This window comes from Eucyclogobius newberryi, unplaced genomic scaffold, assembly GCF_026437365.1.
Source record: "Eucyclogobius newberryi isolate DKJ021-1_F unplaced genomic scaffold, fEucNew1.0.hap1 SCAF_17, whole genome shotgun sequence".
NCBI lineage: Eukaryota > Metazoa > Chordata > Actinopteri > Gobiiformes > Gobiidae > Eucyclogobius > Eucyclogobius newberryi.
Window position 1 is genome coordinate 22,673,503 of NW_027315801.1, and position 121,896 is coordinate 22,795,398.

General features: G+C 41.2%; 8 protein-coding genes across 14 annotated transcripts in view; 7 read left to right on the forward strand and 1 right to left on the reverse strand.

Moving 5' to 3' along the window:
• The window catches only part of arhgap4b (Rho GTPase activating protein 4b), a 34,001-nt gene extending 19,354 nt beyond the window's left edge, over positions 1-14,647 (forward strand). Inside the window, exons 5-24 of one of the 2 annotated variants that reach the window (XM_072449499.1) lie at positions 1,256-1,318; positions 1,393-1,566; positions 2,194-2,322; positions 2,748-2,969; positions 3,042-3,143; positions 3,280-3,465; positions 3,545-3,629; positions 4,361-4,388; positions 4,529-4,625; positions 6,339-6,399; positions 6,480-6,557; positions 7,625-7,753; positions 8,637-8,742; positions 9,335-9,562; positions 9,719-9,774; positions 9,934-10,105; positions 11,312-11,401; positions 11,976-12,083; positions 12,166-12,268; positions 12,890-14,647. In XM_072449499.1, the coding sequence (XP_072305600.1) occupies positions 1,256-1,318; positions 1,393-1,566; positions 2,194-2,322; positions 2,748-2,969; positions 3,042-3,143; positions 3,280-3,465; positions 3,545-3,629; positions 4,361-4,388; positions 4,529-4,625; positions 6,339-6,399; positions 6,480-6,557; positions 7,625-7,753; positions 8,637-8,742; positions 9,335-9,562; positions 9,719-9,774; positions 9,934-10,105; positions 11,312-11,401; positions 11,976-12,083; positions 12,166-12,268; positions 12,890-13,096 (2,424 nt within the window). In that variant the 3' untranslated portion in view covers positions 13,097-14,647. Of the gene's footprint in view, positions 1-1,255; positions 1,319-1,392; positions 1,567-2,193; positions 2,323-2,747; positions 2,970-3,041; positions 3,144-3,279; positions 3,466-3,544; positions 3,630-4,360; positions 4,389-4,528; positions 4,626-5,381; positions 5,410-6,338; positions 6,400-6,479; positions 6,558-7,624; positions 7,754-8,636; positions 8,743-9,334; positions 9,563-9,718; positions 9,775-9,933; positions 10,106-11,311; positions 11,402-11,975; positions 12,084-12,165; positions 12,269-12,889 lie in introns of both variants that reach the window. The other variant, XM_072449500.1, reaches the window with a different exon arrangement.
• A 135-nt stretch (positions 14,648-14,782) lies between these two features.
• Positions 14,783-17,408, forward strand: cav4b (caveolin 4b). The gene is made up of 4 exons (XM_072449502.1): positions 14,783-14,978; positions 15,378-15,604; positions 16,269-16,456; positions 17,087-17,408. Exons 2-4 carry the CDS (start codon positions 15,383-15,385, stop codon positions 17,262-17,264), a joined length of 588 nt encoding a protein of 195 aa, XP_072305603.1. The 5' UTR covers positions 14,783-14,978; positions 15,378-15,382; the 3' UTR covers positions 17,265-17,408.
• Positions 17,409-18,051: 643 nt separating this feature from the next.
• Positions 18,052-26,740, forward strand: fam50a (family with sequence similarity 50 member A). 2 transcript variants are annotated; one of them, XM_072449504.1, is made up of 13 exons: positions 18,052-18,308; positions 18,984-19,068; positions 20,092-20,191; positions 21,038-21,171; positions 21,242-21,318; positions 21,664-21,730; positions 21,815-21,876; positions 22,565-22,641; positions 23,420-23,474; positions 23,592-23,640; positions 23,733-23,803; positions 26,059-26,169; positions 26,717-26,740. In XM_072449504.1, exons 1-13 carry the CDS (start codon positions 18,198-18,200, stop codon positions 26,723-26,725), a joined length of 1,008 nt encoding a protein of 335 aa, XP_072305605.1. In that variant the 5' UTR covers positions 18,052-18,197; the 3' UTR covers positions 26,726-26,740. The 2 variants fall into 2 exon arrangements, with proteins under 2 accessions (XP_072305605.1, XP_072305606.1); XM_072449505.1 differs by having other exon boundaries at positions 21,038-21,164; positions 21,244-21,318.
• Positions 26,741-27,015: 275 nt separating this feature from the next.
• LOC140363143 (interleukin-17 receptor D) lies at positions 27,016-33,002 on the forward strand. Its single transcript, XM_072449503.1, has 12 exons — positions 27,016-27,231; positions 28,061-28,145; positions 28,650-28,808; positions 29,698-29,816; positions 30,302-30,425; positions 30,727-30,765; positions 31,040-31,194; positions 31,271-31,345; positions 31,590-31,650; positions 31,726-31,860; positions 31,973-32,151; positions 32,217-33,002. The coding sequence occupies exons 1-12, from the start codon at positions 27,112-27,114 to the stop codon at positions 32,754-32,756; spliced, it is 1,791 nt and encodes a 596-aa protein (XP_072305604.1). The 5' UTR covers positions 27,016-27,111; the 3' UTR covers positions 32,757-33,002.
• Positions 33,003-34,650: 1,648 nt separating this feature from the next.
• Positions 34,651-41,924, forward strand: sars1 (seryl-tRNA synthetase 1). The gene is made up of 11 exons (XM_072449506.1): positions 34,651-34,808; positions 36,220-36,290; positions 36,366-36,446; positions 36,820-36,978; positions 38,001-38,144; positions 38,630-38,785; positions 39,852-40,073; positions 40,170-40,299; positions 40,389-40,546; positions 40,803-40,932; positions 41,389-41,924. The coding sequence occupies exons 1-11, from the start codon at positions 34,673-34,675 to the stop codon at positions 41,544-41,546; spliced, it is 1,545 nt and encodes a 514-aa protein (XP_072305607.1). The 5' UTR covers positions 34,651-34,672; the 3' UTR covers positions 41,547-41,924.
• An 8,747-nt stretch (positions 41,925-50,671) lies between these two features.
• Positions 50,672-53,227, forward strand: LOC140362451 (PTB domain-containing engulfment adapter protein 1-like). The gene is made up of 6 exons (XM_072448554.1): positions 50,672-50,725; positions 50,796-50,867; positions 51,537-51,635; positions 51,712-51,849; positions 52,658-52,762; positions 53,093-53,227. The coding sequence occupies exons 1-6, from the start codon at positions 50,678-50,680 to the stop codon at positions 53,168-53,170; spliced, it is 540 nt and encodes a 179-aa protein (XP_072304655.1). The 5' UTR covers positions 50,672-50,677; the 3' UTR covers positions 53,171-53,227.
• A 1,407-nt stretch (positions 53,228-54,634) lies between these two features.
• Positions 54,635-58,892, forward strand: tmem106c (transmembrane protein 106C). Its single transcript, XM_072449512.1, has 7 exons — positions 54,635-54,893; positions 55,820-55,883; positions 55,961-56,120; positions 56,931-57,071; positions 57,150-57,199; positions 57,570-57,623; positions 57,832-58,892. Exons 1-7 carry the CDS (start codon positions 54,677-54,679, stop codon positions 57,950-57,952), a joined length of 807 nt encoding a protein of 268 aa, XP_072305613.1. The 5' UTR covers positions 54,635-54,676; the 3' UTR covers positions 57,953-58,892.
• tns2a (tensin 2a) lies at positions 58,677-121,015 on the reverse strand. 5 transcript variants are annotated; one of them, XM_072449508.1, is made up of 28 exons: positions 120,456-121,014; positions 103,576-103,681; positions 103,458-103,495; positions 84,521-84,559; positions 84,108-84,149; positions 83,887-83,936; positions 83,293-83,476; positions 82,389-82,439; positions 82,008-82,130; positions 81,108-81,172; positions 80,164-80,247; positions 79,300-79,412; positions 79,052-79,112; positions 78,720-78,795; positions 78,336-78,465; positions 77,096-77,161; positions 76,885-77,001; positions 75,343-76,809; positions 74,870-75,035; positions 73,866-74,794; positions 73,374-73,505; positions 73,187-73,282; positions 72,917-72,994; positions 72,725-72,802; positions 72,437-72,605; positions 61,777-61,845; positions 61,543-61,572; positions 58,677-60,726 (listed from the first exon to the last, which is right to left on the reverse strand). In XM_072449508.1, the coding sequence occupies exons 1-28, from the start codon at positions 120,582-120,584 to the stop codon at positions 60,588-60,590; spliced, it is 4,827 nt and encodes a 1,608-aa protein (XP_072305609.1). In that variant the 5' UTR covers positions 120,585-121,014; the 3' UTR covers positions 58,677-60,587. The 5 variants fall into 5 exon arrangements, with proteins under 5 accessions (XP_072305609.1, XP_072305608.1, XP_072305612.1 ...); XM_072449507.1 differs by having other exon boundaries at positions 73,866-74,800; XM_072449511.1 differs by lacking the exon at positions 120,456-121,014 and adding an exon at positions 114,189-114,332 and having other exon boundaries at positions 73,866-74,800.
• Positions 121,016-121,896: the final 881 nt, after the last annotated feature.

Below are 121,896 nucleotides of genomic sequence, written 5' to 3' on the forward strand. Positions count from 1 at the left end.
CTTTGGACAGCCATGTGTTCAGCTGAAGAAGCCGGCTAAACTTGTTTATCCTCCTGTCGATGTTTGGAAGAGGTCCACTTATGAATGTTTTGATTTCCATTTTATCAAGCACGTCGAATAACTTCAAGAAGTCTTTTTTCAAAACTTCAGTCTGTTCCCGCCGCATGTCCACTGCACCCACGTGCACAATCAGCTGTTTAGCTCCTCCATGCTTAGCCATAATATTTGGAAGGAGTGACGTTATCTCAGAAACAGTGGCGCTTGGAAAAGAATGTGTGTTTATCTTTTCATGCGTCACGTGACTTATCGCGCCGTCCCCAACTAAAACAATCTCCGTGACCTTGGCTTGTGGCACAGTTCCTCCTTGCTGTATTTTGGCCACGTCATCTTTCCTTTTTTCATTTAATTCCATCTCTGAAAGTGGTAAAAATCTGTTGGTGAGCTGTATTTTAGGTGACTTCACGTTATCTTTGTATCGTTTAGGCTTTGCTCCAAGTTTGTTCCAAGAAACAGCCTGGTCTTTCTGGTTTTTAGACAGTTTTGGAAACGACAGAGTCACTGCGGTTTAGGTTGAAAGTAGCAGTTTTTCTTGTAAAAAGTGTGCTCTTCTTACCGTCGGTTGACACAGGAATTGTATCGTGAAGAACTTTTTCAGATTCCAAAACAAATATCCGTGTTTTCAGCTCATTAATTTCTTGTTGATATTTCCGACAGCGTTCACAGTCTTTCTCCCTTCTTCTTACGGACATGTCGCTGTCGTCAGATATGTCGTTAAAACTGGAAAAAAATTCGTAAAATCCTTGGTTTACTTGAAAAAGTCTAAAGCAAAAATGTTTGGAAGACAAAAACTGATTAAAAAGCAAAATAAATAAGGAAAGCAGCGATAGCAAGCGGAGCGAGCAAAAAAGCGTGTGCACTCTTCGGAAGCAGGATGCTAAAAAAAAAGCATGAACAAAGACTTAATTCATAATTCATAGTTTATAAAGATTCAGGCTTAGTAGCTACTTTTAATTAATATTCTAAATAGTTATTAAGCGTTTATCATTCTTAATAAACTGTTCAATATGAATTCATTTGTATTAATGCTAATTAAGGTGTACTTATAACGTGTTTTATTTAAGTTGTTTATGCTTTTTGTTTCTTTGGGAGTAACATAGTATGTGAGTGGTTTGTTGTAATAAAAGTGGTTCTGCTATTGCAACATTTTAGTTATTATATTTACAGTGTGAGCTATCCATCCCTTTTTCCATTCCAGAGTAAAGAAGTGGGAACCCAGATGCAGGACGAGCTGCTAAAGGTCACTACTGAGCTTCAGACTGTGAGTAATTTGAACTCATATTAAAAACAGCGTTAATTATTGCACTGAGACACGCACATTATGCTCCTCTGCAGGCCTTAAAGACATACAACCTGTACCACACGGACTGTATGATCGCAGAGGGGAAGCTCAAAGAGGCCGAGCGATTGGAGGAGAGGCAGACCGGCAAGTCAGCTGAGCTCGGCATCGGCCTATCAGGAGGGCAGAGGCGGAGCTCTGTCAAGAAGATTGAGAGATTAATGGAGAAGGTGACAGAGATAGTGGCCCTGAATGAGACAGAGGAAGTCCCCCTATAGTTTGCACCCAGAGGCAACCACTTCCTGTTACACATCTGAAAGAAACTATTACAAAAGGGGTTGTTCTATAGGCTGTGTGTTGTGAATAGTGTAATAATGCCAGACTCTGCTTCAGTATAAAATGTGTCATATGAAAAGCAATAAATAGGGATTTTACGTAGTCTTGTAAACACTTTATTGATCCAAAAGTAAAATGACTTTGGTATAGTAGTTGAAAAATACAATATCAAGAGCAAATTGAACTGTAGTAAAAAAAACAACAACAGAATTGTAGACCAATGTATATAAATGTATATTAAGTATAAATGTAGCAAGGTACAAATACAGATTATTGTATGTACATGTAAAATACAGCCAAATAGATATTATGCAATACAAGCAATAGTGTAATAAAAGGCAGTGCAACATATTATTAAGTGGCAGATAGGCATCGCCCAGGGTTGTTTGTTAGTAACTGTGTAACTGTGTAAGTTTGCTTAATAACAAAGTTTGGTCTAGAATATTTTGTTTTGTTTTAATGTTTCAACAACAATACTACCTTCGACTCTTACATTATTTTGTTGTATGTGTTCTTGACAGAGACATGGCCGAGTGCAGGAGACCCAGCTGAAGTGCACTAAAGCTCGCAATGACTACCTGCTGAATCTGGCCGCAGCCAATGCAGCCATGAACAAGTACTACCTGCAGGACGTCAGCACGCTCATTGATGTAAGGATCAAAGTTATTGTTCTTGTTTTATATTCTGGAGCTTGTGCTGCTAAACACATACGTATGTTTCATCTGTTTTGTATCCAATACTTGGGCCTGTATCTGACTTTTGCCCCTCTAGGTTTGGAAGACCTTTATTTCATGCAGGTGTTTTGCAAAAGCTATTTGTGAAAAAAAAGTGTGAATGATATTGTCTGTCTATATATGTTATTTGCTGAAGAATCATAGAGAAGCATCTGTCAGTGACTACACTCTGCCATTTAGTCATTTTCTGAGAACCAATGATCCTAGGGAGTAAGAGGTTGAGGCTAACAGTTCAAATTGAGTCATGTTCCTCTATCATGATTTAAAATCTGTTACACATATCTAGCTTCCATCAACATTCAGTATTGATTCTGACAGTATTTTTTTGTTTCCTCAATCAGTGCTGTGACCTGGGTTTCCACCAGTCTGTGGAGAGGGTGATGAAGTGCTACCTAACCAATAGATGGCGCATTCTTAAGACAGAGGAGTCTGGTCTAAAGCAGCTGGAGACGGCTGTGACCTCCCTAGACCAGAGTGGAGACAGAGATGCACTTCTACAGCAGCACGACACTGCCTTCTGCCTGCCCTTTAGATTCAACTATCACCCGCATGAAGGAGACCAAGTAACAACTATCATTTTACCTTATAGGGTTTTGGTCAAAGTCTCATTATTGCATTGTTTGTGTTTGTTTCAGGTGTGTGAGGTCAGTGCGGAGAGCCAGGTCAGGTACGAGCTTGAGACCCGCTTCCAGCAGCTCCAATCCCGTCTCGCTGCTGTTACCCTGGAAACCGAAGAGGTCAGCGTCATGTGATTATGAATCTATCAGTGTTTCAGTCTGGCACTCTTTGTGACTCAGTGTTGATGTTATCTAACGGTCTAGAATTGGGCTTTTTACATTCGACCAAAACAAGGACTGTTTTGTCTTTTTTCAGATCAGTAAAACCCTCAAAGCCACACTCACTGCTTTGCTAGACAATATGGGTGACAGTGACAGTTACCCCGCCCCCGATGTGCCAAGCAGCCAAACCCATGAGCAGCCTGGGGGAAGCACCGCCCCCAAACTCGCTCTCGCCAAGCGTCGAGCCAATCAGCAGGAGACAGAGACCTTCTATTTTACAGTACAAAACATTCACTACATTTTATACAATCCAAATTTATACATATATATTATTGAATCTGTGCATTTTTCATCTTTAGAAAGTGAAGGAGTTCCTCGCCAGCAGCTCTTTGTCCTCCAAACTTCAAGCCAAACATGACCTTCTACAAGATGCCATACAGAAAGGTACTTCGTATAGTATAGTATGTAGTATTTTGAGTCATTTAATGTCTTGGATAACATTTACTAACCCCTTTTGTGTAGTTGTATATCTTGCAATGAATTTAATAAAAAAAACTCTAAGATAGGTGCATACATACTTTGTCATATTACAGAAATAATAGTTTGGTATTTAGAATAGCACAAAAGAAGTACATTTTGGCCCCTCATTTCATCCTTTTTTTTTGTTACAATCAAGTTCTATGATACAATTTAGAAATGTAACGTATTTAGAAATTATATTATTATTAACTATTTTGTGTTTCAATCTAAACTGTGACATCTCATACAGAAAGTACATTATGGAACTAATTAAGCAATATGTGCTTTTTCCCCTGATGACAACTGTAGTTATTGTAAAAATTCTGCTTTAGTGCTTATGTCTATGGATGAATGAGGGGTTACATTCATCCAGATGACTATCTTTTCTACCATGTCCTGTGTAGGGCCTATACAGTATGTGACACAGCCAATGTATTAGGACAAACTATAAGGCATTTGTAGCTACAGTCTCTATTGGCAACATACACAGGCATATGTTGAAATATGTTGTCAGCCAACTAACCCAGATCTTCTTCCAGTGCACACTTTGAATCCTACATTTCTAAATTATATGCTCCTAAATCTCACTCAGCATAATTTTTTTTTTGTTGTTGTTTAATTTAGATTCTAATCTGTATTATTTATTTTTTTCATAGCTGAAGCTGTCAACAGTGACCCTTCCAGGTAATGACTTTTGTATTAGAATTGATCCGTCACATGGAGAGAGGGGAACAGAGGAGGGTCCCATACATGTGCTTGGGATACATGATCACTCACTATCTGAGCCTCAACCACATGTATGTACTATATTGTATATTTCCCAGAAGTCAATGTGCTCGGTCATTACGCATCCGGAAGTCCAGGCCTGTCTCTCAGTTCTGCCACTCACTCTTCAGCACAGACATTCTCTCCTACATACAGGTAACACTAAACTAACAGGGTCTCCTTTAGTACATCTGCTCTGCTTCTGCTAGTGGTGTAGTCAGGACCACTCAAAACATAGCGTCGGAAAAGGACAATACTTTTCCAATACTAATTCCAATCTGGCCCTTGTGATTGAAAAGACTGCTTGAAATATTTATGTTTAGATCTTATTGAAACTTTAACTTTTAACTTTAAGAACACTTCTAGCATGTCAAATTATGTATTATATGGCTTAGTGGGGTTAGACTTGCAACACATGCATAGTAACACACATAGATCATAATTGTGAGTTGGCCACAAATTAAATCTCTTGAGTTAAGTACTGTCATTGCCACTGCTATGATGTCTTGTTCTTAATCTTTTATATGAAGGGATTATGCTACGATGAATTCAAGTAGTGACCTAAACATGATCCAACGACCTCATCACTAGCTGCTGCTCTTCGCCTTTCCGTACACCTCACAGAGAACACTTCTCTCTCAGGAGCCCAGTAGAATAGACCTGGAGCTCTCAGATTGTCCATGCCCTGGCGTATTTGGCACTCCTCTGTTTGCTGGTGCTTACTGCTTACTGCAGCTTCTCCCCTTCCTCAGGCCCTTTCATGTGCCCTCTCTGAAGGGATTACCGCTCTGGCCTTCGCTGTCTCCTCTCTCCTTGTGTCCCCTCTTTTGCTGCTGAATCTTTATATCCTTATTTTTTATGCTCCCCTCTCTTCTTATCTGTCTCCGTCACTCTGTGTTTGGCTTGGTGCAGGAGGAGGAGGAGAATGTCCCGGACACAGGTATCAAACCCAGCAGTCCCCCTTTTTCACTGCATGCTCCAAACTATGCTTTATCCTCATTGATTTTGGGTCTGATCTACGCAGATGTTTGTGTGTGAATATGTAAGATGTGACATGCAGTTTGTTAGTAACATATTTACAGATTCCGTGTTGCAAAAATCCTAGATATCCTGTTCTAACACTGCAGTGGCAAGGAATAGTATTGTCAAGATACTAAAATATCAAACGAGTTCTATAATAAGGAACTCAATACCAATTTCAATACAACAATTATAAAAAATACCCTTATTTTAGACAATAGACTGTAATTTTCAATACAAAATAAGAGTACTTTCTTTATGCTACTATGTGATCTTATACTAATTCGGATAAAGCTCAAGATCGTTGAAACTGTTCAGGAAAGGTCACATTTTGTCTGTTTTTTTATTTTGTTTATTTTCTATTGATACTTGCTTAAATTAGTATCTAGTTTTGATACTTTTGACCACACCAGCAGGGACGGCAGGAAAGTGTGAGAGTGTCCATACAGCTTCAGCACTCTTATTTAAATTTGATTTAGTTCTCAAATTGCCTTTACTACTCAGATAATCAACAGCTTCACGCCTTGGTACAGTGTCAGTGGATTCCTTGCACCCTCTGCATGTTATATCCATACATATGATATGATTTCTTTTTACCTCAATACTTCATTGACAACTCTTTTGTCAATGCGTTTATTGATTCTGTTTAGAATATCACTTGCAGCTCACCCACAGATGTTTTTTGTTAAATGGCATTTGCAATTGAGCACCCACTCTGGGATATCTGAGTAGAAACAGCCCTTGAGCCTTTTTGAGTCAGCATCACTTTTGCAAAGCAATTCATGAACTATTGTGTGTTTGTATTATTCTGAGCTTTCATCCTTATATGTGTGTCCGCTCCATGTGCAGAGTTCTGGGCAGCAGATCCCTGTGGTGGTTGAAAGCTGCATTCGTTTCATAAACCTTCACGGTGAGTCAGTGCTGTTGATGTGAGGTGAGGACAGTTGTAGTCTTTGTGGTGTACTTACAGTGGCTCTGCTCCCCGCGTAGGTCTGCATCACGAGGGGATATTCCGGGTCCCTGGCTCTCAGAGGGAAGTCAACCTTATCAGAGACTCTTTTGAGAGAGGTACAGTCACTCTGGACATCATGATGACAATTTCAGGGTTGTATTTGTAAGTCCATTGTGTGAAAAGACTACGTATATTCATTAACATTATGGCCAAAAAAAAAGGAATAAGTCAAATTAAAGAAAGCTGAGTTTAGCCGTAGTAATATGATTTAACTAAGATCTAATAACATATATAGTAAGTAAAAGAAAAGTTAAAAAGCCGTTACTATATATTTGCTCTTAACTATTAAAATATACGCAACCATTATTTTTGCAATATGGTATTTCGTCCAGTAATTCTGTAACTAGATTGATCTGTGTCTCTGGTTTTGAGAACTTCACATGAATGAATCTGGAAAGACTCGCTGAAAGCCGTTGGGACGTAAAAAAAAAAACTTGCGCTGATTGGTCGAAGCGTCACAACGGCAGAAGTTATTTAAGTCAAATTGTTGCCGTTGTTTGCTGGTTTTTGAAAAACAAGATGGATTCTCAAGAGTTTGTGAACTCACAAAAATCTAGAAAATCTTTGCATTAGACATTACTCTTTTAAACGTTAAAGTTTAATTGTGACAGCTATTTTTCCCTTTTACTCACTTTTTCCAGTCTTTTCTGAAGTTCAGTGTGAAAGAGTCAGGTTTTTATAACTTACTTGAGTGAACTCAATGTACAAAGAACCGGCAGACTTAAGAGATATGAGTTTTTTTTCAATCTAATCCCGGTAAAAGAATATTGACACTTACCTGAGAGTGCCAGCAGCATAAACCACACAGTTGAGACACATCAGAAATGAATTGAAGCCGTCTGCTGTTTTGATTTTGCAAATAAAGGAAGCATATTTTAAACACCTACGATTTAAAAACCCTTTATCAGACATTTTCCATTTTAAAGCTATCAATAGTACTTTAATTGTATGGATTATAATATTCAAAGTATAAATTCACTCAACAATATCCAGATTGTCACTGCATCTGTTGTTGCTATTTTTATTTAATTATTTAGAACAGAGTCACTTTACATTCTTTGTTTGCTAAATGTTTGTTGAAGATGAAACATGTGATTTGTTACTTTGATGCTGTGTATTTCAGGAGAAGACCCTCTGTCAGACAGTGAGTGTGACCTGGACTCAGTGGCCGGTGTATTGAAACTGTACTTCAGGGGCCTGGAGCCTCCTCTTTTCCCTTACGACTTTTACAACCAGCTGCTCGACTGTGTCCGTAAGTCGGCCGAGGTCAAATGTTATGTGTTGCGTTTTTTCCTCCTTATACATTTTCTAAAATACACTGCACTCTGCACTCTAAATCTTCAACATTCAGATAATCTGTGATATGAAAAGACTATTGATTACACCATCATATTGTGATTTGCTTTGCATTCATAGTCAGCGTAATCCCTCATTTGTCCAGGAGTGTTCCATCGTAGACAAGGATTCAGTTGTAGTCATCTGGAAACTGTTTTTTAAAACTTTCATCTGAAAGTTTTCATCTTGATTTTAAAAACGGTGTCCAGATGACATTCATAGTTAAAGATGGAGATAGACAAGTTAAATGCCATACTGTGGAACATTCCAGGCAAAGCGATATCATCTCCATGGAGATGAGTAGGTGGTGGGTTTTCACTGCGTAGAATAGTGTTTAAATACAATATAGTTTGTTTATCATTTGATAGATTTCTTACATTATTCAAAACATAAATATATGTTGTTTGTAGTTTGAGTTACAAAAAATATCTAGAGTTACATCTTCTTTTTACTTTCCATCAATACATGCTTAAGTGTTAATTTCACTGGAGTCGTTTTATACTAAATAAACCATTCTCATAATTTTCCCATCCCGTCACTTGAAATAGCTTGTTTGTGGATGTTGTTTCAAGCATTGTCTGTTGATGCAAGACAGTGAAACTCGCTCACCCTCTGGTTCTTCTCTGTCATGCTCTGATGCTTGTTGTGTTTTCTGTTTTCAAAATCCACTGCATTTGCATAAGAAACACATTGTAACTTGCCAGTTCTTTTTATTTAACAGCGCTGAAATAGTAGTTTCATAATTCTTTTTTATTCTGTTTTTTTTTTCCACCAATGTTTCTCTGTTGTTTTTGTTCCAGAAATTGATTCGGTGACCGAGGGAGCTGCTCAGATAAAAGCCATTGTCTCCTCATTTCCTCGGCCGCTGCTCATCGTGATGCGATACCTTTTTGCTTTCCTGAATCAGTAAATAAACACATTTTATATTAACTAAAACTGGAATAAATAACTCAATGTTAGATTTCAGCCCACATAATGAGTTTGTAACCAAATAGAATAGTTGTGTGTCTCATTTTGATATAAGAAATGAGGTACATGTGTTCATGAGTCACTATTGTAAATGGCAGAGGTGTTAGTACTCTTATAGTATAGTATTACATAACTGGGATAGGGTTCTGGATGTGCTGTTGTCTGACAAACTACAACTGCCTCAATTGAGCTTTTCCTTTATAAAATGATTGTTATTTGTTATATTTTCATAACTGTTATTTGATGGTTATATATAAGATAATGATAGTTCCATATAGTTAACACATTTTAGCATGTTTTCTCATAATTTACAGTCTACATACTGGGTTAGAGTTAAATACCAAATGTATATGTCCTGTTGCCATGAATAATTTAAATGTGCTTACCAAAATTACACTACCATGCTATTTCCACTCTGCTATTAGCATTTCTTACTAATAAACACATTCCGAATATGTTAAGATCAGCTTTTATATTAAAACGGAGTCTTTTGATTTTAGCAGTAATAATGTGTCTTGTGTTCCTGCAGTGTGTCTCAGTACAGTGATGAGAACATGATGCAGCCCTATAATCTGGCCGTGTGCTTCGGGCCCAGTCTGCTCCGAGGGGTGGACTCGGATGATGCGGTCGCTCAGCAGCCACAGGTCAATGAGCTGGTCAAGACCATGATCCTCCAGCACGACGTCATCTTCCCCAGCCAATCGGAGGTGCCCGGACCCGTCTACGAAAAGCACATGACGCTGGAACAGGAGTACTGGTGAGAGAGTGCATCCATAGCAGTGCTAACTACAGTTAGGGAACACTATTGAAATAATCACTATGGTAATGTAAAGCCTCCTTTTTGATTGTTTAAATGTGGAGGGGGGAAAAGAAAGAATAGATGTTGTTCAGTGACAACATGTTTTCCTTTCAGTGAACCAATAACCGAAGAAGGAGATGGGGAGACCGAACATCTGCCCAGTGAAGAAGGTGAGTAAAAATAAGTACTGTAAACATTGATAATAGTCATATTTACAACACATCAAGTTTAACACAAGTTCAACTCTCAAAGTATGTTTTATTAATCACTTGTACATATCTGTGGTGGTTTATGTCTTTTTAACCACATTGTGAATATGCTGTGTTCAGAATTGGAGGCTGTGGCCATGTTTGATTATGTGGCTAGATCTCCGGCAGAACTGTCCTTCAAACAGGGAGAGCTCCTCATACTCCACAGCAAGGCATCCTGTGATTGGTGGAGAGGGGAAGTGGGCGGAGTCAAGGGACTCATTCCGCATAAATACATCAGCCTGTTGGACGGGTAATCATTTTTATTACCTTCAATAAATGTCACCCCTTGACTCTGATTCAGACTGAAGAGACAAGGACACTTTGACATTTTGAACATTTTAATTGGCAATCTGAAGTAGGAAAAGGTTCAGTTGTATTCATCTGGACACGGTTTTACAAAAATAAGATGGTTCAACTCTCATCCAAGAGTCATTCTCAATCTGCAGATCTAGTCTGAGAACTGATGAGAGTCGAAAACGTCTTGTTTTTATAAAACAGTGTCCAGATGGTTTCTCCTCTGCACATTCTCAGTTAAGCAGAACCTGCAAACATCCACGATTCCCTCACAGGTTTATTCAGTGTGGTTTGAGACTGTGTTGTTCTCAGAGTCTATGCGCAAACCTCTAAAACAAGCTGCTGTCCGTGTTGGTTCTAAAAGCTCATGTTAGAGAGCGGAACATGAACAGGCCTCTGGACACGGACACAGAATGAATCAAAATCAGAATCAGAAAGGGTTTATTGCGGCGGGATAAGAAGAACCAAGCTTCCCGCAGTACTGCTCACTGAAAGACACTGTGACTTCCAGCCAAGCTTCAGCAGCAGAAATGTATTCTTTAATAAATACAAAATACACTTGAACTGATATTGATATTGCAATAAACAATACACACCTTCCTATTAACCTATTAACTAATTTCACTTACCTGAAATTCAGAAGAGAAAACAACATGACCTATAATGAATATATTATGACATTTCCCCATGTGTGGACAATAAAGGAATATCTTATCTTATCTTATGAGTTATACATTAATTTCCAAAGGTTTAAAATGCTTGGAGTTTTGCAGCATTTGCAAATAGAATCAGGAGTGATGCAGCAGAAAAAATATCCATCACATTCACAGCACTAACACTCCAGTCAACACTAGCACATTTAGAGAACTTCTTAAAATAATTAATCTGGTTTCGCTGCTGCCAAAACTCCTACAGTCATTAAATCACCTCGAAGGAAAGTAATCACTCTCTGTTTTTAAGGTTAACTCAAGCTTTTCAGATTGAGTATATTTGCTGGTTTATTTATTCCACTAATATAACCATTTGCATCTTTTTATTTTACTTGTGGTGCTTTTATGTGCCCTACGACCTCTTACTAAATGTCTTGTTTTTTATTTATTTAAACATCTTATGGTGAATTTTCCTAAAACATTCTATATTTTTGTTCTTGTTCTTCTTCCAGGATGGAGCGAGGGAAGAGAGATGAGGTGGGTGGAGGTGGAGGCAGCACTGGGAACCTGACCGTAGAAGATCCAACGGAGAACCCGACAAGGTACAGAGATACAACACAAGCATTACTTTAAAGTCTGTGTGCAAGACTTAAATAGTTGTGTTTCAGTTGTGTTCATTACTGTATGGAGATTGAGATGAGGTGTGAGGTCGTTATGTAAGATTTTCAACAGGCCTGGACTGTGCGTAACAAACAATACCAGAATATTTAGAATGATCTGCAACAGTGTGTAAGCGGCTAATAGTCCCTCTCATGGCTGACATAGAAAGATGTTGCAAAATAAAGCGAGTAATGCATAAATAGTGAGCTCTGTAATACATTTTAAAAAGCTAGTTTGATTACCGGTATATGTTTTGTAGTCTCACTTAAGTATTCAGATTTATTTTTACTTTCTGTTTAACTCTTTTCACTTCTGCTTTAACTGCTCACTCATTCACACAATTTTGCAGTATATTTTATGAGGAAGTCTATTCTGAAAATGTATTTATAACACTCAAAATGATAGAAGTAATCTCCATGAAATTTACTTCATTTACATCTGATTTGATCACATACCTGTATTTTATTATGATGCTATGCATTCACACATAAATTGAATCCGTACGTATTGTGTCAGGATGCGCGTGAACAGTGACAGTGCATCGTTGCCAGGGCGACAGAGAGCAAGCGAAGTCAGCCCAAACAGGAAGCAATCTATGTCTCCAGCAACAAGGCATTTTCCAGTGTAAGTTTAAAGTCTGACAAGAGTTATAGTAAACAAGACGTCAGTGTATGACTCAAATATATTTGTATTGTTTTAAATGAAGGTCCCAGGAAAGGAGACACACCCTGGACACACTGCGACAAGCGGGCTTCAGACCAACAGACAGACCAGGCTTCGTTCAGCCCGACAAGACTGCAATTGACAAGGTTACAGAAAATGTAATTTTAACAAATTTTAAATTAATGAACAAAAATATTGATTTACTCTGGGCCATAATAGTGCATGTTGTCTGACCTACCATTTGCTATGACTAAAACTGAACCTGAAGTCTTGTCATTATAAACTTATGTGTTGTTAACATTGTGACCTCTTGTAACTTCTTCTGTCTGAACTGAATGGTGTGGTGCTAACTTACAAACATTAATAGAAAAGGCTATTTTAAGTGCCACGGTATTGTTGTTTTGAATAATTTATCATCTGAGAATAAGAGTAGGTGGTCAATAAAGTATATTATTGATTTACACTGCCCACAAATCTATTACGCAATGATGGTCAATGCAATACAATCAGCAGTGGAACGAGGGTAGAAGAAAACAATATATAATATTATTGTCTCCAGATTTACGGTTTACATCAGGAAAAACATCTGGCATCCACTCCTACACACCTCTGATTTGTTTGAAAGTATTTGTATGAGTTGTTGTCCTCTTAAACGGCCAGACACTCTCAAATTAATTATGTTGATTTAGAAAACTGTGAAATAGTGGGAATAGCTGAAATGTGGAGGCTAAATGTCTCATATTTCTCACGTCTTTACTGTTCTGTAGGAGATGATCAGTCGCCAGATGAATTCGGTGTTCAAAGAGCTTCTGTCCCGCCAGCCCTCAGTGCAGCCCTCAGCTCTGCCTGTCCCGGCTGCTGCAGCACCCCCTGCCTCCTCCAGCTCCTCCACCTCCCCTCCCCTGCCTCAGCCCGTCACTAAGAAGGGAGGCTTTGGGCTCCGAGGCCGCGTCCTCTTCAGACCTGTGGACTGACAGAGGACACACTTGTTTTTTGGCCTTGGTTCTGTTGAAAATGTTGGAGACTCTTTGACACGTGTAGAATATCCGTGCCATCTTGTCAAGTTCTTCTTATTGTGTCCAGGTGGTAATCATTTTGTTCTGTGGACTTTTTTGCATCTTTTGGGACATGTATAGGCATCATCAGACTTGAAAAGTGGACATAACTTCGCGCTGTCCCCTAGTGGCAGGCCTGAGATCAGCTCACAAATAGTTTTAATTAAAAGAAGAACACTGATCTGGGGCCTGTGTCTAGGAGTGCCTTCACATTCTCACCTTTATGTAACGTCTGTGTAAAAACTGTGCTTGATAATTTCATGTGGTTTAAAGACTTGACATGTTCAAAAGCATGCAGCTTCAGCAAACACACAGATCAGATCATCCACAACTGTGTAAACTGTGAAGACTGGGGTGTGGAAATGCTGTGGCAATGCTCTCACAAAAGAGCACAACATCAAATGGTCAAAGACTGTCTTTAGTTTCATGGTAAGTGTAGGGAGTTTCTGAGTAATGGCCTAGCTTTGAGAAGCTTGTCATACTTAATCCAAGCAAATCACATGTCTACTTTTCAAAGGTACCAAACACATAAAAAGCATGCTGAGGATAAACGAATCACATTGTTTACTATTTTTTCCTTAAGATTGAAAGCATTTGTCACAGCATTTCAATTCTCAAGGACTTAGTGTTTACACAGTTCTGTATAGCGCATCTATTCCCCGTCGTATGTGAGCGTCGGCCTGGTGAAAGGCCAGAACTCAGGGCTTTAGAGTTAGAGACTTGCTGACTCAGGTGTGGTTACTGAAGGATGAACGAGTTTCTCTTCACTCAGGGCTTTGGTCCACTCACTGGAAACTGTGCCCGCTCCTAAAGAGCCAAAATGGCCCCCATGTCAGAGAGGACGGCCATGATCCATCCTCTGTGTTTAACTGTGAATTCTGACTGAAGTAATCTCTCATTTTTACATCTTGGCCCTCAGATTATCTTTCTGTCTAATTAATCTGCGAGTCTAGTACTTAACTGTGACTGTGAGCATTTTCACTGGAGGTGTGTTAATACTGTGACTTTAACAGAACAGGAATAGAACCACTGTAAGAATAAGACTGATTATTGATTTTTATTTTTTTTACATTACTTTTTACTTATACTATTTCAAAACTAGGTACAATTTCTGTGAAAGACTTAAATTAAGGAAAGTTTTATGGGTAATTTTGAAACATGACTACTATTCTACTAATAATTCTAAGTTAATTTCCCTTTGATTAGAGAATTAAGTCTAATAACAGTTCAGTTTTTTACAGTGGTCCTCATTCCAAACTATAACTTGGAGAGCATTTTAACTGTTTTACACACAAAGTTCTGTTGTGTTCTCAAAAGCATAGAAACAGAACATTAGTTTCTAGTGATTCTTCTTCTATGACAAAAATAACCTGTTTTCTGCATCACTCTTTGCTGATGTCAACAAATTTACTGTGTCCAACAACTGTATGTGCAAATGAATAAATGAAAGGTGTAAAGAAATGTCACAAATCCTCTGACTTCCTTTGTCCTGATGCCAGTGTGGAGAGACTAGCCCACTGCTGTAATTCGATCCAAGAGCCATCCACTGCTCTGCCTAAAATAACCTCTTTTCCACAGCCACAAGTCCAAGGACTTATCCCCATTAGTGTGGCTCGTGCCTGCAGGTCCAGCCCCGGGTTTGAGTCGTGCAGGTGTTTTGTTTGTACTTGTGTGTGTAGTGCCTCTGGGGATACTCTGATGAAGTGATCTCATTGACATTGGAGATTATCGCACATTTCAGTGCTCCTCTGTGCGTCTGACTCTGCCATTGATACCAGATTAACATAGAACTTTAAATACGGTAAGTACAACGTGACTGAACTATTATTTTATGACTATTTTATGTCATATAGCTGCTGGCTGCCATATAATTGGTAGCCATATTTGTAATACATTCTGTTATGAGTAACTTGTTTGCCCTACTTTATTTAGCAGGATAAGTGTTTCATAGGTCTAACAGTTTTAGCTGGACAGAAGCTCTTCATAATAATATAACCCTAATCACTGTAGCTCAGTTCTTATTAAAATGTTCTACAGTGAAATTTGTATTTTTTGAAGATTTCAGCATTTCCAAATTACCACAATTATGTGTTGCATTTTCAATTCCAGGAACCACTGTCAGTTCTCATCTGTCTCATGTCTGCCGTCCACATGTGTTTTATGAATAATGTGTATGTGTGTGTGATCCTGCTGTGTGCAGTTACAATGATCAGTGATGAGTGTCTGGTGGAGTGTCCCATTGATGATGATGAGGGTGAAGATGAGGATGAAGAGCAGCTCGTCCTATCAGCTCCTCCCCCTCCTGAGTTTGCCTCCAAAGAACCCACCCCTTCACCCAAACCTCCAACAACACCTGCCACACCTGCTCCCAGTCCTCCGGCCCCTCCAGTCAGCAGGGACCCCTACGGCATCAACCAGCATCTCAGGGTACATCGATCGTTTATTGGTCGAATTTAAATACTTTGCTTTCCCTAATTATTTTAATGAACATACATACAACACATTCTGCTAACGAAAAACCAAACACAAAAAGTAATCGGCTATAGAAGGCTTACACAAAACACAGCTAACCATCAGATCAGAGAGACCTGTATGAAGATTATTTTGTGTTTTTATTAAGATTTATTTTTTGTGTTTTTATTACGATTTATTTTTTGTGTTTTTATTACGATTTTTTTTTTGGGACTTTTTTTTTTACATCGAATTTTATCTTTATTTTACATCAAATCTAGTAAAAATATTCATTGTATATAAATATGATCACATTTTTTAAAATTCGATGTAAAAAAAAATATATATATAAAAAATACGATGTAAAAAAATAAAAATCGTAATAAAAACACAAAATAACCTTCATAGAATAAACAAGAACATTATTTAAAGAAAAGAAAAAAAAAGCTGTTCTGACTATTTTATCTGCCTGCATCAGCCACATGATGATGCTATTGTGCAGGGGCCAATGAACAGCTCTGATTGTTAGTGTATTTATTCTGAGCACCTAAATGCATACTGTAACATACACATCTATAATAAATGTGTGTAGTGTTGGCGTGTTAACATCAAGTCTTCATCTGTCTTTTCTCGTGGACAGGTGGAGGTGAGTGACGTGCTGGCTGAACCTGCCTCTCCTCACAGCATAGATCAGGTCTGGTCTTACAGTGTGCGTGGCTTTGAGATGACTCGTGTTTGGAGCTACAGAATCTTGTCTCTGCTGCTGGCCGTCCCCTTTGCTCTTCTCTGTGGGGTCTCCCTCGGACTTTTAGCCTGTTTACATGTCTGGTACGACCTCACCAATATGACAATATGACACTTGCATAAAGCACATAAGAAACATAACATGACATATTAATTCACACAGGAAGTGAGTCACAAACCAGCATACTTTATTTCAATACTTTACCATTTTTTTCTTTAGCTTGCCTATTATATCTTAAAGGTGCACTATGTAACTTTCTTGTCTTTGTTGAGATGTGATTACTTTACCAAGAATATTCCACAGTGTGACAGTAAGCTAGTATATTTTACATTTATTCAATTACATGTTTCTATGGCTCAAAAATACCTCGAACAACATGCATTCTTACTATACTCTCCATAGACCTGACCTGTGACTTGGCCTGGTGGCGTTCTCTGCTTGTCTCCATGGAGAGACAGATAAGTAAGGCAAGGAAATAACCTCTCTATGGAGACAAGCAGGTGCCTTACCGTCCACCAGAAACGGTTCCTAGAGTGCACAACACCATTATACACACAATACATTTTGACAATGAATGTGTTGCTTACAAAATTGTACAGAATAAGTCAAGCGTTATGAGCACTTAACAGATTTAGTAGCTCAGGTATGTTGTCACTTGACAGACGACTAAATGACTTGTTTTTGCTCTAATGCTCTTGATCCTTCTGGTGCAGGTTTGTGGTCCCGTTGGCTCAGCTTAGCCACACCTTCGTCCCATGCGTCCGCTCTGTGTGGATGGGTGCTGTTAATGTCCTCATCGCTCCTCTGTGCACCAGCCTGGCCCTCTGCTGCAGTCAAGTCGCCATCATCTTTTCCAATAAGGACTGGCATCCCATAAACCCTGACAAATAGAAGGGGACAGAACACCAATGATTCATTTTGATTATGTTTTTGTTTGATCCAAGCACAATTTGTTTTATACTTGTTTATTATAATATGTTTGATTTCAATTGTAACTATAAATTATGTATTTAATTGTGTGATGATTCATTTAAAATAAACTAATTGACTAATTGCTTAAGTTGCATTGGGAGGTTTCAAATATTTCTGTACTTTTGACCAACATCATCCATAATCACACTGAAATCTTTTTATTTGTATTATTTTTCGTAAAAAGGGGCGTTTATAGGACATATAAGATGAGACAGAACATTATTATTTGTTAAGGAAGGATATTAACTTGTTAAAGCAGCTCTTGATAAACAGGAAAGTACAGATAGCACAAGACAGTATAAAATATAGCCTACATATCCGGCTATATATTATGATTTTAACAAAAATATAAGATTAGAGGCCTGTACCAAAAATCTTACATACCTACATTTTCGTACTTTAACGTGGGCTACATCTCATCACAGGTGCCAGGTATTGCCATGGATACGATTTTATTCCATGGGTATTGCACAGTCGGTTACATTAATGCTTATTGCACTGCAGAATAATTGTTGTTTACTCCCTGAGCCGTGATTGGAAGAAGATCCCTCTTCCTACTACTGAAGGAGTTAATATTAAACATTCGCTTGGCACAGATAATATATAGCAGAGATGATCATTGGAGAACGTCCTTTTTTGACCAATCGGTTTTCAGGACTACCTGAAGAGGGCGCCAAACAATACACTTAGATTACCCAGCATGCTGCGCTTCACCGCCATCTTTGTTGTGGTCCTGTGGTCTACGCAGAAGAGAGTGGTGTCCACTACGTCCATAAAAACTATTTAACTTAAACATTTCCTTAGTTTGACCTGTGATTTTGAATACGTGTACGTGGACAGAACAACGTTGCCATGGCGCAGTACAAAGGAGCCGCCAGCGAGGCCGGAAGAGCCATGCAGCTGATGAAGAAGAGGGAGAAAGAGCGAGAGCAACTCGAGCAGCTCAAGCAGAAAATAGCTGAAGTACGAAGCATTTCACTCTTCAACTCTTACACAGATGTATTGTGGTGTGTCACTCTGCACATGAGCATTCAGTTGTATTTTTATTTAATTACAGAGTTGTTTTTATTAAACCATATTGTGTGGATCTGACAGTATGTCGAGGTACAGTTCAGAATCAAGTATTGTCCAGAAGTAAAGTTGACCTATTAGAGTTTACAACACATTGTATAATAATTAATCATTGGATTTGTATAAGACATTTCATGACACCCAAAGCCCTTTACTGGGCATTTTGCTGTAATCAAAGCTGCCCTGGGACAGACTGACAAAGCAAATCTGCCAATCTGCGCCATCGGCCCCTCCAGGCACTACCAATCATTCACAGGCACACTCACTCTCTCTCTCACACTCACCCTAAGGACAACAACAGTTTACTCTAGAGCCACAGTCGCTCCACTGTTGAACCTGGTTTCCCCAACAGTCTCCTCTCCAAGTACCAAACAGGCCATACCTGCAGCTAGCAGACCTTATGTATTCAATCACTGCACAAAAACAAACCCAAAGAAAGGCTAAAAATGGCAACAATCAGTGGAATTACCGTTATTCCCCTGACTTCACCAGGATCAGGACACAGTGCTATAATGCTATAATAAAAGTGTAGTGAACACAGAGTTTATTGTGTATGTGTTTTCTCAGGACAACATGGTCAAGTCCAACATTGATAAGAAATTCTCAGCTCATTATGATGCTGTGGAGGCAGAGCTCAAGTCCAGTACAGTTGGTAAGTATGTTACAATTTTATTTAGTTTTTGCATAATGTTAATTGGTCCTGGAACCTTTTCACACTGGACAAAAAAAAATCTAATTTTTTACTTGATCAGGATTGTATCTTCAAAATGTTTAAGAAGTGCCTAAATTATCTGCTTCTTTTTAACGTTTCTGCAACATAATTTGTTATATCCACCTATTGCTCACTCTGAGGCTGACCAATACGTCTGTGTTCAAGCATAAAGCTGCATTAAACACAGAAGCACAAAGCGATATTATCAAAATAGGGATCAGGGACGGGGATCAGATCACAAATCATTGTTTTTGGCGTTTGGCCCAGCCCTAGTCTTTTGGCTACCTGGTGAAATGATAGGACTAACCATTATAATAATGACACATCAGGATTGGCAGTGTGACCATATAATATCCAACTGATCTCCCTGTTATGATTTACAAATCTGTTTAATTCCTCTCCCTGTCCTTTTGTTGGTCACCCTCAGTCATGATCTGACTGATTGAACCAATCACAGTGAAGTAAATTATTTTAGTTACCTCTGTAAGGCAAAGTGTAGCTGCTTGTATGATAATAAAGCCATAATTAATTTGTGTTAATTTGATGAGTTCAATGGATTTGATCATCATGAGCCATCTTGCCTGTCCCTCAACACCGATGCAACATGTTCAAAAACATTTTATATCAGATTTCACAAGGAATAATATATTCCGCATGTGTTCCATGTATGTTATTATTATGCAGATGCTATTCTATACTTGCCAAACTATGAATTAATTTAGATGAGTAAGTATTAAGCTAAAAGAGACGTGCATTTTTACATTTAAATTAAAATTTGATTTTACTTTTTTTTTAGAAGATTAAAACAATAAAGTATGACCCCAGAACCGTAAGTGGAAGTGCTTTAAAAACAAAAAAATGTTGTTCTTTATTCTGTGAACTATTTCTCCACATGGTTTGTGTGTACAACTTGAAAGCGTGAAGCGGAACTGATGAAACAGTTGAATGATGTGTTTGGAACAGGTCTGGTGACACTGAACGATATGAAGGCCAAACAGGAGGCTTTGGTGAAGGAGCGGGAGAAGCAGCTCGCCAAGAAGGAGCAGTCCAAGGAGCTGCAGCTGTGAGTCAGATGTGCTCCCCGTGTCACGGTCTCAGGGCAGAGGTCAACCGAGCATGAATCAGATCAGAAGAGCTCGGACCCTCCAACCCTCATCCATTCGAGTGATGAGGGCGCCCAGAGTTCAACAGCTCATGCTCAAAACAACATATTTAGATTGAACTATGAACAACAAAGTATATCAGGCCATGTTTCAGCAAGAGCATTCAAAACCACACGGGTCAGTCGAATGCATCAAAATCGTTCGCGTCAACACTTAAAACCTATTTCATATATTTTTGGTAAAAGCCGTAAAACCATAAATTAGCGGGTACGTTCACGAGGAAGCCCTGTAGCTGACTATTTAGTACTGACTAATTATTTGTTCTGCCATATGTGGGCGATACGTAACAACTGAGGCATTTTATTCATCCTAAGGCTTTAATGGAGGATGACTTCATAGTATAAAGCTGGCTGCGCAATATATATATAGTATTTATTACAAAACCTTGAGTTTTATTTCACAACATTTAGGTGAAAAGTGTGGTTCTTTGCACCAAAACTTTGCATTGTGGCTTTTGAAACACTAAACTTAAGGTCTGAAACTAAAACATGGTTGTCTTAATTCATTCTGGGTGTTCGTGGGGTAATAATAATTTAAAGCCATTTCCGTCTCCCCAATAACTGAGGCCAAAATGGCAGTTCATCTTTTAGCGCCAGAGGCTGAGCTCTACAGTAGTGCTTCTCTAGGCACGTCTTCAGCTGGCACAGGAAACTCTGGCTCCAGTATACCCGATGAAAGGATTTAGTTTTGTTTTTAAGCTTTCCCGCAGTTTCGTGTTATTAATGGAATCCCCCTTTTTTTTGCAGCAAACTTGAGAAGCAAAAAGAGAAGAAAAGAAAAGAGGAGCAGAAAAGAAAAATTGCCAGTTTATCTTTTAACCCTGAAGATGAGGAGGAGGAGGAGGAAGAAGAAGAGGAAGGAGAGGAGGATGAGCTGGATGGTGAGAATATATTAAACAAAATGAATACAGTTCATGAGAAAGCTAACTTATAATGACTTTGATGGCAAAGACTTTCCAACTAAGAAGAAGAAACTGGGGAAAAATCCAGATGTGGACACAAGTTTTCTGCCAGATCGAGACCGAGAGGTGAGACCGAGAACTATGTTTAAGACCCCTTTTTTATGGCTTTGTGTTCTCGGAGGGGACTGGTTCATATTTGTAATCACACCATCAACAAACTCTATAAACAATTGCTCTGTTGGATATTTTATTGTTGAGCTTGGATGATAAATTGTGTAGAAAAGACCCTGCTGTGTTCTTTGGAGATTGAAATGTTGTTCAAATCTTCCCACAACGTAAAATGCATTTTTGTTCTGCTGCGTGCTACATTTTACACTAACATGCTGGCTCAAGTTTTAATGTTAAGCCCATTATACCATACCTGAAGGGCATTTTAACCCCTATGTATTATGTAATAAATATGTTGTTTAGGAGGAAGAGAACCGCCTCAGAGAGGAGCTGAGGCAGGAGTGGGAGCTCAAGCAAGAGAAAATCAAAAGTGAGATGTCCTCAAAGTGTGTAATTATGTTTATGGCACACATTAACAAGTTTCTAAACCCGTATTATTTGCTTTTGTTCATAGATGAGGAGATCGAGATCACATTTAGTTACTGGGATGGATCCGGACATCGAAAGACTGTCAAAGTACGCATAGTATCTGCTGCACTCAAAGGGCTTTTCTCGGCAATGTGGGTGGTGTCTTGTCTATGGACACAACCACATTTCCTCTAGCGCCCCACTATGGCACCTGGTGTTCTATAAATACTACTGCACATGTTAAAAAGTGCAATTATTTAAAGGCACAGTATTTAAAGGCGGTATGGACGATTTTTCGGCGATTTGAGAACGCAGGCGGAAGTGCGCATGCGCCCTCCCCCGTGTGGACTGATACAACACACACGTGCGTTTGTTTATTAGCGCAACGGAGCGCATCGCATCGCTCGTCTCCCGTAGATTTCTGTCCACTTCTGCGTCAGCTCGAACTGTCTTTCTCCGTCTTCATTTTGCCCCGTACACTGAGGGAACTATATTATGATAGATCCATGCGCTTAGGCACGCGGAAACGTGGGGAAGAGCCAGACGCGGCTGCAGGTGAGCGGTAGGTGCGTTTTATGATTGATACGTGGCAGGACAAATGATTTATCCACGCCACGAGGAAATATGATAAAAAATTTGCTGAAAAAAATCGTCCATACCACCTTTAACTTTCTGGAGGTGGAATGTCACCTGCATAAATAAATTGCAATCCTTGTAAAATCAGTTGTACAGTGACATGATGGTTTAAAGTTTTCTGGGCCACTCTAAATCGTACATTTGTATGTGTACTTAACAGATGAAGAAAGGAAACACCATGCAGAACTTTCTTCAAAAAGCCCTCGAGGTTCTTAGGAAGGACTTCAGTGAACTACGGTACACATGCACTCACTTTATCTAATACATATACAGGTCTGGGGTTGGCACACTAACCATGACACATTCCAAAATGTACATTTGAAGATATTTTAGTCAGATGCAAAATGTTCAGACTAAAATATGTTGACGCACCTTAACTGCCATTACCGAGTGGCTCGACAGTTGTTCTCTTGCAACATTCATTCAAACCTCAAGGTAGTGTATTTCTGTCTGTTCTTTTATCATGAACTGCTGTGCTAAAGGTGCCGTCTGGTTAAGCATGTCTTTGATCAGTCCAAAGACATGGTGAATCGCTGCATCAGGGACTAGATTTCCGTGTCCTTGGCTGCTGAAAGTGAAAAGGCCAGATAGCATCAAAGACAAGTACAAAAGCACAGGTGATACTAAATTTAAACTCAAATAGAACCAAATAGAACTATTTTCTTCTTAATGCAATTTAATGTTGTTTTTGAGCACAGGAAAATCTATCATTAGGAATAAATACTGAAAGAGGAAGAGGCCTCTTTCAGTATTTACTCCTTCATATTCTCAGCAAAATAGCACCAAAAAGCATCAGTACGCAGGGATTTACTTATTTTTTTCTTGGGGGCGAATTCCCCAATGAAAATATTGTATAAACTGTAGGCTATAAAATAAGGCCGTGGCTGGAGAGCCGTAGCGCGGTCAAATGGCCGCGCAGTTTCAGGGACCGCCGCATTTCAGCAACAATGATAATTGTTACAGAAAAAAACAAACATTTAGATTTTGCCTATGCCTTCTTAATGTGTCTTTGCAGCTCTGCTGGTGTAGAGCAGCTGATGTACATAAAAGAGGATCTGATTATCCCACATGTGAGTGCACTTTCTCTTCCTCATAATGTCAACGAGATAAAATGTTTGTCTGGGCTGTGTGCCAAAACAGTGTTATCAGTTTAATTTTATATATTTTTAACACTCTCCTCCTTCTAGCATCACAGTTTTTATGACTTCATTGTAACCAAAGCCAGAGGCAAATCAGGTCAGTCCCTTCCCGGTGTTCCGCAGATGTTCCATGTTGCACATGTAGAGCAGAGTTTAACACAAGGACATGTTTTTGCCCTCCCTCCACAGGTCCACTCTTCAGCTTTGATGTCCACGATGACATACGGTTGGTGAACGATGCTACAGTCGAGAAGGATGAGGTGAGGACAGCTTTATGACTTATAACGGATGGAACAGTGCTAACTTTGAACAAAAATGTCAGTTTTAGACACAAATCAGTCTCATTTTAGAGCAATAAAAAAAATATGTTTTTAACAGTTTGTACATGACAGAAATGATAGATTCTCACTTTGAAGAAATTGAGGCTCTGTCCAAAAACATGATAAACATTTTGTTTCTGTTTGTAATGATTGTGATTTTTTAACTTAATTTCAACCATTGCTTTGACAAAACAAACGGTTTACTTTCATATACTCAGTGAAAATAGAAAGTCCAGAGGTCATGATAACAAGTATGGCAATAGTGTGTTTGGAGGGGTCAATGGCGTAAATTACAAGCCTCATTTCAGTGTGGAAAGTAAATGAATAGGGCATGCAATTATAAAGTGTCTTGGAGCATCAGGAAAACCCAAATATCAGGCCAAATCTCAATTTATTAGGCCCGAGCGCCACAAGCTGGCGAGAGGCCTATTAATCTCGTAAGGCCGTGCGAAGCACGGCTGCGAAAGTGCGCACGTAGTGCGCACGAAATCGAGCGCGAAGCGCTCGCCCACTTCCAAACACTCACTAACGCACTCCTCCACTCATGCACGCCCCGTGCATACTAATTAGTTGTAGGAAAATGGAACATTACCGTTGTAAACGGGCGAAGCCCGTGCAAAAGTTCGCACTAAACGAGCACTTTACATTGGGATGACGACCGCGAAGCGGTCGTCATCCCCATATAAAGCACTCATTTGCGCTAAGTAGCTCACGAATACGTTCCCCATCTCTTGCATGTTCCGTGCATATAAGCATGTAATGCAAAAATTGAACATTATTACTGTATAGAGGGCCAAAAACACAAAGTGGGCGGAGCCCACTCAAAATTATCGAAAGTACCCGTCAGTGACCAGGGACCCACACCATGAGGTAGGAAAGCGCGAGCGCTTTCCGAAAATGTATAGTTTATGATATTTGAAAAATGGGAAACATTGTTTTCGCATCGGAATATTATTCTTTCTTTCTTTCTTTCTTTCTTTCTTCTTCTTCTCGGGACCAACCCCCCTATTTTTCACCCAGTGAACATTGACGAAAAGTCACAAAAATTTGCACACCTCTAAAAATCGTGCCTCTCTACATTCTGGCTATTTCCCTTTTCTAAAATAAAAAAAATTGGCGCGTCAGCGCCACCAAATGTACCAAAAATGCATTGAGAGATGGGAAATGACCCAAAAAAAATCTGATCGTAGAATCATGAAATTTGGCGCAGAGGTAGATGGTGACAAGAGAAGTAAAAAATATTATTACGGCAACGCCGTCCCCCGAACCAAATGTCGGCCATATTGCTTCAAAAATGGCTAAACATGACTTCGGAGTCTTTCCAAACGTCGTACTTTTGCGAACTCCTCCCAGGGCGTTGGCCCTAAAAAGCTGAAATTTGGTGAAAATGCTACTGAGGAGTGGGACATCAAAAGTTATCCAAATTACATTGATACCTCTCACGGTCTCTGTGCGGCGAAGCCGCAAACTGTAACTAAAATTTCAGAAATCTCCCATATTTAAAATTTCTGCCGTTTGCGCAGATAAAGTCCGAATTGCGTCAAATTAGAATCAGTTGTTAAACTCTTTGCCCTAAACCTACTTGAAGTGAAATAAATTCATTTGGCGCCACAGCGCCCCCTACAGATTTTATATGGAGGTTAAATGTTTAGTTTTGCGAAATTATATGAAATTTGACACACAACTCAATTTTAGCATCCCCATCAAAAAAGTCAATGAGACCCATGTCATAATTGTTATGGCGTTGCCGTAACGATGACCGAAACCTCCCATGTTATTCCAATGGGGCCAGAACATGTTTACACTTTAGACTTTCACAAACTCCTCCCAGGGCGTCAGCCCTATTAACCTGAAATTTGGTGAGACTCATCTTCAGGACCATCAAAAGTTATCCACATTTTCATTCAAAGAGTCACGGTGTCTGTGCGGCAAAGCCGCACATTTTGCCAAGAATTCAAAATAAAATTGCTTTTTGATGGTAAAACAAAGGGGAGAACATGTGACAGCGTCACAGATTCAGCAGTAGGCGTGATAAAAGGACAATTGGGGCGCGTTAGCGCCCCCTCCTCTTGCGGCGTGGCGGCGGTGTGGCGGCGGCGTGGCGAGGGCCGATCATTGCCGCTTGCGGCTATATTTATTATTATTATTATTATTATGCTTGTCAACAAATCAATGTTCCTCACTTCCGCACACAGTCTCATGCTGGAAAAGTGGTACTGCGGAGCTGGTATGAGAAGAACAAGCACATCTTCCCTGCGAGTCGCTGGGAGCCCTACGATCCTGAGAAGAAATGGGACAAATACACAGTGAGTAGTTTTAGCATGAACCAAAATATAGTGGCACTGGAAATCAGAAATGTCTTGTTAGTCCGTCTCATTTTCAAACACAGGCTCCACTAAGGTTGAAAAGAAAACCGATACTGTTTGAATATGAACTCTCCATTCTAGTGTTGAAAAGTATAAAAGCACTTGATTTGCCTTTCCAACTGCAGATGGAAAACATGATATACACAATATTGTTAATTTTATCCCAAAATCTTGAACAAAACAAAACATGCAAACTGCAACCATGCAACCAAAACTTTAAACATTGACTAAACCAGACTTGAAATCATTACCAATTGATTGCTAAACAGGCCATTTCCAAGTTCCATTTATTGTCCAAATTGAATAAGGGAATTTGCTGGAAACGATCAAAAGGCTGCCTCATGTTTTTGGTCTAATGTTGGAGCAGGAATGGGATATTTTCTTAGCTCGTGTCAAAGTCAGCAAATGCAGAAACGTTTTCTCGTGTGATGATAGACCTGGGTTGAATTAGTTGGTTTCATTTGGTTCTTATTTTTCCTTCTTCCAGATCCGGTAAACGCAGTCCTGTCATCAACAACTCTTTGATATTGTATCATTGTTACTCTTTATGTAAATATGTGTGCTCAATAAAATTAACCTTTCCCTTGAGATATTGTCTTGACATCACTTCTCAGTTTTTTAAGAATCATGTTTAATTATAGTTGAAGCTTTGTGTTAGAGATCCGGGGCCAAACGCATTCACAGAGGAGAGAACTGGTCTGGCAGCAGTGCTCACTCTGCTGTTCCTCCCATAGCCTGAAGACACCACTCCCCCCTCGCTTACTCATCACGTCCCACTGTCACGTCCACACATCGGCGCGGGCTTTGCTGTGGGATACGCACTCAGTTATGGGAATGATCGTTTTCTAAGGTTTTTGGAGATCATGTGTCTGTTTTAGCAAAATGGGTACTTTTGCGTTGTACCTGCTCGTGACGGTGGTGAAGATACTTTGGACCGTGAAGGACGTCAACGCCGCGGGCGCCTTCACTCCGCAGGATTGTAGTTTGGAGTGTCTCCGTCAGGTATGCACACACTCGTATGTTTAAATGTGTCTGTTTATATTGCTTACTCAAATTGACTCTTTCAATTTGTTAAATTGTATATTATATATTATATGATCGTTATATTTATTATGTTTGTCACCATATCACATCAGTCTTAACCAGCTTACTAGTTTATTTGAAGATAATCTGTTTATCTAATGTACCGGTACTCTGGCAACTAATTAACGATATGATAACAATGAAATGTAAAACGTTTATAAACGTGTTTAATATGTTAATTTATGACTGGACATATAATTTAAAAATGAATTGTCAACTTAAATGTGTGAACAAAGCACTGACAATCATACCACCAACTACAGAAGTTTTAAACTTCGCCTGCAAGACTCGTGGAGATCAGACTCCAAGTGCAGCCAACTGCAGTGCCGTGAAAGGTCCAGTTGTCATCTGGATTGTTTTTAAGAAAAAACTAAACATTTCGACTCATCCAAGAGTTGTTCTCAATCTCCAAATTGAGTCCGGGAACATTTGAAGGTATAATCTAATAAAATGGCCTTTACTTTATTACATGCATTTTGGGTGAACATATAGCATGCAAGTAAGTATTTTACAGTCACCTGTGCTGACAGCTTAACTATTCTTTGAACTACTTTTGGACCACCTCACTTCCTTTAGTGCCTGGGGCCTATCTTACCTCTTTTTCCTGTAAAGTACATATTCTCCAAACCTGTTGGACAGCTCTGTCTGATTGCTTTTAATTACCGTATGTTATTTATTGTATTAATCAAGTAGCCTTATTGTATTATTGAGTGTGTCAGTTAAATGTTTCTGAGATTTCTCTTCTCAGGGAGTCCCTGGGTGTGAATACTGTCGCATAACTCAAGGTGACATACAAAAGGCTTTTGGCTCCAAAGTAGTGAAAACACTCGGAAGTAAGTTGAACCTCCATATAATATACCTAAAATGATTTTAACGACTACACATTTATTTGCTAAAGAGAGCAGAGGGATTTCTTATATGTGTATTCCCAAAATGTATTATTATTATTATTGCAACATTACATTGCACTTTTCTAGGCTTACTAGGCAGTGTGGATGAAGTGTCTTGCCCAAGGACCCAATGACATTTTCTTCTAGTGCCCCACTGTAGCACCTGGTGTTCCAGTACTCTCATCCGAGTACTAACCAAGCTTTGATCTGCTTAGCTTCATAGAGCTGACAAGATCAGGCCCTGGCAAACAATCCCTTTCTAAAACCATAATTGGGCATAAATTGTTCATTATTTACTTAGAATATTGCCTAGCCTTCAAAACCAACAACCCCAACTGTAAAGCACTGAAACAGGCTCCTTTCAAATATTTGTTGACAACACAACCTTAACCTCCTGTTAAGTTGGTGTGAATGAATTATGAGACAGGTGAACATGTCTGTCCTCAGGTTGTATTCCATGGCCTTGTTTTGAGCTAATAGGTAATGAAGACCCGGACATCTGCCAGCACTACATCCACTCGCCCAACAATGTGACAGTCGAGACAATGGAGGATCCAGAACCCACCTCTGACTCTGTGGTTGTCTCCTGGAGGCCCAGTCCTTATGGTATGGGATTGTTAAGTTGACGTCATCACAGTTTGTTTGGGTCTAACTGCTCTGTGTCCATACACACAAACTGTAGCAAAAGGTACTTTGTCTGAACCGCCAGATGAACAAAGACATAACAGGGGACATACAGTGTTGTTTTAGTGCTGTCAAGCATTTTAAAAGGGCATTGTACAAAACCACGGCGTAGATTAAATCTATGAATCCATTATTGTGAGGGAGGCTGGTACTGCATTTATTGCAAAAACAAAAGTATTTCAATTTCATTTTTACTCCTTGTTTTGTCCAAAAAACATTCATACTCAAGAATTAATTGTAGTGTGCAATTGAGCGAACCTCTATCAGGCTAATCAATCTTAAATTCCAGATCAGCTATAAATTAGACAGTTAGACAGACACTAAAGGCTTCTAGTTGCAGGGTTGGTATTATCACCAGACTGGTCATACAAAACACTTGATAAAAGCTAAGGGCTATTAATACTGGGGTCACTCTGACAGATTTAATATATAGGTGTTTGGAAAAAAAGAGTGGAGTGCCTGTGGAAACACATGGGGTGAGGGCATAATGCTACTAAGAAAATGTTATCGAAAAACTGGCATCATGAGTAACAAAGACTTTTAAACTCTGCATAAGGACACATACAGTCAGAAATGAAATAAAAAGAAATGAGCTAAAATTTTACAATAACATCAATGATGTTTTCCAAAGTCTGTGTGATATCATCAGTCATTTTCCCATGACTTAGTTACAGCAGCATGGACTGGAATGAATATAGTTGAAAGAATGTTGACATAAAGGTTAATTGGCTGAGCTTGAAATGGCGTAACAAATTGAGCTTGCGTGCCGAGCATGTCGGTGAGGAATGTGTTATGTGTGTGCTGTGTGCAGGCATTGCCTTCCTGCGAGGCTTTCAGGTGTCCTTGCAGGTTCTGGGAGGCTCCAGTGTCTTCTGTCAGCTTTTTCTCTTCCATCGTAACCGTTCCCTCCCTGCATCACATGCTCAAGAGGTAACGCACGGGCTACAAGAAAAAAATAGGTCTTATAGCTTATATAGTTGCATTAATCTGAAAAAAATCTAATTCTCATTGTATTTTGCATAATAACTGATGTATTTTCACATTTTCCACTATTTCATCCTGTTTGAAAGATCAGTATGTGTAGGAGGTGTAGACTGGAGTGATGTTATAAATGACAATGTCATCATAATAGTTGAAATATTTTATGGCAACTATTTGATTCACTTTTGGGGATCAATCAAATTGCCATTTCAACATAACTCTTTTTTTAAATTAAAATGTCTTCTGTAGTCTTTTTGTGTGTTTTATTTGTATAAAAATCAATTACTTTTAAACCTTTTGATTTATGTACCGGTAAATGTAATATCACGTTTACTGTCATATTAAAAATATTTTCATACATTAGTGTATAAAAACATGAAAGGTGATTTTGTTCATGTTTTGATTGACATAACCTTCTGCCTTGTGTTTTTCAGGTGTATAAGTCGGACCCTTTCAGAGGCCTGTCCCTGGGCTCTCAGTATGCTGTTACAGTCATGGCTCTGCCGGTGCCGGAGCAGTGGGATAGGTTCTACCGCAGTACCACCTTCTCTACCCGCTGTAAGACCACAGGCTCCTGCATAATGATTCTTAAATTCAAGTTTGAACCTATCGTGCCGTATTTAGGGACAGTATGTGCCTTCACAAATTGTATAATGGATGGGTATAATCCGTAGATGGGCAATTTATTGAAGGCTTAGAATTCGGTCACTGTTTACATGTTCAGTACCTTGTGACAAAACACATATACTATAACTCAATTACTTTAGCCATGTTAATGCTAATGCTTAATCGCTTCATTGCAATGTTTTATATTTATCTACACACATGTACAATCAGTCATATTGTCATGTATTTACAGCGTGTGCAGAAAAGAATGGGATGAATAAGTGCAAACAAGGTCAGTATGCATTGTAATTAAGACTATAATGACAACTCTTTGTGTCTAAACTCTGTGTGCTTTACAGTCACTATCCCAATTTCAGAAGCAGATAACCTCAATTTTCATACAGGAACTTCTTTTTTTTAACCGACACAGAAAAGTCAAATTCATGTTTAATATACTTTTCCCTGGTGTTTTGATTTGTCCTTTCAGCTGTATGTCCTCTTACACAAACTATCTTAAGAATGTATGTGTCAGCATGTTTTTTTGAGTAACCTTGTAATTGTTGTAGACTGGTATCCTCAGCATGTCAACGTTGTACAGAACGGGACTACTGCAGCAGTTACCTTTAACCTGGCCCCTCAGAGCCTGGGTATTAGGAGCTACTTCTCAGTTTGTTACATAAATGATATAAAAAAACAAACAAATAAAGTGGATATCACCCCGGTGAGCCTTTTGCTTATTACGTTTTTTTTCTGTGATGAGCAATAAGCTTAAAACTCCTCACTTATGTCACAAACAGAACCTGAGCACCAATAAAACACACCACACATATGAGCTTCAAGACCTCCAAGAGGGAACCAACTACACTTGTGAGGTACAACACACTTTACATTACTTATTTTTTGTATTATTTGACGATGGTAAGGATACCACTGGCAATCCTTGTTGAATAATTTTTTTAAAATATACTCTTCGGAATAAATGTCCCTTTTTGCTTCTATTAATCATAAAGGACCGATCAATTTGAGCAAAAATGCAACTTTTTAATACCAATTTATTTTTAGGATGGATTTAGACTAAAAATGAGTCCACTGTAATCTCTTCTTTTTATACTGCAGATTGCAGCCGATGTAGTTGACGCTGTGAGGAAAATATTTACTATTCATGTTGAGCATAAAGGTACAGTTATTATTTAAGCACTAGAGTTCAGCTAAGTTAGACTTGTGTCCAATTCTGATGTCTGTCTCTCCATAGAACCTTACTCCACCTCCCTTCTGGCACTGCTGCTCCCACTGGCTCTGGCTCTTACTGCAATAATAATAGTTGTAGTGGCGGCTTTTACTTTGACAAAAGCCAAGATGAAATGGTTGAAACTGCATATTGTACCAGGTGAAAATAATAATAATAATAACAATAATAATAATAATAATAATAATAATAATAATAATATTATGAAGTCCATGAACAGCCAATTGAATCCAGAAGTGTTGTTTTTTTCCAGATTCTGACATTCTGAAGGAGCATCAGGAGAGTAAGACCCAGGGAGACATGCTTACGTGGCCCAGGACCAGAGCGTCTCCTCCCAGGCTCCTGATCTGCTACAGCACCTCTGATGGCCCTGCTCACGTCATGGCGGTCATGAAGTTAGGAGCCTTCATCCAACAGCACATGGCCACACAGGTATGGCATGCCTCTATGCTGGGTTAGTTTATTTCTACTTTGTTGTAAAATACATTTATTTGCAGGTTTGTCTGGACCTGTGGGATTCCCTGAGTGTGGCGCAGGAGGGCAATTTGGCCTGGCACAGCCGGCAGATCCAGGAGTGTGACTTTGTGTTAGTGATGTGTTCTCCTGGTCTGAGCCACAGACCTGTGACTACAGAGCTCAACGAAAACCCAGAGGACGAGGAGTCCAGCTGGGAGAGGGATAACTCCAGTGCAGAGGCAGCTATCTGTCTGATCGGAGCTGAAGTGGGCCGTGCTAAATCCAGGGGCCAGGACCTGTCCAAATACATGGCTGCTATTTTTGCGTACTCAGCAGAGACGGACATCCCCACAGAGTTGAGCCTTGTGTCTCACTACACTTTGACCAGTGACTTACCTCTGCTCTTCTCTCACCTGCATGGAGTGTCTCTGCACAGACCTGGGGGCTACCTGAAGATCAGTCACATTTCAGAGGAAGGCTTCACTCAACTACCAGCTGGAGCAGCTCTGCTGGACGCTATCTGTGAGGCTGCAGAGGTAATGAAGGCAAAAAGAAGTACCTGTGCAACACTAAATGTTTGAGTAATTATAATAATTTCTCAGTAGCTATCTGGCAACAGTGCTTTTAGGATGTATGAATTTACACCTGCTAACATTATTTAAAAAACCCAAAACTTATTTTTATTTAAAAATGTTTACAATTCATGTTGCACTTTTATACATTGTATACATGTGTCCTTGGGCAAGACACTTAACCCACCTTGCATCCAGTGTCCAAGTATGCTCGTGTATGAAAGTGTTTGTGAGAGTAAATGTGAAACAACAGATGCAAATTACCCATGGCTTCAATCCACCGCGTTCATTAATATGCACTGCTACATACTAGACTTTGAATTATTCTCTGGTTCAAATGAAGGATTATATAGAATTACAATGAATGTAGTAAGTATGTTATCTTTTGTATGTCAATGTTGTTCAATATAAATTATGTGTGAATAAAGTGTCCTGAAGTATTACTCTTAAAGTTTTAACTATATATGTGTGTATTAATCTAGCTAATTGTTGCATGCATTGAAATCATATATGGGCTGCATGAACAAATATAATTTGTTGTATTAACATTAATTTACAATAATTTTGTTCATTTATTACCTTCTGGGTTACTTATACCACACAATTGTCTTATAATTAGATACATGCAGCTGGATACAACTGAATACATATTGTCCAAAAATTCAAATTCAAATTGTAATTTGTTTTGGTGAAACAATCTACCATGCATTAACTTTCACTTCACTATCAAATAATCAGGAAAATTAATGTTGATTAAAGGATTTATATCCCAGCCTTTTTGATTGTGTATATATTGTATCATGTGCATTTTGTGATATGTTATTCTGCAATATTACATGTCTGTGTCTTTTATTAAATGAAAAAGTTTCACCCCGACATGATCTTGGGTGCTCCTGTGGGTGCTCCTGTGGGTGGGTGCTCCTGCGGGTGGGTGCTCCTGTGGGTGGATGCTCCTGTGGGTGGATGCGCCTGTGGATGGGTGCTCCTGTGGATGGGATGCTCCGCTCCTGTGGGTGGGTGCTCCTGTGGATGGGTGCTCCTGCGGATGGGTGCTCCTGTGGATGGATCCTGGGTGCTCCTGTGGATGGGTGCTCCTGTGGGTGGATGCTCCTGTGGGTGGATGCGCCTGTGGATGGGTGCTCCTGTGGATGGGATGCTCCGCTCCTGTGGGTGGGTGCTCCTGTGGATGGGTGCTCCTGCGGATGGGTGCTCCTGTGGATGGATCCTGGGTGCTCCTGTGGATGGGTGCTCCTGTGGGTGGATGCTCCTGTGGGTGGATGCGCCTGTGGATGGGTGCTCCTGTGGATGGGATGCTCCGCTCTTGTGGGTGGGTGCTCCTGTGGATGGGTGCTCCTGCGGATGGGTGCTCCTGTGGATGGATCCTGGGTGCTCCTGTGGATGGGTGCTCCTGCGGATGGGTGCTCCTGTGGATGGATCCTGGGTGCTCCTGTGGATGGGTGCTCCTGTGGGTGGGTGCTCCTGTGGGTGGGTGCTCCTGTGGATGGGTGCTCCTGCGGATGGGTGCTCCTGTGGATGGGTGCTCCTGCGGATGGGTGCTCCTGTGGATGGGTGCTCCTGCAAATGGGTGCTCCTGTGGATGGGTGCTCCTGTGGATGGGTGCTCCTGTGGGTGGGTGCTCCTGCGGATGGGTGCTCCTGTGGGTGGATGCGCCTGTGGATGGATCCTGGGTGTTCCTGTGGATGGGTGCTCCCGTGGGTGGGTGCTCCTGCGGGTGGGTGCTCCTGTGGGTGGGTCCTGCCACTGGCGACAGTGATGTCACAAAGCAAACGAGTCACACCAGGAGTAAAGTCTGGAGAATAAAGACTAAAGTCTAACTACAGCAGGTGGCGGTAATGTAACACTCCGATACCCGCAGCCATAAAACACCACAGAAGAAGAAGTGGCTCAGACCCGGTGCAGACATCATGGTGCTCGATCTAGACTTGTTCAGGACCGATAAAGGAGGAGACCTTGAAAGCGTTCGGGAAACTCAGAGGAAACGATTCAAAGATGTGACGTTGGTGGATAAACTAGTGGCAGTGGACACAGAATGGAGAAAATGTGAGTGTTTTTTTAATAATAGCACTAGCCGGTTTCTTCCAGCTAGCTAATGCTAACGCAGTGGCTGATGATGCTAGTGTTAGCGGTGTGTGTAGCCTTAACTCGTTCAACCTCTCTGCCAAAAAAAAATAATATCCTTCAATATCCTTAAAGTTTGACTTGCTGCTGTATTATACATCATTTGCTGGTATAAAAATTCCAGTATACACGCATGATTCACTATGCTATTCACTTAGAAGAGCACTTGTTTGACAGCCGGTTGTAATATAGTTTCATTCATTTAGCCTTGATGTTTTCCCATGAAATTGTTCATTACATCTTACTTTGCTTCACGTTTTATGGAGCATAAAGGTCAATCAATGTATTTACTTTATTATCTGTGTTATTCAATGTTATTTGCAGTTAACAGCACAGTTAAGTTATACAGACAGTTTTGAGCTTAATTCTCCTCAGACCATGACTTCCCCCAATGTGTGTTACAACAACTGGACTATAATACTGGCCACAAAAGTGTTGGACATAAAAGCTGTTTGTGATTAGCCGGTTAGCCTAGCATGCAAGTGTCTGATGAGAAATCTGATGCAATCCCGGGCTAAACCAGCATGACGAGTCCACCTCGCCCTGCAGAGGAGTTGCTGCGGTCACAGATCCGCTAAACACCACGTCACCCCGCTGCCCACTCATCCCCCTGACACAAAAACCAATCCAGGATCCATACAAATACAGACACAGTGCCACAAACAAGCTGGCGAGAGACACTATCTGTGTTATGTTGCCATTTTGCTCTCTCAACATGGCGTTTATCTGGAAAATTGTACAATCTGCACTTAAACGTGTTTTAATAGATATGTATCCCTCTTTTAAAATGGCACACACATACACGAATATTCCAATGTTTATGTTCTTAATACATTTTCTTAATATATATTTTTATACTCCTGAGGATTTTGCATACACATTTATTGCAAACTTAGACATTTTTGTAAAAAAATTGCCTGTTTGTTCAGAAGGATTTGATCATTTTAACTCTACTTGAACTAATTTTGATTAAATGCCAATTTTTCAGAGTTTTGTGTATATAATGTCAAAATAAAGAAGCAAGTACTTTTAACATGACTATCCATTTGTCAAATACTTACACAACATTTTAGATGAAAACTTTACTGGTACAAGATGGAAAAACTTTGAATCCACAAAACATTTTCTCATTGATATATCTAATTGTTTATTTTTTCCTGTTCAACTGCAGTTTTGCACCTTTTTTTTAATTGAATTTAAATGTTTTGAGTTTGACCTAATATTACATTTGATTTATATTTGATTATTGTGGGAATAACTCAACTCGTTGGTGTCTTTAACATCTTGAGAAATATATCTATGGACCTAACTTGAGTACAATTCAATTTTATAGGTCGATTTACAGCAGACAACCTCAACAAAGCCAAGAACCTCTGCAGCAAGAGCATCGGGGAGAAAATGAAGGTAAGATTGCTGCATATAATTTGTTTTGGTGTAACGTTATTACAGTATTTGACCGCTCGCTCTTTTTCTCTCCAGAAAAAAGAACCTGTCGGAGAAGATGACTCTTTACCTGACGAGGCACAAAACGTGGAGTCTCTCACAGCTGAAGTGTTATCGGTAGGGCTGTAGTCTACTATATACAATCTCTGTGGGTGTGGTGGTAGGTCTCCGGCCTGAGGATGCATCTGACCCAAACTGCACTCGCAAGACTCAATACTAACTAAGCTTTCAGAAAGGTAGTAGTCTTCATATGTAAAAGAGATTAAATGCACGGCCTATGTGTGTTACTGCTTCCCCAAGTCTTCCAGCTATCCATTTTTTCAGTGGGATGGTGTAAATTATGAACGGTTTTCATTTGTAGCCCCTGCCAGATTGTAACAGACACCCTAAAAGTAATAATAAATGGTGTTGTTTGACTTCTCATAAACTAACACCTTGAATTGTTGCTTTTTATGTGGTGTTTAATTTCCTGTCTTTTCTTTTATGACAGGGCCTAACAGTTACTCAGATTAAGAAGGTGCGTGTGCTGGTGGAAGAAGCCGTTGAGAATACGGACAAAGATCGGGTCCGACTAGAGGCGGACCGCTTTGAGTACCTAAGAGAGATTGGGAATCTTCTGCATCCGTCAGTACCGATCAGCAACGATGAGGTGGGTGTCTCTGAAGAGCAAACGCGCCCTGACCGGTATGTCAGGGGTATCGCTGCACCTTAAGGAGCAGGAAAGGACGTTTTATTTGAAACCTAAGTGACTAATATAAGTATATAGTACTGATAAAATACAAGAGTTAAATTAATCTCAATGGTAGTATTCAATATGACATTCTTATATGTTTATAACAAATGCAGTGTTCTGTAAAGTTGTATGTTTGTTACATTGCAATAAGTGTTAGCATGCAAACGGTAATTTTGTGTTGTTGGTCAATAGATGAACATCCCAGGGCAACACATGCTTCAAATACATTGTAATATATTTACATTGTGCACAAAAGGCAATTACAATGTAACTGCCAAAGTGTTTTATCTTGCACATGATGAATGTGAAAACAAAACGTAGCGCTGGCAAAAGCTCTCAAAACTATTACGTATTCATTTACACACACACACAAGACTACAAACTAATTGAAAAGAACTGTATTATGGGTATGTTAGTCTAGAGCTCTGCCCTGCTCCCACCCCCATTTGGTGGAGTGAGAAAAATATCAATGGATTTTTGTTAAAACTACAAGGCTCTGATTTGACTTTTTTTCCTATTAGACCTTCCCAGTATTGCATTAAACATAGCAGAATATTAAATCAGTAATTAAGGGTACAGTGAACCCTCGTTTATCGCGGGGGTTACGTTCCAAAACGAACCCGCGATAGGCGAAATCCGCGAAGAAGAAACCTTTTATTTTTTTACAGTTATTATACAATGAAATACTCCATAAAACATTGAAGCTCACGCGCGCCGCTCTCACCGGCCTCTCACGCGCGCCGCCGCTCTCACCGGCGTGTCCCGCAGCTCACACGCTCAATCCGCGAAGCAGCGAGACCGTGAAAAGTGAACCGCGTTATAGCGAGGGATCACTGCGTGTAAGTTGTAATGGCAGAATGTTTCTCTCAATGCCCATAATCAAACCGCAATGTAAATTTGTAATGTTTAAAATCTAAACGTGTTTATTTACCTGGCAGGATGCAGACAACAAGGTAGAGCGTACATGGGGTGACTGTACTGTCCAGAAGAAGTACTCTCATGTGGACCTGGTGGTGATGGTGGATGGGTTTGAAGGGGAGAAGGGAGCCGTGGTGGCGGGAAGCAGAGGTTACTTCCTCAAGGTAATACTCTTCACCAGAGGCACACTTGCAAGCAACAACAAGCCCACATTCTTTTGCTGTTTCCGCTGTTTAAAGTTTGATACCTTGACATCCCTTGTCAGAATTATTGTGAAATTTTGCAATTTTTACGCTCAATCACAATTATCAGGAAAAAAAACAAAGGAAACATTTATATAGTACATTTTTATGTTTAAACGTGCAAATATTGAGAGGGAATTTTGTTTTTACAACTATTAACCTGTCTCATTGAATACAAAAGAATATTTAAAAATATAAAATATAATTGCCATAAATGGATTAAATAATAATCTCTTGCACTGAGCCCACGAATAACCACCGTGGCCAGAAATGATCGGGGTAATTGGGGGAAAAAAAACCCTGTTAATCTTGACATCCCCATTTCTGACATTCAGTAATTGGCAGCTGCTCATGTTAGTCCCAACTGTTGGTTTATTTATGTTTTTGTCTGTTTGTCTTGTGTTCAGGGCCCATTGGTTTTCCTGGAGCAGGCATTGATCAACTATGCCATGAGGATCCTGTACCAGAAGGGCTACACAATGCTGTACACTCCTTTCTTTATGAGGAAGGAGGTGATGCAGGAGGTGGCCCAGCTCAGCCAGTTTGATGATGAGCTTTATAAGGTACCTACAATAACAACAGACATAGTTTTCATGGTCAAGATGTATTTGGACCTGGTAAATGAAGTGTACATTAAGCCCCTGTCATGACTCCACGTGATGCGGCGCTTTTGAGGCACTTGGTTGTAGTGCGCCCCGCTCTCTCGCTGCTCGCTGCTCGCCGCTCTCCTGCTACCAGCGGGCACCAACCCTTTGCTTTCTTTCCCCTCTCCACTATGCTACAACTTGCCATATTTCCCTACCATACTCGCACTCACTCTCAAGCTCACTTTCACACTCAATCAATCTGTCTTCTTTCAAAAAAAGCCCTGCAGCAACACCTGTGGTCATGACTACCTCACAACATGGAACAGGGTTGACTGGTGTGTACTGGCCAAATGATTACCGGTAATCAGGTGTGTAATACATACTTTTTTAAGGTGTATTATATCTCTCTGATAGTGACAGTTGGAAATCATGCCGCAATAGTCTGCTGTACCATGATGTGCCCAGAAAACATTTGATTTCCATTGACCTACCAGACTAATACATCCCTGGCAGTTAGGTGGCAATATGGCACTTTAAAGCACATCAAAGAGCAAATACCCCAAGGTCCTGCACAACAAAACTTTATAGAAATAACATTTTCCCAAATATGTGTTGGACCCTCCACCAGGAAACTTGCATATTGATTAACCACCAGAGGAAGCTTGGTTAAAATTAGTTATTTCTGCAAGAGAAGTCTGGAGTTTGTGTTTGCAGTGAATGAACATCAGCACATTCCTTTCTTTCTAGCTCTTTGCCCAACCCAAGTGTACCGCATTAAACAAACAAATCAAGCCATATTTAGCCTTGTTTTTATAAAAATAGATGCAGGTTAGAACTAGTCTAACTTTTAAATCATGCACTTTCTTAAACATCTATTACATTCATTTTTAAATTTGTTTAGATGAATTGTATTGATGTAACTGTATGGACCTATACTGCCCTTAATTGGTTACAACTGAAAATGCAAGCGGTTGTCCTGAACAATGCTCAAGCATGATCCAATTTACGGTATTTGCATTTCCATTTTCCATCTGTCCCTCAGGTGATCGGGAAGGGCAGTGAGCGCTCAGATGATGGCTCCATTGATGAGAAGTACCTGATTGCCACCTCAGAGCAGCCCATTGCAGCCTTCCTCCGAGACGAGTGGCTCAAACCCGAAGACCTGCCTATACGCTATGCCGGCTTTTCTACCTGCTTCCGACAGGAGGTGGGCTCCCATGGCCGGGACACGCGCGGCATCTTCAGGGTGCACCAGTTTGAGAAGGTATGATCCCGACAGTCACGTGCCAGTTAGTAGCTGCCTTCAACGGTTGTGCATCTTTAAAGCCCTGGCTCCATGTCTCTGTTCTTGCTGGTGTAGATTGAGCAGTTTGTGTATGCCTCTCCTCATGATGGTAAATCTTGGGAGATGTTTGATGAGATGATCGGGACAGCAGAGGAGTTCTATCAGTCTTTAGGGATTCCTTACCGCATTGTCAACATCGTCTCCGGTAGGGACTTTTTCCTCTTTTGCTATTATTGCTATTGCTATTGCTATTAAGGCTCCTTGGTAAAATGTAGCTTTTCATTTCCTCTCCAGGTGCTCTGAATCATGCAGCCAGTAAGAAGTTGGACCTTGAAGCCTGGTTCCCCGGATCAGGAGCTTTCAGAGAGTTGGTGTCTTGTTCAAACTGCACAGATTACCAGGCCAGGCGCCTTCGCATCCGCTATGGACAGACCAAGAAGATGATGGACAAGGTGAGGGCAACATGCGCAACAGCAGACTGGCAGCCATATTACTTGTGAGGGAGGGAGGGAGGGAATGAGTTAGTGAGTGGGTGGGTGGAGTAGGTGGTGAGGTGAGGTGAAGTGAAGTGAAGTGAAGTGAGGTGTAAAGCTATTGATCCAAGTCTCTATTTTAATTTGTTAGTGGTTTGAGACTCAAAATTTGCCCTTTGTCTAGATGTCAATGTTTTCATTATTTTGAAATGCATTTTCAATTGTTATTTTTCAGACAGAGTTCGTGCACATGTTGAATGCCACCATGTGTGCCACAACTCGTGTGATTTGTGCAATCCTGGAGCACTATCAAACTGATGAAGGAATTATTGTTCCAGAGAAGCTCAAGGACTTCATGCCTCCGGGTAAGAGACGTGCTACACCATGATCCGTTCTAAGGTTGTTTGGTCTGAAGAGGCCCACCTGAGGTATGACCTCCGTTTTTGCTAAGGAGCAGACGCACCGTTTGGATTCTATGATTGGATTGAATTGAGCCAAGATTCATAGCAAAATGAAGCTAGCGCACGTAAGATGCATTATGCAGTGGAATTATAATATATGTAGGGTTTTGATGCTGTGAATCGATAAACGGGAAATGGTTTTTAACATTATCCAAACCCAGGGCATTACATAAAGAGTTGTTAAAACGCCACCAACTTGGAATTACTAAATGTCTTTTTGAGAATTTCTGACGTTATCATTAAAGTATGATTCAAGTACGACTTGGATTTTGTTAAGTGTGACATCGGAGCCAGTCAAAAAGCCTTTTTGAGAATCCACAAAACCCACAAAAATGACCTTGTATGTTATTTGTCTTTTAGGTCTGACTGAAATCATCAAGTTTGTCAAACCTGCACCTATCGATCAAGAAATGAGTAAGAAGTCTAAAAAGCAGCAGGAGGGAGGAGGCAAGAAGAAGAAGCAAGGAGGAGGAGGGCTTCCCAACGCTATGGAGAGCATGTCTGTCAACGACTCATAGACTTCACATAACACGGCCCTCCAGCCTCAAGCATCCACATGGACTGAACTGGGCCTCAAACGCATGATAATCTGAACATGCATAAAGGGATTTATCTTCATCCACCACCTGTTTGTCATTTTGAGCCTAAAAATCATGTTGACATTATAATATACTGTCAGTTTTCACCATTACCTCTCAATGTTTTGGTGTATTCTGTTATGCTTATCAGGTTTTTATTTACAGGAAGTGTCTTTAACGGTCTGTTTTCGGCTTTAAATACATTGCTCATTGTGTGTTTCTAATGTTCATGGACTATGACATTGGCGGTCTCTGTATGCACATGAAGTACATCAAATTGATCAGGCTATATGAATATTAAATCAGATTAATAAACAAGTTGAGTTGTTGGTGTTCTTTTTTGAAGGCTAGTTTTTGAGATGACCAAATGTTACTTAAAGGCGCAATGACGATTACCGGTATTCGGCGGCTTGAGAACTCATGCGCACTCCCCCGTGCGGACTGATACAACACACACGTGCGTTTGTTTGTTTATTAGCGCTACGGATCGCATCGCATCTCGTCTCCCGTAGATTTCCGTCTCTGAGTCAGCTCGAACTGTCTTTGTCTTCATTTTGTCCCGTACACTGAGGGAACTATATTATGATAGATCAATGCGAACTATATTATGATAGATCGCGGCTGCACTTGAGCGGTAGGTGTGTTTTATGATTGATACGTGGCAGGACTAATCGGCAGTCCACGCCACGAGGAAGAAAATGAGACTCAGATTTGGGTCAAAAAAATCGTCCGTTCAACCTTTAAATCCAGTGCGTTCCCACATTTTTTACAGAACGGCACCAACCAAAATAAACTGAAAAATTAATGCCAGTATTAATTCCACCCTGTTAATTTAAATAGTTTGTGTGATTGGATTGGACCCAATTTCTCTAGATTATACTAATATATGATTGTAAATACAATTTATTTTTTTCAAAAGAATACTGTCATACTTTGTGTATATTTACAATATCTTTAAATCATCTTGTGACCCCGCTTTGAGAACATGTACGGTAGATATATAAACACACAATAATGGAGGGAAATCTAATATTTTAATACCGCGGTGAAGTTAGTTTCACGTTGGACGTTGGACATTCGCCTCCGCAACTAGAGCGGGAGCTTCCTCTGAGTGTGCCCCGCCTGCAGTAGCTCGACACAGGGAGCTGCGCGCTGAAGTGCCGCTTGGTACGCCAGTTAGGGACCGACTCTAAAGAACTGTTTGTTTAAAAATGTGTTATCTTAAAAAATGTCAAACGTATTTATATTTAAAAAAAAAAAAAAATATTGAGCATGAATCCAATTTGCTAATATTAGATGCAATAGTCCCTTTGGGCTGAAAAATTAACCCTTTGTAGATTTTTAAAGTCAAAAAACAAGGATTCTTTTCAATAGCTCCTAAGTTAGCAAACCTAGATCGTAAATGCTAAGTGATTATAATAGTTGTAGTCTCCAGGTATTACGCACACCTTTTACTTTTTCAATTTAACCCTTTATAGATTTTTAAGGAATATTTTTCGTCAAAAATCAAGGATTCTCTTCAATAGCTCCTAAGTCAGCTGACCTAGAAAGTCAAACCCAAGTGATTATAGTAGTTGTGGTCTCCAGGTATCACGCACACCTTTTACTTTTTCAAATTAACCCTTTGTAGATTTTTAAGGAATATTTTTCGTCAAAAAACAAGGATTCTCTTCAATAGCTCCTAAGTCAGCTGACCTAGAAAGTCAAACCCAAGTGATTATAGTAGTTGTGGTCTCAGGTATAACGCACACCTTTTACTTTTTCAATTTAACCCTTTATAGATTTTTAAGGAATATTTTTCATCAAAAAACAAGGATTATTTTCAATAGCTCCTAAGTCAGCTGACCTAGATAGTAAAAGCTAAGTGATTATAGTAGTTGTGGTCTCCAGGTATCACGTACACCTTTTACTTTTTCAAATTAACCCTTTGTAGATTTTTAAGGAATATTTTTAGTCAAAAAACAAGGACTATTTTCAATAGCTCCTAAATGAGCGAACCTAGATAGTAAACGTTAAGTGATTATAGTAGTTTGAGTCTCCAGGTACAACGCACACCTTTTTCAAATTAACCCTTTGTAGATTTTTAAGGAATATTTTTCGTCAAAAAACAAGGATTCTTTTCAATAGCTCCTAAGTCAGCTGACCTAGATAGTAAAAGCTAAGTGATTATAGTAGTTGTGGTCTCCAGGTATCACGCACACCTTTTACTTTTTCAATTTAACCCTTTATAGATTTTTAAGGAATATTTTTCGTCAAAAATCAAGGATTCTCTTCAATAGCTTCTGAGTCAGCTGACCTAGATAGTAAACGCTAAGTGATTATAGTAGTTTGAGTCTCCAGGTACAACGCACGTGTACCTGGGACGTGGGAGGAGTTTTGGGGCACAACTGTTGGCTGCCGCACCGGCGGCTGTAAAATCAAATCATCCTCAAATGACTGTTCATCTTCTACGATTGGTGCTACAGGTGCATCCGGAGGATTCACACCAGGGACAGTGGCAGGGGAGTCACTGCAAAGCAGGGCCTTCAACAGGGATCGGTGGACCCTTTTTACCTTGGTTTGTTGATCCACAGGATCCACCGTGTACACCACACCATCTTCCCTTGGGGCTTGCAGAACAACATAGGTTGAGGACCCCACAGGTCTTGGGTCTTCCGACAACCCCTAGCACTGTAATCGCGAAGTAGCACCAGCTGGCCTTCCTTAAATGACACATCTCTGACCCATTGGTCATGATTTGCCTTTCTGCGTGAGGCTGCCAGACGCAATCTTTCTCTTGCCCCGTTGAAAGCCACCTGAAGACGCGTCTGGTGCTCTTTTCACCCACTGTTACGAACCTAGGGGTTCTGTAGGGGTGTCAGCTCCCTGGGCAGTGGGAGTCAGCACCCTCTCCTGGTTGCCAGGTGATTCTCTCCACTGCAGGTCCCTCCTAACACACCTTAGGATCGTTTGACTTGAGTGGAGCCAGCCTGGATATAAGGGAGGCTGGTGGGAGCAGTCTCTCTCTCTCTCTCTCTCGCCGCGCCCCAAGTCTGGTTGCTGTACTGTGTGGCAGCACAGTTTTATTTATTTTTATTTTTGCACATTTTCATTGCAACGATACATATCACACTACACTTAGTTGTTGCCATCTACACAGATACATTAGTTTATTTTGTCAGGGCCTGATTATTTATAAAAAAATATATACTATTAATTATTGTGAGTGCTGTGTGGACTCCCCTCTTTGTTTGGCTGCGGTTGAGCCAGGTGGTCGTAACACCCACTCATGCACACTCCCCCCCCCACGGGGTCTTGCACCCTACCCAACAAGAAATCAATAGGCAGACATGGTTCTTGCCCAAACATCAGGAAGAATGGAGACTCACCAGTGGACTGGTGAGGAGTGGTGTTATATGCGTAGAGTACCTGGGGTAAGCAACAACTCCAGTCCCTCTTACGGGATGCAGGAAGAGCACGCAACATATTGTGAAGTGTTCGATTGAACCGCTCGCACTGCCCATTTCCTGCTGGGTGGTACGGAGTAAGATAAGACAAGATAAGATATTCCTTTATTTTCCCACATGGGGAAATTTCATTGATGCAACGCAGGAAGATACAGAGGTAGATACAGAAGAAAAGAACAGATCAGTTATAGGAAGTTTGAAAAACACTTTCAGTAGAAGATCTCTTATAAACAAAAACTCCCATAGACAAAAACTCCCATTACCCAACAAGGGATGGAGGGGAAAAATAATAAAGATAAAAATAAATAGATAAATAAATACATAAATACCATTGCAAGTGATCACGACAGTAATTGCACATGAATATGTGTCACGACGGCACATATTGCACATATGACGGAATTGCACATTGTTAAGTCAGTATTGCGAGTGTTCAGGACTAACAGTGTTTGTTATAAAGTCTGATAGCAGCAGGAAGGAAAGACCTGCGAAACCTTTCCTTCACACAGCGAGGGTGGATCAGTCTCTCACTGAAGCTGCTCTCCAGAGCGGACTGCAGGGGGTGACACTCATGGTCCAGCATAGATGTGAATCCAGCCAGGACCCTTCTGTCCCCCACCTCCTGCACCGAGTCCAGAGCGCAGCCCAGGACGGAGCTGGACTTCTTGATGACTTTGTCCAGCCTCCTCCTCTCCCTCTCTGCGATGCTGCTGCTCCAGCAGGCCACACCTTACAGGAGCTGATGCCACCAGAGTCGTAGAAGGTCTTCAGGAGTGGCCCTGTTACTCCAAAAGACCTGAGTCTCCTCAGGAGGTAGAGCCGACTCTGGGTCTTCCTGTACAGTGCGTCTGTGTTATGAGTCCAGTCCAGTTTGTGGTTCAGATGAACACCCAGGTACTTGTATGAGTCCACTCTCTCAATGTCCCATCCCTGGATGTTCACTGGTGAGGGGGCAGTGAGGTGGCGTCTGCGGAAATCCACCACCATCTCCTTGGTCTTCCCCGCGTTGATGAGGAGGTGGTTCCGCTGACACCAGTCCACAAAGTACTGCGCCAGTCCCCTGTACTCTGCATCATCGTCATCCGTGATGAGTCCGATGATGGCAGAGTCGTCAGAGAACTTCTGCAGTGTCGTGTCTGAAGTCTGCAGTGTAAAGGGTGAAGAGAAAGGGCGCGAGGACAGTGCCCTGGGGCGCCCCCACACTGCAGGTCCGAGTGTCAGACACACAGTCCCGTGCTCTCACAAACTGGGGTTGGTCCGTGAGGTAGTCCAGGATCCACTCTGCCAGGTCATACTCCACACCAGCAGTCTCCAGCTTGTCCCTCAGGAGCAGCGGCTGGATGGTGTTGAAGGCGCTGGAAAGATCGAAGAACAGGATCCTCACAGAGCTGCCAGGCTTTTCCAGGTGAGAGAGAGAGCGGTGCAGCAGGGAGATGATGGCGTCCTCCACTCCAATGCCAGGCCGGTATGCAAACTGCAGCGGGTCCATGACTGAGCTCACGGTGGAGCGGAGGTGGTCCAGGACCAGCCGCTCCAGTGTCTTCATCAGGTGGGACGTGAGAGCCACCGGCCTGAAGCTGTTGAGGTCTTTGGCGCGCGGTGTCTTGGGCACAGGTACCAGACAGGAGGTCTTCCAGACATGTGGTACCACCCTCAGCTTCAGGCTCATGTTGAAGACATGCTCCATAACTCCACACAGTTCATCTGCGCAGGACTTAAGGAGCCTGGGGCTGATGCCGTCAGGTCCTGCTGCCTTCCTCACTTTAATCCTCTTCAGCTCACTCCTCACCTGTGCTGCTGTGACAGTCAGTGGTTGGCAGGGGGACTGTGTGCTGGGGGGATGGGTGAGTCCAGGCGAAGTGGGGAGCTGATGGTCCGGGGCGGAGAAATGAAGAGGAACGGATGCAGGGCATTGTCCAGCTGTGGAAGAGGGAGCATGCAGCTGTGCAGGGGGAGGGGCGGGTGACCAATCAAATCTCAAGAAGTGAGCATTTAAATCATTCACCCACTGTAGATCCCCCTCTGTCTGGGCAGGGGGGATTTTGAAGCCCGAGATGGTTTTCAGGCTTCTCCACACTCCCTGAATGTTCTTCTGCTGCAGCTGCTCCTCCATCCTCCTCTTGTAGCCGGCTTCAGCCTGCCTGATCTTCCTCCTCAGCTTTTTCTGCACAGTCCTCAGCTCCTCCTTGTTCCCTGACCTGAAGGCTCTTCTCCTTCAGCAGAGCCTTCAGTTCACGGGTAATCCATGGCTTGTTGTTTGGAAAACACCACACCGTCCGGGAGAGAACAATGTTCTCAAAACAGAAGTTGATGTAGTCCGTGATGCACTCTCTGATGGTGTTGATGTCCTCCCCATGGCCGTAAAGCTCAGTCCAGACAGTGGTGCTGAAGCAGTCCCTCAGAGCCTCCTCGCTCTCAGCAGACCACATCCTCACCACACGGGACACCACAGGCTGCCTGCGCACGATGGGTTCATACACAGGCCTCAGATGTACAAGGTTGTGGTCCGAGCTGCCCAGGGGAGGGAGGGGGGAAGAAGAATAAGCGTCTTTGGTGTTGGCAAAAAACAAGTCCAATGTTCTATTGTTTCTGGTGGGGCAGGTGACATACTGGGTGTATGTTGGTAGAACAGAAGAGGGAGAAGCGTGGTTAAAGTCACCAGAGATGAGAAAGAGAGCCTGTGGATGCTGTGTTTGCAGCCTACAAGTGCAGGAAAGCAGTGCTTCACAAGCATATTCAGCATTGGCAGACGGGGCCACATAGACTACGATCAAAATCACATGCAAGAACTCCCGGGGCAGATAATATGGCCTCATGCCAATAGCCAATAGTTCAATATCCGAGACTTTGTAATCTCATACAGCTTACACAACTGCTGGATGAGAGTGCTCTCAAAGTTTCGTCCCTATTCCGAGTGTATGCGTGCCGGCACACCAAACTTGCAAACCACTCTGTGACCAGGACTTGCGCCACAGTGGAAGCGTGCTTGTTGCGGGTTGGAACTACAAGTGTGTATTTGCTAAAAACGTCAGTCATGACCAGCACGTTTTCCAGACCAGTGGAGGTCTGCTCTAACAGGGTAAAGTCGATAGCAAGGATCTCGTTTGGCTGTGAAGCCAGTAAGTGGCCCATAAAGGCGTGAGGAACTGATTGGTTGTCCTTTGCACGCTGACATCTCTCGCAAGCCTGGCACCATTGGGCTACCTCCCGTGACATACCTGGCCAATAGCACCGGGAACACAGCAAGGCCAGAGTCCTCTCTATTCCTTGGTGTCCATGCTCCTGATGGACCTGGGTGAGGACATTCTGGACCAAGGCTTTAGCCAGAAGGAGTTGATACACAGCCCCACCACCGTCAGGACGAAACACCTGCCGATACAGCAGCCCCTCTAACTCTACCAGGCGGTCCCACTGGGCCAGCACTAAGAGGGCAGTCGAAGAGAAGGCTCGTCGCTCTTCACGAGTGGGCTGTCAATTTTGTTGCCAAAAGGTCAGGATCTCCTGTATGGCAGGGTCAGACTGCTGAAGCTCGCGGAGGTCAGCAGGGGCAACTTGCGGTAGAAAAGTCACAAGGGACTGTGTTGCCTGTGTAACCACTCCTTGTAGGGCTTGTTTTAACTGCCCAGGCAGACATGTGCCCCAAGTTCCCGGTGCCACCTCCTGTAAGGAAGTGCCAGGCTGGCGAGACAAAGTGTCAGCATTTTGGGAGAGCACTGCCCCCAATCCAGCATGACTTGCACCAACCTCCAGAATGAATGGGAGGGAGAAGTCAGCGTAGGCAAAGTACCGGGGCCGTGGTGAGCTTGGCTTTTAAGGCCTCAAAGCTCTGCTGACATTCTGTGGTCCAGGGTCCAGTAGCACAGGCCGTTTCCTTGACCGTTTTTCAGTCTACGGTGTTTGCTAACTGCTAAAATAATCCTTGATTTTTGGCGAAAAATATTCCTTAAAATTCAAAAAGGGTTAAATTGAAACAGTAAAAGGTGCGCATGTTACCTGGAGACTCAATCTACTATAATAACTTGGGTTTGACTTTCTAGGTCAGCTGACTTTGGAGCTATTGAAGAGAATCCTTGATTTTTGACGAAAAATATTCCTTAAAAATCTATAAAAGGTTTAAATTGAAAAAGTAAAAGGTGTGCGTGATACCTGGAGACTCAAACTACCATAATCACTTAACGTTTACTATCTAGGCTAGCTGATTTAGGAGCTATTGAAAAGAATCCTTGTTTTTTGACAAAAAATATTCCTTAAAAATCTACAAAGAGTTAATTTGAAAAAGTAAAAGGTGTGCGTGATACCTGGAGACCACAACTACTATAATCACTTAGCATTTACTATCTAGGTTTGCTAACTTAGGAGCTATTGAAAAGAATCCTTGTTTTTTGACGAAAAATATTCCTTCAAAGTCTACAAAGGGTTAAATTGAAAAAGTAAAAGGTGTGTGTGATACCTGGAGACTCAAGCTACCATAATCACTTAACATTTACTATCTAGGCTAGCTGATTAAGGAGCTATTGAAAAGAATCCTTGTTTTTTGACGAAAAATATTCCTTAAAAATCTATAAAAGGTTAAATTGAATAAGTAAAAGGTGTGCGTGATACCTAGAGACCACAACTACCATAATCACTTGGGTTTGACTTTCTAGGTCAGCTGACTTAGGAGCTATTGAAGAGAATCCTTGATTTTTGACAAAAAATATTCCTTAAAAATCAACAAAGGACCAATTTGAAAAAGTAAAAGGTGTGCGTGATACCTGGACACTCAATCTACTATAATAACTTGGGGTTGACTTTCTAGGTTACCCGATTTAGGAGCTATTGAAAAGAGTCCTTGTTTTTTGACGAAAAATATTCCTTAAAAATCTACAAAGAGTTAATTCGAAAAAGTAAAAGGTGTGCGTGATACCTGGAGACCACAACTACTATAATCACTTAGCGTTTACTATCTAGGTTTGCTAACTTAGGAGCTATTGAAAAGAATCCTTGATTTTTGACAAAAAAAAAATCTTTAAAAATCTACAAAGGGTTAATTTTTCAGCCCAAAAGGACTATTGCATCTAATATTAGCAAATTGGATTCATGCTCAATATTGGTTTTTTTTAAATATAGATACGTTTGATATTTTTTAAGATAACACATTTTTAAACAAAGGGTACTTTAGAGTCGGTCCCTAACTGGCGTACCAAGCGGCACTTCAGCGCGCAGCTCCCTGTGTCGAGCTACTGCAGGCGGGGCACACTCAGAGGAAGCTCCCGCTCTAGTTGCGGAGGCGAATGTCCAACGTCCAACGTGAAACTAACTTCACCGCGGTTATTTTAATCTTCTAAAAGCATAAAACGGAAAGTAGCATTACCTACACCCTACCTGTTTACTCTTTGTTCTCAAGTTTATGATGGAATATGTCTTATACAGAAACCTCTGATAAGTGGCAATAAGGAAGACCCGTCATGTGAATAATTGACTAGTCAACCACACACACCTACAAAGCAACAGTGAATGTGCAGCTTGGATAGTCGTGTGTTTTTGTTGGAAAATCTAAAGTAATACCGTATTAATTTAGGATTATTTTTAAGACTGTTTTAAGGCAGTTTTATTCCACATTTTCTTCATCAACTGCAGTGGAAAATGAGTGACATTTCTGAGGACGACAATGAGATCACCTTTAGAGTCAAGGTATTTGTGCTGCTAGTCTAAAAATACAACACTACGCTGGTTTACTACATTTCTTGTACATTTCCTTTAGTTCCTGGGTCGTGTGGAGGTGCTGCGGCCTGAGGGTCTGCAGATCCTGGAGGAGGCAGCACTGAGTCTCAAGGTCTATGATTATTACAGTACATACAATTATTTAGTATGTATCTATTTGCGCGGGGTAACTATACTTGCTCTATTTTTGTTCAGTGCTTTGAACAAAAATACTTTATTTGACAGAATACTTCATAATATTTATCTTTGTTAATTTTTTTTTTATGTAGCACCGTATCACTAAAGCAAGTTCCTCTGTTTGTGAATTCTGTTCATTGACGATGGCAATAAACCTTTTCTGATTCTGATAATCACACTTTAAAGTCCAAACAATCTGACTGGCCCTCAAGTGAAAAAGACAAAATGTATAGTTCTTGTTCTTGTGCAATATTGATGCTTCACCGTTTCCCGAAGGCAGTATTTTGCAACTAATATCCATAAAACAATGATTTTTAGCCCATACTTTAAAAAGCAGGACAGAAGTAGCGTGACTGTATGAAGGTTATTTTGTGTTTTTATTACGATTTTTTTTTTTACATCAAATTTCATTATTTTGGCTTTGTATTTTCTTTTTTTACATTGATTTTTTTTTAAAAAGGGAATCTTATTTATATACAATGAAGATTTTTACTAGTTTCGATGTAAAAAAAATAACCTTGTGTTTGTCAGGAACAAATCTGGCAAAACAAGGCCAGTTTGTTTTCCAATATTAAAGTAAAAGTGTTTATTTTCCACTCTACAGATTGCTGATTCAACTTCTTCAGAAAAAGCTGCAAAGAACAGTAAAGTTCACCTGTTCCTGTCTCTGAACGGACTTGACATCCTGGAAAACAAAACCAAGGTGGAACCCTAACATACTATACTATTATTATAGATGATAAACATGATCACAAACTGTGCTTGTCTGCCTCCTCTAGTTTCTATTGTACTCGTGCCCTTTGCCCACTGTGTCCTTTTGCGCTGTGATCCCATCCTCACCTAAAGTCTTTGGGTTTGTGGCCAAGCACCCGGCCGCAGACATGTACCACTGCTACCTCTTTCAGAGCAAGAAGTTTGTGAGTACTGACATTTGAACTATTTATCACTGATTTAAATTGGAATTCTTGTCAGAGGTTGTATATTCTGGTAATTATTGCATGTGCATTTGCAATAAAAGCATATATAATGAATGGAGACGCCTTCAGAGAGAACAAACCGTCGCTCAGAGAGGGCACAAAATGTTCCATCTCTGGATGAACGAAGCTTCGACTCGGAGATGGAGAACTTAAAGTAGCTGGAAGATACAGTTTGGAATTGAAATTATATCGGATGTGGTTTTTGTGTCCTTAGGCAAGACACACACTACTACAATCTAAGGCATTTCCATGGTTTCTATCAAGCAATTTTTGTAATAGTGTAAACTTGACGCTATTAATAGGGTCAATTATTATACTCTATTATAAGAGGTGCACCAGGACCAAACCAGGAACAGGAAATGAATATCACACGAGTCATGACATTTGATATATATATTTATTACTTTTTCAGGGGTAGGGATTAGAAGATGGATAAGAGTCAGTGCCCAGTGTCCTCGTGTTCTGAATCACGGACCTCACTCTCTCCTTTGACTCATTAATCAGTTCTTTCAAAGTCATGTGCACATTCTTTACCTCCTCCTGCTTCTTTGGTCAGCTAGATCTATAGATTAAAGATAGAGAACTTCTTTCCCAGAATTGATAAATCAATAGTTCGAATAGTACCATTGTAATACTTTTACTCAGGCGCAGATGTCATGTTTTGCCGTGTGTCTTTGTTCTTGGCGGGTGTTTGAGGTTTGTCTCTGTGGCCTGTTTAGAGGGAAACATATTTCATCTTGTGTTTCAGTCTCATGTGTTGGTGTCTGTGATCGGGGATGCATTTAAAGCCTCACAGAAGGAGAGCAGTGTTCAGGGAGGGAGGGACCTGATTGTGGAGGCTCTGAGACACAAGGTACAGCTCACACACACACACGCACACACGCGCACACACGCGCACACACGCGCACACACGCACACGCGCACACACACACACACACACACACACACACACACACACACGTATTGATTCAACTATGGGTGTTTTTATCGCTCACACATACCTCGACTGGCTGCGAGCAGGGTCACCTCTCCACAGATCGGACCCGTAACTGGGGGATATTCCAGGCAATGCAATAACAACTCCAAGGGACATGCACGTGACAGACCCTCCACCAGAAAAGCTGAAGCCCACATTTAAACAGAATGGACAAAATAATTTTCTTTTCTTTCCTTTTGCTCTCAGAATAAACTGCTGCAGAGAGAGAACGCTGAGCTGAAGAAGAAACTGGCGGGACAGATTGACACATCCAACTCTTTCTGATTAAGTGAGATTAAGGAACTTCAGATGAAATGTGACACAAAATAAACACATTTTCCTTATTTTTCTTATTGGTGACTCTGTCTTACTTTATATTATACTGTATTTTTATGAGTCAGCAAAAAATATGCTACAATTTATACAAAGATAAACTAGGAACAGCTACTGAGGCCATTTCTACTATATCTGCACTAATCTGAAGAAAAGGTATGATAGTTGATTTTATGTTTTTGTTTTTATTATTGTAATAAAAACTATCAGATATATATTTCATTTTAAACCTGTGATGTCACAAAATTCCATCAGCCAATGATATTCAATAGTAGGCACGTTTGGGATAAGCAAGACCTGTGCATATGTTCCCCGCTATGTTCTGCCATTTCTATGGTCCGCGATGAAGTTAGTTAGATATTGGAAATTCAACAGATATTTAGATATTCGACCCTAAACTGCTGTAGAATATTACTTCCACCTCCGGGCTATGGGGATCAGCCCTTTATATCCCCCTTTATGTGTTTTTACTATTTTAAAGGCATTTTGTACAGTAAAACACCAGTTTATCTCAATAGCTTTTAGGACATTTGACCCAGTGACCCCAAACTATTTTAGAATATTACTCCCATGTCAGGGCTCTGGGGATCAGCCCTCTATATCCTCTTTTAAAACCTTTTACTATTAAAAAAAAAATGTAATCGTCAAATTAAAAATAATAATAATAATAATAATTATATATTTTGTTTACAGTAAACACATAGTTTTTATTTCAATAGCTTTTAGGGCATTTGACCCAGTGACCCCACAGTAGACTTACACACCTGCTCAGGCCTATGGGGCTCAGCCCTTTATATTTTTTTTTAAAAGGTTTTGCTATTTTTAAGCCTTTTCCATCTGTCAATTTACCAGTTTTCCTTCAATAGTTATTAGTTAATAGTTATTAATAGTTATTATTTTTTAATGCTTTGCACACATTTTCCACACATTGACCCAGTGTCCTGATTGTTACTTTTATTATTATTATCATTATCATTATATTTTCCAATATGCTGTACAAGATTGTCGTTTCTTGTATTTCATTATCTTATCAGCACACCAAATAAAAAACTAAATCCCGTCCCGTTATTTGAGAATAGAAGAGTTGTCAAAATGCCGAGGTTTCCTGAAGGCGACAGTGAGTGCATTGACAGTGTTGCGTTCATGTCATAGTCCGAGGCGGGACAATCACGAGAGCTCATGTCTCAGGTCAAGTTTTTTAGATTTGATGCTTTTGATTGAACTGCGTGGTCAAAGCTCATAGAAAAGTCACTTTTAATTCGCACTGATTAAAAACACAAAGTTCTCTCGCGATGGACACATGAGGCACCGCTGCTTCTTCCGCGGATACATCGTGTTCTGCTGCGTCAACAAAACTAAACTCCGCTCCGTTTTTATTTTGAGCTAATGTGTTTTCCTGCCTCGTTCTCCGGGTCCCAACGCAAACAATCCCGCTCACAGACGTGTTGATCCGGCTCCATGGGGACCAGGATGTCCCGCAGCAGCAGCAGACTCTCTCTGCTCCCCGAAAAGGGGCACAAAACGCGGCGGGGAGACGAAGAGCCGCTGCCCGAGATCGACTCTCTGGACGGGGTGGACCGCAGGGAGGACATCGCGCAGTTTCCGTACGTGGAGTTCACCGGGAGGGACAGCATCACCTGCCCCACGTGCCAGGGCACCGGCCGGATCCCCTCAGGTGGGCTCGGGGTGGGCTGCACCTGGGTTCTATGGGACCGAGGCAGGGTGGACATACGGAGGCAGCATTTCCGTGATTCAACACTAGTTTAAATCATTATAGGACGTGATTAAAGTGCTTGTGACAGGTTGGACGACCCATTGAACTGTAAGATAAATATATTTCGAATTTTGCCACAAATTACAAATACCGTTAGGTTTATAGTTTAACTTCCTGTTTTATGATTGATGACATCACACTAGGAAATTTCCCAGTAAAGACTGGGCAAAAACTCATCTATTTATTTTTATTTGGCGAATACAAATTTGTGAGAGCGACTTTATTTTGTGGACTTAATGATTAGAGTAAAAAAAATAATTGTGTCTTTGTGTAAACTATGTATGAAAATTTTAATTAATGTCCCTAGTAGTGTGACGTCACTTCCTGTAATTTTCTACAGATTTTTCATTTTTTTCCTCCACAAATAACCACTCAATAAAACTATAATTTATATGTACAGCAGGTATAAATACACCAAATAAAGCCAAAATTAGAAAATGGTAAAAACCTGTCATACGCTCTTTAAACAATACACAGGTTAATTGATCAACATTTGTGCAATCATTATGTCTGGAACTAAACTTAAAGACACATATTATGTTTTCATCAGGGCCTGCAAGGAACATGACATGACGTTTATCATGCTAGCTTCAGTTCTCACCCACCAAGATTTATCAATACACTATGCATGCTTAATCAATACTCAGCTATAGTCTTATGAACACTGATAATTTGACTGCAGATTAACAGAATGTCAAGCAGTAGACTTTGCCCCTTGACTGGAGTATTGACAGTTCAAGCCTCATCCCAGCACACGAGACGTTCAGCACAAAAAAAATCACAAATCCAGATGTGTTTTGTCTAATTATTATTCCACTTCTCCACAGAGCAAGTGAATGAACTCGTGGCTCTGATTCCATACAATGACCAAAGGCTGCGTCCCCAAAGAACGTGAGAATGCTGACAGAAGTGTATACTATTCACCTGCTTGTTCTATACATAAATGATGTGAAATGTGTTTTACGCAGTAAGTTGTACGTGGTGCTCTCCGTGGTGCTGTGCCTCCTCACCTTCGGCCTGGTGGCCTTCTTCCTCTTCCCTCGGCCTGTCATCGTAGCTTATGACGGGGTGCACTCTGTAAACGTCCACTTTGACCAGTCCGATCAGAGGGTCTTGATGAAGCTGACTGTGAGTTATAATTCAGAATTTCTGCTTACTAAACACAATGTACAATGTTTGTTTTACTTTCTAAATCGTCTGAAAAAATAGGGTAAGTTGTATTACAAACATGGTATTCTTTGAGACATTCAGACCAGTGACTCAGTGTTATTTTAGATCTAGTTCAAATACAGTTTCATGTTTTTCCACTGTACAGCGCCACAAGATATCGCAATTTAATAGGATTTGCAATATTAATGGTTGCAAATGCTGTAACACAAAGACTGCAGTTATTAAGGTGACATAATCTTTTGTGCAAATAACAAAACATCCTGTCTCCTGATGTACAAAACCTGCTAATCTTGTCGCTAAGACCTACACAAACATCTGAAATGCATGTGATGCTTGTCTTCAATCAATGTAGTTCGTGTTACAGGCTTGTCTAAAGTCAATGCTCCTGTTTGAAATCTGAACTTTGAACATAACTCTATAAATAAACATAACATAACAGAAAAACAATTGCAAATCTAATAACATCTCAATGCATGTCAGAAAAAATGCAAATGGATATTTTCGTTCAGCCCTGCCGCTGTATTCCTTGATTTAGTTGCACAGCTCTTTGCTTTATTATAATATGTTTTTTATTTCTGTTCTATTTTTGTACCACATGGTTGAATAATCCCGTCTCCCAGTGATTGTTTGAGCTTTAGTTTGAAGTAATACAAGGAAACACAAGTCAAACTGCTGTACATTTTTTTACACACATGATAAGAAGAAAAGCATTTGCCTTAAACAAAAAGATGTGCAAAGCGGTTCATAGGAGCCTGTTTTGTTCCACAGAGCACTCTGAACTTCAGCAACCCCAACTTCTTCTCCGTGCTGGTACAGAGCCTCAGCTGCCAGGTCCTGTACATGAAGACAGTGGTGGGCTCAAGTCAGAAGGACAATGTGACCACCATCCAGCCCCTCAGCCAATCCCAGGTACAGGAAATTCTGAATACGTCTGAAGTGTTAAGTTAGGTGTATTTTACTGTGTGTTTCACTCTTTACTGTGCCTAGGTGAACTACACAGTGAACGTGGAGATTGGCAGCAGCTCACCTTATGTGTAGTAAGTCATTTAAAGTAGCTTTACCTTTATCCAATATACTTCTAAGCTGTATGTATTAGTGTTACTACTACATTTCTTTTATTTTGAAGGAATTGGCTTGATACTTGATGCCAATTTCAATACCAAAATTATAATAATAAAATAAATAAAAAACACACATTTTCTAGACGATGTTCAACAAAAAAATAATAGTACTTTTATTATATTTCCCTTTGGTCTTACACTAGTTCTGATAAAGCTCAAGATCATTCTACAACTGTCCCAAGATTGTCCTTTTTTGTCGATATGTTTTTTTTTGTATCAATACTTATACAATAATTTTTTTTTTTGATACTTTTGACAACCCCAACACGTCTCTTGTTTGTTTCAGCACATTCTGCACCATGCCAAGTATTAAGGTCCATAACATTGTGGTATTCATGCAGTAAGTATCTCTAATCATTTGTTTCACTACTACTACTACCACAACATTTTAAACTGAAGTACTCACGTTCTGGTTGGTTTTGGTGCTTGAGGTCAATTAGCCTAGCGCTCATGCTTGTTGACAGTACGTGCGAGTGCGCAAAAACCCCAAACGTGTTGTTACTGAATGTCTAACCGACCCACAATGCTCTCACGCCGTTTGTCTCCAGGACGTCAGTGAAGAGCTCGTCCATGGTGAGGACGTCTCAGAACAACCTGGAGTCTTACCCCTACATCGACTGCGGGGCCAACAGCACATTCCCCCACAGGCAGCGCTGGGACCCCTCCTAAACCCCCCGTCCACACCGAAGACACTGGACACGTTTATGAATGGATCTTCAGATGGGCAGGAGGTCAAGCGAGCGTTACTACATGTATGGGTGCTTTTCTGGAGTGTACTTGACTTAATTCGGGGAGGTGGCTGTTTTCACAAATGTTGACCTGCTGATGTTTTCCTATTTGCCATCACTGTTGCCAAATCAGCAGCCGCGCAGGAGAGAATGCTCTTTTCTTTAGGGGAATAGACAATGAACAAGTGAACTAGTTAACTGCTGAGGTTCACGCTTTCCTGCTGTCACACGACCAAAGGATATTGGTCTAGTGCTGAAGTTGCATCAGTGAAACATTTTGCACAATTGGGGCACAAAAGGTTACTCTGAAGAAGATACAGTATTGGAGAACTTTTTAGGATTCCATACGAAACAAAGGGCTTCTGTTTTATGAAAAAAAGATGGGAAATATATGTATATATTCAGTGATAATGCCAAGTATGCATTTGAGTGTTTTTAATATATTTTAGTTTTCAATTATGACTAATTCTGTGCGTTTAACAATTGCCTTAGAGGTTTTCAGGCAGTGACCACAACTGCTTTTAAAAAGGAATTGTTCTTTAGCTTGTGAATTGTAATGATTTATTGAATTTGTATACTTTGTTTTCATAAAAGAACTGATAATAAAATTAAAATTGCCAACCACCAACCATATGTATTTTTATTTGCAATGACAGACTCAAAAATGCAGTAGCTCATTATTTCGCTTTAATACATGTCTTCATTGTTGCATACAAAATATCATATTCTTCCAACACGTCCTTTATGACTCGTATAGACTTCTATAGCTGCATGTGAAAATATATTACTACATAATTATGGCGCGGATACAGCTTAATATATTATGGCTGTGATACTAGTCTGTCTACGGTTCATCCACTACATAAATGCATAGTCATATATATATAAGCATAGGTACAAAAATATAGCTGAATATAAGCTTATTAATACAATAGTGCTTTCTCTTTGGTTAAGCACACAAAGGTCTATTTGGCCTCAGTTTCTGCTCTAGTAAAGCACGTGTCCGTCCTCTTACACTTCACCTGCTTCTACCCTGCAAATGGAAGAAACGTTGGCTTACTTCATCTGTACACAAATTCTCTCCACAAAGAAACAGCCATGAACCCAAAGTGATCAGATAAAACTGGTCTTTGTTTTCCAGGATCTTGTGGCAGCCATTTTTAGCAAAGTCTGGTTAAGTAAAGTTTTACATTCGAAAGTGTGAAAGGAACCATATCATTAGTTAATATAAGGATTGTCCTTTCTGTTTGGCAGTGTCACAGAGGTGCAGCAGAGGATGGAACAAGGCACAGTATGTGAAGCTGTACATATCACCTATTTATGTATATATAAGTATATATAAGTATATATATATATATATATATATATATATATATATATATATATATATATACTGTATACTCAGAGAGATCGTGAATATAGAAATAACTCCAACAAAAGGAGAATTTTGTCAGTTTCTAGTGTTTTTGGCTTATTGCTGAACAGTGTATTGAACCAAGCTTCCTTAAATTGAGTAGGTAGACTATATGAACTATAATTATAAGTATGGTTAATTGTTAATTGTGAAAACTTTAACAATTGAGTTGAGCTTATGTTTAGAGAGGCAAACTGGAGCATTGATACTATGAACAATGAACTATCCAAATGAAGCCAGTGAAGTCAGTAAAGCTAATTTTAAATTGACAAAAACAAAATTTTACTCGAGCAATTTTAGTCGTTTAGCTACCAAGCTCCTGTGTTATGGAATCAGCTCCTGTCCATGTTAAAGAGGCTGACACAGTCTCTTCATTTAAGATTAAGCTTAAAATGTTCCTCTTTGAAATCGCTTATGGTCAGGCCAGTTAGGAACAGAAATAAAAACCTAGTTTCCCAGCTATGTTGCCCTAGGAGCAACTATGCTGGGGGACGTATGGCAGCTTAAACACTATCTACTGGTTCTGACTACTTTTCCTATCAACAATATTTCATATTTCAGTTCACCTGTGTCGGTTCTTTGCATGTTTTTCTCCTTTTTCCACTCCTCTCTCGGAGTGGGACTGTTTCAGACCGCCTGTCTACAGCCTGTCCGTCCGTGGGAGTAAGATCGCTCCTTCACTGTGGTTCTCCACGAGGTTTTTACTTTTTACCACAGGGTTTTGTAGTTTTTCCTCACTGAGAAGGAGGGTCTAAGGACAGGGGATGTTCAGGGACAGTTTGCCTAATTCCCGTGAACATTGTTTAATCTACTTCTCTATTTCATTGTTGCCTTTCGAAACTGCTGTTGTGATTTTGGAGCAACAAAATAAATTGAATTGAATTGAAGTACATTTACTACTGTACAGCAATTCTGATTAGCCTACATGTAGAATCTGAAGTATCTGTTTAATGGAAGGAATACTGATTGTAATGCATTTCTGAACCCAATATCATTGCTAACTTTCTGCCACAAGGGAACTCTGTATCCTTAATTTAAACCCTGTAAATACTATATGTAATCCACTGTAGTACTTTACACGTGATATATTGACCTTCAGATTGTGCTTCTCTGTAGCACACATTTTACTGACACACTGGTGGATGTCTCTGTCTGTTTGGGTCTATCTCTTCTGAGTGAGCATGACTTTGTTGATGAAATTGACGATGGCAGTGGCGGGCTGTTCCGGGTCCAGCTCTGCAAACAGGTGGCACACGTTCTCCCCTTGGCTGCCTGGCTTACGCGCGACAAACCCAAAAACCCTGAGGAGGAAGCGAGGATAACAAAAATGATACATTTAGTCCATGAAGCAATGCCGTCATAATCTGACTGATGGGATAAAAAATAGCTGAGGTAGAGTTATGTAACAAGTTAAATATCCCCTTGAGACACAGTAGTGAACTTTTGTCCTCTATAGTGAGTGAACATGCTGTACTTTCCCATATCTCTAATTGTGACACTACACATCTGGTGTATCTTTATGTCCATTATAAAAATCATGAACTTACTTACTAGAATATAACCACCCATCATGTTTTATCTCCATTGTATAAACAGGCTGAGAGTCACGTTGCAATTACTTAGAAGGCTTGTTAAACTCAGACAAAACAGTGAAGAATCCAAGACCATGAGGCCTTATTTAGAAATCGTCATCTTATTTAGATGTTCTATAGTCACGTTTATTTATAGAGCACCTTCCATCCAAACTGACAACTTAAACTTCTTTACTCAGAACCACAAAAATTACAGAAATATGAAAATGTTTACATACATATATCCAACAACTACAAAGGATAAACAATAATGACAGTCGCAACCCTTAAAAGTCAATGAAAGTATAAGTTCATGTATAATCTTGCCTCATGTTACTCATAAGCACTTTCAAAGAGTATTAGGCCTTATTTCAAGACGCAGATTTTTCAGAATAGAAAGTGTTTGTATAGATATTATTCCATGTCTCAGGAGGATATAGACATCACTACATATCTATTTGTCCAAAGCCATGCACAGGCTTATACTGACTGTTCTCTAGCACATGTCTACTGTTCAAATGAGGTCACTAAACTCTGAGCACTTACTTAACGGTAGTGTTGTCGGAGTTAGTCCACCTACAGCCAGAGAGAGAACAGACAAGCTCAGACACGTGCAGACGCAGCCAACATGCTTTGGAACAAACTTACTCAAAATTCAAAATCATATCATGTATCACAATACAACATTTAGACATGCTGACAGCAGCTGCTGCACAAAGGGTGCACACACATTCACTGGGCCGGGGTTAGTCAGACTCAGTCTCTTTTGTGCACACATACCGTCTGTCTTTGGGGTCAAGGCTGCTGAACGTCACACTGTTGACTGGATAATGTCTTCGGAAGAACACCCTGCAGAAGAAACAATAGAAGTAAGATAAAATACAGCCGCAAGTGGCAATGATCGGACCTCGCCACGCCGCCGCCGCCACGCCGCAAGAGGAGGGGGCGCTAACGCGCCTCAATTGTCCTTTTAGTACGCCTACTGCTGAATCTGTGACGCTGTCACATCTTCTCCTTTGTTTTACCATCAAAAAGCAATTTTATTTTGAACTCTTGGCAAAATGTGCGGCTTTGCCGCACAGACACCGTGACTCTTTGAATAAAAATGTGGATAACTTTTGATGGTCCACCACTGAAGATGAGTCTCACCAAATTTCAGGTTAATAGGGCTAAAGCCCTGGGAGGAGTTTGTGAAAGTCTAAAGTGTAAACATGTTCTGGCGATTTCCCCATTGGAATAACATGGAAGGTTTTGGTCATCGTTACGGCAAAGCCATAACAATTATGACATGGGTCTCATTGACTTTTTGATCATGATGCCAAAATTGAGTTTTGTGTCAAATTTCATATAATTTCGCAAAACTAAACATTTAACCTCCATAAAAAAAATCTGTAGGGGGCGCTGTGGTGCCAAATTAATTTATTTCACTTCAAGTAGGTTTAGGGCAAAGAGTTTAACAACTGATTCTAATTTGACGCAATTCGGACTTTATCTGTGCAAACGGCAGAAATGTTAAATTTGGGAGATTTCTGAAATTCTAGCTAAAGTTTGCGGCTTCGCCGCACAGAGACCGTGACAGGTATCAATGTAATTTGAATAACTTTTGATGTCCCACTCCTCAGTAGCATTTTCACCAAATTTCAGCTTTTTAGGGCCAACGCCCTGGGAGGAGTTCGTAAAAGTACGACGTTTGGAAAAACTCCCGAGTCATGCTTAGCCATTTTTGAAGCAATATGGCCGACATTTGGTTGGGCGGACGGTATTGCCGTACTAATGTTTTTTACTTCTCTTGTCACCATCTACCTCTGCGCCAAATTTCAATTGATTGAATTTCAATTTTTTTTTGGGTCATTTCCTATCTCTCAATGCATTTTTGGTACATTTGGGGGCGCTGACGCGCCAATTTTTTTTATTTTAGAAAAGGGAAATAGCCAGAATGTAGAGAGGCACGATTTTTAGAGGTGTGCAAATTTTTGTGACTTTTCGTCAATGTTCACTGGGTGAAAAATAGGGGGGTTGGTCCCGAGAAGAAAGAAAGAAAGAAGAAAGAATATTAAAGCCGCAAGCGGCATCCAACGGCCCTCGCGGGCCGCCGGCCTTCCGACTCTGCGCTTTCGACTTGATAAAGATGGCGCCCTTATTGTTTGTTGAATTAAAAAAGAACTTGACAGACGGCGACACATTTGACATGGCCAATCCAGTGCAAATGAACACAAGTGTCAGTCAAATTTGCTGCGCCTCCGCACAGAGACCGTAGCACTTAGAATATAAATATGGATAACTTTTGATGCCGCGCTTGTGTAGATGATATTTCCCAAAGTAAAGCTTGATCGAGATATTGCCCACGGAGGAGTTTGTTAAAGTGTGAAGCGTAAATGTGAACATTTCAAAGATTTGGCGTTTCCCCATATGTGACAGTATATTTGCAGCTCCACGGCACAGAGACCGTACCACTTAGAATCAAAATATGGATAAGTTTTGATGCCCCGCTTGTGTAGATGATTCTCCCCAAATATGAACTTGATTGAGCTATTGCCCTAGGAGGAGTTTGTTAAAGTGTGAAGCGTAAAAATGTGGTGATTTGAGCGATTCTACGATTTTCCCATAAGGATAACATGGGATGTTTCTGTCATCGCTACGGTTACGCCGTACAAAATATGACTTTGGCTCTCATACTTTTATGATCAGGATGGCAAATTAGAATTTTGTTCAAAATATCATGTCATTTGGAAAAACTCTATTGTTTATAGACCACTCTGAAGGCCAAATAGTCAGAATTCTGGGAAACGTTTGCGGCTCCGTCGCACAGAGACCGTAAAAGTTATCCTTAAAATGTGGATAACTTTAGATGCCCCACTTGTCTAGAGGACGTACACCAATTTTGAGGTTCGTGGGCAAAACGCACAAGGAGGAGTTCGTTAAAGTGTGAAACATAAAGATGTGGATATTTGAGAGATTTTGCGGTTTTCCCATAGGGATAACATGGGAGGTTTCTGTCATCGCTACGACTACGCCGTAAAAAATAAGGCATTTGTCTGATAGGCTTTTTTGATCGGGACGGCAAAATAGAATTTTGGGTAAAGTTTAGAACATTTTGGTAAAACTAATTTTTGACCTTCAATGTTAATTTAAAGGTCACTCTGTAGGGGGCGCTATCGCGGCCATTTAAATTTTGTCATCATAAACTGGTCCAAACTAGAAAGTTTAACAACTGATTCAAATTTGGTCCTAATCGGACTCATTTGATCAAATGGGAGCAATTTTTAGATTAGCAATATCCCAAAATAAGTTGTCCAACTTTGCGGCTGCGCCGCACACAGAGCGTAATAGGTATCCCAAAAATTTGCATAACTTTAGATGCCCCACTTGTCCAGAGGACGTACGCCGATTTTGAAGTCGGTGGGCAAAACGCCCTAGGAGGAGTTCGTCAAAGTTTGACGTGAACAAAATGGCTAACTCAGCTTGTTTTCATTTTCAAAGGAAGATGGCGGGCATAGGGTAATTCTGGGCGCGTGGCCACAGTAATATTTTTTTTTGGTCCTCAAGAGAGGAATGCGTGTCCCGAATTTCGTAGCTCTACGACAAAGTTGACCTCGGGGCGTCTCCGATAGGCACAATGTATTTTGACTTTTGTCGGTGGCTTTGTTGCGCCATTTTTTAACGAAAAAAAAAAAATAGCCCAGAAAAAATCTAATTTTTCGCCGATTCTGAATTTTGGGCAAAGTTTGGTGAGTTTTTGAGCATGTTCAGGGGGTCAAATTAGAGCTCAAAAAGCAGATGAACAATAAAAATTAAAGCCGCAAGCGGCATCCAACGGCCCTCGCGGGCCGCCGGCCTTCCGACTCTGCGCTTTCGACTTGATAAAGATGGCGCCCTTATTGTGTTGAATTAAAAAAAGAACTTGACAGACGGCGACACATTGGACATGGCATATCCAGTGCAAATGAACACAAGTGTCAGTCAAATTTGCTGCTCCGCCGCACAGAGACCGTAGCACTTGGAATAAAAATATGGATAACTTTTGATGCCGCGCTTGTGTAGATGATTTTCCCCAAATATGAGCTTGATCGAGCTATTGCCCACAGAGGAGTTCATTAAAGTGTGAAGCGTAAATGTGAACATTTCAGAGATTTCGCTGTTTTCCCATTTCTGACATATATTTGCGGGTCCGCCACACAGAGACCGTAGCACTTAGAATCAAAATATGGATAAGTTTTGATGCCCCGCTTGTGTAGATGATATTCTCCAAATATGAACTTGATCGGACAATCGCCCTAGGAGGAGTTCATTAAAGTGTGAAGCGTAAAAATGTGGTGATTTGAGCGATTCTACGATTTTCCCATAAGGATAACATGGGATGTTTCTGTCAACGCTACGGTTACGCCGTACAAAATATGACTTTGGCTCTCATACTTTTATGATCAGGATGGCAAATTAGAATTTTGTTCAAAATATCATGTCATTTGGAAAAACTCTATTGTTTATAGACCACTCTGAAGGCCAAATAGTCAGAATTCTGGGAAACGTTTGCGGCTCCGTCGCACAGAGACCGTAAAAGTTATCCTTAAAATTTGGATAACTTTAGATGCCCCACTTGTCTAGAGGACGTACACCAATTTTGAGGTTGGTGGGCAAAACGCACTAGGAGGACTTCGTTAAAGTGTAAAACATAAAAATGTGGTAATTTGAGAGATTTTGTGGTTTTCCCATAGGGATAACATGGGAGGTTTCTGTCATCGCTACGACTACGCCGTAAAAAATTAGGCATTTTTGTGATTGGCTTTTGTGATTGGGACGGCAAAGTAGAATTTTGGGTAAAGTTTAGACAATTTTGGTAAAACTAATTTTTGACCTTCAATGTTAATTTAAAGGTCACTCTGTAGGGGGCGCTATCGCGCCCATTTCAATTTTGTCAGCCTAAACTGGTCCAAACTAGAAAGTTTAACAACTGATTCAAATTTGGTCCTAATCGGACTGGTTTTGATCAAATGGGAACAATTTTTAGATCTGCAATATTCCAAAATAAGTTGTCCAACTTTGCGGCTGCGCCGCACACAGACCGTAAAAGGTATCTCAAAAAATTGGATAACTTTAGATGTCCCACTTGTCCAGAGGACGTACGCCGATTTTGAAGTCGGTGGGCAAAACAACCTAGGAGGAGTTCGTCAAAGTTTGACGTAAACAAAATGGCTAACTCAGCTTGTTTTCATTTTCAAAGGAAGATGGCGGCCATAGGGTAAGTCTGGGGGCGTGGCCACAATAATATTTTTTTTTTGTCCTCACGAGAGGAATGCGTGTCCCGAATTTCGTAGCTTTACGACAAAGTTGACCTCGGGGCGTCTCCCATAGGCGCAATGTATTTTGACTTTTGTCGGTGGCGCTGTCGCGCCATTTTTTAACGAAAAAAAAAATGGCCCAGAAAAAATCAAATTTTTTGCCGATTCTGAATTTTGGGCAAAGTTTGGTGAGTTTTTGAGCATGTTCAGGGGGTCAAATTAGAGCTCAAAAAGCAGAAGAACAAGAAAAATAAAAATAATTAAAGCCGCAAGCGGCATCCAACGGCCCTCGCGGGCCGCCGGCCTTCCGACTCTGCGCTTTCGACTTGATAAAGATGGCGCCCTTATTGTGTTGAATTAAAAAAGAACTTGACAGACGGGGACACATTGGACATGGCCAATCCAGTGCAAATCAACACAAGTGTCAGTCAAATTTGCTGCGCCGCCGCACAGAGACCGTAGCACTTGGAATAAAAATATGGATAACTTTTGATGCCGCGCTTGTGTAGATGATATTTCCCAAAGTAAAGCTTGATCGAGCTATTGCCCACGGAGGAGTTTGTTAAAGTGTGAAGCGTAAATGTGAACATTTCAAGGATTTGGCGTTTTTCCCATTTGTGACAGTATATTTGCAGCTCCACGGCACAGAGACCGTACCACTTAAAATCAAAATATGACTAACTTTTGATGCCCCGTTTGTGTAGATGATTTTCCCCAAATATGAGCTTGATCGGGCAATCGCCCTAGGAGGAGTTCGTTAAAGTGTGAAGCGTAAAAATGTGGTCATTTTAGAGATTTCGCTGTTTTCCCATTTCTGACATATATTTGCGGGTCCGCCACACAGAGACCGTAGCACTTAGAATCAAAATATGGATAAGTTTTGATGCCCCGCTTGTGTAGATGATATTCTCCAAATATGAACTTGATCGGACAATCACCCTAGGAGGAGTTCATTAAAGTGTGAAGCGTAAAAATGTGGTGATTTGAGCGATTCTACGATTTTCCCATAAGGATAACATGGGATGTTTCTGTCAACGCTACGGTTACGCCGTACAAAATATGACTTTGGCTCTCATACTTTTATGATCAGGATGGCAAATTAGAATTTTGTTCAAAATATCATGTCATTTGGAAAAACTCTATTGTTTATAGACCACTCTGAAGGCCAAATAGTCAGAATTCTGGGAAACGTTTGCGGCTCCGTCGCACAGAGACCGTAAAAGTTATCCTTAAAATTTGGATAACTTTAGATGCCCCACTTGTCTAGAGGACGTACACCAATTTTGAGGTTGGTGGGCAAAACGCACTAGGAGGACTTCGTTAAAGTGTAAAACATAAAAATGTGGTAATTTGAGAGATTTTGTGGTTTTCCCATAGGGATAACATGGGAGGTTTCTGTCATCGCTACGACTACGCCGTAAAAAATTAGGCATTTTTGTGATTGGCTTTTGTGATTGGGACGGCAAAGTAGAATTTTGGGTAAAGTTTAGACAATTTTGGTAAAACTAATTTTTGACCTTCAATGTTAATTTAAAGGTCACTCTGTAGGGGGCGCTATCGCGCCCATTTCAATTTTGTCAGCCTAAACTGGTCCAAACTAGAAAGTTTAACAACTGATTCAAATTTGGTCCTAATCGGACTGGTTTTGATCAAATGGGAACAATTTTTAGATCTGCAATATTCCAAAATAAGTTGTCCAACTTTGCGGCTGCGCCGCACACAGACCGTAAAAGGTATCTCAAAAAATTGGATAACTTTAGATGTCCCACTTGTCCAGAGGACGTACGCCGATTTTGAAGTCGGTGGGCAAAACGCCCTAGGAGGAGTTCGTCAAAGTTTGACGTAAACAAAATGGCTAACTCAGCTTGTTTTCATTTTCAAAGGAAGATGGCGGCCATAGGGTAAGTCTGGGGGCGTGGCCACAATAATATATTTTTTTTGTCCTCACGAGAGGAATGCGTGTCCCGAATTTCGTAGCTTTACGCCAAAGTTGACCTCGGGGCGTCTCCCATAGGCGCAATGTATTTTGACTTTTGTCGGTGGCGCTGTCGCGCCATTTTTTAACGAAAAAAAAAATGGCCCAGAAAAAATCAAATTTTTCGCCGATTCTGAATTTTGGGCAAAGTTTGGTGAGTTTTTGAGCACGTTCAGGGGGTCAAATTAGAGCTCAAAAAGCAGAAGAACAAGAAAAATAAAAATAATAATATTTTTAGCAAAAACAATATAGCCGTTTCCACTATAACAACAAATTATACATCGTTTGAAAGCTCTAAGCCTTCCCAATGCCGCCATGGGGTGGAATCATCATTACGAGCGCTTACGCGCTCGTCACTCCCCATTCCGTCGGGATGCCCCGCCCACTCCCCATAGACTTCCATTGATTTGAGCAGATACAAGCATGGCCCATGCCTGCGGCATGGATTCTCGCGTACAGGACGATGCCAGGAGGGTTTTTGGAGGAATGCAGCGCTTCGCGCTGCTGTTGTCAACAATTTGTGAATGGGCTACGCCCATTCACAAATTGTTGACTATTTCTGTCATAGCAGGAGTAAGTATGCATGATCCATGCCTTCGGCATGGGCTAGTTCACTGTACTTGCCAGGGGCGACGGGGCACCAAACATGCGGGCTGCGCCCGCATGTTTGGTCAGACAGTTGCAACGCTGCCTTCGGCAGCGTTGCGGGAGCAATAGGCCCTCCGCCCTGCTGGGGCTCGGGCCTAAATATAGCCGCAAGCGGCAATGATCGGCCCTCGCCACGCCGCCGCCACACCGCCGCCACGCCGCAAGAGGAGGGGGCGCTAACGCGCCCCAATTGTCCTTTTATTACGCCTACTGCTGAATCTGTGACGCTGTCACATCTTCTCCCCTTTGTTTTACCATCAAAAAGCAATTTTATTTTGAATTCTTGGCAAAATGTGCGGCTTTGCCGCACAGACACCGTGACTCTTTGAATGAAAATGTGGATAACTTTTGATGGTCTTGAAGATGAGTCTCACCAAATTTCAGGTTAATAGGGCTGACGCCCTGGGAGGAGTTTGTGAAAGTCTAAAGTGTAAACATGTTCTGGCGATTTCCCCATTGGAATAACATGAAAGGTTTCGGTCATCGTTACGGCAACGCCATAACAATTATGACATGAGTCATTGACTTTTTTGATGGGGATGCTAAAATTGAGTTGTGTGTCAAATTTCATATAATTTCGCAAAACTAAACATTTAACCTCCATATAAAATCTGTAGGGGGCGCTGTGGCGCCAAATGAATTTATTTCACTTCAAGTGGGTTTAGGGCAAAGAGTTTAACAACTGATTCTAATTTGACGCAATTCGGACTTTATCTGCGCAAACGGCAGAAATTTTAAATATGGGAGATTTCTGAAATTCTAGCTACAGTTTGCGGCTTCGCCGCACAGAGACCGTGAGAGGTATCAATGTAATTTGGATAACTTTTGATGTCCCACTCCTCAGTAGCATTTTCACCAAATTTCAGCTTTTTAGGGCCAACGCCCTGCGAGGAGTTCGTAAAAGTACGACGTTTGGAAAGACTCCGAAGTCATGTTTAGCCATTTTTGAAGCAATATGGCCGACATTTGGTTGGGCGGACGGCGTTGCCGTAATAATATTTTTTACTTCTCTTGTCACCATCTACCTCTGCGCCAAATTTCATGATTCTACGATCAGATTTTTTTTGGGTCATTTCCCATCTCTCAATGCATTTTTGGTACATTTGGGGGCGCTGACGCGCCAATTTTTTTAATTTTAGAAAAGAGAAATAGCCAGAATGTAGAGAGGCACGATTTTTAGAGGCGTGCAAATTTTTGTGACTTTTCGTCAATGTTCACTGGGTGAAAAATAGGGGGGTTGGTCCCGAGAAGAAGAAAGAATAATATTCCGATGCGAAAACAATGTTTCCCATTTTTCAAATATCATAAACTATACATTTTCGGAAAGCGCTCGCGCTTTCCTACCTCATGGTGTGGGTCCCTGGTCACTGACGGGTACTTTCGTTAATTTTGAGTGGGCTCCGCCCACTTTGTGTTTTTGGCCCTCTATACAGTAATAATGTTCAATTTTTGCCTTACATGCTTATATGCACGGAACATGCAAGAGATGGGGAACGTATTCGTGAGCTACTTAGCGCAAATGAGTGCTTTATATGGGGATGACGACCGCTTCGCGGTCGTCATCCCAATGTAAAGTGCTCGTTTAGTGCGAACTTTTGCACGGGCTTCGCCCGTTTACAACGGTAATGTTCCATTTTCCTACAACTAATTAGTATGCACGGGGCGTGCATGAGTGGAGGAGTGCGTTAGTGAGTGTTTGGAAGTGGGCGAGCGCTTCGCGCTCGATTTTGTGCGCACTACGTGCGCACTTTCGCAGCCGTGCTTCGCACGGCCTTACGAGATTAATAGGCCTCTCGCCAGCTTGTGGCGCTCGGGCCTAATAATAATATTTTTAGCAAAAACAATATAGCCGTTTCCACTATAACAACAAATTATACATCGTTTGAAAGCTCTAAGCCTTCCCGATGCCGTCATGGGGTGGAATCATCATTACGAGCGCTTACGCGCTCGTCACTCCCTATTCTGTCGGGATGCCCCGCCCACTCCCCATAGACTTCCATTGATTTGAGCAGATACAAGCATGGCCCATGCCTGCGTACGGGACGATGCCAGGAGGGTTTTTGGAGGAATGTAGCGCTTCGCGCTGCTGTTGTCAACAATTAGTGAATGGGCTACGCCCATTCACTAATTGTTGACTATTTCTGTCATAGCAGGAGTAAGTATGCATGATCCATGCCTTCGGCATGGGCTAGTTCACTGTACTTGACAGGGGCGACGGCTATACAAGCATGGCCCATGCCTGCGGCATTGATTCTCGCATACGGGACGATGCCAGGAGGGTTTTTGGAGGAATGCAGCGACAGTTGCAACGCTGCCGAAGGCAGCGTTGCGGGAGCAATAGGCCCTCCGCCCTGCTGGGGCTCGGGCCTAATAATATTTTTAGCAAAAACAATATAGCCGTTTCCACTATAACAACAAATTATACATCGTTTGAAAGCTCTAAGCCTTCCCGATGCCGCCATGGGGTGGAATCATCATTACGAGCGCTTACGCGCTCGTCACTCCCTATTCCGTCGGGATGCCCCGCCCACTCCCCATAGACTTCCATTGATTTGAGCAGATACAAGCATGGCCCATGCCTGCGGCATGGACTCTCGCGTACGGGACGATGCCAGGAGGGTTTTTGGAGGAATGCAGCGCTTCGCGCTGCTGTTGTCAACAATGAGTGAATGGGCTATGCCCATTCACTCATTGTTGACTTTTTCTGTCATAGCAGGAGTAAGTATGCATGATCCATGCCTTCGGCATGGGCTAGTTCACTGTACTTGCCAGGGGCGACGGGGTACCAAACATGTGGGCTGCGCCCGCATGTTTGGTCAGATAGTTGCAACGCTGCCTTCGGCAGCGTTGCGGGAGCAATAGGCCCTCCGCCCTGCTGGGGCTCGGGCCTAAATATTCCGATGCGAAAACAATGTTTCCCATTTTTCAAATATCATAAACTATACATTTTCGGAAAGCGCTCGCGCTTTCCTACCTCATGGTGTGGGTCCCTGGTCACTGACGGGTACTTTCGTTAATTTTGAGTGGGCTCCGCCCACTTTGTGTTTTTGGCCCTCTATACAGTAATAATGTTCAATTTTTGCACTACATGCTTATATGCACGGAACATGCAAGAGATGGGGAACGTATTCGTGAGCTACTTAGCGCAAATGAGTGCTTTATATGGGGATGACGACCGCTTCGCGGTCGTCATCTCAATGTAAAGTGCTCGTTTAGTGCGCACTTTTGCACGGGCTTCGCCCGTTTACAACGGTAATGTTCCATTTTCCTACTACTAATTAGTATGCACGGGGCGTGCATGAGTGAAGGAGTGCGTTAGTGAGTGTTTGGAAGTGGGCGAGCGCTTCGCGCTCGATTTCGTGCGCACTACGTGCGCACTTTCGCAGCCGTGCTTCGCACGGCCTTACGAGATTAATAGGCCTCTCGCCAGCTTGTGGCGCTCTGGCCTAATTATGCTTTATCCTGGACTGTCTTATCTGGTAGATAGCTTATGCATGGAGATTAATGTCTTTTGCATGGAGTTTTAGTTTTAGTTTCATACCGCCTCTGGCTGTCAGTAAGAATGATTCCCTGGGACGTAACTTTGAACTGGACCACAGTGGCAGGGGGGCGGGGTGCTCGGCTCAGAGTGGAGTCAGTTGCCTTGGCGATGGCCTGGGGACCGGTCAGAGACTCTGTCTCCACTGAGTTCAGGTATAGCACGTTACAGGCTGAGGAGAGATATGTACACAATTTAAAATGATTATATTTTTGTGAGCTTCATTAGCAAAATATGTTTGCTGTATCTGTCGGTTCTTCTTGTATTAAGGATGAATTTTTTAGTTCTTACCAGCTCCCTGTTTTAGCAGGTCGGCTGCTGTGCTGATATTAGCCACTGGGGGCACCTCCTGTAACTCTACAGTGAGTTCTGAGAACACACACAAAAAAGCTTTAGATTTAAGGCCTGTACTGTAAAATTTTCATCCACCATAGTTTAACTACAACAGGACAAGGCCTTTCAGAATCACTGTCATGTACAGACCTTTCTCTGGGATCTTGAGAGCGCAGGGCAGAGAGATGGGAGTGATGACGTGCTGGTACACCAATGCAGAAAGACTCCCTGAAAAATGCACAAATAATAATGTGTTAAAAACTATGCTAAATGTTTACATTACTTTTTGAATTTTGCATTCATTTAATCCACAATTTAAAATAAAAGTAAGAACTCTAGATTTACAATTCAAACATAAACCACCAGAGGTCCCCACAGGCCCAAAATATACTGAAAAGAAAAAGCATAAATATGGTTTACCAAAATATGGTTCATTCTGGCAGCCTTTAATCTTGACTCCACGCGGCCCAGTCTCTATGAGAAAGTGTCTAACCAGCTGCTCCAGAGGGTCACTCACTGAAACATTCAGAGATTCAACAATATTTCAGTCATCGAAGAACTTTACAGTGCAAGTTAGAATCAGTGTAAGTCTGAACAGAATGTGCACCTTTGCTGCTGTGGTTGTTGATATTGGCTGGAGGTGTGGCCACCTTCAGGGCCAGACCATATGCGCCTTGGAAAGAGTTACTGTCCCGGATCAGGAAGTTTCCAGGCTCCTTCTCCTTCAGAGCAGCAATTGCTGCAAGAGTCAAAAGTGACCGTTTAGATGCAAGTCCCAAACTGTTCTATTACTTGATTTGTCTGTCCTTTCCTTGTAGCATGTTCTAAGTATGTAAAGCGTCTTTGATTTACACCAAAGTGCTATGTTCAATCCAATCCAACTTTATTTGTATAGCACATTACAAACAAGATAGTTTCCAAAGTGTTGCAGATAGTAGTAATACAGAACATTTAGGAAACAATGTATATAAAAGCAATACATTTGATAAATATATAGATACAAAAATATAATCAACTAAATACATAAACCAGGTGTAATACTATTATTTATTTCCTTAGGTTTTACAGGTAATATTTGTCAGGTTTAGCAGAATCGTACCTTGTTCTCTGGAGATTCCCGGCTTGTACCAGAACCGCGAACTGTCCTGGACAAACTTCACACTGACCCTGATGCTGCTTTCCATCTCTACAGATACTTCATGTTGTTCTGCAGGTGGCGCTATTTCCCCTACAGTGGGTGAAAAAGTCACATGGTGCTGGCTCCCTACTGACTGCCTCGGCCCACCCGCCCCTCCTCCCCCATTGCTCAGGGGGCTGGTCTGGGCTGGCGTGTGCCTCTTCTCTGGCAGAGGCGGCTGTGGGTGGGGCAAGGGTATGGAGATGGTGGAGTAGTTGGAGTGCAGTTGCTGTGGACCGTGGTTGGGGTAGTACGGCCGTCGGTCTAAAGTACCGGGCAGATGGTGGTGGGGCGGGGGTCCGTGGTTTGGATGGTGGTGGGTGTCGGAGAGCATGAGTTTTCGACCTAAAGTGGCAAATCCAGGAACAGGACTTTCCGAAATGGGGGAAACCTCCATGCTATTTGAATGGTTGGATATGGGAGAATTTGGAGTAGGGGGTTTTTGTGAATGTGGGATCGGTGAAGACCCGTTAACCCCGTTCACTACTCTTGTGGGATTTTGGCTTTGAGGGTGAGTTTGCACAGCGGCCTCTGTTGGTGGGGAGGGCGTTGTGTGCGGAGCGGGGGAGGCATGGAGCGGGGAGGGAGGGCTGTTTGTTGGGTTCAATTCTGTGATTTGTTTCCCTGTTTGTGTGGATGCGTCCGGTGTCGGACAGTCTTTTGTTTGCTCTGTGGTGGAGGGATTGACGCCGTTCTCCTGGCTATGAGTGGGTCCTGTGCTGTGTATCTGGTTAAGAGGGGGTTCTTGTGGCGTGTTGTCCCCACAGTGAGGCTCTTCCTGGGGGCTAGAGCTCTCACAGTCACTGCCAATGATGTCTGTGGTCCGGATCTCATACTCTCGACTTCCAGGACTGGGACTGGAAGAAAATCTTTTTTTAGAGATGAGAATAGGTATAACTTAAGTACACATAAAACTTAATATTTACCTCTCCTGGTTGCGTAGTGGACTGCTGGTGTGGACAGGAGTAGAAGGTCCTGACATGTCTGAGGGCGTAGAACAGGCTGGATGGACATCTCTGTGAACTCTTTTAAAGGAACCATGAGAAAGATGGTCCCTCCAGCCCACACTCTCACCAGAACTACGCAAGACATCTGCAAAATACAGTGAATTTAGTAGAATTGCTGAACAGTGGGAGTGACCCTCAAGTAAAATTGATCATAATATAAAATCGATCTCATGACCCAAGTCAAACAATATACACAGCTTTTATATGAATGAATGTGCATTATGTTAGAAAAAAGGAAGGGCCAGCTTTTATAAAGAGCTTTTAACTTGAACAAAATGACGAAAAAGTTTAACTATGAAGAACACATCTGGTTTCAAGTATTTGTTGGGGGATTTAGCTAATTGTGTAAAAGGTTCCATTGTTAAAAGTTCAGCCTGTACTGCGTGACTCACCAGTGTGTGACTCAGATGGGTATGTCTGGTGCTGGGACTCTGGGCAATGATGTGTCCCGTTACCATGGTGATTGCAATTTCCTGTCACAGAGGAGGAGGGGGGTAGCGGGGACGTGGATTCAGACTGGTACCCGGAGGCGTACCCCCTGCTTTCTGATGGGGAGGGCTGGTAGGGTGAGTACGGACACACCTGGCGAGGCGTCTGGTACCCACTGCTACTGCTGCTGTACTTCATGTCCAGGTGGGAGTGCGCATGGGAGCGGGACGCCTCAGGGTAAGCGGGGTGACCGGACGGCAGCGGGTCGAATGAAAACGCGGGGAGATCATGAGACTGTGGACCGTAAGAGGCTACGGTGGCCCTCCTGTGCCAATACTCTGCTTCTCTATCCCGCTCCCACTCTGCGTCCCTGTCCCAGTGAAAAGACAAGTCCCGGGCTCGCCTTGGGTCTCTGTCCCAGTGCAGATCGGACCCCCTTGGAATCTCCACCTCCCTTGTCCTCCTCAGCCCCGCCTCTCTTTGTTGGAGCTCCGCCTCCCTGTCCCAGTGAAAACTATCGCCACGTTCCATCCTGACAGTGTGGTACGTCTCCTCTCTCCTCACGGCACAATCCCGACACGGGCAGTTAGCATGTGATGGGCCGTCCATGAGAATCAGATCATGGTACGTTGGGCTGATTTTGGAATGGTGGCTGTGTGGCGAAGGGGCGTGGTGGTAGGGTGGGTATTGGTCGTCTGGGCAACAGGGACGGTGATGTGAATAGCTATGGTGATGAGAGGCCAGATCCGGGGCAGGGCAGCACATGTGGCGGGACGTTTCGGAACATGACCTGTGTAAGTAGTGCTGCCCAGTTTGCCTGTCCCAGACCAGATCAGGAGGTGGGAGGGACTGGTGAGGGTGGGGGGAGTAGTGCTGGCATAGATCCATGTGGGACGGAGGCGGAGAGTTAGCAGAGGGGGTGGCGCCATGATGGCCGTTGGTCCCAGGAGCGCGGTCCAGACAGTATCCGTTTGGCATGAGCAGTGTACGGTCGCAGCCTGGTTCGGCACAGCGCTGCGAGCGGTAACCATCCCGACATGAACAGGAGCGGTTCAGCCTCAGCGTGCCATTTCTCTCTGGGGGGGGTAAGGAGTCGCCATCGTCCAATATGGCTGTCTCGCGCTCGCCATCTCGCCCCTCGATCCCGCCCAGCAGCCTCTCCAGCTCCTCCTGCTCCTGACGGGTCGGGGGCGGAGGGGAATGGCGCACGGGATCGTCCTGGTGCAGGCAGGGCTGGTTCAAATGGCTCGAGTGTGCGGAGAGGCCAGAGTCAGAACTGTGGGAAATGAGATGACTGGTTCGCTCGTCAACTACGCCTGCTCCCGGACTGCTGCCGTTGGTTGAGGTGAGAGATCCGGACCCCGCCGCTCTACGCTTCTTAATCTGGGCGTAAAGGCTGCCGTCAAGAGGACCTCTGGTGTGGGCAATGTCTGGGGGGAAAAAATAAGTTTCAACCATTTGTATTACTATGTAAATTAAGTAGAAGTGCAGAAGTCAGTCTTTACCCTCCAAACTGTCCTGGTAGCGCTCATTGAAGTTCTCATAAGAGTCCCAGCGAACCACAGGGTCTCCAGTGTTGTAGTCCACGGTCACCGCTGGGTCATTCTTATGGAACTCACGACCTGCTCAAAACAGATTGTAATTAACCACATCGATGTTGTTTGCCTTTGTAAACAATATGTAGTTAAAGTTCATAACTAAGTACAGTATAATCACCTTTGATCTTTTCTGGTCCGGTGGAGAAGACAAACTCCACAGTTGCGTCAGATGGGAAACGCTCATCTGGAGAAACATTAATTTTACATTTTTTATTAACATGATCATTTAGCTTTCCTAGAAGACCCGTAATGTAAGCTGATCTGGTTCACTTTCTATTTTAAAAGCACTGCATACAGTAAGACACAGATTTGATGGTGACCACCCTGTATTTAAGTTAGATGAGGATCACATGTAGTTTCTATTGCCATATTTCAAACAAAGTGTAATATCTTCCACAGATGTTTGGAGAAGGTCTGTTCTATGCATTTCTCAGTACGCATAGCTCTATTTGCCATTCAGCTGCAGGATTTTAGTGGTTTGTAAACGTGAAACCAACAAGGAAATGAGGTAATGAACACATCTATTACAGCGTTAAACTGGAGAGAGTCGTCTCTTGGGGATTGTTACACTATAAATACAGTACAAGCCTTTCTCATTGAGGAAATCCCCAGAGGGCTCTCATTACATCCAGGGACTGTGGATTTAGCTGCTGCAGAGGGACATTTCTTTCCCCAAAATATTCCGAGGTCACACTGTTATTAAGGCATTCTCCAGTCTATACATCTTCAGTGCATATCATCATCAAGCAGCAACAGTTCCACAAAAGAAACTTATTCAAGATACAGAGGCACTGTAAATGAGACTCACTTCAACTGTAAATTTGTGTACATAGTAAGCCTATTTTGGTTATTTTTTATTTTATTTTATCTTATAGCAGATTTAAATTGTAATTTATTTTTGACTTATATAGGTTGACTTTATATAAGTTGTTTTTATCATTGTTCATTGTTTTATGTTGCACTGAATCACCAAAGCAAGTTCCTATGTTTGTGAATTCTGTTCGTTGACAATTGCAATGAACCTTTTCTGATTCTGATTCTCATTAGTGGACAAAGGCAGGGCAATAAATCAAAATTGTTGAAAATAAGCAAAATCTTCCACAGGTAAAATAGGTGTAATATTTCTGCAATTTTGTGGTTTTACAGTTTTACAGTCCATTCACTTCTTGTGCAATACTTCAATTTTTGATTGATTACAAACATATTATCTGATTGTATGAATAATAATAATATACAAACTTTTGACTGCTGTAAATGTAAAATGTACTTACTCCTATTAGAGCTTAGAAAAATGTATTGACAGGATGAGTAAAATGACAAGTAAAAGGATGAAAAATATTCTAAGTCATATAACTCACCAGTACAGGCCTCGTCCAGCTCCCCTTTGCCGAACCACAGCTGTGACCCGTGGATGGTGCAGGTGTGAAACTGCAGCCTGAAAACGATGTCTCTGTCCGGAGTGTGTGCCCTGCGGTGGTAGCACTTCACCTGCAGGGGGCAGCACAGGGGAGCCACAGCACATGATCAAACCGTTATTTATGCTTAAAATAACATGAATTTACATTTTATTGACAAGTGGAACAATCCCCTATAGATTAACCAATTATAAGTCTATAATAAGTCCAAGTCTAAAATAAAATGTGTTGTTAGCTGATTATTTTGTAAGCAAAGTTTCAATCATTACCAACAATACATAAATGAATCTCATAATTTTTCGTTGTGTCCATCTGCTGTGAACTGACCAGGATGTCTCCCTTCAGTAACAGAGCCGGCTCCACAGTCACACACAGCCTCCTTCCGCCGGTGCCATGAAGGTTACTGCACAGACAAGACCAGACAAGATCAGATATGATATGGCACAATGCATAACAGGAACAACGTGACATATTCTTGATTATTTCTAGTGATTTCTGCATAAATATAGCGTTATCGAACTGAGTGTTAGTAGATAAAGCTTTTATTGTATCACGCTTTTCCACCCATTCCTTTTAAATTAAGCCTGTGACGTGACAAAAACCCAATAGCCTCCAGGGCATCCATCTTTACGCGGTCATAGGACAGAGAGGGGCCTCACTAAATTCCTGAAGTGTAGACCAACTGCATCGACTGGTAGATCTTCAGGAACGGGAAGTAACCTGGAGAGAAACATAGACAGACATTGAGGGCATTATCAAGACGAGGCGGAGGAATGCGCCGACTCCAATCAGCGGATTAAAGATAAACAGACATGATTGTGAGGCGAGGAGTCAAACATCACGTCTTATACATATTTATCAGACAAAAGAAAGGCAGTTATTGTTTGTGCAGAGCGTGGGGACGGACCTCCTTCACCCTGGAAGTTGGGCAGAGACGGGATGAGGACTTGGTGGAGGAAGAGAGGGCTGCTGTTCATCTTGATGGCTCCAGAAAGAAGACCTCCAAAATAATAAATATATCTATGGGAACAAAACGAAGCAGTCATAAATCACACTAATTGTAAGCAAATTACTAGAGTATATAGTTTAAGAGTATACACGTTTGACCCTGTATCAACAATAAATGTAACTTTAAATGTGACTTTTCTGGTGGAGGGTCTGACACCTGCTTTGCCACATATATAAACTTATTCATCTTTAAGTTATTAAATTTGATTAAAAATACTTGGTCTGGTGAAGTCAGTTGCTAGTTTCCATGAAATGGCTAAGTTTTATGGCATTTTGTGGAACATTCAAGGCAAAACAAAAACATTTCCATGTAGAAAAGATGGTTTCAGGTCTTCCACCTGAAAACTTTACTTTTTTTTTTACATCGAAGGGTAATGTTGATTATTAACAAAATATATTCATTCATTATCCATTAGCTGGAGTATATACAGACTCTCTAGAACATGCTTGGTGGTTAGCAAGAATCTATCATCCTCAAGCGGAATCACATTGGCTTATTTACAGGCATTTTGCTGTAAATAAACAACAAATTAATTGCTGAATTAATCGATGACCAAATGATTGTTGCAGGCCTAGTATTTTGTTTTTCAATTGTGTTTCATATAGTAACAGTGGTCATTATTCATCACTCTAAACCCATGAAGAAACACACAACTCACCCATTCAATAGTAAAGAAACAATTTTAAGAATGGTTTGCAAAGCTGTTCGATGCTATAAGGATGATGTAATATGAACAAGCCGACGCCTCGCAGTGTCCTGTACCTGTTTTGGGACGGCTGCAGTGAAGAGGACACCTTATCTTCACAGAACTTCCTCATGGCCAGAGTACTGAGCGCCTGGTCTGCCCTATGAACCAAAACAAACACACTCTTTTATAGAGCACTTTCCATCATAGGACCTGCGTGTAGGTCTGTGCCAGAGCGAGAGGATACAGCTGCTGTGTGACAGGATAAACCGGGATCCTGTCAAACTCCAGTGGACCCAGCCCCTCTTACGAGAACTCTTTGTAGATAATGGCCACTGGACACACAATACTTTCATATCACCCTTATTATGTTGTAGAAGTCATACAACTACATCTTTATCTTTATCTTACAGCATAACTAGGCCATTTTAACATTACAAACTGTGGAGAAAGGGGGGGAAGTATTGATTATGGGGCATGCATTTACATTGATTCATTTTTGTAAGAGATAATGGCATTATATAATATTCGTTCACATCACTTCCAGCTCACTCTTTGGGTACCGTAAATAGACACACATAGTTTAATAATACTAATAATTCATTTCAATTATCACGTTCTTTCTTTCTTGAATCTCAAAGGGACTTTACATTGAGCTGTTACCGTCCACAACCAAGTTCTAATTGACTAAAACAGAACAAAACAACGGGCAACTATCCTAAGGCAATTTTGGACTGTATTTAACATATAAATGAAGTAGAAGTAAAGTAAAATAAATAAAAATATCAGTGGCCTCCCTTTTTGCTCTGTCATTTTCTCTGATAAAGGGGACATTTGATGCGAAATAGACTTTTATGAGCTTTTAACAATGTTTAAATGCTGTTCCCTCATTGTTCGCATACTTGTTATATTTTGATTGATTCATGCATGTTTGAGTCATCTCGAATTGTCCTGCTTTTGGGCTTCTACCTCTGCCACAGCTTGTTTGTTGTGGACATACAGTACGGTCCCGGACACTCACCCTGCAGATATCTTGCTGTAGTGCATGTAGGCAGCGACGATCACTCCCGTTTTACCTTTGTTCCCCTGTAGAGAAGACATGACATCACAAATGGCGTCTGAGAGACCGTGAAATTGTATTTGGTTTCCTCCCCGGGCTCTGCGGTTTGATAACACACTAAGACTTGAAATCTGACAGCTTTGTGGGCACATTACGCTTTTTTTTTAGTGCAGCTAAACATGCGAGAGCAGGAGCAAATTAAAAAGTTCCCTGCGGTGATTTTCCCCAAACTTCCTGACACATTCCAAAGACATTCCAGCCTCTGCTTCCCAATAGAACACCAGTTAGCTCTTAGCAGGCTAAAATGCCCGCTAAGCACAAATTACAGCTTTTGTTTGGCTCCTAATAGAGTCACAATTCATGTTCCTTTGCTAGCGTGATCCACAGCTGGGAAACTACTGGTCGAGCTGGAATGTTTGGGAAGCCAAAGTCCACCACTGAAGTCTGGTTTAGCATTTAAATCCCTCAACCCCTCAAAACAATAAATAAAAAATCCACAAAAGAAATGAGAGCTGGGATGCAGTGTTTGATGGTTATGGTGTGACAGGAGTTGGAAAAGCTAATGTTTTTATAACTGTACAATCTGTGGGTGAGATTCATGAATAATAACGCTCAATCAATGCATTTTTAGACATGTTGCATAACTGACTTGCATGTTTTTAAATCGATTTTTGAAAAATTTGATGTTATTTGCACTAAATCAAAACAATACATGAAGAACAATATTGTGGGATTTTTGTTTATTTAGCAAAAGTGGTTGAACTGCAATATTGTATGTAACAGTGTATGACAACAAATCCAGCATTTCCAGAAATTGAGCCACATTGTAAAAGAGGACGGGTAAACCCTGTGAACTCTGACCTTGCAGTGCAGGACCACCACATGTTGGGGGTCAGAGGTCAGCCACATCTCCATGGCTTTACATATGGTGCAGATCTTATCCAGAGGCGGAGCATGCAGGTCGGGCCAGCCAAAGTCGTGCACCTAAACGGAGACAAAAGAAATGTTACTATATCTCATCATATTGTGTGATTATTTATGTCATTTCTGTATCATCCTTTGAGTCCAACTTGAGCTTGAAATGTGATTTATATTCTTGTTTGTGCGGTATGGCTGTTTACGACTAATTTCCCTGAGGATTATAGTCAAGTTGAACATTCTTCTTATGATGATGGATGATATCGTGATGCAATCTGACGTGATTACGCATATGATGTGGTGCAGTAATATGACAGAAAGTACCTTTGGGTTGATGCGGCTGATATCGTGGCGTCTTTCAGAGAGATTCAGCAACTAGAATATAGAATTGAAATAAATCAACAATGTCTTGCCTTTTTAACTAGACAGACTGCAGAAGCAACGTCAGAAATTTAAGAATTCTGACTTGGTGGTGGCATAAAAGCTGTTAAATTATAGTTTAACACCAGTAAAGCAGCCGTTTATGAAGAAAAGTTGAACATGTTGAAATGACAAAATAGTAGGTTCTCTTGTTTTTTCTAATTATGACTTGGTTTAGTTTATAGCACCTGTGGTAAATCGTTATAATAGTATGAAATTATATGGATTTTGGCTCTTGTATTTACATATTTAGTCATACTTACAATTATAAACTTTCCGAAAATGTTTTGTACAAATAGGAAAATGTTTAGTGAAATCTGAAATATAATTGTGTTCACTACGTTTTAGTGAAATAGTAGTAGTAGTCTAACCTCTAATTTAAAGTTTAAACGTTAATTCAACAATGTGACATCAGAGGAGTTTTGGCCATGTTGGGAAGTTGGGAAGACATTTTTGTTTAAGTAAAATTTAGGCAATTTAATGATTTAAACTTTTAACAATAATGTTCTGTTCTAATAGCAAAACGCACGTTACCATTTGACTTTACTTACGTCATGATATAAAGACACAAATTAAACATTGGACGGGAGTCTAACACAAAGTGACAGATTACAGTAAGAGCCGCCCTCTTTGACTTTGTTTATTCAGGGCGTGTCCAAGACAAAAAAACACCCGCTCATTGTGGTTTAAATGCACTTCCATGTGGTTTAAATGCAACACAATTCCTCCTCTCACTTGTGCAACACATCTTTAAATAAACAGGAGCATGTTGTGAAAGCTCCACTAATTACTGTTTGTCTGCTCTTACCAGGAACTTGTCCTGGTGTTTGGACTTCAACATGGCCGCCACCTCCTTCAGGTTCAGGCGGTATCTCTGCTCCTCCAGCTTTGGCGGGAAAAACACCGAGATGATCCGCTCCGTGATGTATGTCAGGTCGAAGTCGTAGTGGCGCTCCATGACCCTCTCCATGACACGGTCCACACTAAAGCTCCTGCGCGGTGAGCAATGAGGTGGAAGGGATAAGAGCGCATAGGTCATTTGATCACGCAACGTGGACAGTTCGGTGTGAAAGTAATTCTGGACGGCTTTTGTCGGCACAGAGCTAAAAAGTGAAATAATAATGATAAAGGTTTGGATGTGCGTGCGTGACAAGTAGGTCAGATTATAAACAAACTTGATCCATCACATGGTCAGGTCTAAATCAAGTGGAAACAGCTAAATAAGAGATGACTACAGCCTGTGAGAACAAACTGGAGCATAGACAGGAACAAGGCGTGAAGTGTACTTTAAACGGTTATTACTCAAAATGTGTGTCACTTTTCTTTTCATTTTCTAATCACCATGAAGAGATGTATAGTGCTTATAGTAGAGGCATTAGTGTGTGACTGAGATGGCCTTTACCTCGGCAGGGTGTTCCTCTGTTTGGTATAGGTCAGAGACTTTGTAGAACCCTGGGACAATACAGCAAAAATACAAGTATGAGAAGCACTGCATAGACTAGATTTATCAGTGTCGACGTACTGTACAAGCCTATTAAATAACAATAATTCCATGTGACTTATATTGATTCTATGTGTTACATCTCTACAGTCTTTGTATTAAATATGAAATGTCTTGCTCACCATGTGCTGGATTTGTCGAGATGGAGCTGTTCCTCTTCGCTGCTGCAGACAAGAGGAAAGGCTATGGTGAAGATGTTGTCAGAAGATAAAGGAAAGCCCATAGAAAATAAATAAAATACAGCATGTATGACAACAGGAAGTGACTGGAGATCGGGAGGTTGAAGATGAGCAGGAGTGCAAGAGTGCAGAGGTCAAGAGGAACCAGAGGAAGAGTCAATTCAACAAAGTACAACAAACATGGCGGCTTTCTATGGCAACAGAAACATGCATGAGGTCCAACAGAGCTCCAGGAGACAAGCCACAGCTGAGGGCTCGGCTTTCCGGAACAATTCACCAGGAAGGAACCACACTGTTGTTTGGGAATCGACACGTTGGATAAACACAGGGAAGTCTATTCTACTGAAGAGGCTCACCATGTCATTGGACGGAGCCGGGGTGCAAGCCGAAGTCACCTGTAACACACAAGTGACAGGTTATGAAAAAACTAAAATAAATACATTTAAAACAAGATAAAAAATAAGAGAGCGGGTGATTGCGTACAGAACAGTATGCGTCCTGTAACTGTTATTCTTGCCATTTTAATGTCACATAACATGGTTGTCTTGCTGAGGGACCTGATTTTCGATCCATGAAAAAGAACAAGTATTTAAATCTAACTTATCCCGAGCTCTCACAAGCGATTTGGCACATTACGGTATTTGTAATGCTTTTGGCTCTTACTTCTGAGTGTACAAGAGAAAAAACATTTTATTATTAGATGCAGACAGCGCGCAGAGGTACCATTTTGTCACAGTACTGCTTTAATTAATAAAATAAAAATAATAATAACATAATAACATAAAATAAAGTCAAATAAAATAAAACAAATAATAAATAAAATAAATAAAAATATAAAAAATACTGGGTGAAAACAGATTTACTTTATGCTTTGCTTTCGTACTTTTTAGAATAAAAAAAACTGAAAATGTTAGCTCAATTGGTCAATGTCTTCTGAGCGGTCAATTCAAGATTAGAATAATAATTCACACAGCTCAGTGAGGCAGCTTGTCGAGGCCGTAACTGGGATTAACCTTGATAATGGCATGTTTAAGAGCTGCAAACAGAGAAATATAAAAGCATATCTGTAAAAGTACTCAAGAGAGAGTGGAGAGCAAGTAACAATCCAGCTGAGTTTTGAAATGGAAAATGGAAAGTGCTGTCCACATGGCCAGTAGACCGACCCACAGCTGATTCTCATATCGACTGTTGGTGGCACAGGGCAGTGAACTGTGACCGGAGGAAGTGGAGATCTGATAACCCAACACACATGTGCATGCACCAATGTTCCTCATGTGTACTGTGTTTAGATATAGACAGGAAGTACACTGCACACTGAAGGACACAAACTGCACAGAAGCGTCAAAGAGAAAATTGCATTTTCATCCCATTTTACATTTATTTTGTTGCTAACAGTATTTTCCATTGTCATTTACGATTGTCAAAAATAATTATACCTATAAACAAATACTAATCAATACTAAAACTGGTATCAAAACCTTTCATAAATGTACATGTGCATTCAAATTCACTCCTTACTCCTTTTCTTTTTAATACAACCTAATGTAATTTTCAACATAAATTACTAGTCGTTTCTATAAGCATATTATGCGGTAAAAAAATATTCAGAAAAGGTCCATCTTTGTCTTGTTGCTGTAATTTTTTTCATTTTTTGATACCAGTTTCAGTGTGCATTTACGTATGCGTCATGTTAACACACAACAACGGCTATAAAAAACAATGACAATGAGTTCTGGAGCTTGTTTTTGACCATTACATGTTGAAATGAACAGCTACATTATCAATACAATGAAATCTAAAGAGAGGGCAAAGAACAATTGTTAACTACCTTGGCTTGAGTACCAAATCCTTCAAGCGTGTATCTTGCATAAACTTGTACTTTCCCCAAACATCTCCCGATGCAGAAATGCACAGTGTACTTTACAGGCCTCAAGGCATCTTGGAGTCATTGAGTAAAATCCTGGGAAAACCGCACATTTGGACTTGGACTGACAGCGAATGCCTCTTTGTAGCTGTGGTCCCGGGTTTGTGCAGCGCTCACTGAAAGCGAGGCCATATAACTCATAATGGATGTGGTTCTATGTGCAACCAGAAAATGTGGACGTTCTTCTTCTTAAATGTGAGCGGTCTTGAAGGAGTCCAGATGCTCTCGATATCTCTGTTATGACTACAGCCACTACAGATTTGGAAATGTATTGTTATTACAACATCTGTATTGCCAAAAACTACATTTTCATTTTAGGGAGCAGAAAGTTCAGACTTAAATTGCGCGCCCTACAAGATCATTATTTTAGTTGCTAAGTTTGCCCTTTTCCCAACAACGCATCGTTTTGAAAAGATGGCTACCACTCCAAATCAAGTATATTTTATAACCAGGTTTATTTCTATATTGTATTATGGGGGTGTCCGGACCCTGTATGACCGGAGCAGGAGCTGTGTTCGCATTGCCGGCAGTAAGTCAGACCTGTTCCCAGTGCATGTTGGACTCCGCCAGGACTGCCCTTTGTCACCGGTTCTGTTCATAATTTTTATGGACAGAATTTCTAGGCGCAGTCGGGGGTCGGAGGGTGTCCGGTTTGGGGACCACAGTATTCCATCTCTGCTGTTTGCAGACCATGTTGTCCTGATGGCTCCATCAAACCCGGACCTGCAACATGCACTGGGACGGTTTGCAACCGAGTGTGAAGCGGCTGGGATGAGAATCAGCACCTCCAAATCCGAGGCCATGGTTCTCGACCGGAAAAAGGTGGCTTGCCCTCTTCAGGTGGGTGGGGAGTCCACATGCCCCAAGTGGAGGAGTTCAAGTATCTCGGGGTCTTATTCACGAGTGAGGGAAGGATGGAGCGTGAGATCGACAGGCGGATCGGTGCAGCGGCTGCAGTGATGCAGTCGCTGCATCGGACCGTTGAGGTAAAGAGGGAGCTGAGCCGAAAGGCAAAGCTCTCGAGATGGGTCATGAGCTTTGGGTAGTGACCGAAAGAACAAGATCGCGGATACAAGCGGTCAAAATGAGTTTCCTCCGCCACGGGGGGAGCTCGGAGTAGAGCCGCTGCTCCTCCACGTCGAGAGGAGTTAGCTGAGGTGGCTCGGGCATCTGTTCCGGATGCCTCCTGGGCGCCTCCCTCGGGAGGTGTTTCAGGCATGTCCCACCGGGAAGAGGCCCCGGGGAAGACCCAGGACACGTTGGAGAGACTATGTCTCTCGGCTGGCCTGGGAACGCCTCGGGATCCCCCCGGAGGAGTTGGAGGAAGTGTCTGGGGAGAAGGAAGTATGGGAGGCCTTGCTCAGACTGATGCCCCCGCGACCCGGCCCCGGATAAGCAGCAGAAAATGGATGGATGGATGGATGTATTATAGGGCTAGTCCTTTAGTCTTGGCATAGTACTTAAGCATTTGTAAGGATTTAGTCCAATTAAAGCTGTGATTTAGCCCTGGTTTAGCCCTAGGTTAGTTTGTTGTTTTGTTCCCAGTATTTTTTCAGCACTGATTAAAGATGTGGAATCTAATTTTCAAACCATAAAAAGAAGAAGTTGGTATGGAAATCTAACTAATAATTTAGAGCTCTCGCAAACTCCTTGTAACATATTCACAGAACAGCTTTTTGAGATGGAGAAGTGAAGCAGGGTGGACCCCCAAAGAACAGCCAATCTGACCCCAAAGTGTCATATAGTGACTCACATGGCTCATTTTTTCAAGTTTGAAACAGATAAAATCTTTTCAAATTAGATGACAACATGCAGTTCTGCTTTTACAAAGTACAATACACATTCTTGGGGGAAAACTCAATGTACTAATTTATAAGTGGAACGTTGGGTAATGCAGCTTTAATTAAATGTGTTACTAATGTTAGTAACGTAAGAGCACTGCACTGCAAAAACGCCCAGTTTATTAATCTAATTTCTGTTTTATCATTGAATCATTCATTATTATCAACATTGAATATTTTGGTTTGATCAACGTAATGGATTTAACCAGAACGAGACCAGGACTAAAACCAGATTAAACCAGGACTAAAATCAGATTAAAGCAAGACTTGAACAGGACTAAAACCAGAGTTAACGAAGATAAAACCAGGACTAAAACCAGATCAAACCAGGACTAAACCAGGACTAGACAAAGACTAGACCAGGACTGGACAAAGACTAGACCAGGACTAGACCAGGATTGAAACCAGACTAAACAAGAACTAAAAGCGGGTTAAACCAGGACAAGGCCAGGACTAAAACCAGATTAAACCAGGGCTAAAACCAAATTAACCAAAGACTAGACCAGGACAAACATCAGATTAAACCAAGACTAGAACAGGACTAAAACCAGAGGTAACCAAGATAAAACCAGGACTAAAACCAGATTAAACCAAGACTAGACCAGGACTAGACCAGGACCAAAACAGGCCTAAACCAGGATTAAACCAGGACTAAACCAGGATTAAACCAGGACTAAACCAAGATCAGAACCGCAACTAGCCTTCCATGTAACTGTGTTACGTGCAAAGCCAAGTTCCTTCCTGCGTTGGTACATTTGAGAATCACCGCTGTAGACCATTGAAAGTGACATATAAAACGTTTGGTCCGTGCTTCCCTCTATGTCCCACTCCTCAGGCCCTCGCGGTGCCCGTTGGAGGGGCCACAGAGCCAGCACAAACACACAGATTCCATGTGCCCGGGCCAACAGTGACGCACCGCCTTCCTGTAGCTGCAGCCTCCACCCTGCCTTTCCTCTGCTCCTCCACTTTAACACTCGGCCTGAACTGATCAAAACCACGTCTAATCTTTCACGCGTTATATCTGATGGGCTTCTGTTACGGCATGTCAACTGCATATCCTCACAATCCTATGGTTTATTATGCTTCCTGCCTCCCCTTCCACCAATATGATTTTTATGGCTACCATTTAGATTTCAGCGTTTATTTACACTGCCAGCTTGGATGTGTTATGGTTGTGTGGTTTAAAATAATAATGAATGGCTTGAGAAAGTGCTAATCTAACTGTCAAGACTGTAGTTTGTGTAAAGAAAAGTGAGACTCATTGTATGTTTCCTTTATAATAAAAAGTTCATAATGTGTGTGTTTTTGTACATCCAAATGAGTAACTGAGTACACATAAATGCCTTATTTATATATCGAAGCATTACATGATAAAACACTTGAAAGACATTTTTTAAACTACAGAAGAAGGTTCAAATTTATATCTCTGAATTTAAGATTATTTTCCCTTTTCACCTTCAGTGTCTCGCTTTAAAATATTGTATGATATACTTATGATACTTAAGTTTAACCTCTGTTGATGTCTTTCATGCTTGATGCCTTTGTTTACATCTGTTAATCCATAAAAACAAACATTGACAGGGGGATTTTTACTGTCCCCTTCTGTCAAATAATTTTCTTGCATTTAATTTGCTTTGACACTACTTCTCTACTTTACCTTTATTGTTATTTGCCATTAGATTGCTGTGCCTTTTAATATGTTAGGCTAAAGTTTATAGAGCAATATTATTTACCTTTATTTAACGAGGATATGACGACTATGTTAAGGATACTTTAAAGGACTTGTATAAAGCAACTATTAGAGTAAATATGCCAAATATTTCAGAAATGGTGTTGCTGTGCAGTGCCTCCATTTGAAAACCAAACACACCCGTCTCCTCTCAGGTGGGCACCGCCGCAGCAGTGACCCTCGCTGACCCTCCCCATGCATATCTGCACCTCTAAACCGTTCCCCGTCCTGCTCCTCTTCACTGGACTATAGCTCCTCTGCTCTTCTACTCGCTCTTTGATCCATCAAAGCTCATGCAGGAGCGCGGCTAATGGACCCAGCTCTCAACTCTCAACGCATGGCTTAAGAGCAGGGGCAAACTCATGAGCTAGCCTCTGTGGTATGTTATTACTGTGAGAACGGCCCCCCGTGTAAGAGCACACATGTGGAGAAGTGAATTAGCAAATGTGGCAATGAGAAAGGTTAAGCAAGAGCTCTTAGAATGTCACGTTTTGTGGAGGTGGTGGAGGTGGGCGGTACATCGATTGTGTTTTGATGGGATGCAAAACTTAAATGTTGAGTATATTGTCTGAGAAAACTGAGAGTAATCAAGTAATTTCCTTTTGTGCAATGTCCTTTGAGGATCAATAAAGTTTGTCTAAGTCTACATCTAAAAAGAGTTGATTAAAATGAAAAAGAACAGAAACTTGTAATCTTCCAAAAAAGGATAATAGATGTTTTTAGACAGAGTAATGCACTTTTTGTGGGACGCTTGAACCTCGATTGAGACATTTATATTAGAGATCAACTAATACAGGTTTTACTGATGATCGATAAGCTCTGCTGTTATTTTTGAACAGATTTGTAGAGCCTGATTTTGATCATTTCTGCCAACTAATTACTACCAACTAATCCACAAACCTGTTGGGTTAGGTTTGGATTGGATAAGAGTATGCCAGCAATTTTTATTTTTATTATTTTATCTTTATTTTTATTTTCTTCCCTCCATTCCCAATTAAGATATGAGAGGACCTGTTTACAGGAGTTTTGTTAATAAGAGTTTTTGTTTTTGTTCATAAGAGTTCTCCTATTAAGACTGTTTTTTAAACTTCCAATAAGTTATCTGTCCTTTTCCTCTGTATCTACTGCGTTGTAACACCAAAATTTCCCCATGTGTGGACACTAAAGGCGTATCTTATCTTATCTTAGTCATGTTATGTGCAGCATCCTCTTCACACACAAAGCCTTATGCAAATTCATAAGGCAGCAGCTCCAACAAAATAGCCGAGTCTATCTCTGTCTCTAATCTCTAATTTATAGCACGTTTCTGTAGGGCCTGCAATAATCCGATCTGATTATTATCAAGTTGCAGAACGTTTGATCATTTTAGCAGGCCTAAACTAGTAATTTATTGGTAATATCATTGTTTCTGTTGTGCTCCTCTGTCAGTATTGCAAAATCTGAAGTTACATAAATCCTGCAATGAGCATCAAGTATGAACACAGCAATCATCTGATCTACCCTCATAGATAGGATGAGGTCAGAGACAGAAACCCAACCATCTCCTTTTCCACGGGTCAGCCCTGGGCTATCGTTCCTCTCTGACTCTCTGAGGAGCATGAAGAGGCCGCACTGATGAAAGCTGCAGCTCATCAAGACTCTTCAGGCTCATTAGACCGCGGTAAACCAGGCGGAAACAACGCGATACACGTGCCAACAGTGGACCGTCACGCAGAGGTCCAGGCCAGTAGCAGGACTGATGCAACAGGTGGACAACAAACACAACGCCATAACAACCAGAAGAGGCCCCACCACAGGATGTATGTGGGATGTGTTTTCTTTGAAGAGAATGGTAGAAAAGCTCCATACAGGAATGGGTGATAATGGGTGACAAAAATGACTGTCTTGATAACTACAATATGTCAATCAGTTAAAACATGTCTTTAAACTGTAAACTAACTCTAATCACTTTATAGCTTTATTTGAAACATTTGCATTTTTTCTTTTTAAATGTTTTACAATAAACAATAGACTCAATATTCTAATTTTGGACAACTGCACTAACAATATTATCAACATTTTGAAATTTATATTATATATTTACGTTTTTGACCAATCACATGCTTCAACTACAGGGGTGCGGTCCCTCAAAACATTAACGCTGTAACAAGTGCAGCTTCTCTGGCTCCAACTGCTCCCACTAGTAAAAGCAATTACACAAACGGAAGAATAACACATTGCGATAATTACAATGCGAAAATAATTAAATGGGAAGGCCAAGAGAAAAATGTGAACTCCAAAACTCAGAGGGCGTTTACTGTACATCAAGCCTCAAGACACATGTCAGCTGCATTACCCAGAGTAGCCCGGAACATTCCAGTGTAAGCAGTGACTTCAATGTTGATGCTTTACACCTGCGTTCAAGAGACGGAGGGGCCCCAGACAGGAAGTACCATGGGGCCCTCAGACCAAAGGAACAAGGCGTAATAATGACAAGGCTCTGTACATTTTTACCATTGAAATGAATGCTAATCAGCTGAAATGTTATCAAAGCAAGCACCATGTAAAGGAAAAGTTGTTGCATTGTGCATAACTGACTAACCAAACTCAATACTTTTACTCCAATGCACTACAGCCCCCAGTGACGGTCTCCACATCAATGTCCCTAAAGTACTAAAGTACTGTAAGTAAAACCAACAGACTGTATGGCTTAAACAGTATATGTTCTTTCCCATCACATCAACGCATCTCAAAATAGAACCAACGGACCAAAAAAACCACACTGACAAACACTCTTTTCCCACACTTCCAGCAGCAGACACATGCCGGAAATCAAGTGCTCGACTGCTCTGTCAAAACATCTGTGAGGAGTCTAGGGAGTGACCGGGCGGGCTGCGATTCCCTGTTATGGAGCTGCGCGTCAACAAGAACTCACCAAAAAGTCTATACTGGTATCGCTATGGACGAGCCTTTTGAATGTAACGTGTCCAACCTCTTCCCAGGACATGCCAAAAATACATGCGGGTGAATAAACAAAACGACAGACATGGGCAGGGTAAAGCTGGAGCAACAATAGAACTCCTTACAGATCCAGAATGATCTATCACATACAGTATAAAAGACATTTGTCATCATGAGCAACACGTTTTATTGTGTATTAAACATATCTTCCTTACACATTGTGCGTTGTTAACCAAATGGGTGTATCGTTTGGGTTTTGCTGGCTTGACTACAGGGAATAAATCAGAGCAAAATAAACTATATTGGGAGAGAGAGAAGCAAGAATGAATCACTGCTGCAAAAAATAAAGTGCGCATGATTAATTTGAGCTAATAACTTTGAGAGCCTTGGTTTGACTGTGACTAAATGTCTGATCTAATGGAGTCTGTTCCTGTTTAACTGTATACAACCACCTCTAACCCATCGGCAAATTACTGAGGCCGCTGTCCGACCACACAAACCGCAGACAGGAGCTGGCCCGGTCACAGCCGAAAACTTAACACGTGACTGTAGATTACACCAGGAGAGGGATACACTAATGATTTGTTCTTGCATTTTATCTTTGTTTATAACTTAACTTTAACTTCATTGTGCACCGAAGTGGAAATTTGTCGTTGGTTCACCATTACATCGACACGACATTCAATCCATCAAACTTTACTCGATAAAAGAGTATTGAATTTCAACAATGCTAATTTAACACTTATCTTTTCATACTAAAACAGACTAGACCATGACTAAACCATATCCACATCACGACTAAAATGGGTTCAATTTAGGGTAAAATAAGTGTGAACGCACCCTTTAAGTCACACTCTTTAGTGCACACAGACAATTTTGAGTCACCAATTCACCACATGCATCCGCAAAACACGAAAAGGTGCATTAAGCAACGGAATAAAACAGCACTTAAAAAAGACATCAACTTAAGAGTGATTGACAACTTTGCAACAATTGTATCTCGACTTTCAGGAAAACACTGAGGAGGAAGTATGTCAGGGCCAGCCGAACAAGGAAATTACTACGTCATAGCATTTTCCGTCAAAATGTCAACAAATACAAACATTACAATAATATTTAATCAGAACTGCAAGAAAACGATTGAAATCTTTACTAATCGGTTTTGATAAGACGCAAAGTGAATTCGGAAGCCCTGGTCTGACGAAAGGCCCTGATGAAAGGCTGTGTTTTGGGAGGGGTAATGCTGGGCTTCCTCTGCTCCCGCATCCTCCGCTGTGTCAGTAAGTGCCTCCACCTTCTCTCCACAGGACCAGCCCGCAGCTCACGGCCTGGTCCTGGTCCGAGAGCCTCCACGGACATGTTCGGTGGATAAGGGCTCTGACGGCAGGGTTCCTGTGGACACCAGGGGGATGTGGGGGATGTAGTTGCTCTGATATTTCCGACACGCACCATCTGTAGAAGGACTTATCTTCTGCAGTGGTTTGGATCATGAACCGGTGCTCTGCTACGTTGTATTGCCTGCTCTGTTTTGTGAATAGATGTCTTGACATATAAATGGAGATTTCGCAGAGCTTAACCTAAGTATATTTAAAATGATGCTGCAGAAAGTGGCTGGGATTTGCAGAGGTGCTCCACATCTTTATTTCTAAACCATTTATTAAGTATTTGATGAAATAATTTACAATTTTGGAGTGTTCTCCTTAGCAACTTCTGAACCAGGTGAGAAAGCAAAACTAGTCTCAGCCAAAGAAACTAATATTTATCCATCTATCTATCCATCCATTTACTTTTTTATTTATTTATTTATTCATTCATTTATTTTATACAGGGACAGTGCATATTAATAAATGTCTGTAAATATGCCAAAATATGCTTTATCACTCTCTGTTTGTTTATTTTGGGTTGTAATCTACAAAAAGACCAGAAAAAAAGAAAAAGAAAAAAGGTGTGCCACAAATAAGTTGAAGTTGGAAAACTTTGAATACCAACCAATAATAATAATAATGCTAAGATGCCTTGACACAAGTTTGCAGAAAACCCCAAAACACTGAATTTGACCTTTACAATTCCTCTGTTCCATTGTTCATCTATTTAGCCAGACCTTACAAACTTGCCCCACACTTTTCACAGTGGATTTCTCACCCTATAAAGTTCAATCTTCAGCAACTCAACATTCAAATGAAACAGGGGAGCGATGCAGGGCCCCGTTTCGCGTGAGGGGGTCCCAGCGGAAATACCTCTTCTGTCTAATTACTGCACCAGACAGGTCCGCTCGTCATGGGCTGCGCTCCACTCATCGTAATCATATATTTAATCCTCCTCCCTCTGTCCCACTGCTCCCTGGAGACTGCACAAATTCCACTGGAGATAAAGCAAACTGTTCTATTAGAGGAGAACATGCTGTAACTGGACTATTCTGGGAGCGTGTTTGTTTGTATAGGGAGTTTGTGTTGCTGGAAGTTGTTAAGAATGATAAGGATGACAGTGGAGAACAGGTACAAACAAAATCACAACAGTTTAACTCAGTAAAAACATATTTAAAAATGTGAAAAATATAATATATTCTTTTTCCAGTACTTGGAAACCGTTTATGCATCCACACTAGGGATGTCAAGATTATTATTTGTGATTATTCCGGTCACAATATAATGGTTCAAACTAAAACATCATAATCAGAAACTACTATCGATCTACAGTCCAAAAAATACACAAAACTGTAAATGTTTTTGTGACATTTCATAAAGCTTGTCACAAACTTTAGTCACGTTTTCAGTAATTGTGAATAATCGTTAAATTGTGTTGTTTAATCTCTCAAAAATAATCAGAACACAAACATTTGTCATCCCTAAACCACAATATACTTATTTAACTTTTATAATTCTCAATTTGTGATGGGGGACCACTGGTGAGGCATGTTCAGTTTCCTTGGAACTGAGAGGTTTTAGTTCAGTCTCAGTTTTGTTCCTTTATCTAGTTTTCTTCCTGTTAGAGATGTTACAGTCTGGACATAGTTTAGATGTAATAAACACCAGATTTTGTCCTTTCTTATCAATCTATATCTCTACGGTTTATCAATGCATCCTTCATTACCTTGACTCAAAGTTTTACTGGACATGACTTCTACTTTCATGATAGGGAAAAATAATTGGTTAACATTTTGTAGACGAACGGGGTGATTTTTATCCAAATGTTGAATGTTCTCTTTAACTCTCGCCATTGTTTTGCTTTTCCCCCCAATATTACAGCCAAAACACCCGCAATCACATTCGCTTCCTTTACTTCAAACTGCGTCCGCACAAAGCTGGGTTTTTTCCAAAGTACCGGCGCAGACAGGAAACTGGTTTACGATGATTTGTCACTGGTTTACGGTAAAGCTCGCGGTGACACAAACAGTCAGATTGGAACAGGATGGCGGACACATGACATGCTCCAGATGTGGTAAACACGTGTGTAAATATACACGCATGTTCGGGCCTGATCTGGGAGGGATAATGGCTGCCAAATGTGACCAAGGTGCCAGCGAGAGGACACCTTGAACTCCGGACCGAGTAATAACAGCTTATCAGACGAAAACATGTGACGACAATTATTTGCGGGAACAACGCCTGCTCAAATATCTCAGCGAAATTTTCATGTTCTGTTGTGAGGTGAAAGATGAAAGAAAAGAAGGTTAAGACATTTTGTAAAGGTGGACGGTTGGAGGGTGCTCAGAAATGCCTTTAAACATACTATGGAACATTCCAGACAATAGTTACATAGTGCGTCTTTAACATTACACACTATATTTGTCAACTTGATACATGTGAAATAGCTCTAAAGGTGCAAGGTTCAGCCAGAAAAAAAATTGAATGTTTGGCTTATATACATTTTTAAATAAGGACAGTAGTAAACAGAGATTCCTGATAGAGATTTGATGAAAAACCTGCATAGAATATGACTTTTTTATCATCTTCCTCATCAAAGACCTTCAACTCTGACGATAGTTTTAACAAGCAGACACCCAAAACACAGCACCAACATCAGCAAATTCTAATGAATCAAACTAAACAATAAATTTTTTATAGATTTTTGTATTGTTTTAAACTCATGTCATGCAATTTATTGTTATTTCTTTGGCTTTGTATTATTTTACTACGTTAAAATTGTATGTGTTTATTGTAATATATGGCTTGGATTAGTTTATTGTTACTTATTATTATTACTTTTAGCAGATTTGCTGATTTTAGTAGTAGTGTCTGTTTGTTGTCTTCAACCAACTGTTTGCAGCATTTTGGGAACAGTCCCGGGGAACAGTCTTGTTTATAAAATGTGGTTACATAAATAAAGTGGATGGATGTATTCAAAACGTCTCAGATTTTTTTATGAAAAGGCCATGATTCTTTTGCCATCTTGAGGACATAGTTTGATAAATGTGTGATGACCAGGCCTCCACGCCCGGCTCTTATCTGCCCTCTGCTTCCTGTAGCTCCATCACTATCAACATCACAAACTTAATGTACGACATCCGCCTGTTTGTGTTCCAGGATTCACGACAGAAAAAAGCGTCAGTAGCCGCAAATGAAGCTGAACTAGTCGTATCTGCATATTTTGGACCATGTTTGGGTATTTGCGGCCTCAGAGTTATGCTGAACTGAGAGTCAAGCGCAAAGTTCAATCTGTTTGGGAAAATAAACAAAGAATATAGCCGCAAGCGGCAATGATCGGCCCTCGCCACGCCGCCGCCACACCGCCGCCACGCCGCAAGAGGAGGGGGCGCTAACGTGCCCCAATTGTCCTTTTATTACGCCTACTGCTGAATCTGTGACGCTGTCACATCTTCTCCCCTTTGTTTTACCATCAAAAAGCTATTTTATTTTGAATTCTTGGCAAAATGTGCGGCTTCGCCGCACAGACACCGTGACTCTTTGAATGAAAATGTGGATAACTTTTGATGGTCCTGAAGATGAGTCTCACCAAATTTCAGGTTAATATGTCTAACGCCCTGGGAGGAGTTTGTGAAAGTCTAAAGTGTAAACATGTTCTGGCGATTTCCCCATTGGAATAACATGAAAGGTTTCGATCATCGTTACGGCAACGCCATAACAATTATGACATGGGTCTCATTGACTTTTTTGATGGGGATGCCAAAATTGAGTTGTGTGTCAAATTTCATATAATTTCGCAAAACTAAACATTTAACCTCCATATAAAAGCTGTAGGGGGCGCTGTGGCGCCAAATGAATTTATTTCACTTCAAGTAGGTTTAGGGCAAAGAGTTTAACAACTGATTCTAATTTGACGCAATTCGGACTTTATCTGCGCAAACGGCAGAAATTTTAAATATGGGAGATTTCTGAAATTCTAGCTACAGTTTGCGGCTTCGCCGCACCGAGACCGTGAGAGGTATCAATGTAATTTGGATAACTTTTGATGTCCCACTCCTCAGTAGCATTTTCACCAAATTTCAGCTTTTTAGGGCCAACGCCCTGGGAGGAGTTCGTAAAAGTACGACGTTTGGAAAAACTCCGAAGTCATGTTTAGCCATTTTTGAAGCAATATGGCCGACATTTGGTTCGGGGGACGGCGTTGCCGTAATAATATTTTTTACTTCTCTTGTCACCATCTACCTCTGCGCCAAATTTCATGATTCTACGATCAGATTTTTTTTGGGTCATTTCCCATCTCTCAATGCATTTTTGGTACATTTGGTGGCGCTGACGCGCCAATTTTTTTTATTTTAGAAAAGGGAAATAGCCAGAATGTAGAGAGGCACGATTTTTAGAGGTGTGCAAATTTTTGTGACTTTTCGTCAATGTTCACTGGGTGAAAAATAGGGGGGTTGGTCCCGAGAAGAAGAAGAAGAAAGAAAGAAAGAATATTAAAGCCGCAAGCGGCATCCAACGGCCCTCGCGGGCCGCCGGCCTTCCGACTCTGCGCTTTCGACTTGATAAAGATGGCGCCCTTATTGTGTTGAATTAAAAAAGAACTTGACAGACGGGGACAGATTGGACATGGCCAATCCAGTGCAAATCAACACAAGTGTCAGTCAAATTTGCTGCGCCGCCGCACAGAGACCTTAGCACTTGGAATAAAAATATGGATAACTTTTGATGCCGCGCTTGTGTAGATGATATTTCCCAAAGTAAAGCTTGATCGAGCTATTGCCCACGGAGGAGTTTGTTAAAGTGTGAAGCGTAAATGTGAACATTTGAAGGATTTGGCGTTTTTCCCATTTGTGACAGTATATTTGCAGCTCCACGGCACAGAGACCGTACCACTTAAAATCAAAATATGGATAACTTTTGATGCCCCGTTTGTGTAGATGATTTTCCCCAAATATGAGCTTGATCGGGCAATCGCCCTAGGAGGAGTTTGTTAAAGTGTGAAGCGTAAAAATGTGGTCATTTTAGAGATTTCGCTGTTTTCCCATTTCTGACATATATTTGCGGGTCCGCCACACAGAGACCGTAGCACTTAGAATCAAAATATGGATAAGTTTTGATGCCCCGCTTGTGTAGATGATATTCTCCAAATATGAACTTGATCGGACAATCACCCTAGGAGGAGTTCATTAAAGTGTGAAGCGTAAAAATGTGGTGATTTGAGCGATTCTACGATTTTCCCATAAGGATAACATGGGATGTTTCTGTCAACGCTACGGTTACGCCGTACAAAATATGACTTTGGCTCTCATACCTTTATGATCAGGATGGCAAATTAGAATTTTGTTCAAAATATCATGTCATTTGGAAAAACTCTATTGTTTATAGACCACTCTGAAGGCCAAATAGTCAGAATTCTGGGAAACGTTTGCGGCTCCGTCGCACAGAGACCGTAAAAGTTATCCTTAAAATTTGGATAACTTTAGATGCCCCACTTGTCTAGAGGACGTACACCAATTTTGAGGTTGGTGGGCAAAACGCACTAGGAGGACTTCGTTAAAGTGTAAAACATAAAAATGTGGTAATTTGAGAGATTTTGTGGTTTTCCCATAGGGATAACATGGGAGGTTTCTGTCATCGCTACGACTACGCCGTAAAAAATTAGGCATTTTTGTGATTGGCTTTTGTGATTGGGACGGCAAAGTAGAATTTTGGGTAAAGTTTAGACAATTTTGGTAAAACTAATTTTTGACCTTCAATGTTAATTTAAAGGTCACTCTGTAGGGGGCGCTATCGCGCCCATTTCAATTTTGTCAGCCTAAACTGGTCCAAACTAGAAAGTTTAACAACTGATTCAAATTTGGTCCTAATCGGACTGGTTTTGATCAAATGGGAACAATTTTTAGATCTGCAATATTCCAAAATAAGTTGTCCAACTTTGCGGCTGCGCCGCACACAGACCGTAAAAGGTATCTCAAAAAATTGGATAACTTTAGATGTCCCACTTGTCCAGAGGACGTACGCCGATTTTGAAGTCGGTGGGCAAAACAACCTAGGAGGAGTTCGTCAAAGTTTGACGTAAACAAAATGGCTAACTCAGCTTGTTTTCATTTTCAAAGGAAGATGGCGGCCATAGGGTAAGTCTGGGGGCGTGGCCACAATAATATTTTTTTTTTGTCCTCACGAGAGGAATGCGTGTCCCGAATTTCGTAGCTTTACGACAAAGTTGACCTCGGGGCGTCTCCCATAGGCGCAATGTATTTTGACTTTTGTCGGTGGCGCTGTCGCGCCATTTTTTAACGAAAAAAAAAATGGCCCAGAAAAAAATCTAATTTTTCGCCGATTCTGAATTTTGGGCAAAGTTTGGTGAGTTTTTGAGCATGTTCAGGGGGTCAAATTAGAGCTCAAAAAGCAGAAGAACAAGAAAAATAAAAATAATATTTTTAGCAAAAACAATATAGCCGTTTCCACTATAACAACAAATTATACATCGTTTGAAAGCTCTAAGCCTTCCCGATGCCGCCATGGGGTGGAATCATCATTACGAGCGCTTACGCGCTCGTCACTCCCTATTCCGTCGGGATGCCCCGCCCACTCCCCATGGACTTCCATTGATTTGAGCAGATACAAGCATGGCCCATGCCTGCGGCATGGACTCTCGCGTACGGGACGATGCCAGGAGGGTTTTTGGAGGAATGCAGCGCTTCGCGCTGCTGTTGTCAACAATGAGTGAATGGGCTATGCCCATTCACTCATTGTTGACTTTTTCTGTCATAGCAGGAGTAAGTATGCATGATCCATGCCTTCGGCATGGGCTAGTTCACTGTACTTGCCAGGGGCGACGGGGTACCAAACATGTGGGCTGCGCCCGCATGTATGGTCAGACAGTTGCAACGCTGCCTTCGGCAGCGTTGCGGGAGCAATAGGCCCTCCGCCCTGCTGGGGCTCGGGCCTAAATATTCCGATGCGAAAACAATGTTTCCCATTTTTCAAATATCATAAACTATACATTTTCGGAAAGCGCTCGCGCTTTCCTACCTCATGGTGTGGGTCCCTGGTCACTGACGGGTACTTTCGATAATTTTGAGTGGGCTCCGCCCACTTTGTGTTTTTGGCCCTCTATACAGTAATAATGTTCAATTTTTGCATTACATGCTTATATGCATGGAACATGCAAGAGATGGGGAACGTATTCGTGAGCTACTTAGCGCAAATGAGTGCTTTATATGGGGATGACGACCGCGAAGCGGTCGTCATCCCAATGTAAAGTGCTCGTTTAGTGCGAACTTTTGCACGGGCTTCGCCCGTTCACAATGGTAATGTTCCATTTTCCTACAACTAATTAGTATGCACGGGGCGTGCATGAGTGGAGGAGTGCGTTAGTGAGTGTTTGGAAGTGGGCGAGCGCTTCGCGCTCGATTTCGTGCGCACTACGTGCGCACTTTCGCAGCCGTGCTTCGCACGGCCTTACGAGATTAATAGGCCTCTCGCCAGCTTGTGGCGCTCGGGCCTAATAAGATCAAAACCACGACCACTGAGTCCACGACGGTTTGGATTTTCCTCTGACTATTCCAAATCCCCCAAAAAATTATAACATGTGTTTACTTAGTGGCTGTTTCACGAACCACTTTTTGACGGATTTCCTCAAACGAGATGCTAATGACAAATACTGGTCAATAGTGCAATAATAAACCACATGAACACATTTGGTCCCTTAAGAGGACTAGAAGTAACATTAACCCACTGATTGTTTTGCTGTTTAATGCTTAAACCCCTTATCAGAGCCATATACTAATATACAAACCTTGCACTTTGATATGAAAGCATTTTGGATAATGTGCCAATGAGTTTTTATTTAATTGAAAAAAAATGTCCTATTTGCTCCAAAGGTGTCTTAAACTTATGTTCCGTGCTAATACTTGCATCCTAATACATTGGTTCTAAAAAATTGAACACCTCCGAGTACCACATTTAAACAAGCTCTAAACCAGGTCTAAAACAGTACAATCTTGGTCTGAAAAGCTCAAATAGGTTTAAAATAGGACTACATAATTGCTCTACTAGTTCTAAACAATGACACACACGAAAGAAGACAAATGTGGCTGCAAATTGACAATTCCAAAAACTTGAGCTACAGAGGTGCTGAAGGACTCCGCATGTACCACAGTTTGAGAACCACCGTTCCAGTAAATTCAAATGCATCAGCAATCATAAATAGGCCTAGTTGGGGGCTAAAAATTAAAAGCTAAAATGCAGAATGTTCTCTATATAAGTTTTACTTTTCTGTGTTTGGCTCCCATAAAAGTATATATATATTTTTCATCATTAATCTTGTTTGTCCCCATTGGACAACAAGTTGCCTCAAATTGGATGCAGCAAATTCTTACATGTCAGCTTGTTTTCCTCAAATAACAACAGTAACGAAATCCTTCTCAGAGAATCCTTTTCCTGGATGCCTCTTGAGGTCTTCCTTCATGCAGTGATGAGCGGATCCGCCAGGCCACATGTCTGCTCCCTCAGGCTTGTCCTCAGATCTGCTGCTGCTGACTCAGAGTGCCCACGGCTGGCCCTGTGCCTCTCCATCTCTCTGTGCATTCATCGCCCCATTCTGTATCAATGCGCCTTTGAGAGCAGAGGGCAGAGAGGCAGCAGGCCGCATTCCACTGGGGGATACTGACACTGACTAACCCACACTGCAGCGCATACACCTCATTCACCTCTCATTAAAGGGAAACAACATCATGCTGTCAAGGAGCAGACAATCAAATCAATCCAGGGTTAGTAAAAGCAGTAGTAGAAGTAGTAGTAGTAGTAGTAGTAGTAGTAGTAGTAGTAGTAGTAGTAGTAGTAGTAGTAGTAAAAGTAATAGTTTCCCAGGACATGACTTGTAGAGAAGGATTAGCAGGTCAGTGTTTGTGCTTAACCCAGATTTGGTAAAGGTCACTAAGGAAATGCCTTGACTTAACCTGGATTCAGGTGGATAGCCTACTTTTGTTTACATTTTTACATTAGCGCCTGATAGAACCAGCAGTATCAAATGAGCATAATCCTTTATCATGTATAAGATGGTGTACATGGCTTTGAAAAATAAGCTAAAAAGAGTGGCCTATTTCATTTAATCATGTTTTTCAAAAGTTGTTTATGCCTTATCATCAGTAGTCACTCCTGTGCTGAAATCTGCATGTTGGAATTCAAACTTGAAATATTAGTCACCTTAGGTTTTACACCTTCACTATTTTCACTTTTTAAAGTTGAAAATGTTTAACTTGCCCATGACCAAACAGATAACTACGGACATTAAATATTTCTCCTTTTAATTGCAGTTTGAAAGGAAAATGCTTTTTGTTTTTGTATCACTTGCAGGACCTGTATATAGTACATCATATAAAATCACCTGACTTTTTCTGACCACTCACTGATAAATACACATACTGTTTAGTCAAGAAAAAAATTGCCATCTTCTGCTGAAAATAGGTTAAAAAATAAAAAAGTCCTTACCTTAGCTTCACATTTTCTGTGTGTTGCAGTCTTGCACACTGAAATGAAACAAAATCAGTTTTACAACATATCAAAATATAGATGCATGAATTATAGTGCCTTTAATTGCTGAAAGTACCTCTGCAGAAGGAGCCCACATTGTCCACAGTCTGCCGGCACACGCTGCACTGCCTCTTCTTCTTAAAGCTCTTCTCCTTGAACATGTGGGGTTCTCCTTTACCTGCCTGCACCACACAATGAGGGAAATGACAATCGGAAACCTGACCCGTGCGTCCAAGTGCCACTCAAACAAGACCCTGCCTACCACACTCGTACATCACACAGAAGACAGGCTGAAAACACCGCGTCACCAAGGCTTCTGTTGTATAATAAAGCAGGACAATTTTGACGTGGGTGGTAAGGGATCATAACGCAGACATGAGCTTAGATTGTCAAGTCGATCCTTTATGTTTGACAGAGCAGAGCAAATCCGCAGGTGGCTACATCTCTTCTCTGCTCACTTTGTCGGGAAAAACAAATTGTGTAACTGTCTCCCATCTGTGTGGTTCCCGCCCTATTCCCGACAGTTGTTAAAAGACTTAGAAATTCTACAACCGTGTATTGTTCTGTTTGGCTGGTGGTATCTCGAGCGCTTTAATGTGTGGAATTGCACGAGCTGTTGGGTGTGGGAGAAGAAGAATTCCCGCCCGTTCCCGTTCTTTGTTTCCCGACACGGATCAGGCTGGAAGATCCTTGAGCCTGTCGTGACTCAGAGGGCTTTGAACATGAGAAGTCTGAAAACTGTGGACTTTGAGGAGAAGGGGCGTGTCGTTGAGTGTTGTCATGCGTGCGTATGTAAAGCGAAGGGAAATGAGGCCGAAAAATGCAACAAAGCTCCATGTTATGTTGTCTCTAGCTATTGATAAAGTATTCCTTAACTTAAATAATTGTGCTATTATCTATATGTTTAACAGAATAAACACATTAACCAATAGTGTTTGCAGAAAATGCTGAAATAATATCATCCATTATAGAATTATACTCTATTATATATACAACACAAATACAAAGTAATTGGCAGACTGCTACATCTACATTTATTGAAACAAAGCAATCATGATTAATCTATTTTCTAAAATGTCCTAACAAGTGACCACCTTCACACAATAAGTCTTTTTGAAAATATAGCTCCAAGATGGACAATTTGAGTGACTAAAAGCCCATTTATTCCCATTTATTATCCTCAATAATTATTTCGGCTTCCATTAACCAGAGACAAATATTCTGCACACGGACACAAATGCAATGTGCACTTGAAGGACGCCAACATTCAATTTAATTTCATCAGTCGTTGTTTTATTTCTTGTTTCTATTATTAACCGGTTTCTGAATGTGCTTTTAACTTGAAGCCTGGTATCATGCAAAAAACAACCTACATTTCCCCAGGAACTCCTCCTGTCCCACGGTTCAAAGACAGGCCTCTTTTGGATTTACCTGTAAACCGCTCTGATCACCTCTCACATCTGAGTGTGCTGAGGGCTAATGTTTCCACAGCTCCACATAATTAAACTGATACATGCGGCGGCCTTTTCTTTCTGTGTGTTCTTTTCACCACAAAGCCCCGGTCTGTTTACACACTCTCCACACAGCCCATGAGCGTGAGGAGCCGCGTGGACTCAAAAAGTGGACACTGTTTGTTCAGCAGGTCCCTCTGCCAACCACAGCACCCATGTACAAGACGAGCAGGGCGACCGATCTGCACCCGCGGGACCGAGCACGCGCCGGGTGACTGGCGAACATGTCACTGTGCAGGGTTCACGTCCATGATGCAATCGTCCGCGGTTTGGGAGGGATGAAATTGAACATAACTGTCATTACTGTGGAATAGAGAGTATTTCATGTTGACGTTTTTAGGAGTTGGACAACGTTTGGCTATTCAGGCTCAGATTATCTTACAATTTGAATGCCACCGAAAAGGCAGCTCAGGGTTCAATAGGAGTGCTCGGTTTTGATGATGAATTTCTGTCTCTGGAGCCCAAACATAGCCTGGGTTAAACAAATGTGATGGTTCTTTTGCTCATTAACTTGACTTCTGCCGTCACACACATTGCCCAAGCGTGGCCCCAAATGTTCTGCACAGAGACAAAAGAACACTGAACGCTAGTAGATATCACATGCTCTTGTTAGCAGTAATATTATCACTGTCTAAATCTGTTCAAAAAAACTTCAAAGACCACTGCAACCTTTTAAATACATTTGGAACAACCACAAAGAAATCAAGCTCTACTCAAGAAAGCAAAAACAAGAGCATAAGCTTTTTATGGTTAATATTATGGTTGCATAAAACCCAGATAATCACAATAATAATATTGAAACAACAGGTATTAAACAGCTGAGTAAAAATTCCAGTAGACTAGTTATTCATCATTTGTACACACTCGTTAATACAAACATTTACGTGGATAAACTGGGTAAAGTATTACACTCTACACTATATTCAAATGCAAGAGAATCTGCACCGGTCACTGGAGCCTTGACAATATACAGGACTAAACAGGACTAAAATGGAGTGGAAACATCAGTAAACCAAACTGCTCATCAAGGTATAGTGCCTCATAAAGCTGTGTTTGCCCTGTCATTTCAGCTCATTCGCAGAGGAAGCTGTTGGCTTTAGGAAACTCATTATCGAACAACAGGCATCAGAACGAAACATGTATCCTGTCAGCGAAGTGGTCTAACATGGGTGTAGATCTAAAAAGGCAGGACTGAGCCAGGTCTTGATACGAGTGGGGCAGAGTTAGGGCACAAGAAGGGCTACACTGTTTCAAGAAGATGCCCTTTATAACTGCTTGGGTTGTCAAAAGTATAACACTAAAAACAAATATCAAAGCTTCATATAAATTGGAGTTTTTAGTCTGATGAAGAAATGACATCAATAAGATCAAATTTGACCATTCCTGAAAAGCTTTCGAATGTTTTTCATCTACATCAGAGCTGGTATAAGACCACATGGTGATATCAAATAAAGTGCTATTATTTTGTCGCTGTTTTCTTTTAAAATGGGCTATTAATCTGTAATAAAGTGCTTCTGACCGCTTACTTGGCGATATAAAGCATGTCTGAAGAATATACATTACGAATACATTTTTTAAAGGGGGTGCGCCAGAAAATGTTTGAGAAGCTCTGGTATAGATCATTCTCAGTTATATCACATTGTTTTTGTACAGGGCGGCAAAAATATATCAATTAAACAGCAGTTTCTCTCATTTAGAGCTAAGGACGCAATTTTAGCACAATTTTCCTGCAGCTGCTCCAGTCTCGCAGTGTGGAGCTGTTACAACTGGACTTGTATCTGAATCACACAGTGTGCACCGCAGAAAGACATGACTAGACCCAGTAACAGGCATTTAAACATGTAATAAAGACGATTTTGCACCGTGTTCCTGTACAGCTTACTGTTTACAGACACTTCCGCAAACAAGAAGCCCTATGTCCAATGAAAATTCTAGCAGATACATTAGCATCACAGCTTGCCTAGCGCCGTAACTCTCTGTTTTGGTCTCTCATTTTGCTTTCGTCTATCAATAGTCACACTTCACAGGGGCAGAGATGAGTTTCAAGATGAGGGTTGAGAATTCAAGCAATTCAAGCCTTTTCTGTCGTATCCGCCATTCTTATATTAACTCCTACCATCCCAGCGCTTCTCAAACACACACCAAAACTACTGGTTGAGCACAAAAAAACAATAGAAAAGTTGACGGCAGCATCTCCTGTCATTCTATGCCCCGATAGTAACCATTGTACAGCGGGCATGAGTAGGTTAGACTGGTCACTGGAGGGCGGCCCATGTCTTGAGAGCCTAAAAAAGCAGCCGGCAGAACCGCAGCGGTGATGTGGGCTCGGTGATAAACATGTGAAGGAGTTACTGGCACATTCTTCCTGGTCCAGACACAATTAAGAGCAGTACACAAAGCGACCACAGCCAATCGTGGTCAGACAGCACTGCAGGACTCTTACAGGGCTCTGAGGCTCTGGGTGAGGCAGGAGCACAACACAATGAAGCGAGATAGTGCGGTTCAGATGAGGAGACATGAAAAAGACATAGGAGAGTAAGCATGACGTGTGGTTGCAACAGAATGGGTCGCTGGTAAAGTAACTGAGCAAGTTTTTACATTGTTTTTGCGCTCATGTTGCAACTAGCCACATACTCTGATTGACAGTGGACATTGTCAGTGAAGCCCCAGGACAGTTACAAGGCTAGGGCGGGTATCCAACCATCGACTCTTCAGTGAGAAGGTTGTCCTAACTTCCTGTGACCAATTTACTGTTTATGGATAAACTATAACACAGACAAGCCTTCATATAATATATCAGAATAAAGATGTTGTCGTGAATATTGTTTGGAAGGTATAAGGTATAAGATCAAAATAAAAATGATAATAGTTATGTTGTAAAGTTTCAAATAAGAGTATAAGGTGATATTTCTGCACTTTTTAAATCAATTTAACAGAAATTTCACATTTGTCTGATAATTAAACTTTTACTTTTAAACTTTTACTTTTATATTTAAAGACACGTTTTGACAATATCTCCCACCCATAATTGAAAGTAAAGTGTGGTAAGTGGCTGTGTATTGGGGGATATTCGCTGAGCTGGTTGATTGATTTAAGGTATAGAATGTTATAAAACCTGTAGAACAATTTGCCATTTGCATTTAATCTTTCAATGGGCAGGTTTCAGCCTGGGTTCAGCGCACGGGAACCCATCACTGGATCTTGAGCATGGCTTGGTCAAAACAACCTAGCAAGAGAATTTTGTCTATTGTATGTTTTAGTCTGATAGGGAAAACCAACCCAAATGGGAAGAACGATCTTGAAAACTCTGTATATAAAGATCCGACCTATAGCCAAGTACTCAAATCTGGGACTTTGTTGCTGAAAAAGATTGTAGACAGATATAACAGCAGTGCATCATGAGCATGAGCATGGTTTGAGATTTAAAATACCAACTAATCAGACCCAGACTGAGACTGAATGAGTCAGAGATGAGACCACAATTACTGAAAAGGATGGAACATCGGAAAAGGGCAGGTCTACAATAGGCTTTTGACTATGTGATATAATCTTACCTAAATGACTTTTATTAAACGCACATGACGTTTCTTCGTATTAATGTTTTTCTCTGATTATAATCCACAGTGGCCCTCGACAGGTCCTTGATCACACAAATATGCAGAGTCACTTTTATGGAAGCAGCTCGACGTGGAGGTCTAAGTTTACAGCGAAGTGGAGAACAGCTGGTCTGAGTCTGACAACACTGAGCTCTGTCTCTGGATAGTAATTACTGTCTGCAACGTGATGAACACAACTCTTTTTCTACCAAAACTACTTTTCACCAAAGACAGAAATGTGCGCTGCAGAGAAAGTGAAGCATGGTGTTCACATTGGATATGCCAAAACAAAAACAATGTAAAGTACTTTTCCAAATGATTTTGACACAAATTTGACATTTTCAAATCACCACACGTTTGATATGAAGAAAAACAAGGATCGTGACACCGAAGCAAATGGACACAGATCACATCTAAATAAAGTTGAAAAGATGTCAATCACAGCGCCAATATTAGGTCATCTGGACACTGTTTTAGAAATCAAGACGTTTTGACTTCCATCCCAAAGTCATTTTCAATCAATTCATCAGTCAATTCATTTTCATCAGAATTAAGTTGACTTTTGGTTGGAAGTAGAAACGTGAAGTTAAAAACAGTGTCCAAATGACTACAAGTACCTTGGAAACCTTTTCTATCACTCCTGGACAAATGAGGGATAACATCAACAATAGTACCAATATACCAATAGTCTCTGGATCTATGCACAAATGTACCATCAACATATATTCCACCTGAGGAACAATGTAATGGACTGAGGCGAAAGCTTCAAGGAGATTCCATATAAGACATTTTATTGATTTTTTTAGCTATAAATTATGCCCATTTATGCCCGGGCAAGACACTTCCCTAGATTATTCTACGCTTCACGATGTACAATAGAAAGTAAAGAATCGTCTATTTTCCCATATCATCAATACAACTGCTGACAGATAGCCAATCACAGATCACTGACCACATGAGGATTTCACAGGTTGTACTATTGAGCAGCACCAGCAAAAAAAAAAACCTTAATGTTCCCTCTAAGACAGACATGTCCAAACTAGGGCCCGGGGGCCAAATGCGGCCCTCAGACCAATTTTTGTTGGCCCTCCAGTTTCCTGCTATGTTGGCCCAAACAACAAAAAGTAGTACTTTTTACTGTGAAATTGGGAGAATTCAGGCATATTGATGTTATAAAAACCTAATATTAATGTTCTATGTCTAATTAAAGGTGTGGAGGCTCATCACAATTACGTAAAATGCAAAATTTCAAATGATTCACTTTGTCATTCAATAAATTCGACATTGTCAAGTTGTTTGTGGCCCTCTGCCCTGTTTAAGTGTCAAAATGCGGCCCTTGGTGAAAAAAGTTTGGACACCCATGCTCTAAGACAAAAAAAAAAAAAACGTTACCTCATTTTTTTCCACATCCATCTTTCCTGGCAGCCCACAACAAACCAGCACCGGCCTCTCTCTCTCTGCTCTCCTGTAGTAAACAGCTACTTGTGCCTCTCGGCTCACACACATGCACACGTGTAGGTCCACTGCCTCAGAAGCCCTCCTCCCTGGAACATCTGTCACACACAAGAAGGTCCTTTCTGCCCCGGCACACCCCGACTGGCAGAACTCATCGTGGAGGGTTCGCCAGAGTCAAAGAGCTGCTTTCTGTGCGGAGACCCTCCCCTCACTCGCATCGCCACTGCCAGCAGTACCAAACAGAGGCTGGATTGAGCGCGGGAGGGGTCGCACCCGTACAAATGTGAAAACAAATTGACAGAAACAGAAGGATTGGTCTGTGTGCTGTAACATATGCGTGGAGCCGTGGAAACCCTGTGTCCTTAATACGGTCTATAAATAGAGTTGATATTTGGACAATGATGGGCTCTGTGTGGGAGTGGGCCAGTTATAGTGGACCCGCTGACCCCAGTTTGGTGCAGATGGTCGGCAACGACAGAGATCTTACGTGTCCTTACATACTCTTGACTTTTTGAAGGTCTGGTATTATGCTAAATTGATTTTCTTTTCAGAGTTTAAGGGGTTCATTTGAGGCCCACAGAAAGGTGAGTATTTCTAGCTGCTGCAAGTTTTCCAGACAATAGACAAAATTTAAATTAACAACGCATGTCCAAAAGTATTACAAACCTGAACTTCCTAAAACATATATCATTACAATTTTAGCTGCAGTAACATTATGGGGCTCCTGTGAAGTGTATATTTTTCACACATCCGGGTTAGGGAAAGGTTCAGGAGGGCCCACTGCAGAGGACACAGAAACTTTGATCACGCTCTAGGTTGAATTATAAACCATGAAGGAAAAAATGTTTAGTATATAAATTGAAAAATGATGAGGGCAGGGAAGTTCTGGATGGATTGCACACATACTTCCATCCGTCCATTGTGCTGAAGTAACACCCTCCAACTCTTGATGGCGGAGCATTCTTTATTGCTACTTCAGTTAAATTGCATTTGACCTTCGGCCTGTTAGCAGTGTACTATTTTGCAAGTTGAAAAATAAAAAAATAAACTGCATTAGACCCTGAGGTGTCTTCTCTAGCAATAGCATGGACAGGCCACTGGCTGATGTATAATAACAGACCAACCACATCTGGAGTCCAAAGCCTCACAGTAAAACAGGTTGTTCCAGGGAGCAGCTTCTGAGGAATTTACAATCTCTGGAGATACCTACACGTTCTAAAGGCGTGACCATTTACTTACTAAATATCATAGACCCTTCAGAGACATTCTCAAAACATCTCTATCAATCACCAACCACAGTCATGACAACCTCCAAAATGTGTTTATCATAATGTCCAGCTGACATGTTTCCTGTTTTCCTCAAAGCCTCCTCTGATTGGCTCAAACAGATGCCATAATTACTGTAAATGATCACAGAGGAATGAGATTGAGAGTTGTGATAGCCTGACTATCTCAAGAGTTCAGTTAAACAGACAAAAAGACAGGGCACTGAGCACTTCACAGCCTGTCTTATCATTTGACATATTTAAAAGAAATGGAAAATCTTGTGACATATCAATAGGCAAATCACAGCCAAGGTCAAGTTTGATACATCCGCTTTTCGGTTTGTTTGCTTTTTTACCACCATTGAATGTACTTCAAAACTTTTCGTTGGAAATGTCGTACACACAGAACATAAATAAAAGCAGCTTGTACCTCCCCGGCCTCGTATCTAAGTTCCTGGATCGGTGGCTGGTTCAAGGCCGGTCTGTGCTCGCGTGTGTCCAAAGGGTGGGACAGGTTACAGAACACAGCGCGCCTGTTCCTGCGCTGAGGTCAGTGCTGCTCCTGCGTCCTGCACTTCCGCTGCCTCCGAACTCTCTCATATTCACACATGTACTACTCGTTTCGCCCACAGCCCTCTCACTGTTTTTCCACAGTATTTACTGGTTAAACAGCCCATCTGTTTTGCGTCAGGACACTCGTCATGTACAGCGGAGGCCTCGCTTACTGGATGACATCATAGAGCTGTTGATTAAGTAATGGTTGGTTAGAAACACTTGTTGTTGTGTTCCCATCCCTTTTGGGGGAACTGAAAGCCATGAGAATCTGCGTAGTGCAAAATAATATGGCTTTGACAACGCCGCTGTAAATGTTACGTGGGATAATATTCACAAAAGGCCTAAATATGTCATAATTTCAATGTTAAGTGGGTGTGATCTCTCATTTAAAGGTAATGATCTGTTTTTGTTTTTTTTAAATAAAGACTTTTTGACTGCCATAATACAATGACTTCCAGATGGAAATTGAAACTTCACATTCTCTATTGATTGTAAAAAGCTAAAAGTGAAAAGGTTGGCAAAGTAAATACAGCAATCAATGTAGGCCAGGGTCTGTGCGATAGAATAAAGATGCATTATTAGAGAGTTAATGAATAAATCATGTTTAAATTTGCATTGCCCTGATGGGAATAGTCAAGAGAGAAATAGTGACAAACTTCTGAGGTGAAACATTTCAATCACTTTCTACTTTCTACAGCTAATCTTCCAGGTTTATGCAGATGTTTGGGACCCCTGATGTGTTACAGAGGAATGTGGAGCAGTCCCTCATTGAGCTCCCTGGCTTTACAGGGAAAACTTACGTAACTCAGCGGACATGTGTGAGCTATTGGCCGATGAGCTGCTAATTGGAGACATTGGACATCTGTGAAATGATTGTGAAGTATTGTTCTTCCAAGAAATCCATTCATCGCTTGCATTTCCCGCCGACACTTTCCCACCATGTCAAAGCCATCACTGCACAAATTCATATTCCGGTGAGAAGTTAGTGAGCTTATCTGAGCACTATGAAAAATGCCGTGCCTTGCTGATGAAAATGCTTTAATGGACAAACTTATCATGGAGGGAAAGGTTGGGGCCACTGGACAATGTTATCTTGTTGTTGACGCACGGATTTCTAATTTTACTTTATGAAGCAGGATACGAGGACTGACAAAGCATCGTGACGTGGAGCCAACAATAACTACACTGCTGGATTTTGGTATTAGATGGATAGATTTAGGAATAAAGTAGCGATAACAATGTAATAACTGACAGCGCAACTGTGCAGACCAGGTCCAAGATCAGAGCATTATGCAGAGAAAGACATTTAAGCTTGAATAGTTGATAAATCCACTGCATAGATAGTATAACACTTAGCCAGAAACTAAAGCAAACCAGTAATGCAATTCTTTGATACGGTCAGATAATTGGTCACATGACAGTTTGTAGCCTGAAATTTGTGTATATTTTACAGAATAACCCACACATTTAGGACCTTCATTACTTAGAACAAATCCTTCTCTAGCCAAGACCAATCCAATGCAAAACAAAAGTTGATAAGCTATAAATGCCCAAGTGTTACAAGTATGCACAACATCATAAACACTATAGTATGAACAATTACCAATTCTTACGTAATAAGCCATGTGTAATAAGGGCAAAAACGCCAAGGATGATCAGGAAAATGAAGCAAAACCATCTCAACTGTGAGAAATTCCCACGCGCACGTACAAACAATTTTCTTTGCTGAAACACAAGACAGTTCCACTTTAACTCAAACACCTGACGCTGCTGCACGCATACGTCAGAGCGGCGGAGCGTTGCGCGCACGCACCTGGAACATTCCAGCGGGAGCGTGACTCCGCGACGTATAAAGCGAGGTGACGGCGGGCTATGGGCAATGCTCTGACTCAGTGATGGAGAGAGAGGCTTAAGGCATCATATGACCCGCGTTCACTGAAATCAACCACGACGTATCGAGTCCACTGAAGCTTTATTCACAGACACACGTGTTGGTAAGACGCGCCTTTTACGCACGAGAAGGAGCGCCTCACAGACTCACATAGTTGAGTGGTTGCCTATTCTTACTTATGGTAGTCTATACGTTTCTGTAGGGTAGTAAATAGAATGTACAACTTTATATAACTTGAATGAAACTGTAAGAATGAAAGATTAGTTTGGCAAATGCTGCGTTTGACCAAGTGCGCAACATGAAACCAGCATCCATCTATTCCGACTCCGCGCAGACCGCAACTATAATAAAGTTACTAAGCAGTTCTTCCACTGCTCAAACGTCCATCAAAACCAAACCTTTTTTCTTGCTCTTACCTTGCTCATTTTCCCGGTTATCATTCCCTCGGGTTAAACGCTGCCCAGTCACAGGAAGGCCATCAATAACATGGCCAGGGCTCGTATGAGATAACTTGTTTTCTTTAATCCGGTCCACCCTCGGCTCAGGGGCGGTGGGGTGGAGCTCCAGCAGCCGAAAGCATGGGGAATAGTGTTACTAGAAGTACTGAGCTCTGATTGGTCCTACACGGGAGGGGAGCGTAGCGATCCTCACCTGTGATTGGCTGGATTCTAATGTTATTCTAAGTAGGACCTGGATTTATTGAAGTGGTCTCAATGGAATAAAACCTTAATCCTAGACGTGTTTTGTGTGTGCTGTTTTGTGGCCGTGGAAATATCCCAGATTGTGGAGATGTATGAAGTGATATAGTCAGATAATCAGAGCTATTAAAGTTCACTTGAGCCCGTGTTGGGCTTTGGAGACTTTCCCAGGCCATAAGTAGTCTAGTCCTGATGATGATTGAGTGAATGTATGTGACTCCTTTGGCCCTTGTCTCTTTCTGATTGAGGTATTTATCATGTTTAGCATCACATGACGCCATGTACTTTTCCATTTGACTGGTTTAAAGTTGTAAAATACTGCATCATCTGTTTGGGTTAGTTTATTTATATAGTGTGATTTGATGCTGTGATTTGGTGACTTTGTGACATATGGAAAAACTGAATGGTCTACAAAGGACAAGGACAGTGTCTTGATTTTATATTACATTTTACATATTACAATTAATATCTACTATATAAATTATTGCAATATTATATATTACTTATTGTGGCTAATAATCCAATATGTGTGTTTATTTATTTTAATCTCTCATTAGTTACCTACACAAGTCATGACTTCAACAAGGTTTATGAGATTGCTCTCCCAAGTAATGTATGCCTGAATTATGACAGAAATAAGCTATTTGAAAAAGAGTTGCCATAAAAATGTATGTAAACCACCCAAATATAGGTCCTTGAAGCCAACTCTATCACAGTTTTGGGGCTAATCTTATATGACATGTAAGTAGAACCATGCTTTGCTGGACTCTGCTTGTTAAAATCCTCCCTGAGAACAGATTGTGGGAACATCTGTCCTGCAACTGGAGTAGAACAGCAGCAGTCCCTAGTGGTGAAAGACGAGGCCTGCTGCAGATGTTTCATATTTAAAACATATATGCGCTGCACTGAATCTTTAGGGCCCAGAGTTAAAGTCCGAGAATAAACGTCTTATGGGATTTGAAAAGCTATTCTAAAAAACGATCCTGACGGGGCAGATGGGACTGCAGATCCAAAGCTAGATTGTTTTGGTTTCATAGGCCAAGCCACACAGCAGCCTGGCTCTCCTGATTCTAATCTAAAGAGGCAGCGAGGCCAAAATGTTTGAAAAGTTGCCAAGGTCTTGCGGATGGTTATGACTTCTATACATTTACTGACTTATATTTTCCTCTGTCTCAAAGCTCCACCGTAGAGATTTATCCTGTCAGCTGATACAGTCTATAGATAATCTTTTAGTAACTTCCATGTGTTCAAAAGAGAAGGCTAAAACATCGGATAGTACAATCAATCAATGTATAAGTCTTTGACCAACGACGTTTTCAATACATGCCATAATCCCACAAGAAGTAAATGTGGTAATGCAGCCAATTTCTGCACTCATAAGTGAGGAATTCCTGGCTCATGAAACATAAAACTGATGTAATGAGATGTGCAGATTAGAATAATGGTAGTTTGATGATGTGTTGACTCACGTGCCTGTTTTGTGCTGGCAGAAGGATATGGGGGAGAGAGAAACACTTTGATTGGGCGAGTAAGTTGAAGAAAAGGAGTGGTAAGGTGAAAAGGTAATAGGAGAGGCTAAAGGGGGGTTACATGTGAGACTAAGAAAATACTGAGGGTCCATGAGAGACAGGAAGTCGTGCTTTGGCCTGGAATGAGGGGTGAGTCAGGGGGAGGGGGAGGGTCATGTATGTTCTACTCGACATGCAGAAAAAGTAGGGGATTTGCACGGATTTGAAGCGTCATTTGTAAAAAAGAATGCGCTTTAAACTGGGTTGTTAAATAGGCATAAAGTTGACACAAGGGACATTTTTGCATTGTGGGGGTCGTGCAAGATGCTTATAGGAATGCCACTTTCTATATTTGAGATATTTATTGTAATTATAAAGCATAAAGCATTATTTTTTAGACTTTAAAAGCAGATTATATTGTATTTAATAGTATTAACACATTTTTGAGTGACGCCATTTGAGTGATTACCATTCAGCTTTTTGGGGGTTCCATGCCAATCTTTTTTACAAACTGACACTGACTGCAGCAATAGTAGTAATAATTGTGAATAGGGATATCACAATATGAAAATAATTGTTAAAAAAAACACTGTTGACAGCATGACCAAATAACAGTGATTTACTCTAATATGTTACCTTTCCTTTAGTATGTCACCAGCTTTATGGAAAAGTCATATAAAAAGGAACTGTACATTTAATTGAACTTTTTGGCAATTTTTTTTATCATGATTATTGTGACAGAATAATGTTGACATCCCTCGACCTCACATAAGTAGCCTGTCCTGCAGGTTTGGTCAGGTGCCAGGTGTGCTGCTTTGTCCAGAAAAGAGGAAGGATCGGCGCACACTCCAAGGTAAATGAGAATGATTTGGAACCTGCCCAAGAGGAAGTGAGGCTGTATAGTTCGAGTAGGGACTGAGTAGAAAAGTAGTAGGCCAAAGACTGATAAGCTGTTAAAAGAGCGAAGGGCTGAGACCGCCAGCACACAGAGAAAATGCTGTTCATAAACTCCGTGCCATCCAAAATCCCAAACACATTTCCTGGACAGGCGTTCTCTGACTTGGGCAAACATCAAGTGGACATTTTTGCGTTGAAAGGGCAAAATATGGTGCATACTTTTGTAAGCGAGCAGCTCTTTTCTGAAGGGCGTCGCTGGGATTTGTTGGAGGATTGCAGACTTGGAGCGAGAGGAAGTGGTTTATGTCTTCCCCTTCTTCCTCGATCAGCTTTCATGTGTCACTTACCCAACAATAGGAACTCCCACAATCATGTGTCTGTCAATGTTTCGAACACTCTGGAATCTGATATTTAACATCCTTCCTCTGACAGATAAACTTGTAGAACGCCATAATGAGAAATTTAGTGCATTGTTATTTTTTTCCCTGAATCTATTTTAGGCTTTTTTCTGGGTTCTAATTTTAACCCTGACCGGTCAGTGTTGTTTCCTTTGTTGGGTGTGTGTTCGCAGAGAATGCCTGTGGTTCACGGCATTTTGATTGGTCATGGCCAATATAAACGTGGTTGCTGACAAAAAATATACATACATTTTCTTACGATTTGTACTATGTGGCTGAAATAACACAAGAACCTGGCAGTCACTGAGATAAACATCATGGCGAATGGTAAATATAATCTCACATACTTTAAATAATGGTGATTGTGCACATTTATTGACTTTCTTTGTGGTCAAACACAGACTGTAATCAGAAAAGCATTTATCAACACTAATGATGTCGGTGATGGCAGTTTCATGACTTCAATCCGAGACCGGCGTTCACTGATTCGTCCCACATGCACTCATACTTTAGAGTATTTAGTGCTTTCCGTTTTAAAAAGAACCATATGAAGTGCAAGCTAAAAGTTCTTCTGGAATGAACTGCAATTTCTGGAATTTTGGCCTATGAAAGTCTGTTTACTGATGCACTGCTGACAACAAAGTGTTCAGAAACAAATTGCTTACATCGGTCAATACAGTTGGCAATTGTATCAGTTTAGATAACAAATAATGAGTTTCACATGAGACATTAGTCATATGAAAACATTGTAGATGTCAGATCACATGGTTTAACCAACTCAGTCAGTTATTATAACATAAGTGTTATTTTAACAGTATACAATAAATTAATAGGGAAATATCATCTGTAATATATATGATTAGATTTACTTATGCACAAAAAAGATAATTGCACAATAAAAAAAGGTCAATGACCAATGGGAGGTGTGGGTGGGGAAAAGTGTTTTTTCTTTGGGCATCAGCGTTAAATAGAAAACCACAAAACCACAATCTTAGCATATCATTAAAAAAGTTATTGTCTCAGGATCAGATCACAACAAGTTTTAATTTGTGATCAGATGAGAATTATGCTCTGAAAATGATCCATAAAAGTAAACAAAAACAGTCAAAGCTCTGTTGCGTGGTCATATGACTTCACAAGCCAAAGGCACCATAGCTAGGACACAAAGATAATATAGTAGAGTCCAACAGCCCAAACTACTCTCAAACAGTTTCTCATAGAGACATAAACAAATTATGTAATGGTGTAAGCGCTGCATGTGGAATATGACTTTTGGTTGCCATTTTTTTTTTTCCATTAAGTGCTTGGCTCTGGTCAGGTGTGTATGCAGTAGTACTATTATTTCTTGAGATACTTGGTCTCAGTCATGCACCAGGTCCAGGCAGCTTCCTATAATAACTGTGGCTGGTAAGAGCATCTATCAAGTCTGTGTTATAAGTGAAATGAACCACTGGAATGTGATAAACAACATGCGAAAGCAAGATTCCAAAAATGACCATAAATAGATGAGCAGATCTTGCATAATCAGTGGGATCGGAGTGGTTCCCACACCCATGTAGAGGGCCAGTTGGTGGTAGATGACGTGGACCAGAGGGCTCTGTCTTCCCACGCTGCTCAGCTCCTGATACTGAGCTCCCGGGACTCAAAAGAGGCATCAGGGACTATCTGGGGCAGCTGATATTCTGCAATACTATTAATTATGGCATAGCTAATACAATTACCCTGCATGCATCAGAATTTGTATGTAATTTTTAATAAAGCATGCCAGAGGAGTTGTAAGCACTTATGCAATGATAACATGATTAATGATTCCTTAGTGGAACTGGCCAAAATGTACAATACTGAAATCTTTGTTGTATATTTTCCCAGCTGCATAGGAGCCCACATGGCTATGACTACACTTAAGGAAGTGTCTGAAAGGTGATCTGGGGCAGGTGTCAAGGGTCAGGTCTCTTAATGTCACTCCTGATGCCACCAGCCTCTGTTTACACTATGGTAATTGGTCTGCAGCAGTGAACACAGTGGCACAACACTCCCACTGTATCAGTGCTGTGGAGCTATAGCTTAGCTCTGAGGAGCTACATCACTTAAACACCAAGGCCTCAGTTCAACTTAAATACTCAACTGCACCATTATCCAGGCATCAACAAAGAAACATTAATTCAGTTGTGATGATACTGTGCAAAGGCCTACCAAGATGAAGGAATTACAAGAGCTTGTAGCCTGCAGAGATAAATACATGCTCTTTACTTCCTATAGAAGAATGTAAAGTCACTCATTTCATACTTTATGTAATGGGTTGACAATGTGCACAATTATAATTTAAAAAATCACGATCAGGAGACACTTATTCCCATGGTTCGATTACTATAATGTGTTATTGCAGCTGGGTGCAACAAGGGTTCTTGTCTTTTGCAGTGCATCACATACAGACCATATGACAAAGCATATGAGGAATTCAGTGAAGAATCTTCTGTGTATTCTTGCCATAGGCCTAGACCTTAGGTTGTGTGCACAATATGGCACATCAGGTTTGAGGAAACAGAAAATGACCTCCTTGTTGAAGGAGTTGAAACCATTGGTTTATGGGTTTTGGTTTCGTATGGTACGTTAGTATTGTCCATTCTGATTAATAATCCACATTTTATTAGTAATATTGAATGTAGTCTTCATATGGATCCAGTAATGACCATGTTATGTCTGTAACCTTCATCTGACCTGACCTTTGACCCCCATCAGGAAGAATCTGTTATATCTTCAAAACACCTAAAACTTGTTCCCTTTCATGTAATTGTTGTGCTTGTATAGGATGGGGAAATTTAAGATTTGTAAATGCAGTTTGTTGGATAACCATATTGTGGTATGTGAGCTAATTAGTCATAGTTATGTCTAATATGTGCCTGTCTAAATGTCAGCTGACATCTGAGGCGACCTTTGACCCTTTAAAACAGGGAACGTCTTTCATGAATCAAAGCACCATTGAGTCAATAGGCATATTATTACCAATTATTTTTGAAATACATGCATCAAGACTGGTTATGTCTGGTATTTGTGAAGACTCAGAGGCGTTTTACAAGTAACACGGCATATAACAACACAAACATCTGAAAGGATCTATGAGAACATCATGCACAGTCATGTTAAGCGTGTCCACATGTGACTCTAAGCTCATGCACACTCACCTTCATCAGCCTCATCCTCCCACTCTCGCTCCTCTCCACGCTCCTTCTCTTCAGGGACGAGTTGCGCACCACGGGGGCCAGCGGCACCTCTTCCTCGCCGCACCAGTCGGAGCCCAGGACGCACCCCATCAAAGAAGCTTCCCTCCCCTCTCCTCGCTCCTCTGGGCTGGCTGCGCACTCTGAGCTGCCTGCGTCCTCCAGCTCCTCTCTGGACTGCTGTTTTTGTCAGCTGGAAGCCCCAAAGGAGGCCCTGCCCCTTTTCCTGGCTTGGGTTCAGCCTCGATTTCGAAGGGAATAAAACACGCTGCTGCCCTGCCCCTTTTGCTTAACTTTTAAAACTCTTTCCCCATAACAACTTCCAACACTTTCCCTATTTCCTCTCACTTGCAGAACACCTTTCAAACACCTTCCCTCTACACGTACTCCATCCCAATGCAGCGTGCCATTCCCGTCCCGCTCCCCTGCTCCTGCCTCTCTGCGCTCTAGGTTGCCTCACACTTACAATTACCCGTCTGTTCTCCCCCTCTTGGGTTTCTCTCCTCCCCAACTCCCCTCTGCTTCCTGAGAGCGGGCTCCTCAGCACATGCTCCGTATTGTCCACAAAACAAATGAGACACCACCACAAGTGACGGCACAGGATGAGTCAGACCCCAGGAGCCCGGCCTCTTTATGGGGCTGCAGTTTGTTAGCTGGTAAACACGGGCTCATTCATCCACTGTAACTTCTATAGGAGAGTGAAGATGTGGAGGGTGACCGGGCTTTGTAGTGTAACTGGATTCTTGTTGAGATTAGAATGCACATAAGTCTGTCTATCCTGATCATGCCGTTTTACTTAGACGAAACAGTGTGGTGGTATTTGCTGTTTTTGGGTGGCCGTGGTAAATACATTTTAATTGAGATCATTCCAATCAGACATTTCTAAGCGTTACTGATGTGCCTGGTTTTGGGGCCCGGCCCTTCGGTGGTGGACTCCTGTTTATATGGTTTATGTTCAGGAAATTATTATTGAAACATATTTGTATTAGTGTTTAACAAGACAAAATAAAAATCATGATTGATGCATAGAAGGAAACAATTGTACTTTTTTTTTGCTCGCCTAAATGTGAAAATGTGATTTGTAGTAGTCTGAGAGATGCAGAATGATTCTCTTTGTTGAAACTTCAAGAAGCAACTTTAAATGTTTTAAGTGTTGTATAGAAGACCTACAGAACATTTTACTCATTAAATAAACTAAAATATAATCATTTATGTCATTACAAGTGTTCTGTACCTAATCTGTGTTGCAACAGTGGAATTTCCCCCAAATAAAGGACTACAAATAAAGGTTATATTATCTTATCTTTAATGGTGTAAATGTAGGACAATAAAGGATTATCTTATCTTATCTTATCTTAAAATAACACTGAAAAACATGAACATTTAGTGTGTTTTTGGGGCACAT

Coding starts and splice junctions, on each gene's coding strand:
- cav4b (XM_072449502.1), top strand. CDS start 15,383: ATGATCAGTGATGAGTGTCTGGTGGAGTGTCCCATTGATGATGATGAG. Junction 15,605..16,268: donor GCATCAACCAGCATCTCAGG/GTACATCGATCG, acceptor TCTCGTGGACAG/GTGGAGGTGAGTGACGTGCT. Junction 16,457..17,086: donor TTAGCCTGTTTACATGTCTG/GTACGACCTCAC, acceptor CTTCTGGTGCAG/GTTTGTGGTCCCGTTGGCTC.
- fam50a (XM_072449504.1), top strand. CDS start 18,198: ATGGCGCAGTACAAAGGAGCCGCCAGCGAGGCCGGAAGAGCCATGCAG. Junction 21,731..21,814: donor CAAGCAAGAGAAAATCAAAA/GTGAGATGTCCT, acceptor TTTTGTTCATAG/ATGAGGAGATCGAGATCACA. Junction 23,804..26,058: donor CTACAGTCGAGAAGGATGAG/GTGAGGACAGCT, acceptor TTCCGCACACAG/TCTCATGCTGGAAAAGTGGT.
- LOC140363143 (XM_072449503.1), top strand. CDS start 27,112: ATGGGTACTTTTGCGTTGTACCTGCTCGTGACGGTGGTGAAGATACTT. Junction 28,809..29,697: donor CTGGAGGCCCAGTCCTTATG/GTATGGGATTGT, acceptor TGCTGTGTGCAG/GCATTGCCTTCCTGCGAGGC. Junction 31,651..31,725: donor TATTCATGTTGAGCATAAAG/GTACAGTTATTA, acceptor GTCTCTCCATAG/AACCTTACTCCACCTCCCTT.
- sars1 (XM_072449506.1), top strand. CDS start 34,673: ATGGTGCTCGATCTAGACTTGTTCAGGACCGATAAAGGAGGAGACCTT. Junction 36,291..36,365: donor GCATCGGGGAGAAAATGAAG/GTAAGATTGCTG, acceptor TTTTCTCTCCAG/AAAAAAGAACCTGTCGGAGA. Junction 40,300..40,388: donor CATTGTCAACATCGTCTCCG/GTAGGGACTTTT, acceptor TTTCCTCTCCAG/GTGCTCTGAATCATGCAGCC.
- LOC140362451 (XM_072448554.1), top strand. CDS start 50,678: ATGAGTGACATTTCTGAGGACGACAATGAGATCACCTTTAGAGTCAAG. Junction 50,726..50,795: donor AGATCACCTTTAGAGTCAAG/GTATTTGTGCTG, acceptor CATTTCCTTTAG/TTCCTGGGTCGTGTGGAGGT. Junction 52,763..53,092: donor TGGAGGCTCTGAGACACAAG/GTACAGCTCACA, acceptor TTTTGCTCTCAG/AATAAACTGCTGCAGAGAGA.
- tmem106c (XM_072449512.1), top strand. CDS start 54,677: ATGGGGACCAGGATGTCCCGCAGCAGCAGCAGACTCTCTCTGCTCCCC. Junction 54,894..55,819: donor CACCGGCCGGATCCCCTCAG/GTGGGCTCGGGG, acceptor ACTTCTCCACAG/AGCAAGTGAATGAACTCGTG. Junction 55,884..55,960: donor AGGCTGCGTCCCCAAAGAAC/GTGAGAATGCTG, acceptor TGTTTTACGCAG/TAAGTTGTACGTGGTGCTCT.
- tns2a (XM_072449507.1), bottom strand. CDS start 120,584: ATGGGGTGCGTCCTGGGCTCCGACTGGTGCGGCGAGGAAGAGGTGCCG. Junction 83,477..83,886: donor CAGAGGAACACCCTGCCGAG/GTAAAGGCCATC, acceptor CTCACCGCGCAG/GAGCTTTAGTGTGGACCGTG. Junction 77,002..77,095: donor CGGACCAGAAAAGATCAAAG/GTGATTATACTG, acceptor TGTTTTGAGCAG/GTCGTGAGTTCCATAAGAAT.